General features: G+C 34.4%; 7 protein-coding genes and 1 long non-coding RNA gene across 12 annotated transcripts; 3 read left to right on the forward strand and 5 right to left on the reverse strand.

Annotated features, from left to right (window-relative positions):
* Positions 1–18,345: 18,345 nt before the first annotated feature.
* LOC105346153 (uncharacterized) lies at positions 18,346–28,447 on the forward strand. Of its 4 annotated transcripts, none has more exons than XM_066087529.1 (16): positions 18,346–18,470; positions 18,669–18,737; positions 19,863–19,985; positions 20,131–20,244; positions 20,989–21,066; positions 21,151–21,272; positions 21,436–21,525; positions 21,714–21,806; positions 21,929–22,042; positions 22,239–22,446; positions 22,566–22,721; positions 23,883–23,965; positions 25,529–25,599; positions 26,086–26,186; positions 26,808–27,096; positions 27,192–28,447. In XM_066087529.1, the coding sequence occupies exons 1-16, from the start codon at positions 18,458–18,460 to the stop codon at positions 27,277–27,279; spliced, it is 1,812 nt and encodes a 603-aa protein (XP_065943601.1). In that variant the 5' UTR covers positions 18,346–18,457; the 3' UTR covers positions 27,280–28,447. The 4 variants fall into 4 exon arrangements, with proteins under 4 accessions (XP_065943601.1, XP_034324653.2, XP_065943602.1 ...); XM_034468762.2 differs by having other exon boundaries at positions 18,347–18,470; positions 27,186–27,974; XM_034468763.2 differs by having other exon boundaries at positions 18,389–18,470; positions 18,672–18,737; positions 27,186–27,974.
* A 3,681-nt stretch (positions 28,448–32,128) lies between these two features.
* On the forward strand, positions 32,129–71,545 carry LOC105346154 (uncharacterized). 2 transcript variants are annotated; one of them, XM_020074494.3, is made up of 16 exons: positions 32,129–32,269; positions 61,388–61,465; positions 61,835–61,957; positions 62,268–62,381; positions 65,107–65,184; positions 65,258–65,397; positions 65,711–65,800; positions 65,943–66,035; positions 66,377–66,490; positions 66,698–66,905; positions 67,614–67,769; positions 68,379–68,464; positions 70,440–70,510; positions 70,678–70,775; positions 71,042–71,330; positions 71,433–71,545. In XM_020074494.3, exons 1-16 carry the CDS (start codon positions 32,233–32,235, stop codon positions 71,524–71,526), a joined length of 1,869 nt encoding a protein of 622 aa, XP_019930053.3. In that variant the 5' UTR covers positions 32,129–32,232; the 3' UTR covers positions 71,527–71,545. The 2 variants fall into 2 exon arrangements, with proteins under 2 accessions (XP_019930053.3, XP_065943600.1); XM_066087528.1 differs by lacking the exon at positions 32,129–32,269 and adding an exon at positions 60,549–60,601.
* On the forward strand, positions 37,382–55,708 carry LOC136276075 (myosin-2 heavy chain-like). The gene is made up of 4 exons (XM_066086948.1): positions 37,382–37,548; positions 49,518–51,694; positions 51,777–51,787; positions 55,640–55,708. Exons 2-4 carry the CDS (start codon positions 49,519–49,521, stop codon positions 55,706–55,708), a joined length of 2,256 nt encoding a protein of 751 aa, XP_065943020.1. The 5' UTR covers positions 37,382–37,548; position 49,518.
* Positions 40,106–41,733, reverse strand: LOC136276554 (uncharacterized). Its single transcript, XR_010715060.1, has 2 exons — positions 41,269–41,733; positions 40,106–40,831 (listed from the first exon to the last, which is right to left on the reverse strand). It is a non-coding gene; the product is annotated as an uncharacterized lncRNA (long non-coding RNA).
* A 351-nt stretch (positions 71,546–71,896) lies between the features above and the next one.
* Positions 71,897–72,532, reverse strand: LOC117689372 (uncharacterized). The gene has a single exon (XM_034470231.2). The coding sequence runs from the start codon at positions 72,530–72,532 to the stop codon at positions 71,897–71,899; it is 636 nt and encodes a 211-aa protein (XP_034326122.2).
* A 104-nt stretch (positions 72,533–72,636) lies between these two features.
* LOC117689371 (uncharacterized) lies at positions 72,637–73,404 on the reverse strand. Its single transcript, XM_034470230.2, has one exon. It carries the CDS (start codon positions 73,402–73,404, stop codon positions 72,637–72,639), a length of 768 nt encoding a protein of 255 aa, XP_034326121.2.
* A 38-nt stretch (positions 73,405–73,442) lies between these two features.
* On the reverse strand, positions 73,443–74,132 carry LOC105346191 (uncharacterized). Its single transcript, XM_011454688.3, has one exon. The coding sequence runs from the start codon at positions 74,130–74,132 to the stop codon at positions 73,443–73,445; it is 690 nt and encodes a 229-aa protein (XP_011452990.3).
* An 18,693-nt stretch (positions 74,133–92,825) lies between these two features.
* LOC117689065 (cholecystokinin receptor type A) lies at positions 92,826–94,434 on the reverse strand. Its single transcript, XM_034468761.2, has one exon. The coding sequence runs from the start codon at positions 94,200–94,202 to the stop codon at positions 92,826–92,828; it is 1,377 nt and encodes a 458-aa protein (XP_034324652.2). The 5' UTR covers positions 94,203–94,434.
* Positions 94,435–113,935: the final 19,501 nt, after the last annotated feature.

Consider the following 113,935-nt stretch of genomic DNA (forward strand, 5'->3'; position numbering starts at 1 on the left):
CTGAAGTCTTGGTCTCTTCATCTTCAACTCCTTGACAGGTACCACGGCTACGAAGGGAGTGATCTACAACCTCTCCAGTGCTTCCTTCCGTCCTCCGTCTAAGGATAGCAGGACAGTCCTTCCAGAAATGCCCAGTCTTTCTGCATCTAAAACACCGACTTGTCCTCGGGCCAGGTTGACATCTAGGGGAATCCCAAGATGCCAAGCCGGACCGAGTCGCGGACTTCCTTAAGAGTCTTCTCAAGATTCTGCACTCGGCTTTTCAACTCCCGTATCTGACTATCGGCTTTCCCATCTCTTTTACTCGACTCCTCACCTACAACCAAACTCCTCACTGCATGGTAGCTAGCGCATGGGGGTCTGCTCCGTCGGGAATGCCAGTAGATCTGCATCCGGTCTACAGCCTCATCGACGGTCTTGGGCCAGCCATCCAGGGCATACAGGCCTGCTTCCCGGTCCCCTGCCCCATAACACAGACGGGGTATAGCCTGAGTGTGAACATCCAGTAGCTGGGGGAAGGCACGAGTAGCTAAGGTCAGTACTCGGTGTGACCACTGCCTCAGGGACTCACCGCTGTTTTTGACTGCTGACTGGAAGTTGAGCTGGTGGGCCAAATCAGGTGCTGCTGAGCCAAAGCGCTTGTCGAACTTCCTCAGGATGTCAGCGAAGCACAAGTCAGGGCTGGTCTCCAGTAACAGAGAGTAGTACTCGCTAGCGGTTCCTTCCCGGAAGAAGCAGAACTGGTCGTGTTGCTCAGTCTCTGTCCAGCACTGGCTTCGTGACAATCTAACAAACTTGTGCAGGAATGGCGTCCAGCTGGATCTCCCATCAAAATACAGATCCTTATACCTCGGCCTGCCCCAAGCTGTCGGATAGTGGTAGCTGGTGGGCGGTTCAACAGACTCTTGGAGGTTGTAGAGCGCTGCAGGGGTCTGCACATCTCCAGGTAAACCATAGGCTGCTGCTGGTCTCCACGAGTATTCCGGGGGATGGATATACGCTGCGGGTATCCGCGCGTTATCTGAGGGACATTGAGACGCTGCGGGAATCCGCGCGTGACTTACATTAAAAGGTCTTTCAGTGGTGGGGGGCTCATATGTATGTGCCATTCTCCCCCTCCTTCACCCCCAAAATGACAAGGTTGGGAGGAGACCTCAGGTACTGGTATAGGATAACTACTAGGCCGATGATCCAAACACCCGCCCATAACAAACGGGCCTGGTGAATACCGATTATCTCGATGGCCACCACTGAGCTGAGACTGTGCATCTTGGACAGTGGGGTTCTGGGTGGGTGGACCCTGGGGCTTTAAGTCAACTGCCTGAACTGGTCTATCATACTGCTGCCCCTGCCCTACATCCATAGACTCTGGTGTAACCCCTTGTAATTAGACAGGTTGGCTATCTGAGGACTGGCAACCGGGCCGTACAGGCATGGTGGGCATTGGATTACTGGGGGTGAATCCTGGGTAGTAAGGGGGTCAAAATCCAACAAATTTCGGGTTTGCCCCTGAGGCTCAAGTGGGCATAAAGTAGTATCCCTGACAGTAGGTGCTTCCCCAGGGTTAAGGGCCATATTGGAACATTGTGACATGGGGACCCCTAAATAGTCAATAGGTGGAACAAAGTCCCCAACACCAACTGGCGAACTTAAACCCTTGGCCGACAAACGAACAGGATCTATAGTATTACCCCTCCCCCTCTCAAATCTTTCAGGAGACTCAACCCAAACATGGGGAGGACCTATGTAATCACTGTGGGGTGCTCTCTCAACATAGCATACCCTAACATGCCCTGTAGTGTCCAAGTATGTGGGTTGCTTAACAATACTTACGGGATCTGGCCCGTACACACAGCCGGGCCTAATACCCCGTGACAACTCATCCCTACCATGAGCCATAAACATAAATCGGGGCGATCTCTCATCCAACCCCAACGCAAACAGAGCCTCTTCAAATGACATGATGATAAATCAAAGCAAGTTGCACAAACAAAGCTAAAACTGGCTCAATGTTTACAAAAACTAACAGGAAAGCTGACCAAGCGAGGGCCCCCAAAATATCGGCCTCAACGCGATTTACTCAAACTCCCTAAACAAAATGATACAGGCTTACTCTACGGGAAAAAAAATTCTCGGAATAACTGGCAAGTCCAGGGCCTCGAGTTGAGCGCCAATATAGAATTTCTCAGTCACTATCACTGATATAATCCGTGGGTTGCCGCTGAACTTGCCTGTCGCCTCGTCTAGCACATGTCCTATATCTTCACTCGCTGGCTGCATGCGGTAGAATCCTCGCTCGCGCAGATTACCGCGTAGTGACGTCACGGGCTAATAGATAGCCCGTACGGGGAACGAGTCCACAAACACTACAGTGATTCTAAATTAGATACATAATTTTTTAACTTACCCTTTTAGAAATAAAGATTATCGTATTTTGCATGTAATGGTGACATTAAATTACCTGTACAACTATATGACATCCCATTTCATTGTAATTCGTATTTTGTCAGAATAAGAAATATCTTCTACACGTAACAAATGAAATCGGAAAAAATCATCCTATATTTTGCATTCCTGTTGGAAGAAATCCTGACTTGGTAAGTTTCATTCGCGTTTCTATGTGGCGATTAAATGTATTTGACATGTAACAACTGTTGCTTACTCTTTTTTCTTACAATGTATTCTTCGCGATGTTTGTAAAATTATATTTGATGGTTTTTTTTTAGATGTTATACGTTTTGTTTTAATGAACATATTACAATCGTTTCTTATTTCTGTTCTAGACGATGTTAGAATTCATCTGTTACCAGGCACGCGGTGGAAAGATTGTACATTCTCACCAAGCGAGACAATTTGCGAAATACTCTCAAAATATGGTACAATATGTTTTACAATATCTGGTAAAATTGCGAGTCTGAAATATTGATATGTGTAAAGATATAAATATATAAGATATATGTATCAATACATTTTTAAACTGTTTTGTGGTGTTGCGTAAATTAGACTATGGTTTAGGATTCACAACCCCGGGTAAACACACTCGACTTCGTCTCGCGAGGTTAAATCCGGGGTCGTGAACCTTACAATGGTATAATTTACGCAGCACCATAAAACAGATAAAAAAAATGTATAGTATATCTATTATTTAAAGCTGGTAAGTCCCATCTCGAGGATTTATTTTTTTCAAGTGAATAATGTGGTCCTTGGATCTCTATGTAATGATATTATTTAATGTATTTTGAGATTACCCATGAAAAGGACTTTGTTTCTTCACGTTGGTCATGATAACATTATGTTTTAAATGAACCCCGAAGTCGAAGTACAAACTACGAGGTTTAATTTAAACATACCATGACCAATGTGACGTACGAAATGCCTTCTTTGGGGTAATTTCAAAATACGAAGATATTATTATACTTTTGTTTAATTAGATTGTAAGTTATCTTTAAGTTTTTCACTTATTGAATTGTATAAGTGCGATATCATGTCCCCCTGGTACCAACAATTATCAAGCTGTTTTCTGGCAATGACAATTAAAGAAAATATCTTTTAAAGGAAAATAGCTTCTGGTCTGTCGTATACATTGATGAATGACGAAGCAGACAGAGAGCGTGTTATGACGTCATTGGTGATTGCATTTCCAGACGGGGAATTTTCGGAAATGGACCAGGTACATGTATGCTAAATGAAAAAGAAATTATATTATAAATGCAATTTTTGTCATCACATTTACACAACATATTCAATTATAATTAAATGATTATTATAAATTTCCATATTCAAATTATTACTCAAACTCTCTCTTTTTCTCTCTCTCTCAGAGAGAGACAGAGGGTGCATATTTTTATTATAAAAACCGTTTAACATTGGTACAATGATGTATGTACAGGATGATATATACGAAATATGCTTGAAAAAGTCCTTATATGGATCAGACAATCGTATAGATGTTGAAAGCAATGATGGACAGGATGTGTTAGAAGAAAGAGATCCACGGTTGCCTCAGCTGGGTTCTAGAGTGAAACGAGGGCGAGACTGGAAATGGAAATGTCAGGATGGTTTTGGTCCTGGAACAGTAATAGGGCATCGTAGAGAGGGTGAATGTGATCTCTCTTTTATTAAAGGGTTAATCCCTGAGAAGATCATGAAAAATGACAATTACAAGCCGCCAAAGATCATGTATTTTAGTGAAAAGTTATAATTTGAAGTTGAAAATAAAATGCTAAAAATCGATATTAAATACTCAATTAAAAACATCTGGGTTTAATTTGTTAATCTAAACAGTGCATCCTAATATTTACTGAGATTGTCGCCTTAAAGAAATTATCGCCAGCATAAAAAGTTTGTTTCAAATTAAATTTGTCATGTATTAATAAATTTATTTATTTGTATATAAATTTATATGAAGTTTTTAATAACGTTGTTTTATTCTAATTTTTTAACGAAACTACGTTGTGGAACGAAGAAGAAAAAATCTTCTGCTATTTGAACACATCTTTCTTACATATTGCAAAAATATCAATCGTATGATCAAAGAGATTCAGATGTGACAAGCGACCTTTTAATTAATTTTTGGTAAAGAACGTTGACTTATTCATTCATTAGATTTCGATTTTATTTATTAGCGGGCTTGTTGACTGTGGAGTGGGACACTGGTTCTCAAAATATATATCAGTACGGGACAACAAGTTGGGACGAGGAAGCTTACGATGTAGAGGTGTGCAACGAGCTGCGAATTTTGAGAAACGAGCTGATAGCTGCAGGCTGCCAGGTTATAAGAGGTACATAACGATTGTTTAAAGCTAAAGAACTATATATGATATGAGTTAAATTTGGCCCCCATAATTCGCCATTTCTAAAAGTGTTTCGGGTACAATAAAATGTTATGTTAATTTTCAGAAGAGTTGATGTAAAATATATTTTTCACCTATTTATTTGATTTATTTTCACTCACTGGCAGTATATGACGTCAGAAATGAAGCTATTTTCATAATTCAATCATCAAAATTATTCAAAAATTGACATTTTTCTTATCTTTTTACGAATGGGAAATATAGAGCGCATGCTTGAACAAGGAAACATTTTTTGTCACTTATTAGTCTTGGCTAGATGCATCACTGATTTAAATATTTTGTTTGTTCAAGCATGTGCTCTATGTTTTCTGAAAGAAAAACTGCTTGGAAACAAGCTGTTTTATGCTAAAAATGCTAAAATGACGGTTGTCTTTACGATGTCATATTTCTAAATTGTGGGCAGTTGAATCAAAATGAACATTATGTACAAACATAACATATATATCTGAACAAAGAAAACAAAGAATTGCAGTAAAATAATGATGTTCATTTTAGGGGGCCATTTTAGGCCTATATCATATATAGTCCTTTGATTTGTTTTTACTTCTACATTTATGTAAAGAGAGCCATCTACCTAATCAAGATTGTTATTCTGTGCACATACTAGTATATCAATAAGTTGGAGTTTTTAAAGAATATTCAAAAGAAAAATGTTATAACTTAGAAAGCCAACACAATATTGTAAATAAGCCCTTACATGCAGTTTACGTTTGAATTTTAATTAGCTCCAGACTGGGATTGGGATGACCAAAATGGAGGTGCCGGAAGTATTGGATCTGTTCTGACCGTGGTTGGTGATGGAATAGTCATGGTCAGTTTATTTGTTTAAAACTTTACTTTTTACATTGAGCAAAACTTCCGAAAATCGTGTTATTTTTGGCGTTTAATGTGAAAATACTTTAAAGTGAAAAAATTAAAAGTTTTGGTAAAGGAAAAAGGGTCCCAGTAAATTTGCAAAAAAAAGAAAATATGGAACTTCTCTTTCTATTTGCATATATAGACATGTAGCGCCCCCTCCCCCATTCAAAAGCCTTATAAATATATCAGCGCTTATGTAATCTGCTTCTTCAGCTGGTCAGTGTATTTTGTTAAAATCTATCTATATGTGATAATACAAAAATGTACATTACTTCGCTCATATGTAAAACATCTAAAACAATGCGAAAATCCAGTAGGGCTTGGGAGTTACCCATGATAAACTTGGCAGAATTAAAAAAAAAAAATTCTCTTTGTTTTTTTTTTTCGAAACTTCAAGAGTATTTTTGGTTAACATATTTTAGGTTCGATGGCAGAACGGTTTCGTAGGTCAATATAGACTTGGGTGTAATGGGAAAATTGACCTTCAGATTTGGCAAGTAATTTACAACAACTGGATATTATTTACTATGTTACGTAAGTTAGAACATGTTTTACATCATTTACATACTTACAAATTACAATTTTATGTGCACGTGACTATAAGCTATATTAACATGATTTTGTTAAGGTTTTTCAATATTTTGATTCCTTATACCTGAAATAAATGTGCTATATGTTTCCGAATTTTGGTTTATTCTCTTTCCAAACCAATTGAATTTGTTTGTTTTACCAAACGAAAGAAAACAAATAAGATTATAAAAACAAAACTTATACACTTATACAGCGACCCTTTCTCACCGGAAGCAGTAAAACATCGCGAGGAGATGGTACTAAAGGCTGCGCAGAATTCGCAGAATTCGTCATTCGGAGCTCAGGCAAACCTTAATGAGGGTAGGTCGTATCATCAGTTGTTACTGTTTAAATATAAGAGAAGTCTCTGGGATAGTCGCAAAAAAACTTTATTTCAGCCTGTTGCTAATTAAAAAAGTAAATGACAAATATTCAGGAAAGCTAAACACAAGGACGGCATATTTGATTATTTAATAAATTACCTGCCAGGATGAATTGTTGTCACAAATATAATGGCTTTTTTCGGACACCCCCCCCTTAGAAAAGACATTTGATATTGGTTAACCGAGTTTCAAATCAAGCTAACAGTTATACCTGATGCATGTTTCATTTTTCATATTCTTGTGAAGTTTTTTGTGAATATATATGCTGTAAATTTTGTTTTTTAATTTAATTTCGATTTTTTGAGGAAGAGATTTTGGGTTTTTTTGGTTAATTTATTTAAACGTTATGCTTTTATCATATCAAAATTCACATTTGGGAAAATCCTGTGTATTTTATTGCTTTTAATTTATATTGAGTGCTGTTTAAGAGGTACGTTGATTTTCCATAGATATAAGCTCAAGTAGCAATAATTTTACAGTCAAGCATGTCCCGTTAAAACAGAAAGATAAACATTTAGAAATGTTTACTGCCACAACGTAGTTTAAAAGTTACAAAAATAATTCCACAGATTTTGAAAAGGCAATGGATTCATCAGAAGTATCAAGCAATAAGAATTCTCCAGACACGACGACGAATTCGATCTTGCACGTAATTTAAAAAAAAGTACTTTAGAAATGACCCATTGTCTTCCGACATTGAAGCAGCCAGCCTGAATGTAACAAGTGGAATAGGCCAGTGGTACTGGAAAGACAGCAGAGGAAAATGGAATCCATATTGTAGAGAACCGAATAAAAAGATCAACAAAAGCTATCAACGTGATCCCAAGTCAACTACTGTTGTCACAGTCCAAAATGAAACGTAAGTCAAATGCCCTTTTTTGTCATATCGGTATTTTTGGGAAATCACAATGGTTTGAAAATATTCTGCCATAAATTTGTCTTGCAAATCATAAAAACGAATTATGCTTAGTTAACTTTGATGATACTGTCTCACGAAAATAAAAGTCGGCAGTAAATGTGTGCCTGGTGATTTATTTGTTGAGAGCGATTTTGCTGTACAAGAAAAGTGTGTAATAAAATGATCTAATATACTTTTAGCTATAGAATTGCTATGGCCAAAAACATACAGATCAAGCTGGCGACCAAAGAGACTTTTGAGGTCAAATTTGTGAAGAGTGAGTACAGTTCGTAGATGAAAATGTGTTTGCAACATTGTGGTCAATAAACATATCGCACTTTTTAACTTATCAACGTGTGATGGTCGTTATGTTATTTGATTAGTTGTATCACCGTAATATTAAAAAATAATAGATATCTAAAACATAAACTCAGACGCCAACTCGCGCACATCTTCACTGACACCGTTGATTATACGTTGCTGTACGAAAGATTCAAATCTTTCCGATCGAAGTTTAAGGTAGAATAACACATCACCACAAACTCATCACATCACTAACTTACTCCATAGCCGATTGGATAAAGTGTCAGACTTGTGATCTGTACATCCTGAGTTCGAATCCCGCAGGAGCTTTTTTATTCTACTTACTGGAATAATTATATTAGATATTTATTTTTTATTTCCCAAACTGCAAATTTTTCGCTTATTTGACATTTGTACAGTTTATTTATCATTATATCTTTCATTATCAAAAAATTTCCTCTTAATTTGAGTGACTTTTCCAGGTGTGTTATTCCACCTAAAACATTTCTGACAGAACATCCAAATCAGGGAGTGTCGGTGGGAAATAACATGGACATAAAAGAAAACAGCTCCAATGGGAAGTTAGTATTGAATAAAACCTTATTTTTTTACCTAAAAATGAATCATTGAACTTTTAACTTCGCTAAATCCTAACCATAAGTCTTTCAAAAGCTTGATATTTAACTATAAACTTAGGCTCATAAAAGTTAAACACTAAAGTCAGAGAGAAGAAAGATTAAAAAGAAGTCCGCTCTTAAAGCAGCCTGGATAAGACACCTTTTTAATCTTCACCCAAATAATTTATGGATAAATATGATAAAAGCTGAAATGAAAAAAAATGTGTGAATAATTTATCATATGAAGGGACTGAAATTGTTCTTTAAAAAAATAAATACATAACAGTTTTTAGGGAGAAGTTCTCCTGAATTCGATTATATTAACTGATAATCGGAAAAGTAGAAAGAATTATTTCCGTTTGAAAATATTTTGTAAAATCCAACAAGTAGAATAGACAAGCCATGTGCATTGTCAAAATAAATATTTTAGAGTTGTTATACTTTATATCAGTTACATTTTTACTCTGAGGGAAAATTTTGAAATTAATTAAACTCTAATATTAATTAAAATGTCAAAGCTAACTATGTAGAATATTTTTGACTTAGAAAAGCGAATTTTAAATAAGCAGGGATATATTAAATGAAACAATGAAGACTGAAAGGTTGTAAGAATATGCACAATCAACGTAATCATTTGGTTAAAAGAGTTTAACATTTCTCAAGATATATCGTCGAGAGAAAGAAGGCTATTACTTAAATAAATTTGAGAAGTATTTGATAACTCCTTTACAAAGTATTGTAACGCTTGAATCTTAACTCCAAATGATAGAATCAGCATACTATTTGAGAATTTAAGAATAGTAATTTTTACAGAGTCCAGAACTTGCGGATACATCTTGTAAATTAATACAAATTTCATTTAAATTCAAAACAGTCCAAACTTCGACTTTTTTACTTGAAGAAAAATAAATAACAGATAAATTCTGACCGAGAAAAGTTTGCTGTTAAAATGTTATTGTTAATTTTTTAACGTTTTTTTATTACAATGACCCTCTATAATTACATAATGTACCTCTTATACGTATTTAAGAAATAATTATATATATATGTGCATCATGTCACTTTCTTTCTCGGACAACCTTTATAGAAAGTATAGTGTCTTCAGACAATTTATGATGATAGATGCTCTTGTTTTAAAGGGGCATGGTCACGATTTCGGTCAAAAATTAATTGAACAGTCATGATACACGATACCCCTGATATTTTGCATGACTATCTGCGATCATGCTATTTATGGAGTTCCGCCAGTGTTCATCAGAACACGCTCCCACAGCTTTGCTAGTTTGCTTTTATTGAAAACAGAACAAGCTAGGCAACAGTTTATAATTTATTATCTGCCAGCACAGAATCAATATACAGATAAATGTCAATGTCTATATGACAAAAGCAAAAACATGTTAACCACAAAGTCCATGGGTGTTGGAGAAAGGCCACACTGTCCTTGCTCTGCTATGGAAGGTCTGGGGGTCCACCGAAATAGCAACACGCAAAAGGTGCATAACGGGCAAGACGGGGGCCTTGTGTTGATCACAAGTGCCAGAGATGTCCCATGCTCGATAAATGACATGTGGACGGGGATGACTAGAGACATGACTGTTTACCCGGTTTTCTGGTGATTGCTCCCTGGTATATACTCGTACTTGCTAACCTTGAGTACACCCGGTGAGCCTCCCCCCTTTGTTAGAAGGTGGAGGGGGTCCCAAGTATGGCGTACTACTTGTGAACCCCAATCATTAGCACATGGGATGCCAATTTCCCAACACATATACACCGGCCCTGCGTCAATTGACAGATGGGGGAAAACACACAGGCCAGACATGTCCCGAAAAGACCTCCCATTAGGTCCCCCAGGACCCGCCACAGAGGGCAGTGTGACAGGTTTCCTCATATTTAAAATTAGTAGCGACATATGAGTTTTTGTTGATGAATATACTATCACAGCTTGTTTGACTGCCCGCTCGCTGAGATGTCAAACTTGACTTTGGTATAGAATATGCTAGCACCGCTGGTGTCAAGTCTCTTTCTTACAATGACGGATTAAGGAAAGGCATGTTGTCCGGACATCTTCCAGTAAGGTTCTGATGAATCTGAAAGATACGAAAGACTGGGCGCAGATTACTGAGCTTAAGTGAAAAGTTTTAGGCAAATTTTGGTAGAAAAAATTAAGATAATTAACATTTAGATTAACTAATTTAAAGTCAGGGCAGGGTGGGAGGGTTTTTCAGAGGTAGTTTTTAACAAAGGCTGTACTTTGGCGGGAAAAAGGAAGAGGAAGTTGAGGGATTTGATAGCTTGTACCAAGAATTACCTTTACTTCCTGTGCATATTTTTGTCAATTAGTACCGAGTTTATTCCCCTTGTGATAACTTGTACAATTCTATGTAACACCGTTAAATGTGTTTTTTTCCAATATTCCGTCAATTAAGTTTGATTATTTGTATATTGCATAAAATAATCATTATTAATTGAACAGTCAAGATACACAATACCTGATATTTTGCATGACTATCTGCGATCATGCTATTTATGGAATTCCGCCAGTGTTCATCAGAACACGCTCCCACAGCTTTGCTAGTTTGCTTTTATTGAAAACAGAACAAGCTAGGCAACAGTTTACAATTTATTATCTGCCAGCACAGAATCAATATACAGATAAATGTCAATGTCTATATAACAAAAGCAAAAACATGTTAACCACAAAGTCCATGGGTGTTGGAGAAAGGCCACACTGTCCTTGCTCTGCTATGGAAGGTCTGGGGGTCCACCGAAATAGCAACACGCAAAAAGGTGCACATCGGGCAAGACGGGGGCCTTGTGTTGATCACAAGTGCCAGAGATGTCCCATGCTTGATAAATGACATGTGGACGGGGATGACTAGAGACATGACTGTTTACCTGGTTTTCCGGTGATTGCTCCCTGGTATATACTCGTACTTGCTAACCTTGAGTACATCCAGTGAGCCCCCCCCCCCCCTTTGTTAGAAGGTGGAAGGGGTCCCAAGTATGGCGTACTACTTGTGAACCCCAATCATTAGCACATGGGATGCCAATTTCCCAACACATATACACCGGCCCTCCGCCTAATTGTCAGATGGGGGAAAACACACAGGCCAGACATGTCCCGAAAAGACCTCCCATTAGGTCCCCCAGGACCCGCCCACGAACATTGATGTAATGTTCTCCATTACCCACACACACACAAACCAGAAAAGAAACAATTACCCCCCCCCCCCCAATGAGATGCGTTGTTAAACAAAAATTGTCTAAGAAGAATTCCCTGGCCGTGTTGGACAAAAATGTGAACAAGCCCCCCTCCAAGTTTTTGACCTGTTCGTGACAAGAGGGTGCCGTCGTGTCTAAATAATTGCTAAACTTTGCTAACATGTTTCGGTGTGAAATAACAGCCCCTCCCAAATCTAATATAATTGATAGTGTGGCCTGGTTTTGTGAGGAACAGACTGCTGGGAGAAATAAAATTAGTTGTCTCAGGAGGGGGCGAGTGATGGACCTCGGGTGTCAACTGTCTTGCCCTTTCTGCGATTGATTGCTTTGGATAAAAGAAAAGACTTAGTAGTGTTGTGTTGTGTTGTGCCTAGTTTATGATTGGATAAAAAGGCACATAAATAGAGTTCCACTGTCTTAGCCGAGTATTTTTTAATGGATCAGTATGCAATGAATTTGAGTAATGTGTGAGTAGGTATGGGCAAGACGTGTGGGAGGTTATAGAGATCAAGGAAAAGGTGATATTTTTTGTAAGCTGTACTATAGGCTAGTTTGGAGTTGTGTGACAGTGATGTGTAAATCGCACTTGATTGCTGCGTGGGTTCCGTCACAATACTTGCAGCTGTGTTTAAACCTGCAATTTGGGTAAAATCGACATTGTTCACCGCTGTTGTACAACTTGCAGTAGTAGTTATTGCTTAGTGTATTTGGCCGATGTTGATATTTGATGGGAGGAGTGTGTGGATTTTGAGGCTGGTCAGAATTTAAAGGCGACTTGTCGTAACTGACAAACAGCAGCCACAATTCGGTGTTGATTTGACCCCATGAGGTGTGGGGGTCCGACGCTTTCCTCAGTCTAAATTGTTCATCGTACTTGTACCAACCAGAGGATTTAGATGCCGCAATGCGGATATCCCGCATATATTTCAACAGTTCCTGTGCTCTTGTACGATATTTCTCCAGCATAACGCTGGAAAAAATCATAAAAGCAGTTTTCCATTTTTCAATAGAGAGGAGCGAATTGGTATTTTGCTTTACCAGGCACATTTTACCTTCCCTGATTTGCAGTTCCCCTTTTGATTCAATTTCGTTAGCGATTTCTATTGCGGACTTGAGGAGGAGTGCCAAATCAATGAAATTCCCCTCCCAAATGTTTTGCTTGAGTTTAGGGGGGATATGGCCGCCAAGTGGGTCAAAAGTAGTTATAGTTTGAACAGGTTGGTAATCACTCATATCAAATAGATTAAAATTGGATTCCTCCACAACTGAAGGGATGTTAACACCGACTTGCTGTGGTGGTTGCAGTCCCTCTTCTTTTTGTGTGGACATAATTGAAGCAGACACATTGACAGTGTCTGAGGACGTTGTTGCTTCATCCGGTTCGAATGTCTGAGTCCTTCGCCTCCCTCGTCCCCTGGCCGGTGAGGTCCTCTGCCTCTGAACCTGTTTATTTGACAGTTTGGACTGTCTCAAACGGACGGGTGGCATGTTGCTTACAGATTTTTTCAGAGGTAGTTTTCAACAAAGGCTGTACTTTGGCCGGAAAAAGGAAGAGGAAATTGAGGGATTTGATAGCTTGTACCAAGAATTACCTTTACTTCCTGTGCATATTTTTGGCAATTAGTACCGAGTTTATTCCCCTTGTGATAACTTGTACAATTCTATGTAACACCGTTAAATGTGTTTTTTTCCAATATTCCGTCAATTAAGTTTGATTATTTGTATATTGCATAAAATAATCATTATTATTTTTGCGCTGATCCGTGTCACTGCCGTGTTGTATTTGGATACCCTTTCGTAATGATTTGATTTGTATAGCCAAGTCGTTTATAAATAATGCAAATAATGTAGGTGAAAGTTTGTCTCCTTGTCGGACTCCTGAATTGCAAGGGAATCACTCTGTCATGTTGTTTCCTATCCTTACAAATGACTCAGTGTTTTGATATATTGCTTTAATTCTGTTGTAAAAATTTCCGTCCACGCCATTTTGTAATAGACGAAACTCCAAGAGGTTGCGATCGAGCGTGTCAAACGCCTTATGTAAATCAATATATGTTACAAACGTTGAATCTTTGTTTTAAATGACGTTATTTAAAGTAAGAACATGGTCTTCACAACATCCGTTTTTTCTGAATCCATTTTGTTCGTCGAGAAGAATATCGTTGTCTTCGAGATAGCCCGTTAATCTGTTATTCAAAATAGAACTAAACAGGCCATAGTTCATCGGGATTGGATCAGAATTTTGGTCTTTTAATATTGGGAATATAATTGCTTTCCTCCACACAGAGGGTATATTAATGTTATCAAAACAGGGTGAAAACAATTTATGAAGAACGTTAATTACTGCGTCATTCTTCAACACTTCATATGGCAACTCGTCTACGCCGCTTGATTTCCCATTTTTAGCTTTTAAAACAACTTCTTTTTACCTCGTCTACGTCAAGTGCGTGATTAAGGAAAGTGTTGGTGATGTAGGGTATTTTGGACATATTCTTTTCTATTTCAACTTTTTGTGCCATCGCATGTGCCTTGAAGTCTTTGTTACTACCACTATTTTGATTTTTATCATACAGCTTTGAGAAGTCCTCTTTCCATTTCTCTTTAATCAATTTAATGTTTGATGTAATGGTGCCATCTTCTTTGTAACATTCGTTAGAGTGGCTGGTTTTACACTTCAGACAAAGCTTTCGTAGTTTCTCACAAAAAATTTCTCGGATCTTCAGTGGAAAGGTTTCAACTTCTATTGCGATATTTTTGCGGTATTGTCGTTCATAGAAACGTATCTTTCGATAAAGGGTATTGAGTGATTTTTTGTACTGTTGTCTTAGACGATTCCTTTCATGCCTTAACGCCGCTTTAATTTTAAGAAATTATTGTTCGTGTTTTCTCATAGTTTACCACAAGATAGTTAATTCGTCGTTCCAGTATGGTTTGTGCACCTTTTCTTATTATGTTTTTTGATATCAGAGTCTGTTTGCGTAGATGCCGTATTTTCCGACCCGATATCACAAGATATTTTAAGATCGAATAATATATAACACTGCGTGGTCCGGGGATCTGGACTTTTTCCCCAGCAGTTGGAATAAACTATATTGTTCTTTGATGTCTTTACAGTTAATAATACGAAAGTTTTCACATTGGTGAAATATATCGTGTGGCACGCATTAGAAATCAACAACAGATTGACCACATAGGGATTGGAAGGTATAATTATTGGAATCATCGCCATAGCGCGGGTTTAGTATGCAAATCGTAGTATCATTCAAGAACTCGATGAAAGAATTGCCATGTTGGTTTTTATGTTTGATCTTTTACGAGTCTGCATGGTATGTTGTCTACTGTGTTATTTATGTCTTGCGCGTTGCCTATTCGGGAATTAAGATCGCCACATATAACAATTGCATAGATGTCATATAATAGATATATTTCCGTAAGAAGATGCGTATAGAACCGAGATGCGTCCCGCCCCCATGTCGAGTTTTCTAGTGGAAGATAGCAAGTGAACACTACTAATTCAAAACCACGCTGTTTATTTTTAAACATCACACAAAGAATACCGTCGTATGACTGATGTACGACGGTTACTTCATAAGTCTCAAAAATCCAAATGTTTTTAAAGTAACCCCCCCCCCCACCCCGCCCGAACCTTTCGGTGCGTTAATATGCAAGTTTTTTTCTGTTAAATCCTTTCCACTTGTATCCCAATTCTGTTAATACTATTCCACTGTCATCAGATAAGTGAGTTTCGTTTAAACTAACTATGTCGCAATTCAAGTATTTAATGAGATTACTTCGTAGGTCATGATTTGATTGAGTCCAACCACTTACATTTAAGTGTCCTATTTTAAGTGTTTCAAAGGGGCGGGTGTTGGCCTATCCATCATGAGATATGTTCTCATCACCACGTTCACGTTGGGTTGAGGGTGTCTTTTTTACAATTCTTCCATTTGATGTGATTCTAAATTGGTTTCCGTGGGGAAGTTCTCTCAACATAGTTCGCGCATTGAGTTCGATGAGCCTTTCGGTATGAGATTTGCTGCATCGTTTGAAAACGGTTTTGTATTTCTCGACGTTTCTTATATTTTGCTTTTTCCCTTAGTACGTTTTTGTTTTCCTTTAGTGAATGGGGCGGGTGTTGGCCTATCCATCATGAGATATGTTCTCATCACCACGTTCACGTTGGGTTGAGGGTGTCTTTTTTACAATTCTTCCATTTGATGTGATTCTAAATTGGTTTCCGTGGGGAAGTTCGCTCAACATAGTTCGCGCATTGAGTTCGATGAGCCTTTCGGTATGAGATTTGCTGCATCGTTTGAAAACGGTTTTGTATTTCTCGACGTTTCTTATATTTTGCTTTTTCCCTTAGTACGTTTTTTTTTCCTTTAGTGAAGAGAATGAAATTTAACAAGACCTGGTTTACCGTATCTTCCCCTTAAGCGAGAGGTAGCCACGACTGTTGCGCTGTTGTCCAGGTGAATTACAATTTCGCGGGCTATGTCTAGAATTGGCTGGTCCGTTTCAGATTTTCTATATATTCATCAAAGTTTACCTGCTCCAAGAGACACGACTGCTCTGCCCTTACGCATGCGTAAAACCCTTATATTTCCAAGGATTGATTATTTAAAGCCCCTTTCACAATTGGCGCACGAGCAGAAGCGACCAAATACTTGTGCGACTGAAAAAATTAGATATGAATCGTTAATTGTTGCCGAAACAATCGCATATGAAAAAAGTATTCGTACGAATTTCGCACGATCTAAGCGAGCGTTGTGCGATGTAAACGCATTGAATCTTGCGATATATCTTGCGTCTGTATGCGACTGTTGTGCAATGAAAGCAACTGTTGAAAAATAATACGATAGGAACGCGCGAGATACTAGGTGATCGGGCGATTGAACGTGCGCCATTGTGATTCGACGTGCGATTATGCGTTCCATGGTACGAATGATCGTGCGAGTCATAGGGGATATATACACCGCCCATATTCAGTAGACATAGTTGTAAGCGAGAAAAGATGTCGCCCAAGAAGATACAAAAATGCAGCAGCATTTATTATTATACCTCAATATGATTATTCTATTATATCTGATTGGTCTAGAAAGTCACGTGACAGGGCGATGTCATAGGAATGAAAAAGCCGATATGAACATACGATGTATACAAATATGATTAAATCAAAAATATGTAATCATTATAATTTATCTCAGAACCAACTTAACTATCTATGATTTATGAAAGAAAAGTGAGACAGTTACATGGGAAATCAAACAATGACGACGTTAATGTTGCGACTGTTGAAAAGTCAAACATTTTCAAAAATCAACGTTTTTTGTGTAATCGTATGTTGCTTGGTATAATAAAACGTTTATTGCATTAATGTTCAGGGAATATGACGATTTATTCCCCATAAAAAAACAAATTCCTCTCGGGCAAAGCCCTCTAGAAATATGATTTTTCTTGAGGGAATAAATCTTCATACATGTATTTCCCTCACCATCATGCAATAAATGTATATTGTAAATTGTGTTCTGAAACAGAGATACTTACATGTATACAGGGTATATATACTAGTAGCAAAGCATGGCATATTTAGGCTGATAAGTCGTGCAATGATAGTAAAACGTTGCAAGATTACATGAGACACGTTGAGCAACATTCTCACGGTCGCAAAACAAACGCATAAACACCAGCAATTTATCTTACGATCTTTATAAATCGTGTATCACTCTTGCGAGTACACAAAACGTTATAAAACGTTCGTACTAATGTTCGTGCGTTGCACTGCGATAATTTGGATCGCGTTCGGTCGCGTCTGAATAGTGTGCATGTCCACTATTTAGAGGAGACTTGATGCGACCAGTAAAACGTATGCAACGAATGAGACCGAGAGCTCGTGCAACGTAAGCGAGGGCTTGTGCAACGTATGCGAGAGCTCGTGCGAAGCTAAAAAATTTCGATCGCAAAGTGGTGTAAAGTGTTCGTGCGCCAATTGTGAAAGGGGCTTAACATCTAGCATGCCTAGATTGTAAAAGACCAACCATCGCTGTTTCCACTGTGTCAGCCAAACACAGAAGAAGAAGTCATCATTAAATCAGATAACGTTTTTTGGTTGGTTTGGTTAATAGAGCTAATATTAATGCTTTAAATATTATGCATCGTGGTAAATTATACTCTTTACGCAGCAAAAGTGTTTATGACCAGTAGTATATAAATATTTTTTTCTATTGTTCTTTTTATGAATATTTAGATTTGTTCTTCAGACACAAGTTTTTAAAAAAATCTAGCAAGATTGTTCAACATTTAATAAACATAATTTACCGTTTATTCGGTAATTTTTGCTATTACATATTTTTCGCTACATTGCAAATTATTGAATACGCAGAAATTTCTTTCTTTTTTTTATAAGACACTTTTAATTGCAAAAAATGACTGACATTTTTTGCAATAAATTTTTAAAGGTACAAATGTTTCACATTGACTCATCTTCATGGGTATAGCACGTTTATTTTTTTCTTTTAACTGTGATTGAAATATTTGGCGTATTTAGGAGAACATGTCTTGTAATTTAACATATTAAGGTTTCCAAGCGCATGTCATTTTTCTGTACTGTTTATCTTCATGAACGTTAAATTTACAACATTGGAGACAATGTTGTAACAAGGAAGGTAATGACGTGTCTATACTTTTCATCCTTCCTGCTTAATCAGACAAAATAATAGAGAAACGACATTACCAGCTATTGTTGGTTGACTAATGGCAGAAACGTGTAAGTTATGTTGCATGTTGATATTGCGGATAATAATCAGCAATAGAAAATTACTTCGTTAACAATTGTTAACGCGCATTGGTTCTATATCGACGATCCTACCACTGCAACCAGACATGCGTTTAATATAATAACTAGTTTAAATGACTCGCTATTTCTTTGATTCAGACTAAGAAATTCTTTTTGTTTTATTTTCAGCAGTAAAATTGGATTTCATAGAATCGGAAAACCTCTGGAAAGCGCAAGCAACCTTCGAGGCTCAAAAAAGTTATAGCTAGCTCTCTCTCTCTCTCTCTCTCTCTCTCTCTCTCTCTCTCTCTCTCTCTTAAACAATTATTTAATGCTAGAGCAGTCAATAGACCCGAATATTTTTCCCAATGTGCAGGAAACAGCTTAGTTTGATCTATACATCGTACTGAGTTGTTTTATGCCTCGGGAAAAAGTTGGGTCTATTGACTCTTCAGGCATTAAATAATTTCTCTTTTACCTAATTCCCTTTTGAGTATTTTGTGTACACAATTATAAATTACCGAAGGTTTTCATATCATTATGCATTTAGGTCATTGTTAATCAATACCAAAATGACTTAAAAGATAAATTTTAAGAACTATAGTAAAATAAATAAAATAAAGTTATCTTTAATCTTAAAGCAATTAAACCTTTTCTAAAACACGTTGCCGGTCCAATAGATCGCAGTCTATTGACCGGCGGTCCAATAGATCACTGTCTATTAACCGACGGTCATTTAGAACACAGCCTATTGACCTGTGGTCTATTAGATCGCAGTGTATTGATCGGCAGTTCCAAACCTGGATGCACATACACAATATTTAATCTGTAATAAAACAACAAAATTCCTTTGATTAGGTTATATATTATTACTTATTAGGTTAGTTACTGACTCACTACGGAAATATATTGGGTTGATCAATCTCATAGTTGGCGAGGCGAAGCCGAGCCGTCTATGAGATTGATCAACCCAATATATTTCCGTAGTGAGTCTGTAACTAACCTAATAAGTGTTCTGTTTTCCCGAGGACTATCAAGCGACATATTTATTTACAAATAGCGATGATCTACGCAAAGCCATGTACAAGATCTAACATCTCGTACAATTTAACTCATTTAAACTCTTCAATATTATGAAATGTCGAAATGAGTAAGCAAAGTAAGTGACCAATGACGGCCATATTGCCTAATATTGATTTTCACTGAACAAATATAGAGATATATGAGGCAATCACGTGCTATGTTTAAACCAATGAAAATGTGACATTTCAGTCCAAGGGAAAACAAATATATATATATATTTATATATATATATATATATATATATATATATATATATATATATATATATATATATATATATATATATATATAATTTCCTAGACCGTGAATTGCGCCATCAACATGGGAAAGGTCCATGTAATGTCTTTATATTGGACACATCCTCAAGTCTCGGGGAACTCGGTTTCATACAGATGAAGGACGTGTTTACTTCAGCCATTGAGGGTAACTATTTTTTTATACTTTGATTATCTATAATCTCAAAAAATTCAAGATAAACATTTATTATTGTGTAACATAATAATCGTTTTATGCTAGTAGATTATCTGAAATTGCTGTATTTAAAAGAGAAGACATTATTATTTTTCAGAATATGCAAAACACCCAGAGATTGATGAAAACGTAGCAGTCATCGTTTGTGGGAAAGAAACCAAGTTTTTACGTTATTTCTCAAACCATTATGAAGATATCAAATATTGTCTAGGTAAAAGCGGTATACCCTGCTATATTCTGTAAGTTCCAAACTGAATCTACATTAATGGTGATTAAATATCAAATAAATGTTAAGAGAAGTTTCTAGGATGCTTTAAAAGAAATATTATAATCCCGTGTATAAATGAAATTGTTCATGTTTTGGATATTAACAAACATGTATACTGAACAATCCAATTGCCCAAAGGAAGATTAAAACAAAGGAAAGGAGTTTACTATTGAAAAGATATAAGGATTTAAAAGAAGTTCTATTCTTGCTTATTAATATATTTACATATTTTAAATTCCACATGTTATTCAATTTTAGCAAATGTAAACACATGTATTTCCTTTATAGAAGGAAGTAAAATTGTTCCATAATGATGGATGAATAATATAAAAAAAATAATATTGATGTGCAAGTAGAAACGCTTAAAATGCATTATACGCTTAATTCAGTTGTTTTAATATCCTAACAATCTGAGAATAAAAAAAAAACTTGAATGCTTTCAATAAACATACAATATCAGCAACTGATTATCCCCTTTTTTAAGTTTTGCTTGTTTAAGTATTACATGTAGATCACTCTGATTTAAATTTAAAATTTGGATTACGTTTTTTTTTAAACAAATTGACTGTCAGGATAATTCAGTATTGAAACGGCATATATAAGAATCAAGGTTATGATGCAAAGCTCTAAAACAAGAAAATGTTTACACAATGTTGTATTAAATTGATCGAGATGTCGTACTTTCAGATGAGGTAGATCTTGGAGGACCGTCTCCCCTTTCTGCTGCTTTCTATTTGTCTAAAGGATGTTTTATGAATGGCGCAAGTAGGTGATGTTTATTTATATTAATAGATGTGTTCACAATTTACGATATTGACTGCGTCTTTCATATTTCTATTATCATTTCAGGCCGCTCATATACTGTTGGTGAGTTCAACATTCAGCAGAGGATAATTCTGATTTCAGGTGGAAGACCAACAGATTTTACATCAATTGGTTCTAAAGACAATTTCACAGTGGAGTCTAATGAAGTAAACATAAAGTTTTACCTTACTAAAAGAATCATTGTACAAACCGGTGACGTCATAAGAGCATAATTTAATTTATACTTCTTTGCTGAGCTTTAAAGCAATCACGCATTTTATTTTATATGTATGCATTTTCAAAATAATTTTTTGTATTTTGGTTTTTCAGGTTTTCAAAAATCATTTACAAGAGTTAACGAGAGAAATCGGAAAAGTTCATCCTATCTTTTGTATTCCAGTCGGAATAAATCCTGATTTGGTGAGTTTTACTGGTAACAACCCATGGTGCTCGACCTACGTAAGACCTTTTTGTAAAGAGAATGATTATGTATTGTATATACTTAGTCATTTCTGATGTTCGTAAATCTTAACAGTTGTTTGATTAACTTAAACAATTGTTAATTCAATCAAACTACATCTGATAATCGTTTTTTATTTCTGTTCTAGACGATGTTAGAATTCATCTGTTACCAGTCACGGGGTGGAAAGATTGTACATTCTCATCAAGCGAGACAATTTGCAAAGTACTCTCAAAATATGGTAATATTCTTTAAATTCTAAGCCTAAATTGTTTTATTTTTAATTTTTTTTTTAAAGATAGATTCAAATTTTAAGATATATGCTAATCCCAACTTTGGAATAACAGGATTTGTCTTTTAAAGAAAATCGCGTCTAGGCTCTCATATACAATGATGAATGACGGGAACGATAGAGAGCGTGTTATGACGGCACTGGTGTGTACATTTCCTGATGAGGAATTTTCAGAAATGGATCAGGTGTGACGAATAGTATCATAACAATTCTAACTTTGAATTAAAAGTCCAAGCATAATTGCTGACGTACTTATAGCTTGTTTATTGCATCATCATCAATTACAACATCAACAACAACAAATTTATAAGCATTATCAGCGTAAGCATTTTCATCTTTGTGTTTTGGTTTTTTTTCTGACATAATCTCTTTTGCATACAGGATGACATATATGAAATATGCTCAAAAAAGTCTTTGTATGCGCCAGTCGATCACATGAAAGAAAAGCATTTGATTGGTCCAGATGATTTGGAAGAGAGAAACCCCCTGATGCCTCCTTTAGGCTCAAGGGTCAAACGTGGGCGGGACTGGATTTGGAATGATCAAGATGGTTACGGTCCTGGTACAGTTATAATCCATTGTACAGACGGTAAATATCACAGGTTTCTGTAATTATTTGTATTCAATTTAGTTACATGCCATATTGAGTCTGTAAAGGACGTTTTTTATTCTTGACTATAAAAAAACAACTTTCGTTTCATTCAACAGTTGGCTGGTTGGGAGTGGAGTGGGATACAGGCTTGATGTACAATTACCGGTACGGGACAACATTTTCAGAGGAGAACGTGTATGATGTGCAAGTGTGCAATGAACCGAGAATTCTGGGAAACAAATCGATATCATCAGGTTGCGAGGTCAAAAGAGGTACAGACTGTGGGGTTTTGGGGTATTTGGTAGCATTTTGGCAAAAACGTTAATTAAAATACTATTTTGATTCATGAATTAGTAAGGAACCATTGTTATGTGCTAACTTTTGATCTATGTTAAGGGGATAAAAAAATTAAGGCTAGATTGTATATGAATATTTACGGTATAGAGAGTAAATTAAAGTGTTCAGTTTGTGTATAAAAAAATGTTCATGATAACTTATTCTGTGCGTATGTAAAGACCCTCCTCTTTCTATTTCGAAATATGCTGATCTAAAAAGAGATTTCATAGCAAAATTGATTATATGTATAAAGGTAACGACAAGTATTTTAGGCTTTATTTTCGTTTGTGATAAGATAAAAGAGAGAATTTTATGGTTATTAAAAGAGAATAGGCAACATTTGATCGGGTTTTGGGCCAATGTTAGTCTTGGTATAAAGCAAAATTCGCCTAGTTTAAAATTGATGTAATCTGATATTGTGTGACCTACAATTACAGGGTTGTTCTGCGATAGAATTTCATCTTTATTTAGGGTTAGAAATATTATACGGGGGAGATTTTGGTCTATGTATTTTAGTTGGTTAATTAAAGGAATTTTAATTTGGTAACGTTTTGATTACTGCTTCTATTTGAGAATTTCATACTTTTTAAAATAATCGGAGTCAGAGAAAAAACTACTCAAAGATTATGAGTAAGAAGTTTTACTTTGTAATACATTCGTGATATTTCTCATTACACGTTTGTCTTATCCCTTCTTAACGTCTACATTTTGTTTTAACATAAACGACAAAAAGTGTATGCTAAATAAGTTATATCTTGAATAATTCTTACCGGTTTAAGGAAATGAATTTGCGTGAAGGTCGAGATAACCTCGATATAGTCATGCAAATTTTATGAATTATTCTTTATGTCAGCGAAATGTCTTATTGTTGAGTCCTGTAATGAGTTCACATATTTGGAGATACAAAAAAGTAGATTAAACACGAATAAGGCACCCGCACAGAAATATAAGGATTTCTTATGACGAAGATATATCATGTCTTATTTTTAGATATATATGCCAGCATTATGAAAGTAAAACAGGGATAAAGGAGTAAATAAAATACTGTGTAAGCACAACATTATATCATTAAAGTACCCCTTTTCTTACTTTGAAAGGTCCAGATTGGGAATGGGGCGACCAAGATGGCGGCGGGGGGAGCATTGGGTGTGTAGTGGTTGTGTTGGTAAATGTGGTTATGGTGAGTAGCTTGAAAAAAGTATGGTCTCCATGGACAATAAAAATGATGGAAAATACAATTAAGCCGGTTCTTTTATTTTTTATCGTCTTATACTCAGTGGAAAAAGTGGCTCGATTTAAACCTTAGATTTTTAGAGATTTAGACATAAATTATGTTATATTTTATATCCTTAATAACAACGGTTATTTTTTTAAAATAATAACATTACCAAGTTTTTAAGATGATTTTAACTCTTTTGCGCACTTTATATACAAAACATTATACACATTTAACAATTAAAAAAAACTATCAACATTGGATTCACGTTTACGAGAATTTTCTGTATTACTTGGCATCAGTTGCCTGGTTTTTCTCATAGCATGACTCACTTTTTGTTCCTTAAAATAATAAATACATTAATGTAAGCACTAAAACAAATCAACAATATACCATATTTCTTGCATAGCGAAAAGGAAAATTGACCTTTTTTGAATACCTGAAATCTATACCTATAAATTAAGACTTTTTGCCATTAAACTAAGACATGCCTGCATCAGAGTAACTACTTACGCCTTTGATATTTCAATACGTGTTATTTGATGTCCGTGAGCTATAATTGAATTTTACCTGATAAGTAATTATTGTAAGATTAATTAAAAACTTATTTTCTTTTTTGAAAAATCAGCTCGAAATAGCAAAAGGAGAGTAAGATGGTGGACTCGCTTTGGCGGATCCAAGTCAATGGGAGTTAGCATTAATATATATACTTGCAATGTAATAAAATAGTAATAGTATTGAATTATTACGTAAAGAGTTAATATATTCTTCAGAAACTTGCTTGGATTTAATGTGCATCGTATAGTGATTGCATAGAGAATTCAAGATGTAAAGTTTACTTTTGTTGCAAAAATCACTTTTAAAAAGAGAAAAATAAATTGGGATCGCCACTTAACATTCCTTCACTGCAGATTTTTTTTTTTGGGGGGGGGGGGGTAACCACCCTCCTTAATCATTTTATTTTCAAAACAGTCTCTTATCTGAAATTCTCAACCAAGACAGTAATCAAAATTATTGTGAAATTTGACCTGTAGAACAAAGTTTTAAAATATGACATCCTGGATACCCACTCACTGGTTAAACAAAAAAACATTGTGATCATTTTCCACCCAGCGCAACAAAAAGAAAATAAGGTCATGTACATAAATATATCATCCAATCAGTTTAAAGTTTTCATCCCTCATCTAGATATTTAGCTATGCAGTTTGTTTTTTATTTGAATTTTAAAAAAGAAGTTAAGAAAACAATTAAGATTAAAAAAAATCCAGGACACAATATATACCAAAATGGAAAAAATATATTGTTCAACATGTTAGCATTGTGTCATGTGTGAAGTGTTAATTCTCGCGCTTGCGCAGGATATCATTTAGTAGTTTACTTAAATAAAGTTATCTTAAATTTTATGCAATGAAAAAGTTATGTATTTATTCTTTTTATTACCCTCATTTACAATAAATAATAGTTTGGTAACAAATGTAATTAATATCAGTTGATGGCACGCTGTCTCGTGTTACCGTTGCATTGCAGGTGCGCTGGCAGAGTGGTATTAAAGGTCAGTATAGATTTGGCTGGGATGGAAAATTTGACCTCAAGATTTGGTAAGTGGAATATTGTTCGCTATTAATGTTTTTTTCAACCGTAATTTTGAACACATCATCAAATGTATAAATAATGTTAGTAGGTTACCTTTGTTGTTTGATATAACATCATGTGGTTGTTTTATACAATAAAATGCCAGGATAATATACGGTTTTTTTTTTATTTTGATGAAACATTTGAACTCATGCCAACTTTTCAATCTTTTTAAAAATCAAACTATTTTTAATGATCTACGTTTTATTCAATTTCAAAGTCCCATCTTTAAACTGGGCCCAATATATTAATTGCACTTAAAACCAACTTACGCTTGAAAATAGAACTATATGAGAGAAAAAAAATGATATGCTTGTATTCTCATACAATAAAGCTGTTCAATTTTTCTACTACTTTTGCTTATCCTGTTAGAATTTAAAAAAAAAAAACATTGCTAGTGTTTTGTTCAGTGTGAATAGAGATTGTTTAAAGCATTTGTTTCATCCACACAGCGACCCTTTCTCACCTGAGGCAGTCAGATATCGCGAGGAAATGATGAGGACGCCTGCTGCGCTGAAATATCCATCCGGGGCTTTAGCCAGCCATAATGAGGGTACTTCGTTTATTAAAAAAAAAGAGTCCGAATATAATGGCTTTTGGCTTGGTAACATTATTAGGATTTCTTGATATATCAGCTCTTTAACAAAGAGACGTGCACAAAAGATAGTCATACTAAAAGACAAAAAAGTTTCTTTCACATTAACTGTAAGTCTGCTGGTATTTTCTATGTAGTATTTATGTAGAATTTACAATTTTGTATAATTCGAGTAAATAGGTACCATTGATTTGTTAATCTAATTTAAAAAAAAAATGGTTAAGTGTTTTCGCTAGGTTTTTAGTCCTTCCCTCGCGTATTTTATGAATATGCATTTTTTTGTTGAATAATTGATTAATTCTTTTGTTGAATTTTACTTGTTTTTCGTGTTGGCTCTCTTTGGGGTTTGTATTGAATCGTCTTGATATTATTGAATTTTTATGTTTAAGCGACGGGGATCTCTTAATATACATCAATTTATATTAGAAGGTTAAAACAAACATGTTATGTTTTTGCACGCAAGATTAGAAAACATGTACTAAGACAAAATGAACTAATAAACACAATTCAATCATAAATCAAGAGGCAAAATACTGGGCTTAGTTTTAAAAAGATGATTGTTAAAAGTTTTATTCATAGATTTTGAGAAGGCATTGGAGTTATCAAAGAAATCAGAAGAGGAGACTTCTCCTAATGCGACGGCGAAACCTATCCATCATGTAGTTAAAGGAAAGTACTTTAGAAATCCCTCATTATCGCTAGACATTGAAACAGATGGTCCGAATTTTTCATCTGCAAATACACAGTGGTTCTGGAAAGATGACACAGGAAAATGGAATCCATATTGTAGAGAAACGAATGCAAAGCTCAACAAATGCTATAAACGTAATCCCAAATCAACTGCTGTTGTGAACGTTCAAAATCAGACGTGAGATGGTTATGTGTTCTTAATTTATATTTATATATTCCAAGCTATCAATTCATTTCCTGTCATGTTCATTAAGAATATTTGTTTAGTTACAGAGTTGTGATGGCCAAAAATATGCAGATTAACCTGGCAACAAGAGAGACTTTTGATGTTAAATTGGTGAAAAACGAGTTCAGTTCCTAAATAACTGAGATGAAAATATCGTTCATATAAAGGATAGAACATGATAATAGTTTATAGATAAAATAAGTTTGCTTATAACAAGTTGTTTTGGAAACAATAAAAATTGACATTACATCGAAACCAAAAACCTTTTTTACATACACCCGCTAACAGAAGAAAATAAGCTCGTTGCGTTGAACTTTTCTTGGATGCACGATTTGTTGATTGGTTCATAACGTCTTGGGAAATACCCCTTCACACTTTTTGTAGAACGTCGAAAACTGAGAAATTCTTCTTCTTTTTACTTCAGCAATGAATATATTACAAATATTGAATGTATTTGAAGTAAAGAAAGGTAGAATATGTTGGCCTACGGACAGTAAGTGTTTGCAATACCGACTGTCACATTTTCAACAATGAGATATTTGAGAATTTGGACACGTGTTAGAGATTTTTTACCTACATTGGTAAAGATTGAAATTGATATATGTTTGCTTGCTTTAACAATAATCTAAAAGTTCTTCTTACACATTCAGCTATTTCTTGGACCCACGCGAGTCAGGCTTTCAACAAAGGATATTTAACAAAGATGATGTACTAAATAATTCTTGTCTATTTTGTTCCTTAGATTTAGATAATGTTTGCAACTTTCTGTATCTACACTCTGTGTACAATAAAACAACCTGTTAAATTCATACCTCTATATTATTCAGTTGAAAAAGGAAAAGATGGTTTGTTTAAAAAGAGATGTTCGGCAAATGGTATATATTTTTTGGCTTAGAATGGTCTTCAATATTAATCATTGGTTGAACGAGTATACGTAACCAGTGTTATATATAAACCAAACTAAGGTAATAGTAAAGTGTAATAATAATGCATGGTAATCATTACGTTTTTTGACAGTACTGTGGAACCTTTAGAATTAATGGTAGCTCAATTTTTTGGTATTCGTGGGTAAACCTTTCCCATGAGTTTAAAAAGATTTATCTTTCTTTAGTTGTCTTTCTTAATGAAACCAAAAACTGACGCATCCACAAAATTACATCCCCACGAATAAGCAAAAAAGAAACCCATAATCTACGAAAATTAGCCGATTTGATTTAAATGATTCCCCAATATTGGGTGTAATGTGCAAGGTAACTATTATTTGATTACAAGTAATTGTAATATAATGCATTCTTCCATAAAAGTACCAGTTTTGAATATTACTTTTGGAAAATAAAAAATACGTTCTGTAAATTGATAAAAGACTTATTTGTTAGCTCACCTGAGCTTAAGTGAGCTTTTTCACATTTTCTTTTTTTCCAGAAACACTGGGCCGATTTTAACTTGTATGAAACATGGCAAAAAGCAATAATGGTAAAGGGGATTCAAGTTTGTTCAAATAAAGGACCACGCCATTTTTAAAGGGGGGGGGGATTATTTAAAAATATCAAAAGTGGAAGCATTCTCGGGTAGTGTAGATTCAAGTTTGTTCAAATCACGATCCCTGGGGTAAAGTAGGGCCTCAACAAGGGGATCAACTTTTTACAAAAGAATTTAGAGAGAAACCCTTTAGAAGTCTTGTTTTTAAAAACAATCAGCCAGAAAAGCTGGAATTGTGTTGAAGCATCCTCAGGTAGTGGACATGTAGATTCACGTTTTTGTCAAACGTGGTTCCCTGGGGGTAAAGTGAGACCACAATGAAGGGGGGGGGGGGGGGGTTGGGGGTTACATTGGAATATATAGAAAAAATCTTTTAAAATCTTATTCTCAAAACCCAATAGCCAAGTAAAACTTAAACTTGTTTGGAAGCATCCTCAGGTAGTGTAGATTTATGATTGTTTAAAACATGAATACCGGTTTATGGTTGGGCCACCAATGGTAGAGGGGCTCAAATTTTAACATAAGAATATATAGAGAAAATCTTTTTAAAAACTTCTGGAAAAGCATTCAGACCAAAAAGCTAACACTGTGTGTAAAAACACAGGTTGTGTAGATTAAATTTGATCAAACTGTGATTCCCTGGAGAAATTTTGGGCCACAAAAGGGGATTTTTAAAGAGAGAGAAAAATCTTCTAACAAATACTTAACATGATATCGATATCACTAAGTTTTTTGAGGGGAAAGGATTTGTTTTTCATATGCCGGTGATCGTATGGTAAACGTTCACCGTGTGGCACATGCTTGTCACGGACTTGTGTAATAGTGCTGTCTTGAGCATCGATATCGAGAGACCATGTCACATGCTGACTGACGTTTTCATACTAATTGTTAGACCATAATTAATCACCTAATTTTCTAAGGACATTTCCGATTTTTTTTCCCGATTACGACAAAGAGCACACGGCGGGTGTGACCGGTCAGCAGAGAATGCTCACTCCTCCTATGCACCTGTTCCTACCTCTATCTATTTGGAGGTCAGTGTTGCTCTGCTTTGAATTTGTATTTGTTTTATGGATTTTTGAGATGGTTCACGGTTTCATTTTTTTTCATTTTCATCAAGCCGTAAAACATGCTACTAATTGATATACCATGGATCAAAAACATATAAAGAGAAGGAAATTTATAAAATTCGAAAAAAATCGAAAAAGATATTTTATAGGTCTTCATCTCTCTAACATGTATATTACATTAAAAATTTCTTTGAAATAATAGGTAAGTCCACAGTTACATGAAATCTGTACGAGTGCAGACTTTCTTTAATTAAAATTTCTCTAAAATAATCGATAAGGAGTTTTAAAGGGGCATGGTCACAATTTTAGTAAAAAAATTATTTTTCAGATTTTAATATTTACAATGCTTCAGAAAGGCATTTTCAAAAGGCAACCGAAATTTCAGTGTCATTGGCGATTTATAAGCGAGTTACAGAGCTTGAAATTCTTTGCTATGGAAACAAAGCTTTTGTTTACATTTTGAACGTTGAAGTAAAAATTTCAGTTTTTAACCTTAAACGAATGTGTTAGCGTTTAAATAAATAAAACGATAGACAAATAAGCTGGAAAAAGATTTTTTTACTGGTTAACCCATTTAAACAAAAACAGGGTACGAGCCTTGTTTACATGACAAAGAATTGTGAGCCCTGTATCTTGCTTAAAATTCTACGAATGGCTCTTAAATTTTATTTGATCATTAGAAATGCATTTCCAAAGCATTGTAAATAATAAAAACATAAAAATAGAATTTGACCAAAATCGTGACCATGCCCCTCTAAAACGTGAATAAAATACGTATTCGTCTGATGTTAAATGAAAACAATACATCAGACATGATAAGTAAAGAATGACGATGAGCAATACTAAAACGAATGCAACACAAACTCACTTCTTTACATGTAGAAGACCTTGTAGGAAATGAACCAAACGTGCTAAAAATACTGGGGTGCGAAGTATGGGAGGCGCTAATTTATGATCACTTTGATGCGTCAGTGAGTCTTGCTTGTAGACAGGCAGACCACTTATTTGGTAAGAGAACACAAGCATCCTGTTGACACATAATTTAATGGCAATTAAAATCATTACTTGATAATTTATTTTTTAATGACCTTATTAAAATGTGATTGTGGAATAACGACTCGCAAATATTTTATTCGCAATTACTGCCCAACTTTTAAATTAAATAACTAAAAATAAGCTTTGAAATTTTTTAAAAATATTAAAAAAAGGCTCCAAGTTTTTCAATTATAATTTTACCGTGGCGGGGACAGGTAGATGAGTTTACAGTGATGGAAACGCGGTGTACCTGTCTCACCTGGCCGATTACCTCGAAGTGTTAATACCTTGACGGGGCGCGGGAAACACGGGATCCGTGTTGCCTGTACTGTATTAAGTAATATCATTTTCTACCTTATTTATGAAAAGTACTAGGTTTTACCGTCTGGTTTTTAATGGGAGCCATCTCAAAACATTCAAATGCACCATATTTTGCTATATATTTGGAGTATTACAAATGTAGAATGGTATAATAAATTCATTAAAGAATTATCCCAGAGAATAGCATAATTCAGCGTATAGATTGTCAAGAACGTAAAATTTTTACTTTAATTTTTCTATTATGTTATTTTTTATAACGCACTCCTAAAAAGGTTCATTTTATCATAACCTCATAAAATCACAATGGCAATGCTCACCAAACATACAACGGAAAAATCGTATATAAAATAATTTTTTCCTTAAAAAATCTAAATATTATTATCTGCATATTGTTTATTGAGTTCAATTTTATAAATGATACCGAAATTTTTTTATTAAAAGTATGTATGCACTGTACTAGAATGCGCAAAAATGTGTGCAATGAAAACTAAAGTCGGCCTCCTTAATTGCTAGAATATTTTGATTTTTGATACCCCAATGGTGATTTGATCAGAGTTATGGCTGTTGTTGCTCAGGTGAGCGATGTGGCCACCGGTTTTTGTATGTATTTTATTTTCATCCAATAATTTAAAAAGATTCAAAATAATTTTTTGTAAGAAGTTATAAAATCAATTAAAGGACAATATGTAAAAATTAAAATGAAATTAATAAAGAGACTTGTCAATAACCACTTTTCAGCATATAACTGTAAGTATTATCATTATTACTTCGCAAACATTACTTTCCCGAAATAGACTCTGCAAGTACGACTCTCGATCAATATGATCTTCCACAGAACAAAAATGGAAACTTCAGGAAAAAATGTAAGCATTTCCCGGAATTTATTTCTCGTTAAGAATAACCTTATACATTAAAACCCATATCAAGTGTTTATAGAAATTGTCTTTGTATTTTTTTCTTGCAATGTATCATGTAATTCATTACTTTGGCAAAGGAATTGTAGTTTAATTACTTTTGTAATTCAATGCACTACATTTAAAAGTAATTGGCCCCAGGTCTGATCTAAATGTTTTAGATAAGTGGATACGAGTACTTATCAAGAATGGGAACATTGAATTGTAACAAGGAAATGATTGTCATTTTTTTTTCCGTCCGCCCTGCAATAACAAACACCATATGACGGATGTCAGACGTTGTTGATTTACATATAGAAGAGAAGTGTGAGTTTTTGTATTTTCTTATTCTACAATATTATTCTGATAAGGTATCATATAGTTTATAGTTAGTTTTGACCAATGATCTTACACAAGAACAAAATATCAGGAAGTTCATAAGCATGTTATTCAAAACGTGAATTGGACATGTATAAGCATCTTTATCACCCCTGCGAATGTTATTGTCATTTAAATTTTAGATCACGTGGTTTTATTTGACCCTTTCAGTTTCGCAGTAAAAATTGGGCATCGTGTTTATAGTCTATTTTAGAGAATCTAGCTACTTGTAGTCAAATATAAATTCTAGAGGCTTATTGATTTAAAACTTTAACTTCATTAATTGATGGATAAAATGTGTTCTAGAAATAAATGTGAAAATACAAAAAATAGGGATTTTTTTCGCTGTTGCGACAATTAACATGCGTGGTAGAGACCCCCCCTTAGAATTAATTTTCGATCCGCGCCTGACCTAGTAATAACATCAATAGTGAAACAGACTGTACTTTTTAATGCAGAATGTTCATTGAAAATGGCTCGATACGAGGGTTGTTCGGAAATTAGAGTCTCAGTTAGATTTCAATTGCTTGGTAAATATTTCAGTACTCTCTTTGTATTTCAACTCGGACACTAGTTAAACTTGCACAAAAGTTAGTCACAATAGATAGTAAAATGACCATACATAAATTGATTTCATTTATCAAGAATACACTTAAAATAAAGATGCTTTAAGTTTTTGAAACTCCAAGTTTGTGCCTGCGCAGGGTACCCCGACCACCGACGTGTTTATGTACTGTCATAAACAAACTATTAATCATTTTGTTATATTACTTTGCTCAATTAGTCGGATAGGTTTCTTCAATGTTCATGCCAATTTTCATTAAAATACGCCGCTTAAAAAGAGAGATATTTGTGTTGTCTCAATAATTTCCGAACAACCCTCGTATACTAAGTTTTTATGCAAAACATTCACCCATTATTATTTTTAAAAAACATGGTATTGTACACCACAAGCATCAAACATGGCTGATTTCATTAAGCAATCCAATGTTTTTATTATCAACCACTTGACACGTGGTTGAACACGAACGATAACTCTGTTCTGAATATCATCGTTTAATTTAAAAAACCGCTAGATGGTGAACTAAGACATACATCTTAAAAGATGTTGATGTTTTAACATAAATCAAAGTAGGATATGATATGAAAATCGAACAGTACTTACGTATTTTGAGAATATTTTCCGAACACTTATACTTCCGCTCAAAATTTCACAGGAACTGAACAAATCTCGGTGAAGTCTCGTGAACTTTCATTCGAGCACCTCTGGATTTATTACATACTTAGCAACGATAAAGAAAACATTCCGAACACATTCGCAGGGGTGTGTTTAAATCAATCGATTCAGATGTATATCGTCATAGCTCAGTGGTTAAAGTATCAGGTTTGTGAAACGCAGGTCATGAGTTCAAATCCAACTGGGGCTTTTGTTTATGTTTACTGAATGACATTTTTGAAAATATCATTTTTTGTCTAAAATTGCACATTTTTTCGCAGGGGTGTTTATTAAAAAGGTCTAGATTTTTAGGTCGCCTGAGTCACTCCGGGGTCCTATTGCAATTGGTCCGTCGTCGTCCGTTAACAAGCGTATTGCGACGTGCGGTTTCAATTGAACATTACAACGTTTTGAAACTACATTTCTATTTCTTTTCGTACTTGAAATGGCAGGAGACATTTTCTCAAAGAGGTGGAGGATGTCACAGGGTGAATTATTCATTGATTCAATATTTATTTTAATATATTGATATATAATGCACTCATATTCATATATCATATTCATCATTATCTATAAACATAGTGAATTACAGATCACTGGAATTTACTGCGTTTCCAGATTTCATTGATATTCGTGGTGTTTTACATTCATTGGTTGAGTTTGGAGTGTGAAAGGTCAAAGGTGTTTGGGTCATGTGAGAGTTGTATGATTGGTTGATATTTAAGAAATAGTGAATGAGTGGTTTTACAAGATTTGCATTTAAGTGCGCATGCTTGGCGCCAAATACTAAATCTATCACACTTCACCCCCAGACAGCCGAGAGAAAGGAAGAGTTTATCTCCTTCTCCATAATTATATTTATTTATCTATTTTATAATAGTAATATAAAATATCTGTCAATTCGGTAAGTTCATTTACCGCAGTTGCCTTAGGCATCTGTTAAAAAATTTAATTATTCAAATCATAGATTAATAATATTCAAACATCTTAAAATACTGAGTATATTCAATGCGTAAATCTTAGTTGTGTGAGTGTGTATTTTATTAGGGCTTTTCGACTTTCGGTCGAAAATACCTATTGGTTTCGTTCTGTTTTATTAGGGCTTTTCGACTTTCGGTCGAAAAGACCTATTGTTATTCTGATGTTTCTTATTAGGGCTTTTCGACTTTCGGTCGAAAAGACCTATTGTTTTCGTCTTTTTTTATTATTATACTAGACAGTTTTCTGACAGCGATTTTTTAAAAGCTGTCAGATATATTGAATCAATAATGCAACTGTTATAAAGCCATCCTTTCAAAGTATGGAATGTAAGGTTTTGAACTTCCGGTTCCGGTACTTCCGGAACCTACAGAGACAATTCTAAAAATTAAAAAATCCCAATATTTTGTTTATTTTTTAAGTTTGAACGTTCAAACTTTACAATTAGATATATCTTGTCTAGCTATACAAAATTGTAAGCGTTGACAAGTATCTTTATCTTACCGTTTTTGAAATATAAAGCCCACAAATTTAAAAAAAGGGGGATGAAAAAACCAAAACATTCAAATGACCTTTAAAAATTTATTTGATGCCTGAACATTATTAAGATAGAAGTAATTAATATACATTCCGAGTTTCATTAAAATCTGTTTACTACTTCCGGTTTTATAGGTCGATAAATCTCGTCTATGGGAGTTTTAATGTTAAACTAAAATCACGCGTCATTCGTTTTCTCAAAAAGTCTTCAATTAAATATTACAATTTTTTATATGTGTAATGACACATATAATGCGCAGACCGGAAAAGGTTTTGGGTGGAAAATTCGAAAAAATATGGGATCTGCAGGGGCCAACGTTCAAAACAGTCCTTTAGCTGTAACTTTTTTATTTTTTATCTGATTTGTAAAATCTTTTCGATTTATAGTACAAAGTGGAGTGTACATTTATAAAATTATGGTCCGAGGGGCCATTTTTTGACTCGTTATATGAGTAAACAGGGCCTAAAAAAATGAATTTTATTGAAGTTAAAAACAACTATTTTGAAAGAGTTATCTCGCTTTGCTTAAAGAAAGTAGAGCATAAATATTCTACTGATAGTTTTGTGTCCGAGAAATGAAATTATAAACATGCAGCTACAGGTGTACTTATAAAGTTCTGAAGTTATCTTTCTTTTAATTAACATTTCTTATAAGTTCTTATTCAGGCAAGTGGATGTATACATCTACCAAGGCGTTGAAGAATTCGGGGGAAAATGTTATTTTTTTCTGATATTTTTACTAAAAGGGAAAAAGGGAATGCCAGAAAGCCATTACTTACGTATGATCATCTGTTTATACCAAATTGATGTGTTTTTATTTCCTATCCAAAAAGCGATGTTTTTAAAATAACATGTTTATAATTGATTTTTTGGTATCAACAGGAAAAAAAATCAGTATTAACCAGATCTGTATCTGTAACGCAGCGACTTCGTCAGGTGTCGAACCACGTTAGTGTTATGAATGTCATTTCCAGGTATTTTGAATAAGTACCTACAATGGCAACGTTCCTGTAAAAACAGTTTTGCACAGTCTAAAAATAAAATAAGTAATAGCATAGGCGTCGGGACCGGGGATTTGGGCGGGGGCTATTTTTTAAACATAACCATAACTCTTTTATTTTTTTTTTCCGCTGATCAAGATTTCTGATAAGTCTTAGCTCTCCTCTCCTCCACTTTAATTTTGCTTCCGACGCCACTGAATAGTAATTATGATTTAGACTTTTTTGAAGCGAAAAAAAACCCCCATCTCATATGCATCGCCTATATACACACAGTCTCAAGACTTACGCAGAAGACGTGCATTAACATTTTTAATATCAATAACCTTTATACATATACTAAAAGTTATGTAATATATTTAATTTACTGTTCGGATAGCACACAGATTATGGTATTCTACAAATATTTGATGGAATTCTACCTTCTCTTAACAAATGTTTTCATTTCAATTAAAGTTTGGAACAAATGATGATAATACACAATAGTGTACAGCGAGATGTTATACAGTTACTATTATCTGATACAAATCCGATCACTAAGTCAATTTAATGTTTGAATTTTCCAGGGAACCCCCTCCTCTAAATCCATCAGTCCAGCTCCGCTTCATCTCTTTTTAGACTTTCAACGTTTTCTGGTTTCTCTGTAAAAGCATGCGTGACAAAAATATTTTTTTTCCCCCAAATATATATAATTAAAATCAAGACTTAAAAAAAAATTCTGGTGGTCAGATTTTGAATAAATTTATGTTGATTAAAGTAGATTCATTTTTCACTTTTTGACTTGCATTGAAATAGTGTTTTGACAACATGTTTGTAAAATAAGATATTTCAACACAGCACGAACATTTTTATAATAAATCTTTTGCAAAATGCAGGCCGAAAAATCTTACATTTGATTGTTAATATCAAAACTCATGTATTGAAGATTTTAAAAATATTTAAGTAATGTATGATGCCAAGAAGGCTAGAGAAATTCTAAATTTATCAATCCAGGTTTTTTTCAAAATCTGTCAAGGAGTTACTTGAAAAATGTTGGTTTTCAATGAAATGTATAGTAAACTGTGAAAAGGGAAAACAACGACACACTGTTGACACCTGGGTGTATGGAAGTATATTTTTAACCCAAAAAATGCGAACAAAAGGGGGTTTGGCTCATGAAATATGTAGTTGCTGTCTCGGAATTAATTTACAATTGTCCTCATAGCTAGCAAATATGAGAGCACATTAATGAAAGGTGCGAATGTGTCTTGGAGCGAAACCACCATGATCACGTCCATCGGGTTCGGAGTACATAAATAGCTAATATTCCTCGTGCAGGTAGCCCCACATGTTTGACAGCACTGACTGACTGAGAAGGCTCGAAAAAACATATTTTAAAGTGTTCTGCTACAACCACAAGACCTGTTGCTCTGAGAACCAGTGACGAAGAATTTTTGAAGGCAGTACTGTTTACATTGGTGCCTTTAGTTATATCAGGAAGAGACCTACATAGAAAACCTGTAAGTAAAATGACTTTTATTTGTTTAGCCACAGGGGCTCGGCACGAAGTTTTCAACCTTTTATATCTACCACCTCTACTGTATATACACGTGTATTTTATTGTATAGAGGTGATATATATAAAAGGTTGAAAAACTTCTTGACGAGCCCCTGTGGTTTAGCATGTTAGCGACAACACAAGATTGTTTTAATATTTTATAGATGAGTTTAAAACTTGTATGTCATTGTTTTTCACTGAACAGATACAGCCTCAAAACTATGTTTTTACCCATGCTTTTGAATTTATATTAAAAAGCTGTTTAACAAGTTGGGACAGTTTTATTGTTAATACCTGTTTAAATTAATATGCAAATGACCTCTGACCCTGGTCCAGTACCCAACTTATTACCTGGAACTGTACTGGCGTGCGACCAGTTCTCGCCGAGTACCATTTCTCGCCAGTACATTGTGACGTCATTTACGCCTATAATTTTATGTGTTGATAAAATGGCGTCACAATGTACTGGCGAGAAATGGCACTTGGCAAGAACTGGTCGCACGCCAGTAGAGTAGTCAGTCAAGTTCTTACCAAGTACCCAGTACCCATTTGTATCTACCTGTCCTCGTCTTGTCCTATGTACCATGCATAGCCCATGTTCGAGTTAAGGTAAGGCTTTTTGCCTGACATAATGTGTACCATTTACGTAATATACTAGATGATATCCCGAATTAACACTTAACACATTAATATGATACATATATTTTTTACATTTTTGTATATACATGTACTGTTTTCAAAATTTTCATAATTGCTTTAATTGAAAAAAAAGCTCAGTATATTGGCTGGACATTTGAAGGAGTGGGCAGAGTTAAAAATCTAAACTGAAATGAATAATATATTCATGTAAGTGGCCTTAATTCTTATTGTTGTAACTGACTGGAGAAAAAAAAATTAAGGTGTAAAACAGGGAGTTTGTATTAAGTTATCTGATCCATAATAGCCCATGTTCAATGAATCAGGAAGCATGACAGATATGTATGGGCCTTATACTTAGCATACTTGGACATACATGTATGTGTCATGTTTAAGTATCAGTATGCAAGAGTTGAATGTGTCCTAATAATTGACCTTTTCCTGTTATCGAAGAGTTGAACCCCCCACCCCCCTTTGTTTTAAATCAATAAAATTCAATTAAAAAAATATCTATATAGTATAAAATTTGTTTTTAATAGTTTTCCTATTCCTATTGATTAAATGCATATTTCCACCAGTCTGGAGAATTTATTGATACTTTGAGTATTTACTTTTTTATTATAAAAAATGTGCTAGTCCCCTAGGGGTGCAACGACACACTTGCCTCAGGATACGATACGTATCACGATACAGACAATATCATACCATACGTATCGTGATACTTTTGATGTGCTTTTAAAAATAACAAAAACTTTTAGTTATTTTTTTTCCACATATTTTTCTTAATCAGCTGTATAAATATCAGAATGTCAACATGATCTGCATAAGGTAAAAATCTAATGTTGGCATCAATATCGTTATTTCAACACTGACAACAATAAAATTATTTATGCTCCTATTATAGATGTAATGAATTTTCTGAAGACAAAATATTTAATGACAAGGGTGACCTTTAATTTTAATTACATTTTTGTACATCTAGGAAAGTGGCATTAATTTCTTGCGACAACAGACAAATTCATGGATAATTGCCATTTTATACGAGGTGCAATACGCATGTCGTTTGTTTGTAGGAAAACATCTGCAAAATAGTCCTTGCATGTAGAAACACTCGATTTGGGAACTTTGTTAACCAATTTCATTTATCCTACAAAACCGAAAATGTTACCCTATCGAAGATTTATGGGATGCACTGTAGCTGGGGTCAAAATTAAATTATGCTTAGCACGTTTTTCAACACCGGAAGCCATTTTGAAAATATAATTTTCAAACCAAACCGGACAGATAAATATATTCCGGATCGAAATACTGAACCTCGGTATAGCCTACTGTATCGTGACATTGAACTGTAGCATATTTTTACCATGATATACCGTCTCAAGGTTTATCGTTGCACCCTTATTGTCCCCATAGACTATCATGCAATCTTCATTAATTAGTTACTGCTTAATAGTTAATGATATTTTTGAAAATTTCTCTCGGTTATTCTTTTCCCTTACCAAAATATAAGGCCTCTGGCAAACAGTTGCTGCAAATTTGCAGAGAGGTTGCTGCAAATTTGCGACAAACAGTTGCAGCAAATTTGCGGCAAGTTCAGAATTCGTATGCAAATTAGCTTCTGGCAAACTGTTTGCTGCAAAGTTGCGGCAAGTTCAGAATTCGTATGCAAATTAGCTTCTGGGAAACTGTTTGCGGCAAAGTTGCGGCAAGTTCAGAATTCGTATGCAAATTAGCTTCTGGGAAACTGTTTGCGGCAAATTTGCAGCAAGTTCAGAATTCGTATGCAAATTAGCTTCCGGCAAACTGTTTGCGGCAAATTTGCCGCAAGCTTACAGATAGACATAGCAACTTTAAGATATTACAACATAAGAAAAACAATTAATAAACACTAATAATCATTTAATAATGAGTTACTAATACATGTACTATGCTTTTCAATCAATTAACAAATAACTTCTACTGGTGATTGACAAAGATGTTGTTTAACTTAAACAGTTGCAGCAAAATTAGAGATAAAGGACACAAGTAATTAACTTAAAATTTTACACATTTTATAAATTTCAAAAATAAACACAAAACTGATGAACAAACCATATTGAAATTTGACAAATAGTACTCAACCGATAGGTGATGATTTGTTGCTGCAGATCGATAAACTTGAATGCAGTTTGATCACAACATGCATGCGCAGATGGACTTGTCAAAAGTTCACAATGAGCTGAGTTCAAACCGTATACCATATTTTTCGGAAATTAGGTCGATACTTTTACCGGTAGTTCACAATTAAGCCCTGCACGGTCACTGGGCATGTTACAATTAATCACGGATTCTTTAAGGCATTCTCGATGTCTTTTTTATGACGGTCTCCTGTACGTGCTCTCCGATTTAATTTCACACATAAACAATATCACACAAATAGCCGAATATCACAATAATACCCACAATGGAATGGTCAGACTTCAGCACTGTTGTTTATATGCTTTTCTACGTAAGTCTTACACAAATTCTGTCTTCACTCTTTTTTGGTTGCATCATTTGATCATAAAATCAGTGGGTTTTTTTTCCATGGTTTTCTTTAGGTCTGTGTAACCCAGTCACCAGGGCAGACACCTATTGGGAAGATAAATGGATTTCATATAAGCACAATTGTTTTCAGATTAAAACAAGTTAGCCTATCATATACTTACTCAATCTATAAATCTATATAAAGCTACAAATTTGCACTAGGCCTACTCTAACTCTGACTATGCGAGTAGAACATGAATTCTTTTATTTAAGTAATAAAAATGTAAATCATATAAAATGTACTTTTACACTATGTAATGATAATTTCCTAAATTTGGCGTTGTTTAAATAAATTTTAATCATTTGTTCATGCATCACAACGATGTCAATAATGAGCGTTTTGCTCGATTCGACACCCCGCATTGTCATAGGGACGGCCTTATACTGTTAAACTCATTATAAAAGATCACAGTCTTTCGTTTTATATTCCAATAACTGTTTAAACTGCCAGTCAACGAATATGTTTTCATTACTTCACTTACTTTTTTCAAAAACGTGCTCATGATCATGCAGATGGTGCATGCAGTGGCCTTGGGTGTTGAGACTCGATTCATTCACTTATATTCGTCCTCTGTTTAGCCGTGGATTTTCCAAAAGTAAACACTCCATTGACAATGTTTCTTATACCTTGTGCACAGCCTTATTCCCTTATTTTTATTCACTTTACCATCTTGGTGATGGCAGACAACATGGCAGCATCGAATGTGAAAATTGGCGGCTAGCTATTGATCGACCAATCAGCGCGCGCGTAGCTTAACATTGAAACAAAAGTAAAAGTAGAAACAAACACTGAACAGCATAACGTTACGGAAAACTCTTCAATCTACATGATTCAACATCAAGCGGTTTATATACTCAAATCCAAGTTGACTGATATTTGAACGTAGGAAAAAAGAATATAGCATAACAAAAGAACAGACAGGTTGGTGTTCACGTAATACGTGGGGTCTGGGGGGGGGGGGGTCATTATGAAGCATCATGCTTATTTTCGTAATAATAAACATTTTTATCGAGACTATCGTAGAATAAAACTTAAATCCAAAAATATTAATTAGATTTATTTTTTCTCTATACACAAATTATAAAAGCAATTCATTATAATTGACAGTCTTAAATTTGTGCTGAATGTGTACATATGAAATTGTATAAGTCTTATTTCTGGTAAAGCTTTTGCAAGCTCATGAAGTAAAAAAAACAGAGAAAAAAGAAGAAATGTTTGTGATAAACTTCTGGCAAATTTTTAGGTGTTTGCCAAAAGTTTGCCACTTCTGGCGAAGAAGCTGCAAACATAATTGGGTGTCTGGTAAACTTTTGGCAAAATATAAGAGGTTTACCAGAAGTTCGCTACTACTGGCAAAGATCGGCAAACAAGTTCTAAAGTTTTCTGGTAAACTAATCAGTTTGCCGAAAATTTGCGGCAAGTTTGCTGCAAGTTTGCCGCAAACAATTCATTTTGGTAAGGGTTTCTATTCTAAAATGCTTTAAGTTTATCACTTACATTTTAAGTGGAGACCGTGCCCCACAGAAATAAAATTTGTTAATTTATTTGTTATCGGGCACGGTCTCCAATATAAATGTAAGCGATAAACATATCTAGTGATTTTGCTGCAAATCATTATTGATCAGATTTGTATCAGATAATAGTATAACATCTCGCTGTACACTATTGTGTATTATCATCATTTGTTCCAAACTTTAAAAAATGATTGATATTCAAGTTTAGAATAACATGTCCTAATATTGATTGGATATCTTAAGTGTTTCATATCTATGTTCTTTAGGTAAAATTGTAAGAACTATAACTTTTTATCACTATTCAGAATAATTTTTTTAGAGAAAAGACTGTTATAAAAAAAAAATGAGGGAGGGGAAGGTCCCCATTAACCTCCCCGTTTTATGTTTTCATCCATACATTATTTAGTCATATACATGATATAGATGCAGGGCACAAATCTGTTTATTGCAATTGTTTACAAATACCGTTTATAAGGTTTCTACCAATCTGTTTAGCATAGAAATGTATAAAATTTGAAAAAACGCTAGTGTATGCATATTTATTTGCATATTTTAAACATTTTAAACCAAGTTGTCAGATCCAAAGTATCTTGTTACCTCGCCCTTCACTTTCTGCCATGGCATTAATAAGTCAAACTGTGTTTCTGGGCACCTGATTCTGGAAAGTTCTCCCCATCAAAACTTAAATCGCATTAAATTGTTCCATTTTAGTTATTAAATTTTTTGCATTAACCAATGATGTCCGAGTCAAGGTATCTGCCCGCGATGCATGATGACCTGGTCCTACACAATTCGCCATGACATTAATAAGTCGACCTGCGTTCTTGGTTACCCCACTCTAGAAAAATCTATCCCATTCTCTCCCCAGTGGTTGTACTTTGCCAAAAGGTTACCCTCATTGTACGGATAACTCCTGCTTCAGTTTTCAAGATAAGAAGTTGTTCTTTTGCAGATCACTTGTACATATATTAAAGGTGTGCATATTGCTAGGATTTTGATTTCTGATATTTTTTTAAAAAATACCAGCTTTGAACTTAGTCATTTTTTGACAAAATATTGCATATAGGGTACTCCATTACACTGAATACAGTTGTCAGTGTTTATCAATTCAGGGTTGACATGGATTATGGATACAGTTCAAATAAAAAAAAAAAAAAAACGGTTTGCTGTCACATTGACAGCTTTTCACTTGTTGATTAATTTTACAGTAATTACTTAGCAGGTAAAATTCATTCATAGCTACAACATGTACAGACATCATATCACATGTGTTGAAATACCCAAGGTGTAAGCAGTTACTCTGATGCAGGCAGTTTTGAGTTTATTGGCATAATGTCTTAATTTATAAGTATAGATAAGGCATTAAGCCTTACCTTAAAGATAAACACCGCTCATAGGCACTGTCATAGAAGTATTACTGTTTTACTAGCAGCTTGCCAGTTTGCTGATTACTATATTACTCACCGATTGGTTGTTCGATTTCATTGATGTGAATACTAATTTGCATATTAAACACAGAACCAAGAAACGCACTGACCAATGACATTACATGATGTTTTGCCATTACTTAGCATTACCTGCTTATTTTCACTTTCAAAAAATTTTGAGATAATGGTCATTGAATATTTTTTGAAAATTTAAGAAAAGTCCCTAATATTTTAGTTTTACACTATAATTAAAATTTTCTTAATTGTGAAAATAATACAAATTGCTAAACTCTTTTAAAAATGAAATACAGTTTATGAATGGCAGTGACACTAAATAGACGCAAAGCTTCACAATTTTTATGAATATTCCAGTTCGAATTTCCTCTATCAGTTTTCAAATTCCTACTCTTTTTTAATTCAATTTTACAAAAAACTGAATAATTATAATGCTAAAACATTGATAGCATTAAAGTAGGTATATTGACCTTACTCTGCAGGCATAAAAGTTATATGAGGTCAATGATCAAAATTTTGAGATATGGTGTCTTCTATCGTTTTTTTTTAGCAATTTTCAATATTGTTGTAGTGTGTGCCATTCTAATATCTAAACGAAAAAGGGAGATAAAACCTACAGAAAATATGCAAAATTATGTTAACTAACAAATAAAATCTTAACTTTGAATATTACAGTACTACCAAAAATATTTCAGTGAAATTATAGTTCGAATTTCCTCTAGCGCGCTGTTTTGCTAAAAGTCCAACTTTGCTTGAGCCTAATTCCATAATATAGTAAAAATATCAAATGGTTTGTCAAAAATAATTTATTTCATACATACTTTTAGTGTTTATATAGAACAAATTTTACTCATGACATTGAACTTTATAACAATCGGAATTTGAGAACTCAAACCCTGAATTAACAACGTCCTTAAGGCATCGAGCTAATGCTCAGCAGCTTTTTAACGATCCTCTGGATTGGCAATCGTCCAAAAATTCATGCTCTGCGCCTTTTAAATGCGCATAAGAAATAAGTTCTTTAAATTATTAAATGTATTACAAGATTTTTATTCCATTTATTCAACTAAAATGTGTACAAAAAACCCGACTTTGCCTCCCTGGTTAATGACAACTCTTTGCATAAGTATAAATTTGCTTAATCAAGAAATGGCAGATGAATACAATAAGGTGAAAAAATTCACTAAATATTATTTAAGTTTATCACTTACATTTGAAGTGGAGACCGTGCCCCACAGAAATAAAATTTGATATGTTAATTTATTTGCTATCGGGCACGGTCTCCAATATAAATGTGAGCGATAAACATATCTAGTGATTTTGTTGCAATAAATAAACACGATATTGCAGTTGGTTTGGTCAAGCATTTAAGAATATAGCATGTGTTGTGGATTTGTTTGTAAACAACCATACCATAGGTAATCTTGTTTCAAACGGGATTTGAAATAAATAAAAGTATGTTTTATTATTATGATTAGGGACACACTGTTGATGTTTTCAAATTATGAACCTGAGAAAATTGTTCAAAGACTGTTTAAAGCAGAAAGAAAATAATTTATTTTTTAACTTTGAAATTTCTTTTTTGATTCTTGTAACCATGATGAGTTATTGTATTATAAACGCATCACTGCCTATTTTATAAGGAAATATACTGATATTTTGTTTTTAAAGCATCAAAAATTGCATTATGAGAATGTTTAGAAAAGGAAACAATTTGGTTTCTTCCCCCAAATGATTGAGTATAAATAATGCGCATGTTACGCACATATTTTAAACATATCAATTATCAAGCTTCAAAAATATTAGTGAACGAAATGTACACAGGTTTGATATTTGATTTGCAAAAAACAGTATGACCTTTTTTTTATAGTGATGTCAAAGTCGTAGTATAAGCATACCTGCCTGTCGGGTGAATTTTAATCTGAGGTGAAATAATGAGATACCCTTTTATGTTGTTTGTTTTATAAACAAAATTTTGAACATAATTTGTTTTTGGAAATATGGCTTCATTGACCAGGGATACTACTGCAAATTATACATATAATTGGCATAACCATTTTTTAAAAGCGTTAACTATATTTGGTATTCAATCAGCTTTAAGTTTAAGGATTTATAATATTTTATTATACCCCCCAAACGAAGTTTAGGGGGGGGGGGTATATTGGTTTCACCCTGTATGTCTGTCTGTCCATCTGTCTGTAGATGCAACTTAATCCCATCCCCCCCCCCCCCCCCCCCCCCCCCCCCCTTAGAATTTTTTACTACTGCATGGAACAGTTTGAAAATTTGTACATATGTTGATTACCATCTGAAGATGTGCACCTGCAATTTTTTCAAGATTAGACAAGATTTAATGAATTTATGACAGTTTTCATTTCCCTTATTCTATATATTATACACTGATGTTGAAAAGTAAGGGAGGTAATCCTGACAGATATTATTAATTAATTACTAGTACTAAGGCCTAAGAAAAAAAATTGTTTGTTTCCGCTTTCACGACCGACCCTAGCTTTTACCCCCCGACTCAAAACTTTTTTAAAGGATTTTTGATGGAAAAACGTTTATTTATCCGATTTGGAAAAAAAAATACTCAAAATTTTGGTCACAAAAACGCTTGAAGCAGTTACTCTTCTCACATCAGTGTAACTCAAACGTTTTGTTTCAAAATGGCTGTATGTTTCCATGTGTTGTAGATTTTAATAATGCTCTCATCGTTGGCAGAGGAAGTATCTGATATATAATATCATTTCTGTGTTTTCTTAAGACCAGCTTAATAGACAGGAATGATATTAAAAGTATTTCTCATTTTATACCATTCAGCAGTGTCAGTATCTAACCGGCATGTATGGATACTGCAATATTAAAGGGAAACAAAAATATTTGAAAAAATAAAAAAAAATTCCGACCAACCGACCCTACTTTTTTTCAGCATGTAAGCGGAAACAAACCATTTTTTTTTATTAGGCCTAAGTATTAAAACACTCTAAAATATATTTAGTTAAACACATCCAGATGGAGGGTTTTTTTTTTATGTCTACACCAATTTTTTTTAAAAGTATTCTATCAACTGACAATGCAAAATATTTGTTTGTCTATGAAAAATTCTTAGGAGCTAATAAGAATATCAAAGACAAGTGCGGCTGAATTCATTTGTCCCAAGGGGGCCATTATCTGAGCCATGGTTTAGATGGAGCATGTTTTTAGGGAAAATTGATAATCTGTAAAAATGGGTGGTGGTTTTGGGGCTTTTTTAAAACTGTTTCATGTAAAAGGAAATAAATATTATCATTATTAGTAAAGAAGTTAACTATTTTTTAGAAGTTGTTCAAATATTAAATTAAATGAAATTAAAAATTACTGATATGATTTTAGCGTTTTGGCAATTTTAAAATTGTTTGTAATATTAAATTTTCTTTTTTACATATTTTTACATAGTATGGTAATCATGGTAATGTTTTGGGAGTTTAATAAATTTAACAAGCTCATCAGATGAAATCATAATCTTATTGGATCAATTTTCTGATATGGAGTTCCATTGTACCACAGGAGAAAGTTCAAAGTTTTATCAAAAGAAGAGCATTGCTTGGCTACCAGTATTTCCATTCACTGCAAAGGGAGGGGTTATTGTCATTTTGTTGGTTTTTCTTTAAAACAATGAAATAAAAAAATATCATCAGATACATAAATTTGTAAATTTATTACTGTTATACATATGTATTTACAGTGATGTTTATTTTTCCTTTTTGTTAGCTTTTTTCTAGAATTTTTTTTATTTGTATGTGTTCCAAACCTTTATTATTCAATTCAATTATTTTTGTCCCCCGCCGCAACGCGGTGCGGGGGACATAGAAATGCCGGGCGTGGGTCCGTGCGTCCGTCCGTCACACTTTTTTGTAAGCGCTCTCATGCCTACAAATTTTGACGGATTTTCATTAAATTTATATCAAATGTTTATACCACTATTACCTTTGTCAAGTTTGAAAATCAGCATTGGTCGATACTTTTTGTTGGAGTTATGGGACTTTGACCACAATAATGACTCCGTGTTATCCAAAAATTGACCTTGTAAGCGCTCTCATGCCTACAAATTTTTACGGATTTTCATTAAATTTATACCAAATGTTTGTACCACTAATACCTTGGTCAAGTTCGAAAATCAACATTGGTCGATACTTTTTGTTGGAGTTATGGGACTTTGACCACAATAATGACTCCGTTTTATCCAAAAATTGACCTTGTAAGCGCTCTCATGCCTACAAAATTTGATGGATTTTCATTAAATTTATACCAAATGTTTATACCACTAATACCTTGGTCAAGTTCGAAAATCAGCATTGGTCGATACTTTTTGTTGGAGTTATGGGACTTTGACCACAATAATGACTCCGTTTTATCCAAAAATTAACCTTGTAAGCGCTCTCATGCCTACAAATTTTGACGGATTTTCATTAAATTTATACCAAATGTTTATACCACTAATACTTTGGTCAAGTTCGAAAATCAACATTGGTCGATACTTTTTGTTGGAGTTTTGGGACTTTGACCACAATAATGACTCTGTTTTATCCAAAAGTTGACCTTGTAAGCACTCTACAATTCTATGTTGTATTTTTCTTTTTAAAACTAATTGGAAGTAAAAACATTATAATATATCTTATGTCAATAATTTTTATGAAACTCTTATTTTCATGGTAAAGACAAGAAGGACACACGTTCTTACCATTCCCCTTTATTTCCCGTTTTGTGTCGTTAATTTTTTGGTCGCCTACTGGTTTTCACCGGAGGGGACTATAGCTTTCCTCTGCGTCCGTCCGTTAGTCCGTCTGTCTGTCCCACTTCAGTTTTCCACACTTTTTTTCTTTATGCGTTTGAGGAATAATATGAATTTTGCTGAACAGCTTCAAAATGTCAAACTACAGATCAAGTTTACACTTTTGTAGCGTCTGGTTGACATGTTTTCGAGAAAATTAATTTTTTATATTCCATTTTTTTAATGTTCGGGTTCGATATTCTGCATAACAGTGCATTGTTTTCACAATTTCCACAAACCGGTAGGGGCATGTATTGCTTATGCAATACTCTCAGAATGCTTGTTTTTATAAATGTGTGTTTGCAGTTGTATTGTGCTTGAATCTTATATTCCTCAAATAATTTATTGGATATGGAATCAAAGGCCAATTAACAATTTTTACAAAGTTATAAAGTTACAGGTATAAAACATGTTGTCGTATTTAATATGCAACCATGAAATCACAGGTAGACGTTAGAGAAGTGAATTTGACTCAAAAGAGTGTTAATAGATATATTACTACATGTATTTTTTATTAAAGCTGCTTGGTCCAATTTTATATCAAATTTTATGAACGCTTTTAAACGATGGTTTTGCTAAGTATGTGTTTAATTAATGTTATTGCAGTAGTTTTTCCGGTCAATTGAGCCATATTTTAATCAAAACAATAATGAAAAAAAATTGATATACAAAACTTGTTTCAAAACAAACGACACAAAAGGCCACCGCGTATTATCGCCTCATTAAAATTTGCTACTAGCGTTGAGGCGTCTATGATTGTATTAATTACGAGTTTGACTCGCTATGAATAAAGGTCATAAAGGTTTTAATAACGTGCCATCACGCATTACTCAAATTGTATGCACACACGGCTGCAGTTATGAGACTGTATCTTTAAAAAAAATAATGATTCAATGCATTAATAAATTCTGTCAAATTAATTTCAATAATGAAATTATAATTTTGCTTTCTTTGTCTTTTATAGGATGAGGTCAAAACGAATGTCAGCTGCCATGAAAGCAGCCAAAGCAAAAGAGAAAAGAAAAGCAAAGTCAAAGACTGAGAAATTATCGAGTTTGGTGGGTGACTCATTAAAAAACCCAGACAACCCTTGTTCCTTTTCAGGAACAGTGGCCAAAACTAACGGAGTTAGTGGCCAGAGGCTTGTCGAGTCCTCTTTAAAAAAGCTTGACACAGAAACAAGAACAAAAACAAGAACTGAAACAAGAACAAAAACAAGAACTGAAACAAGAACAAAACTGAACAATGAAACTGAAACAAGAACTGAAACAAGAACAAAACTGAACAATGAAACTGAAACAAGAACAAAACTGAACGATGAAACTGAAACAAGAACTGAAACAAAAACAAAACTGAACAATGAAACTAAAAGAAAACTGAACAATGAAATTGAAAGAAAACTGAACAATGAAACTGAAACAAGAATAAAACTGGACAAAAAAACTGATAATAGAACAAAACTGAACAATGAAACTGAAACAAAAATGATCAATGAAACTGAAACAAAAATGAGCAATGAAAATGAAACAAATGTAAACAATGAAACTGAAATAAAACTGAACGATGAAATTGAAACAAGAACAAAACTTAACAGTGAAACTGAAAGTGATAGAAAAGATACACATAAACCGAAACTGAACTCCCAAACCAAAGCTAAACGAAAAGTTACATTGCTGAAAAGAATACACGAAACGGGAGCACGCACAGTTGATCACAATGAAATTAAAGCAGAGGAAAAAGAGAATGAAGTGAAATATGAAGAAATATTAAGTGTGTCAAATAAGCGAAAAATACCGGGTGACAAAGTTAAGAATGGCGAGTCTTCTGATGCAGTCAAGAAAAGGTGTTATTCAATTCCGACCGATATACAAAATCAAATCGAACGCAAACTTCAGCAGTTATCACAACCAGACTATGGAAAATTGGAAGTTCGATTAATTGATGTATTGAAGCAGAAACCAAAAACAAAAAAAGTAGGAGACGCAAAAAAACAAAAGGAGGATGAAGTGTTTGTGATCGACAGTGAAAAGAACGAATGGAGTTTTTGTCCACTTTTAAACGCCACAAAAGAACGGTTGAAAAAACGAACAAGCTCAAACGGTGTTGCAAATGGATTAAAAGAACAACCTGTATCTATTGGGAAGGTACTAAAAGCTCCTTCAAAAACAAGATCTATTATAGGGGATGGAAACTGTTTCTTTAGAGCACTATCATTTGCAATCTTTGGTGAAGAATGCCATCATTTCAAGATAAGAAGCGCAATTGTTAATCATCTTTTGAAGAACGATAGTACATTTTTTAGCTTTTTAAGATCAGGATATCAATCAGTCTGCAGTTATGTTCTGAAAAAAGGCATGTTAAAGAATGGTTCGTGGGCTACCGAAGTTGAAATTATTGCTGCAGCTCATTTACTACAAACAGACATTTTTGTTTTTGACGATTACAACGAATCGTGGGCGAGATTTTCAGGAAAGCAAGCAAACGGCAGACTAAATGTAGAACCTGAGGCTATTTATCTGAAACATTGTTACCGAGCGCATTACGAAGTTGTACTGTCTGTGGACGTGCAAAAAGAAAACGTATCAAAGATGTCTGCGAGCACAACATTAAACAATGTTTTTTCGAAAACAGCTGTACATAATGTAAAAGTTGATAGAAAAATCGACACATTCGGATGTAGCCGTCCAAGATCTGATGACATCATTGTGGAAGAGGCATATCATTTTAGCACAGTGACAGAGAACCGTGTAAATGAGAGAAAAGTACTACAAGGTAACTGTCACCAAGGACACCCCAAGTTCGGTGCATCTGCTGGTAAACAATGTGTTTTGAACAGTCTAGCTTCCTTGATGTATAGTAAAGTAAAGCTAACAAAGGACTGGAATGTTAATGACATGAATGTGGTTTTGAATACAGGAAACAAATTGTATCAGTTATTGTTAAATAGCTCTACCATGCACAATGATTTTGTATTAATTGCAGAAATTCCAAGACAAATTGAATGCTTTAATAAAGATTTCAATTTTGAATTTAATGATTCGTTGTATGGGTTGATCAATTCTAATAATTGCCTGCATGATTCTGGATTTCAAACTTATACTGTTCATGAAGCATTAGATATTGCTCTTGCAGAATCAGATGGTACTTTTGTTACATACAAAGGTAACACATACATTATTATCAAGAGCAGAGATTTATTTTATGTTTTTGATCCCCATTCTAGAGATGGGTATGGTAAAGTGTCAGGATGTGGAAATAGTATTCTCCTTGAGTTCAATACAACAGAAGAGCTTAGTTTGCATTGTATAACGCTCGCAAATTCTATGAATGCTACTAGGTTTGAACAGTTTGAGATTACTGGTGTAAGAGTTGCAGAATTAAATGTATGTCAAAAGCCTCTTGTTACAAATACAACTGAAGACCAGTTTGAGATAATTGGGGTAGAACAAACAAGTTCAAAAATGGATCAAAAGGTACCAAATCTTGTTGAAAACACAGATTTTCAAGATTTTAAACAGAGTGGTATGCTTATTCAGGATGAAATTTCTGACTCTGTAAAAATGAGAAGGAAAAGAAAAAGTTTAGAAACATTGAGACTCTACAAAAAGAAGAAAGCAAAGCTAAATAATATTGATCGTACTAGTCATAGAGAAAAACGAAAAGATCAAAAAAGAGTCCATGCATTAAAAAGGTATCAACTGGATGAACATTATAGAGACAAATCTAGAGATGCATCGAAAACAAAGTACAGTACAGATAAGATTCATAAAGACAAGGTACAGAAAGCATCGATACAAAAGTACAAAACTGATGACATTCATAAAGCAAAAGTCAAGAGGGCATCTTATGAACAGTATAAAACAAGCGAAGTTCACCGAAAAAACGTTAAGAAATGTGTTTATGCCAAACTGAGAAAAAATCATGAAGATGAAAAGAAATGGTCTTTTGTTCACGAACAATTTCGTAATGAAATGAAAATGTTACCCGATTATGTCTGTTCGGTATGCTACAAACTATTATTTAGAAAACAAGTCTTGATATGCGAACCTCAAATATACAACAAAAATACAACCGCAGACGGAATTGAATTAGGACAGGTATGTGTATCAACTAAATATTTAGAAAGATGTCCAGGGACTGAAAAACACATATGTACATCTAGATGTAAACTGTGGGTCTGCTACACTTGCCATAGAAAACTTTTATCTGGTACTATGCCTAGCGAATGTTTTATGAATAAATTAGAAAACGTAGAGGTACCAAACGTTTTAAGAGAATTAAACTCGGTTGAGCGTCACCTTGTCTCTAAAATCATTCCATTCAAGAAAATGATGGCTTTACCTAAAGGAGGTCAGTTTGGTGTTCAAGGGCCCGTTGTTTGTGTACCTAGCAATGTTTCAGAGACTGTAGAGTCACTGCCACGACCTGGAAATGATAACCAATTAATTCAAGTCAAATTGAAACGAAAACTTGCTTACAAAGGTCATTGTGATTTCAAGTTCATTAACACTCAAAAGGTCAGAAGAGCAATTGAGTATTTATGTAAAACAAATAAATATTACAAAGACCTTAAATTTGATGAGACCTGGGAAAACCCCATTGAAATGTCTACTGCTGACAATGACGACTCTTATGAGGAACATGTTCACGAGAAAGAAATGTGCGAAACTGTTGATGATGAAATAAATCATGCATTGCCACATGATACTTGTCTCCAGCCAGTTGATTTAGGCCAAGAGGTTCTTGATCAATATTTCGATCAAATATTTTGTTTTGCACCTTGTGAAAAAAATAATCCAGTTAGCATTTTAACAGAAAAAGGAATAGACACAAAGTGCTTTCCATGTCACTTTCCTACAGGTGAAAATATATTTGACGATGAAAGAGATGTCCGTTTAACATTGTCCAGATACCTTTTGAACAAATTGATGAATGTTGATCCTAGATACGCAAATGATACCGATTTCATTTTCTTTTCCCAGTATTTGACAGAACTACAACAAGTAGTTTCAAACGTTTCAATAGCATTGAGAAAGACACCAGAGAAAGGTTTTGAAGGAAATAAGTTAACTTTGAAGTCATTGAAAAACAAAGACTCTCTGCAGGAAATTTTTAAATCAGATGATGGATACAAATTTCTAAAACCGATACGAGGGACTCCCCCATATTGGCAGACAACACAAAAAGATCTTTTTGCAATGATTAGACAACTTGGTCTTCCAACATGGTTTTGTTCTTTCTCTGCTGCTGAAATGAGATGGCCAGAAATATTCGAAGCAATCTTAAAACAGCAGAATGACTTAAGAAATGTTGAAGACTTGACGCTGTCAGAGAAATGGGAAATTCTTAAAAAGAATCCAATAACTGTTTCACGAATGTTTGATTATCGGTTTCAAACCTTTCTCAAGAAAGTGATCTTATCAAATGCAAATCCTATTGGAAAAGTAAAAGATTACTTTTATCGAGTTGAATTCCAGCAAAGAGGATCCCCACATACACATTGTCTATTTTGGATTGAAGATGCGCCTAAAATACATACAGATGCTGATTGTGAAGTAGCTGACTTTATTGATACTTATGTTTCTTGTGAAATTCCTTGTGAAGATGACGAAGTATTTGAAATTGTTAAGAGCGTTCAAACACACAGTAAGTCGCATTCTAAGTCATGTAAAAAGGGTTCAAAAGAATGTAGATTCAATTTTCCACGACCACCATCAGAAAGAACTTTTGTTTGTCATCCTCAACAAGAAAATATCAAGACTGTTGATTTGAATATGTCAGAAGAAGATTACGATAAAATTATTCGTCACAATGTCGAAGAAACTAACCGAAAAGAAAGATCGAAAGAATTGTTATCAAGGATTTGGAATTATATTAAAGAAAATGACTCGAAAGAGATGGTTGCTGAAGAACTATTCCATACATTAGGTATTACTCAAGAACAATTTGAGGAGGCAAACAACTCTCTAACAAGGTCGACATGTGTTGTCCTTAAACGAAATCCTAAAGAATCATGGATCAATCAGTACAACGCACAGCTACTCTCCTGCTGGAATGCAAATATGGACATTCAGTATATAACTGATGCATATGCATGCGTGGTCTATATAGTATCTTACATTTCAAAAGCAGAAAGAGAAATGAGTCAAATTTTGGATTGCACCCAAAGAGAAGCCAGAGATGGTAATCATGAAGCAAAAACTGCCATGAAGAAACTTGGAGCCGCATATTTACATCATAGAGAAGTCAGTGCACACGAAGCTGCTTTCAGAGTTTGCAGTTTTCAGTTGAAAGGATGTTCAAGAAAAGTTCAGTTTATACCTATAGGAGAAAATCCGATTCGTATGAGTCTACCTTTAAAAGTTTTGGAAAAGAAATCAGATGCAGATGAAGAAATTTGGATGTCAAGCCTCACTGAGAAGTACATTGCAAGACCTGTCTCTAATGAATTTGATAGTATGTGCTTAGCTGCATTCTGCTCTGAGTATAGAGTTTTAGCTTCATCGCAGGTATCAAAAAATCCAAGAAGCCCCATTCATTTATTGCAGAAGAACTTGGGTTACATTCAGAAAAGAACATTAACTGAAAAAGCTGTCATACGATACCCCCGATTTTCACCAGATAAATCCGCTGAGAAATATTATTTCAGTAATTTGCAATTATTTTGTCCTCACAGATCAATCGAAGAATTTAAATCTAGAAATAGCTACGAGGAATTTTATAACTCTTCAGGTGTTAAAGAAATTGTTGAAAGAAACCGGAGTTCATTTGAAATGGATATAGATGCCTTAGAAAAGGCTGAAGAAACACTTGAAAATGGTGGTATTCGAGAAAATGCATGGTCACAGATTTGTCCAGAAGCAGAAGTTGATAGGCTTGAATGTATAATTGAGAAAGAAGCTCAAGAAACCGACGATAATGAATTAGAACTGCAAGTTCCTGATTTGTTAGAAAAGTCTTCTAAATCGGTTGAAATTTCCCAACATTTAATTTCAAAAGATGAGGGCACAAAGATTATCCGATCTTTGAATGAAACTCAACAAAGGATTTTCTACAAACTAAAATCATGGTGTGTTGAAACAATAGGTGGAAGACAACCTTCGCAACTACAAGTTTTTATCACAGGAGGTGCTGGAACTGGGAAAAGCCATTTGATTAAAAGCATTTACTATGAGTTATCACGATTATTTGCTCCTTCCCTAGCAAATCCAGACGATATATCAGTATTGTTAACGGCACCAACGGGTGTAGCAGCATTTAATATTGGAGGAGCAACTATTCACAGTACATTTGCTATACCTGGAAACAGCGCTTTGCCATTAGAATATCAACCACTTGGTGATGACAAGTTAAATACGCTGAGAACAAAACTTGGGCAGCTAAAGTTGTTGATAATTGATGAAATCTCAATGGTTGATAAGAAACTGTTGACTTACATACACGGCCGTCTAAGACAAATAAAACAAACTGGAGATTATACACCATTTGGAAATGTGAGCGTTTTAGCCTTTGGTGATTTTTTTCAGTTACCGCCTGTTAAGGGAAAGCCTCTTTTCATACACGATTGCTACTTTGATCTTTGGAATGATTCCTTTAAAGTTGTGACTTTGACCGAGATCATGAGACAAAAGGAAGATAAACAATTTGCCGAGCTTCTCAACAGATGTAGAATAAAGGTTAAGAAGGAAAACTTAAGTTCGGAGGACAAAGATTTACTACAGAGCAGAGAAAATGACGAAATTATTAACGCATTGCATATATTTTCGACAAATGCTCAAGTCAATGAATTCAATGCACACGCATTAGCTTCACTCTGTTCAAACAATGAAATAGAATTAACGGTTTTAAGAGCGGAAGACTGTATCAAACAAAAGTCTTCACGTGGAGAAGAGAAAGGAAATACGCTTTCGTCGGTAAAAAATCAATTTAGGTTAGTGAAAGAGCTTCAGATATGTGATGGTGCACGGGTTATGCTGATTTATAACATTGATATTGCAGATGGTTTAGTTAACGGTGCATTTGGAACTGTTACAAAATTGTTACATGGAAAGTCTGCGAATGCATCAGAAGTGAAGTTGGTAGAAGTATGTTTTGACAACAAAAGTGTTGGTAAGCGACGTGGAACAAAAGTAAATAACGAAATTAGGGTACTCATCGAGCGAGTAGAAGAGATGGTAGGGAAAAACAGAAACATTGTTAGAAAACAGTTTCCATTAAAACTCGCCTGGGCATGTTCTGTTCATAAAGTGCAAGGTTTAACCGTTTCTAAAGCAGTTGTGTCATTGAAAAAGATTTTTCAACCAGGACAAGCTTATGTTGCCTTAAGTCGTGTAACTTCCCTTGAAGGTTTGACATTGCGAGGTTTTAATGAAAAGTCAATATATTCAAATCCATGTATCCCGGAATGTCTGGCCTCAATGCATCAGTTTCTTGACATAGACAAAGAGGTGACTGAAAAGAGACTGACAGTGTTGTATCACAATATTGAGGGTTTGCGAAACCATTTAGAGGATCTTAAGATTACTTTAAGAAACCGAAGTATTGATTTCATTTGTTTAGTAGAAACATGGGTGACAAATGAAATAACTCCTGATACGGAATTGAATTTGTTTTCATCAGTCCACCAACTTCGCAGAAATGCATACACTTCAGACAATGCAATACAAGCCCAGGGCAAAGGAGGAGTATGTGTCTACAGAAAGCTTAACAGACAATGCCAGTATGAACGAGTTATTTTGCCTATTGACAATCTAGAATACATAGCTTTTAAAGCGAGTAATGTATTATTTATTACATTGTACCGACCTTCATCGTATGCTGTTGAATGTTTTTTGAAAACGATGAATAAAATGTTAGTATTTGTTCAGACTTTGAATCTTCCTTGCCTTATTATGGGCGATTTTAATCAAAACATAAACAATGGCATCTCTTCGATCAAGCAGTTAATGGAAAGAAATGGATATACTCAACTAGTAACGGAAATAACAACTGATGGTGGAACCATGATAGATCACGTGTATGGCAAAGATATAAATGCAAGAGTATCAATGATTCCAACATACTATAGTTATCATGAAGCACTTGAATTGACAATTTTCTGAGCTTCTTAACAAACCCAGAAATTCAGTTAATGTTTATACATGTATTACAAAAGGTCTATATATATATATATATATATATATATATATATATATATATATATATATATATATATATATATGCTTGATGACTTTAAGATATAGTAGATCAGCTTACAAAATCTTTATTGAATAATATTACTTGTGTTGCTTTTAGAATTTCATTGCATCGGTGTGATTTTAACATTTTTAATATAGTACAACAAATTTCGGCTCTTAAAATGTAGTATGATATATATAGAGAAAGAAAAGAAAATAGTGATTATTAAAGATGTAAATAGTTTTAAATCAGTTTGTCTTGGTGACATTACAAATCATAAATGGAAATTCAGTTTTATCAAAGCGTTTATTAGAATGTAAACGAATTCATTATTCTATTAAGATCTAAACATTATTTTAAACATTAGGGAGGTCGAAAAGCCCTTACTTTTTGTTGAAGACAAAAAAAGTTCTAGTTATTTTTTTTCTCGACAGAATTTCCGTCAGCGATTTTTTGAAAACCAAAAGACATATTGAAACAATTATGCAACAGTCTTATAGGACTTTTAAATGACACGCGTATGTAAGGTTTTGGACTTCCGGTTCCGGCACTTCCGGTTTTGAAAAGGGAAATGCTAAAAATTCATTGAAGCACAAAATCACCATTATTTTTTTAGATAGAGCATTCAAGTTTTAGAATTAGATTCATCTTGTCTAGATGTACAAAATCTTTAGCGTTGGCATTTCTGTATCTCTTACCGTTTTCGAGATATTAGGGCTCAAACTTGAGAAAAGGGGGAAGAAAAACATTTTTTTTAAAAAAACCTTAGATATTTTATAAGACCCCAACATATTGTTTAGATAGACCTATTTAACATATATTCCAAGTTTGAATAAATAATATTGAGTGCTTCCGGTTTTATGAGCCTATGAAAAATTGTCTATGGGAGTTTCAGTGTTAAACTAAAATCACGCGTCGTTCGTTTTCTCAAAAAGTTTTCAAGTTAACATTACAATATTTCAGATGTATAATAATACACACAATGCACAGACCGGAAAAGTTTTTGGGTAGACAATTCGAGAAATTTAGGGATCTTCAGGGGCCAACGTATAAAACAGCCCTTTAGCTGTAACTTTTTTATTTCTCATTTGATTTTTAAAATCTTTTCAGTTTTCTTAAAATTATGGTCCGAGGGGCCACTTTATGACTCCTTATAGGGGTTTGGAAGGCCCAAAAATCATCACTTCTTTAAATTTCAAATTTGTTTTTAGTATGAGTTATCTCGCTTTGCTGTTAGAATGTAGAGCATAAATATTATAGGCATACCAAGTTTTGTGTCCGAGAAAGGAATACTTACTTCAATATGATTTTTTGAAAGTATTCCTCTGGAAATTAGAAGTGTAGCTACCTGTAAAATTCCGGAGTTATCTTTCTTTTCACATTGCACTACTCATAAGTTCCTATCTAAGCAACTGGGGATACAAAGGCGTTTAGAACACTTGGAAATAAATAAGAAAATAATTTTTTTTGAACATTTAATTAAAAAGGGATAATGGGGCTGTCGAAAAGCCCTTACTTTTTGTTGAAGACAAAAAAAGTTCTAGTTATTATTATTCTTCTCGACAAAGTTTCGTCATGGATTTTTTGAAAACGGAACAGAAAAATAAAAATTTAATGTTTGATTCTTTTAGCAATTGTTTAGTTCTCCCGTATGTCCCTTTTTGGACTTCCGGTCTATATACTTCCGGTTTATACATGCAAAAAACAAACTATTAAAAGGACCTTTGTATCTATTTTATTTTTTGATTTAAACTAAGAAATTTTGGATTTAGATACTTCATAGTATGATATACAAAATTGTAAGCGACAACTTTTATGTATCTCTTGCTGTTTTTGAGATATTAGACTTCAAACTATGAAAAAAGGGGGGATGTAAAAACTGAAAATTGAAATAACCACCAAATTTTTTAAATGAGAATGGAAAATGTTAAAACTGTCATAATCATCATATATTTAAAGTTTCGTTTGAAACCATTAAGAACTTCCGGTTTTATGAGTTGATAAAAAAATCGTCTATGGGTGTTTTAATGTTAAACTGAATTCACGCGTGCTACTTTTTCTCAATCAGTTTTCAAGTAAATATTTCCATATTTAATATTTATATTGAGGGGCCTAATTTGTAGACCGGAAAATGTTTTGAGAAAAAATTTTGAAAGATAAGGGATCTATAGGGGTCAAAGCTAAAAACAACCCTTTAGCTGTATCTTTTTTATTTTTCATCCGATTTTTAACATCTTTTCGGTTTTAAGTTTTGAGTAAAGAGTTCAATTTAAAAAGTATGGTCCGTACTGCCATTTTTTGACTTCTTATAGGAGTATTAAGGGTGTGAATTTTGCAACTTTTTAAAAGTTGAAAAAGTGATTTACAAAGAGTTATCTCGCTTTGCTCAATGAACATAGAACATTAATACTCTAGGCATACCACGTTTTCTATTTGAGAAAGGAATGCTTACTTTTTTATGATTTTTTTGGAAATATTATTTTAGAAATTAAAAGTATATTTACTTTTAAAATGCTGAAGTTATCTTTTTTGGACATTGCATTATTTATAAGGTTATATTTCTAATAGGCAAATGATTTTACCAAGGCGGTGATGAATTTTTAAATAAAAAATAGATACGATTTTACCTGACATTTACAATCAAAAAAGGGAAGAGGGATGTCGAAAAGACCTTACTTTTTGTTGAAGACAAAAAAAGTTCTAGTTATATTCATTTCTGTAATAATTGTTTTAGATCACCATCAATTCTATAAATTGAAAAAATATAAATTACAAGAAACCAACAGCTAACTGAGTTGTTCATTTTATCAACAACAACAATTTGCGTCAACATCAAATAGCGGCTGTGACATTTAATATGATGCTTCTCTGGTGAGTGATGAGCAGAAATTGTAAATTTTATGACTCTTGTCCTAGAGACGGGGCCGAAATTATTTAATGCAAAGTAAAAGATGACATATGGCAAATGCAAAGTAAAAGATGACATATGGCAGTTTACCAATTTATGTCCGATTTAAAAATGCACTAGGGGAAATGATTTCCAAGAGAGTCTGTAGGTAAGACATGATTACTTTGGTTCTTCTGTTGTTGACAAAGTTCATTCTTAGATGTAGCAAAAAAATCTTTCAAAATATTTAGCTACTATATAATATTACTAGATATCATATAATTCAAACATATACCAGTGTCTTTGATAACACTATGAATCGATTTTGTACTATACAGTCCAATATATTCAAATGATGTATTGTTTGGGCGCCAGCGGGGTTTGCATACATACTATATTTTAATTTTCATTATATTATATAAGTATTAGTAATAAGGAATCATTCTTTGAAAATTATAAGATAATATATAATTTTGGCCGGATCGTGATCAAATATATCATAAAACCCTTTGGTCTTTATTGGATTAGATCACGCCCCGACCGAAGTTATCACCTCATAATACTCAAAGAATGAATCCTTATTCTTTAAATAAAAACACATTATTTGTTTGGCCCCTGAAGCTTAGGCTTAGATCAAGAATGAATGTTATCGCATGTATGAGTGTCCATGAAAGGCTGTGTTTCGGACAAGGAACACTGTTCATTTTATATTTTTGTATTTGCACAATAATTTTGATTTTATGACCGATACAAATTATTCAATTCATTAGCACTCCTACAAATGGAAGTTGATTTGAAAGAGTCGCAAAACCATTGGCAACAACTTGCATCCATTGAAGCTAAAAAAAGTAATCTCTCTCTCTCTCTCTCTCTCTCTCTCTCTCTCTCTCTCTCTCATCCGTCACTCAGCGAAAAAATTAATTCTTTTTAAAATATACTGTATACAAGGTTAGTTTCGCCCTATGTTTTGGGGTTTTTTTCCTTTTACTTTCTACACTTTCAGACAGTTTTGTGCCGCCTTGAATTCGTCCAAAAATAAATTAAGTTATAGATACTCTTTCTGATTTACAGTTATATGAAAATTGTTTTGAATTTGTCAAGCCCTATATATGGCTGCTGACATTGCGGGCGATGGGGCATAAATAAGATGGAGGCGAATATTTCCCTGTATACAGTATATAAAGAATGTATATACATTTTATTGATAATTTTTTTAGACCGTGAATTACGCTATCAACATGGAACTGGCCCGAGTAATGTATTTATATTAGACACGTCCTCCAGTCTTGGAGAAGAAGGTTTTACACAGATGAAAGAAGCGTTTATATCAATCATTAATGGTAAATACTATAAGTTCAAAAACAAAAGTTTTCACTAGACGATAACACAATACTCCATTTCTCCCAAATTTAATCCAGAGCGCTTTCGCCTGATCGGCACTTCAGTGGATTTCAAATTGTAACCTTGTAATTGTTACAATTTGAAATCCACTGAAGAGCCGATCAGGCGAAAGCGCTCTGGATTGAATTAGGATAAAATGGAGTATTGTGTTATCGTCTACTGAAAACTTTTTTCTATATCGTTACCTATTCCAAGGACTTTTTCGTGTTTGTGTATATATATATATATATATTACGTTAACATTTCCAGAATATGCCAAACACCCAGAAATCGATGAGAATGTAGCAGTCATTGTGTGTGGGAGAGAAACCAAGTTTATACGTTATTTTTCTAACCATTACGAAGATATTAAACATTGTTTAGGTAAACTTCCATATTTTGTTGACATTACAATACATATTTTAGAATAGTAGCAATAAGATTACATGTATTAATATATTTCTTGTTATTAGAGCCTCAAAGCATTTCCTATTATGATAACAGTGTTAATTAAATATTTTATATGTTGAAAACTAGTATCAATAATAAATATTTGACATTATTCTTAAATGACAATTGAAATACTGTGGGATCAAACTTTGTTCGTGGGTTTCGTTGGTAACCCTTGCCCGCGAATTTACATTCCCCCGAACCTATACACAAATCCTTCGCGATCCAGAAAAATTATTTGCTACCCACGAACATTGACCCCCCACGATTAAAAATTATTATATTAGAATTATGTAAACCTGCAGAGGATTGGTCCGAAGATTGGAGTAATGACTGTTGGGACGCTGTAGTTTGAATTTGTAGTAAAAAAGGTTACACATGTATCTGCTACATGCAAAGTGTTTTGCACTTTAGTAACACAATATGCAAATAAACAGTATTTATATGATAATTGTTTGCAGTGAGGAAACTAAACCTGATTTTTTTTTTTTTTTTTGGGGGGGGGGTCCTTTAAACTGTTTTGTTTTGGGTTTTTTTTTAATATAATAACTGAACATATTAACTAGAAGAATGAACTGAAAGAGCTATGCTTGGTTGCAGAAGGTTATACGTGCAAAATATATCTTGATGATTTAATTTATAGTCTGTCCCAAGATATTTATGCTTCACATTTGGACGATTTTTAATAAAAATACACATACCTGTGAAAAAAGTGCAATTGAAATCGATGAAAGGAAAAATTTCCAAGATAACTTCATTCCCACTTTATCAATCTTCGCTCGTAAAAATTCACAGGAACGGAAACACATTTCCTACGGAGATTCATAATCGGGAACGTTGACATCTTTTCTCCTTTCGAAAGTCAGTCGTAAGGCCTCGCACAATTTTTCAACATTATTATCCGGGCTTAATTATGGCTAATGCAATGCAAAATCTTCGTAGACTTTCTAATTTTTGCTGTGTATTGAAACCTGACAAACTAGAGGGGGCGTTTCAAAAGAAATATTTTGGGATTTTTTCATATTATTGAATGAACATCGTCTGAATCAAGAGGTATTTATAAATATCGAATAATTTAGGAATATACGCGGCAAAAATATCTTGGACAAACTATAATTCTATAGCAATTCAAAACCACAAAAACTTAGTTTATAATTTTTTTAAATTTAATGAGGAACCTGATTTAGATTTGGTTTAAATTTGTCTTATCAAACAAATACTGTACAAAATGTGCGTTTTACGACACACGCAGTAATGCATGGCATTGCCTGATAATCATCTTATTGGTCAATACTGCGTTTTGAATCAAAATCTGATACAAGTCAATGCTTACGGTAGTTGACTATATACTTAAAACAGACTTCAAGGTGTTAGAAAACAACAAAAGCTACACAATCTTAATCGTGACACAGCTCTACAATGATGAATAACAAGTTTTATCAAAGAAATCATGTTAAAATTTTGTTTTGCGTCTGTACGTAATTTGAAGTATAGATGTATATTAAATATTTGTATATTTATTCTAACTGTTGATTTAAATTTGTAATTCTTAAATATCGAAGAATATACTGCATAACTCACGTTGGGCAATTGCACGTGACGATATAATGTGATACCTGAATTGAGGGTTATTAATGGACAAAATACGGCATTTGGAAATAAATTAGGATGAAAGGCAATACTTAACCAAGATTTTTAATCGATGGTTACTCTTTTCGTCAGATCGTATGGATGAACAGCCTGTAATTCCTTCTAGCATGATGAAAAAGAACACCAAACCTGATTGTTTGGCCGAAGCTAACCCGATCCTCATTAAGATCACGACTAAGGTTAAGGCTGCTGTTGCTCGTGTAAATGAATTTATTCTTAGGAATAAGTTCTAATAATATACAGGATTAAACAGCAGGCGATATACCTGCATATATTCTCTCTGATAGTCAAGTGCATGATTAAATATTGCTTTTTACACAAAAATGCCATACATTTTTATTTTGTTACTATAGATTAGTGTTACTTACAATGAAAAATAAGCGTACTTACAGCAAAAAGTTAAAGACTAATTACTATGGGGAAAATGAGGGGCGAATAATACCCCAAAAAGATAAGCAGAAATGAAAATTTGATAAGAAAATACAAATAAAAAAAATTGTAACAATAAAAGACAGAAAAGAAGTGAATATTACCGTTATTAATAAAGAAATCATTTTTTAATTGTTAACAAGTTATTTTGTAATTTTACAATTTTTTGCCTTTCAACTCACACGACCTATTGACCAATATCTTTTTATTGCTTTCATGACTAACGTATTAGCATGTGCATTCAGTGTATCTCCTCTCTTATCCAGATCATTGTACATTCAGTGAATTATGGTTGGAACAATAAATATTCAAGCAGCCTGAAACTCTTTAATAATGTTTCCTAGAGTTCTTACAGAAAACTATAATTGTATTCATTTACATGTATATGTGGTTTCGTCAGGAAAAAGAAGACAATTTAATACGTCACATGTATTTCAATCAAACTGTCTTAAATTCAAAGTACTGTGTCATATGAATAGATTGAAAATGGCAAAACTTTATCAATTTTATTGATATTATCTTGAATGAAATAAAGGATAACTCAAAGCTAAATAGATTTGACCGTCTTACTTTTTATCAGATGACCTTAACTTTGGCGGGCCGTCTAACCTTACTGCTGCTTTCTATTTGTCCACCGGGTGCTTTAAAAATGGTGCAAGTAGGTAATATGTAATTTCCTCTGTGCTTTAAAAATATCGTTTTCCTTATATTTATCTATAGTTCATGTTTAGGTCAGTCACACATAGTTGGCGAGTTCCATATTCGACAAAGAATAATTCTTATTTCGGATGGTAGACCAACAGATTTTACCTCAACTTCTCATACTAATGACGACGACGCCGCCGCCGCCGCAACCGCCGGATTTGATGAAGTAAATCCAAAGTTTTAGTATTTAAAATACATGTGTTATATGGTGTAAACTGAAGAGCGTATCTTTTTTTTAAGAATCTCGCATCAATTATCTCGTACATGTTTACAACTTGATACGTTTTGCAAACCATATCATTGATAATGGTATTTGTTATTTGTTTGAATTGTTTTATAATGTTTCTTTTTTTGATAAATATATAACTAAGTTAAACACTTTCACAACAAAATACAAGCAAATATGGTGATCATCATTTGGTGATCGATAAAGGTATCAACTATAGACAGTTTGTCAGTGTGTCTTAGTTCTTTAACAGGTCATCAAAGATTTTTTACTATCATATACGAGACATCTTGGGCAAATTCATCCAATATTTTGTATACCTGTCGGGAGAAATCCTGATTATGTAAGTATCAAACAGGCGAGTTTTCTATAACAATTCACGATTTAGTCAGCCTGTACAATTCAGTTATCTTTTGTTCCTTCATAATCCAATAGAAACATAATTATATAAACATTACTTGACGATTGCTTATATTCTGTTTTAGACGATGTTGGAATTTATCAGTGTCCAATCACGAGGTGGAAAGATTGTTCATCGTCATGAAGCGAGGCAATTCGCAAAATACTCGCAACATATAGTAAATAAATCAATTCTCACAGAAAATTCAATATTCAAATACTTTTATACACATGTAGACAAATGAAAGAGAAGATATGCTTTTGACGGACAATATGCAATATGTTCTGCTTATATATAAAGCTAATACCTTTTTAAAAAAAATGTATCAATAAAAAAGCAAAATAAAAGAATATAGCTGGACAATTTGCAAAATACTCTAGAAGTATGGTTATATTTTTCAAAGTTTCTTAATTCCTAATTGGTATATTTTTTGCTTTATAAAAAGTAGAAACTTAGAATCAAAATTGTTAAGATATATATTAATGCCAACTTTGGAATAAAAGGGTCTGTCTTTTAAAGACAATAGCGTCTAGGCTGTCATATTCAATGATGAATGACGGGAACGATAGAGAGCGTGTTATGACGTCACTGGTGTGTACATTTCCTGATGAGGAATTTTCAGAAATGGATCAGGTATAATTATTTTTTATTTTATGAATATCCAGTTTTCAATTCATTACTTTTTAAACTTGCCTATTTTGACCAGTAACACCAGCTCCATTGCTCTCATGATCATAATGATAGTATCTCTCTCTCTCTCTCTCTCTCTCTCTCTCTCTCTCTCTCTCTCTCTGATCATTTTAAAAAATTAACCAATATGCCTTTCTGCCATACATACAGGATGCCATTTACGAAATATGCTCGAAAAAATCCCTATATGGGTCGCTCGATCGTTCAAAATTAAATAGAGATGAGGATGAGGATGCATTTGAAGAAAGAAACCCCAATATGCCTCGTTTGGGTTCAAGGGTCAGACGTGGGCGGGACTGGAAATGGCATGATCAGGACAATTTCGGTCTTGGAACAGTTATAGGGCATTGCAAGAAAGGTAATTAAAATTGTATCTGAAATATGAGTTTATTTTTTGCATTAAATATTTTTATTCAAGTTTTCGGTATAGAAGTTGACAACAATGATTAAATTGCTAGCGCTCTCGAGCGCTAGCAACTACGTTAGTCTTTTTCACTGGAATACGCATGCTCGACTCCATAGTAGGGGATTCTGGGAATACTGTACTACTGTAGATGAACTGTACCATTTGAATTTCGTTTTATCATTTTCACATGAAGTTTTGTATTTTATTGTAAATGTCAAAAAGTAACAGTAGGTCTTATAATGCAAAGTTATTTTCAATATTATAATAAATAGCTAGCTTTATCTTAAATTTTCTTCAAGCTCGGAAAACAACTTCGGATATGTTTTCCGAGCTTTCCGGGAAGGCCCGAGAAGATACGATTGCTACAAAACAGTACCAAAGGTTCTTGAAAATTTTCACATCGATTGAGTCGAAATTGAAATTACTGTAGATATATAATGATTAAGGCACAGTCAATGAGCTATGCCATGCCTCTAGATTCACAATTTTAAATTGAGACCCCACTCCAGCACAATTCCAGTACACCATTGTGCCTAACTATTGTTAATCGATTCAGAAATATAAACCAATGTTTTAGAAATCTGCTTCTGTGTTTTATGATGGCTACAGCGCTAGCTCACCAATCTTTTTAAAAGATAAGCTTGTCATTATAACCAATAGTTGGCTGGTTGACAGTAGAGTGGGATACTGGCTCCCGAAATATTTACCGTTATGGATCAACACGTTGGGAGAGTGATGTGTATGATGTCCAAGTATGCAATGAGCCTCGGACTTTGAGAAACGAACCAATATCTGCAGGATGCCAAGTCAAAAGAGGTTTTTAACAGTACAAATGTATTTGAATTTAGGTGTTGAGATATAAAATGGGCAATATGATGATCTATTTTAATGAAAGAAAAATGATTAATTATCAAATGATAGCCCTTTCAATTTACGTGACATTTCATTGGCTGTTACTTGTTTATATTATTTTATCTGATTTCCAGCTTTTCAGATCGTTTCAACAAGAGGAAAAACATGAATGTATGACGTAGGTGCTCTCTGTTAATGACAACCCCTCCCCTCAGTAAAGCTTAATATAGATACAAAACAACGTTTCACCCGTTGAGATTTGAGATGAACTTTTAATTCAATTATAAACCCTAAAATTTAACACAGACGACAAATTTGCGCTAGTTTGCCGATGCCTAAATTGATGGGAAGCAAATTCATATAAAATAAAATTTTAACACCAGGTATTGTTTTTTCCGAACTCGTCCGGAGAGACCCAAAAAGTTGCGATTGATTTAATTTGTGTAGGTTACGTCACTTTACTATAAAAAGCTTGTTGTATCTGCAAATGCTATAAAGTACTAGTAATAAATTTTTTTGGTGTCGTAAATGAAATATCTCAGCAGCGAAATATTCAGCTTAATTCCTTTTTAGGTCCAGATTGGGAATGGGAGAACCAGGACGGCGGCGCCGGAAGTATTGGATCCGTTGTAACTGTAGTCAACAATTGCATAGTTCTGGTAAATAAATTTACATCAGCTAACAGTTTTCAAATTAGCTTTTTCGCTTTGACAAAATGGCACAAGGAAATATTAAATATGTTTTATTTCTCGTTTATCTAACTCACTACTTCAGAAAAGGGACTATTGTCAAATGGAGTTCTATTTGTTATCACGATCTAAATGCGTCCGACTTTAACAATTATTCAACTTGATTTTTTGCTACAACACAGTTACTCTAATGCACAAGATTTATCATGAAATTAGCTGTTAGTAGACAATGTAAAATGCCAATGTTCGTAAGTGGCCGCTTTTAGATCACCTGAACCGAAAGCCAAAATGAGCTTTTCGGGGCAAAATTTTGTCTTTTTTCTGTCGTCAGCGTTTTCGTCGTCGTAAACCTTTCCCTTCATAAAGAGCGGAAATAGGGTTTGAAGTTTTACTAACCTTCCTTTCCAGAACCACTGGGCCACCTTAAAAAAAACTTAAAACAAAGCATCCTTGTGGGAAGGGCATTAAGAGCTTTTAAGTTTGTTTACTAAAATACACGATCTACTCCAAAGGGGAGATAATTAGGAAATAGTGAAAATGGGGTTTGGTTTAAAAAAAAATAACTTTTCCGAAACCAGTAGGCAACAGATCTTTTTAAAAAGATAGGTAAGAAAGAATGAGTGAAGATAGGCTGAGGAAATTTAAATTTTTATAAGAACCAAATAACTTGTAATATCAAAACCATAGATCTTTGATATATGGTAGATTTAAATCATGATCCAAAGGATCATGAAGGGTCCCTTATATACTACATTGTTTGTAGTTTTTGGAAATCAGGCTCCACCGTCACCAAAATTTTCAAATCCCTCAACTCGTTCCTCAACTCAAATCCTTTAAAGAAAAGTACATGAATTTGAGGTCAAACCTCAGATTTGAGGCCGAGTATTGACTTGAGGAAAGTTGGTGACGGCGGGGCCAGGTCTTCCAACAATCCGAGCGTCATTGCTAGCAGACCTATTTCTATATTCATATGAAGCAAAATTTATTCAAAAAATCATAAATAAAAAAAGAAATCACTCACTGTGGATTTCATATCGACATTTACCTTTCATCAGTTAACAATTGTTACGTCCATTCTTACGTCGACTCGATATATCCCAGTAAACTTAAAATAAAAGATTCCATATAGTCTGAACCTTCTCAATCTGTTTCATGTAAGATATTTTAATAGAAAAAAACATTAATGGTTACCTAACACAAAACTTGATGATAAACCTAAGTACTTTAATTTTTCGATCATCAACTTTCCTTACGAATGTAGCAATGTACCTTCATCACCTGCATATGGAGTTTTTGTCTCTCAGTAGATTCGATACGCTATGGCATGCTCTACGTACGATCAAGTTTGAAAACGAGGCAAGCTACTGACAAACAAGTTGATAAATCAAGATTATTAACAGTCTCGATTGAAGTTTTGTAAATTCTATGGTTGATGAAACGACCTTATCAGCAAATACATATTCCGCTAGATCGAATGCTAAGTGACAATTTTCATACTTACTGTTTAGCTATTATTATTCACCGAATTGTTTACGGATTTTCCGTTGTCCCAACAACGGCAAAGAGCAATCAGCGGGTTTGACCGGTCAGCAGATGATGCTCACTCCTCCATGGCACCTGTTCATACCTCTAAGTTTTGTGGAGGTCCGTGTTTTTTATGATCCTGTTTTGTTTATCTTCTTTGGAATTTTGATTTTGAATACTGTTTGTGTTCACCACATTTCTCTGTATACTCTGTCCTGGATTCCAATCGCTGCCGTTAGCCAATTAGAATTATTGCCAATGTTACTCAGTTGAGCGATGTAGCCCCTGAGTCTCATATAACACTCTTTTTATTGTGCTCTTTTCAAAACTGGACAACATTGCCAAAAACGTTTTACGTATGTTTTACTATGCATTGATTTAAAAATGTATGATATTTTTAATTTGCATCAATTGTACCTAGGTGCGATGGCAGCATGGTTTCTTGGGTCAGTATAGATTTGGGTGCAATGGAAAAATTGACCTCCAAATTTGGTAATTATACATGCTTTCTTTAAGTGATGAAAAATAACTGTTTGTCATTTCAATTGATTCGGACATTATTTTTTTAAAATTCCTGAAATTAAAAACTGGCGCTGCTTTTCTTAACGTACAAGCACATTTTGAAATCTTTAAAGAATTGAAACTTGCATTTCTTACAGTGACCCATTTTCACAAGATGCAGTCAGACATCGTGATGAACTGATGAGGTCGGCAGCGCTGAATTGCCCACCCTCGATTCAAGCTAGATTTAACGAGGGTAGGTATTAAATAAGAAATCTGATATACAGTTGGGAGTTTTTAAACTGCAAGGGTTCTCGAGATATGAATTTAAGAACTGATAAAATATTTAGATAAACATTATATTTTTGATTACCAAAAATAATTAGTTACATCGCAGGAGAAAAGAATTTAATGTTACAAATAATGTAAAACATTGCAATTTTTAGCATCAATGAAATGGTATGGAAAGCAAACAGGTAAATTTAAAAAAAAAATTCAAAATGTATGATTATTTTTTTAAAGATTTCGAAAAACCATTGGATTCAATAGAGGAACCGGATCATAAAACTTCTCCAAATTTGGCAACAAAGCCGATCTTGCATGTAATTAAAGGGAAATACTTTAGAAATGACTCACGATCATCAGACATTGAAACAGACGGTCCTACTTTTTCATGTGCAAAAGGACATTGGTTTTGGAAAAATGCCAAAGGAGAATGGAATCCATATTGTAGAGAAACAAATGCCAAGATCAACAGATGTTATGAACGGGATCGAAAGTCAACTGCTGTTGTCACAGTTCAAAATCAGAAGTAAGAAAAGTATTTCTGATCGTTCTGTCGTATAAGACAATGATTCTTTACTTTAAAAGTTTGTACAAATTTTCTTGAACCTCATTTAGTATATTTGTATAGTTACAGAGTTGTGATGGCCAAAAACATACAGATTAACTTGGAAACCAGGGAGACGTTGGAAGTTAAATTAGTTGAAAATGAGTTTAGTTCATAAATAAAAATGAGGGTATGCAGTTTTGGCTTATCATTTATAGAAATTAGACATATTACAAATTATACTCACTCCATTGTGCTCCAATGCTTGTCAAACAAATGAGAACCAGTGTGTGAAAATAAAAATGCAGCCCTGCTTGGCTACCCGTTGCATGTACACTGTACAACTTATCCGGAACATGTGGGTCAAACATAAAATAAAAAATACAAACAGTGCAGATAGAATATTTCCGGAATAAGGAAGTAGGTAACACTACACTCCCCGTCTTATATCATATTGTTATAACAAATGACTGATATTGAACTAACTCACACAAATATATCACTAAAATGAAATTGATACACAACGTAAATACATGTACATGTACTTACTATTCCAGGAGAAGTACCATCTCCGCAATAGGTCTGGTGTAGGTTGTCACCTTTCCATCCTTGACGACATGAATGACAGCCTTTCGGACCAATCTGTCGTTGCTCTCAATTGGGCGCTCGACTATCCCCAATGGCCACATATTCCTATGAACATCTTTTTCGCGCAACAAAACAATGTCTACAGTCTTCAGATTCTGTTTGCTAGAACACCATTTACGTCTCCTCTGTAAACTGTCTAAATAGGTGGCACGCCTCTTTTTCCAAAACATATTAGATAACACCTGGACATGCTTCCAACTTGCAGAGTACATATCTTTGATGCTCAAATGGTCCGAGATTGTTCCAATCTCTCCCTGCTTCTGGGTCAGTAAAATGTTTGGACTCAATACCATAGGAGACGATGGGTCTGTATCAATTGCCGCTATCGGGCGAGAGTTGAGAGTTGCACAGACTTCGGCCATAAGCGTAACTAGCACCTCGTGTGTCAGATCTTTAGGCCCTTCTTGAAGAAGCATAGAATCCAAGATCTGCCGAGAACTGCCGAAAGCCCGCTCCCAAACACCCCCCATGTGAGATGCATGGGGAGCATTAAACAACCAGGTTGCTCTGTTATCCTTCAGGTAAGTCTGGATCATCTTGTCGACATTTATTGCATTCACATTAAGGTCATTCACGGCTCCAATAAAATTAGTGCCTTTAAGCGAAAGAGCTTAACTGGTCCCCGCAAGGCTACGAAGCGTCATAGGGCATTGATGAAACATGAGCTTGACATGTCCTCTTTGACTTCGATGTGAACTGCACGTGTTGTTATACAAGTAAATAACACAGCCCATCTTTTGCTCTGAGCGGACCCACCACGCGTCTTTCTGGTAACCACTGGCCACGGACCAAATACGTCAAGTGCTACAGTTGTAAATGGCGGTCCTGGGGTGAGCCGATCCAAAGGAAGATCTGCCATTTTCTGCTCCTGGGGTGTTCTGCGGAGTTTCCGGCAAACAAAACATGAATAGATAATGGAAGAATTAAGTATCTTTCCTCCAAGGATCCAAAAGCCATGAGAACACACGGCGCCTTCAGTAATTGCTCTTCCCTGGTGGAAAACTTTATTGTGGAAGAAATGTACCAGTAGACTAGCAACATGTCCATTTGGAACTATAACATGGTTTAACGAAGCAAGTCCACTGCCCTGTAAGTCGTTGAGACGGCCTCCAACTCTTAGCAAGCCAACATCATCGATGTATGGAGATAAATCCTGAATGCGTCTGTTCCTAGGTAGGTAATGTTTTCCTTCAATTACTTCGAGTTCAGCCTTAAAATCCTGACGTTGCACACATCTAAGGATGAAGCGCTCCGTTTTTTTGAGCTCAGATGCGCGTTTGGTGTTCTGGCACAAGTGCCAGCCTGTACAGTCATTTGAACCTCTGTAGGAGGCAGACACATGGCGAAGGGTAGACAGTGCAGACAAAAGACTGTCCCATGTAGAGAATTTTGCGAAACGATCCTTCATTGGAGTCAGATTTTTTGATTGGTCTGCTTTAAAGGCACTCACTTCCGGTCGAATATCCTTGTCTTCGTCAGGGCTGACTTAGGATAGTCAACTTCCGGTCCAATCTCTGTTAAGTCTTTTGAACAAAACTGCACTGGTCCAGTGAGCCAGATGTCCAACATATTTCTCATATCTGAAACTGATCCCCTAGTTGCTGCATCAGCTGGATTCAGGTGAGTAGGTACATAATTCCACTGGCTAGGGGTTGACACCGCTTGAATACGTACAATCCTATTGCTTACATAATTGTAAAAACGTCTTGTTCTATTTCTAGTGTACCCCAATACGACCTTGCTGTCTGTGAAGTACCTAATAGAAGACGTTGGGATAGAAAGATGATCTGAGACGAACTCTCCAATCTCTGTTGCCAATACGGCTCCACAAAGTTCCAAACGTGGAACACTGTGTCCTGCTGAAGGAGCAAGCTTTGACTTTCCCATTATGAATCCTATGTAATTATTCACCTTCAGGTAAGCTGTGGCGGCAATCGCTGTTTCGGATGCATCAGAGAATATCAGCACTTGTGGGTTTGAGGCTAAGCTTTGCGAACTTGGAACAAACATACGGGGAATCCGTAGAGTGCTCAGCTGGTCTAGGGACATGCTCCAACTCTCCCATCTATCTCTGTGCTCTTCGGGTAAAGGATCATCCCAGCTTGGACTTCTTGTACACATCTCACGTAGAATCATCTTCCCACAGATTGTCAGCGGAGACAGGAAGCCTATGGGGTCAAAGATACTATTGACTTTGGAGAGGATTCCTCATCGAGTAAAGGGGACATCAGCATCTGGCTTCTGGAAGATGAAACAGTCAGAACTCAAATTCCAGGCCAATCCTAGGCTGTGCTGAACCAAATTGTTATCGTCACCAATTGAGAAATCCTTTATGTCCTTTCCTAGGTCGTCTGGAGGGAACGCATCCAATACCTCTTGTACATTTGATACGATGTTGTGCAGTCGTATTTTACCTTCTACGTGTGGTGCCTTCTGAGTTCGCCTCATCAGGTCAATTACTTCCACAGGAGTTGGTCTGGACGTCAATGCATCATCAACATTAAAGTCCTCGTTTACAAAGCTAACGACATCAGTATCCGCATCTCGTACTGCACGCCTTAGCCCGTATGTCGCTAAGGCAGGGGAAGGTCTGTTCCCAAAAACGTGGACAGTCATCCGATACCCGATTATCTTACGACGTGAATCATTGTCTTCGTACCAGTAAAAACGTAAGTAGTCTCTGTCCCTCTCATTCACAAAGAACCGGTAAAACATCGGCTGGATGTCACCAGCTATGGCACATGAATCCTTGCGAAATCGCAACAAGATTCCGGGCAAGTTATTGGTTAAGTTGGGTCCAGACAAAAGAGCATGGGTTGGAGTATGGGTTGTTTGCAGTTTTTCATCAGATGGTTTTTTGATGCACAGCACTTAAACCAGATGCCCTTCTTCTTTAACAAGTCCTTGCGCTTTTTCATATCCCATCTTGAGAATTCCCTGCAGTGGTTTAAAGAATGATCTGATAAATGTATCGGGCACACTTTGTCTGGAGGTCCTGAAGTGTTAGTATAGACATCGGTATTCCGGACAATCACTGACCTTTGGTCTGTAGTCATAGGTGACGTGGTAGATGGTTTACCTGTAGTTGTTTGAGTCTCTATGTGAAAAAATGCGGGGTCATTGCGAATTCTGCTCATCTCACGTACGAAATCTAATGCAAAGGAGAAGGGTGGATAGGATACGTTGTGTTGCTTTTTGTAATTTGCCGCTCTCGTCGTCCATTTCTCCTGTAGATTAAAAGGAAGCTTGTGGCTGATGGGAGAAACTTCCGAGGAAGAGTTGAAATATGATAGTAATGTTGAGTATTGTGGATTTTCCATTAAAGATTCGATCTCTATCATAATATCCACTAACTCATATAACTTTTTATCCTCCTTCTTTTCATCCCCCTTGTTCCCAAGTCTTGGAAATGAATTAAGTTTGTGCTTGATGGATGCCTCCACCATTTCCGGGGCACCGAACCGCTCATCCATACGTTCCCATATCCTTTTAACTCCCTGTGATGGATCAGAGCCTAGTGATGATTGGATAGTCTTAGCGTGTCTAGCTGAATCTGGTCCCAGCCAGCGAATAAGTAGATCCATTTCTTCAGAAGGGCTCACATGTAGCTCAAACATGATGCTCCTGAAATTAGTCTTCCACGCAGTGTAATTCTCTGGCTTTTCATCAAATGTTGAAAACCTTGTCATTAGTTAATCTTTCTTTAGAAGGAAGGAAGTCAACTCTGACGCAAATTTGTTGTCATGATTGGGAATGACCGAATGTTCGTGAACAACAGGCACTATTCTACCTACATAATTGTTCTGGATGGGTACCGACTTCATAGTCCTCGGCTGAATAACATTCTCCGGTTGATGGGGAAAATGTTCAGTGATGTATCGCTCAGTACGAGTTTGGTCCACAGGAATAGCTAAAGAGGGAGGACGTTCATCTTCATCATAGATAGAAGCAGCTTTAACTTCCGCCTCCATTTCTACTGCCTCTTTCTTCAGTTTAAGAACTGATAGCTCAGCGTTTAGTTGCTCGTCTTCCTTTTTTGTGTTTTATTTCTGCTTAATGTAACGTAATGTATCATTCATTGCATAAAACCTCCCTTTCTTTTACTCAATAAAAACACAGAATGATCATTGAATTAGAATATTTTTTACAATATCAGATTACATTTAGCCTCTATGCAAAACATTTATTTCGCATGATCATTTGGAGTTTCATTTTGGAAATGAGTAATGTAAATGATTGCATTTACATATGCAAAAATTGAAATCTACATATTAGAGTACTAGTGAAAAAATGACAATAACAAACCGTGAAACATCTCAAAATCCATAAAACGAAATAAAAATCAAAAGCAAATTAAAAGCAGAGCAACAAATGGATAAGTTCAATACAGACTAGGAAATTTGGACCCCTGTGATTAACTCACTCTAGAGTGCTCTCTCTCTCTCTCTCTCTCTCTCTCTCTCAATAAAAAATGTGCCTAATATTTTGGGTTTTTTTCTCTTAGTAAACGTTCATTATATATGCAATATTAATGTAATTGTTTCGTTGCATTCTTAAACACACTTTGTGTCCTTGAAAAATTGTGATATATGTAGAAGCAGTTGGCTTATTGATATGTTTTTGTATCATATAATTTGAATAATAATAAAGACTAGACACGATCTCGTTGCGAGCAACGAGGAGGTCTTCCGTCCGATTTTTAAAAGGTAAATCACGTCATCGACTTTAATTTTCGACAACAAAACATGATATGGAAATAGGAGTGAAGTACTAATGCTTACCTGTAATGCTTTTTATAAGTTCTCTTACGTTGCTTTTTTAAATACTTGCATTTCTTTCAATTGAAATAGACAAGATTAAACTTTTTTACCTCTGGCCCCTAATATCCCTAGTTAGGTAACGCATGAGAAAATCATTATATTGTAAGGATATATAAACGTATTATACCTAAAGTCTGTCCCAAGATATTTTTGCCACACATTCTTTTAAATTATTTGATATTTGTAAATATCTCTTGATTCAGACGATGTTCATTCGATAGTATGAAAAAATCCCAAGATTTCCCTTTTGAAACGCCCCCTCTAGCTTGTCAGGTTTTAATACACGGCTAAAAAAAGAATGTCTACGGGGATTTTGCATTGCATCAGCCATTATAAAGCCCGGATGATAACTTTAAAAAATTGTGCTAGATATTCCGAAAGACTTCCGAATTGAGGAAAGATGTAAACATTCCCCATTATAAATATCCGTAGGAAATCTGTTTTCGATCCTGTGAATGTTTACGAAGGAAAAATGGTAATTTGTAAATGAAGTTTGACCCCTAAAAACGTTATTACCTAATTACGTAACACATGTTAAAATCAATAGATTTCTAGGATACATAACAGTTGAGATCGACACAAAATTTTAAATTTTGTTTAATTCATGTGATTTTGAATGACAACAGTTGTGAATGGAATTGGAGATCATTGTGGAGAATAAGCAGGTATTGAAAATAATTAATGCACATGATCATGCACATGACAAATAAAGTGTCTTACACATGTAAATCTTAATGTTAAAGCTGCTTGGTCCGATTTTCAATAAAATAATTGTACGCTTTTAAACGATGGTTATGCTAAGTATGTGTGCAATAATATACGTTGCAGTACATGTAGTTTTCCCTGTCAATTAAGCCATATTTCAATGAAAAAATTACGTACATGTTGAAACTCGTTGAATCCGGATGTTGTTTATTACGGCATGCTGCCCAATCCGGCGACATTATTCAGCCCCTTGACATTTTCCCATCATTTTTGTTTAAAAAAAATTTGTGCAATCCGGATCCTATCTATTTTGTTAACCGGCGCAATGAAAAAGCCTACTGCATATTATTAGTGAGAGTTATCTCCCGTAGTCCGTCCACTTATCGATCGATCGGCCTTCTGCGAGAAATTAATGCTCAATTATTGACCAATTTTTCTGTCGTTGCTATTGATTAAAACAACTGTTAATATAGATCCAAAGAAGCAACTTTTTTCAGTTAATACCGTAAAGTCTTGTTATGAATTGCAATTGGATAATTAGATTATAGTTCACCCAATTTTTTTCAGGCCGTGATTCAGGATACTGCGGGAGTAAGACTGCCGATATCGTTTGTTATCCCCGTTGCATGGCTACACGTACAGAGTTGCATATTATTCTGTCAAAATGCTCAATTTTTTTTTAATATAAAATTCTCATTTATATTAATATTTATCTATTGTTTCCCTGCATCAAAACAGTTCTCGCCATCAGGTATTTCAGCCACCTGTTGACTTGTTAATGTTTTGTTTAACAATTTACGGTTAAGCATGCACTTTTCAGGTAAATCGGATGTTTGAAAAATTATCAATAACGACGATTTAATTCAAGGATTTCCATCGTATGTATTCCGTTATGGATTTATTGTTTGAAAAAAAATATTTAAAATGAAAATTTGTACCGTAAATAAGATCGATGAAATCTAATATAATTCAGAACAATTGAACATTTTGCAAGAATACACGATCAGGACCTACTGCTTAAATACTAAAATTAATTTGCAACAATATCCTCTAAACCGGATGTTGCCTAATCCGGCCATTTTTTTTTCAGAACCACCCTCCGCCGGATTAGACAAGTTTTGTTGTGTATTCGCAAAATAATCGACATAAAAGGGTTTTGCGTTATTTCGCCGCGTGTTTAAACTGGCCCCTTACGTCGAAGCTAGTATGATTGTATTACGACTTTGACATCTGGTTTTTTTATGTAATCTATTATAACATATAAAATATACAGCATGACTATTTAAACAAAAATAAAGCAGTGTACATTTGTTCATTAATAGTTTTGATGTTTACATTGTTTATAATCATTGCAAAACATGCAGGATGAATAAACTCAATCATTCGGAGGATGAAACCCAACGGTTTCCTTTTTTAAACATTCCAATGATGTATTTTGGGGGGTTTTTGTATGCCCCAAATTTATTTTTATTTACTTTGAATATTTCTAACGTTGAAAGGAGAGCACTTCCGTTTAAATACGTCTATAACTTTGTAAGATTATTCATTAGGTTTGCAAGGAAAATTATTTGATACTGTAATGGCCGACAAATCGGAACATGCAGCTTGAAGAAATTTCTCAACTTATTATACCTCGAAACGTTATTTCAAATCAGGCACCAAACAATGAAGGGAAATGGAAATATTCGGCGGATCGAAATGTTAAAATATTCTTATGATAAAAATTGTTATTTATGGCAAACAGATTAATCATTTTTTATCTCTTAAAGATATAATCGCACCTGTGTTTTGTATCCATCTCTTTTAAACTCTTTGTAGCCAAATCTGTCAAAATTCGTGGTCGTTTCACCCTCTTGTTGCAACCCCAAACCCCGCTGAAATGTTCACAATCGATGCGTTGATGAACGAAAGACTCGACTAGAAAAACTTGCTGCATGGGCCGTCTAACATTATTAATTTTAATGATGAATTCAGAAACTTTTACATTTCAAAAAGTGTCATTTTTTGTTAAGTTACAGGAACATTGTCATTCATGCACATAAAATTTGTACAAATTAAGTTATAAGTTATTCAACCTGTGTTTGAAATTTGAGACCGTTCTTGAAATACATGTATTTGGGAAAGAAATTTTAGGGGTCATCCTTTCATCTTCTTATCGGGCCCGTGTAACAAATTTGAGCCATTTCCGAATAAATGTGTGCACAAAATCGTTAATAAAAGAATGCAGGTAACGGGAGCTTTTAACACGGGAGCAGGGAGTGCTTTAAAACTCATATTTACATGTATTAATTTACCTTGTAAAATTATCAGTCATAGGCATTAGATATCTGATATTGCCTGATTGGCGAATTTGATTTGCCTATTGACTCCATGACATCTACAATTTCGCTTAGTTAAACGTACACATTTTAAAAAAATTGTATATATAATAAGCATGTACTCCAATCAGGTGTTGTACTTTACAGAACGTTTTTTACGCGATCGCCGAGCGCTTCTTTTTGGGGAAGAACAGTCCTAATCAGACAGCAAATACATAATACAGCATACAGACGTTTTTATTAATATAATTATATATAATTTATGAATAAACTATTTAAGTGTGCTTGAATATGCAAATTTTAAAGCCAATTCGATTTGTATTAGACAATTAATCTACTAAGTCTAGTGTTCGCTACTCGATCTTCAACTGTCCGAATACAGTCAAAACTTTTACAATGAATGTACATGTACATTACATTTTTAAAACTCACATATTCTTTCAGAATCAAAAAAAATTAATTTATAAATGAATAAAATCAGCAATGAGTTTGCTTTTTAATGAATCTGACTACCACTGAGAAGAGGTTATACCAATATTGTGACCCTTATTATTTTACGGCCTGAATGTAAATAAAACCTCAACTTGTTTAAAAATGGTTTGTTTTATCGTGCCCGTACCTATCGCAAGCATGTAACATTGGACTTCTTAAGCTGCCTTATCTCGAACGCTTTTTAAATATATTTCAACTTTTACTTACTACATCCTGCTTAACACTCTCTCTCTCTCTCTCTCTCTCTCTCTCTCTCTCTCTCTCTCTCTCTCTCTCTCTTTCTCATAACTCATAAAAATTCTAATATTTTGTTAGCCAAATGAAGTATCACATTATCATAGATATGTGAATATCGCCTATATTTTGTTGAATTGGTAGTGTAATGCATTTAATTCTCAGCAGCAAAATGTCACAAACGGACACAAGTGAATTTATTTACATTTCAAATCGTACGACTGTAAAACGTACAATTGTATTATATTCATTGATGGCAGCTTTTTTTCCCCTTTATTATACGAACTATGATTTAAATCAATGGTTTGATGCATCGTTAACCAATATAATTGGAAATGAAAATAACAACGAATCAATGGGCATTGGAATGTGTGATGACGTATAAACACGAGAAGCATGTGTCCTACAGTGAATCGGCTGTCCACTAGCGCGGCATCTCCTCGGCCCGTGTTATGAAAATGTACACTCAACGTGGTGGGTTTGAACTGTTAACGTTTGCAGTTTGATAACTGAATTTTATTTTCCAACAATAAAACTGTTTCATGACATAGACAAGAACACAAAGAACGCCTTTTTTTCAATGACAGCCATACTATCTATTTTTTTTTTAATTACGAGAGCAAAACAGCAATACTTCGTAGGTAATAATATAGTCTTTTTTTAATTTACTCTTTAATATCGTTAAAATCTGAATTCATTGTGTTTGCAGCTACATAAATAAACCCGTGTGTGCATTACAACAATGCGTATATCTTGTGTATTGGATAACGGCAGACCGCTCGCTAGTCCAGCCGCGACCTATTTTCTCGGCCGCGGGCAAGGATCGGATACGTATAATTGTTTACATACATGAAGCTCGGAATACAGCTAGCAAGATTTTAAATGCGACTCAAATACATTGCATAGAAGCAATTCTTATACACATAATATATTTCCCTAGAAAAGAATTAAACTGTTTAAACACTTTCCGAATGCAAGCTAGTACACTGTCTATGGTAGTAGGTAAAGGTATAATCTTTTTTATTTACTATTAAAATCATTAAAATCGGAAGTTTTGTGTTTGCAGCTACATAAAAAAAAACCATGTGTGCATTACAGCAAGACGCAAATCTTGTGTATTAGATAACGGCAGACCGCTCGCTAGTCCAATCGTGACCTATTTCCTCGGCTGCGGCAAGGGATCGGATACGTAATTGTTAACATACACAGTTCGGTATACAGCTAGATTTTAAATGCGACTCAAATGCATTGCATAGAAACAGTTCTTTTATCCATAATGTGTTTCACTAGAAAATAACTAAAATGTTTAAACACTTTCCGTGTGTAAACCGGTACCCTTTATGTCAGTTATACGCACAAATACCCCGTTTACTTGCCAAATAAAACACAAATACATGGTAACAAGTCTGGCTTTTTACACTCATATTACGCAATACCCGAACAAAATATTATTGTAACGACATTAATAAGATCATAATGAACAACTTTTGCCGCGACAGCCATATCGAAATCTTAACCGCTTTTGAGTTATAAAGTGAAAACTTTGAAGGGTTCTAGGTCCTTAATTTGAGGGGTCAGCCCCTTTTTCTAGGAGTCAAACAAAAGATCTTGTAAATATAAATTTTTGTTCTTCTACATGTCTTAACAAAATATTTGTGAGAAAAAAGATAATCTAAGAAAACCAAGCAAAATCACAACGCTTTTTTCATCTCATTTTTCGAGCCCTATCGAGCTTTAGCGCCTTTTGTGCCTGAAATTTATTAATGCCTTATTACATATCTACAATCTTTTGTCTATCATTCCTGAAATTTTGAACTTAATATCTTTTATAGTTTTTGATAACTCTCTTGGACAAGCCGACACTCTGAAAATCAAGAAAACGTCGATATTTCAAAAACGGAAATGACGTCATCGACCAAAAAAATTTCCGATCAAGTTTAAACTAATGTCAATAAGATCTGCAAATTTTATTAAAATTGATCAAACAGTTTTCGAGTAATCGCTGACACAAAATCGGTAAGAAAAAAAAAGGAGAAGAACTAGAGCAAAGCTCGTTGCAAAGCAACGAGTGGGTCTTCCGTTAATGTCAGAAGTAAAGCTGGAAGTTCCTGTCAGAAGCAGAGCTCTTAAACCAACAACAAGAGTAATGAAAATAAAAAGATGAAAAAATCGAATTATTCCTGGTACGACTTAACAAAATACGAATGATTTTAAGTACGAATTAACAAAAACATTTCCGATTTCAAGAACGACTTAACAAAAAAAATCCGAATGTGTTCAAGTACGACTTAACAATTATTTTTGGAACGAGTTAATTTTACTTTGAATATTACGCTATTTTTTAAACCAAGGAAGCGGAATCAAAATTTCCGGAAAAATCAATTTTTAAACCCCGATATCTCTGTTATGCATCGTCCGATTTTAAAACAGTTTTCAGTGTTAGATTCAGCTTAATAAGCTCTACAAAACACATATTCGTTTTTGATTTGATCAGAAAATTCATTTTTTCGAAAAATTTGTATCACTTCCGGTTTCGACCGGAAGTGACAAAATAATTTTTTCTGTACATTTGCCATAAGTCAATCCGCAGATTTACAATCACAGAAAATTTCAAGTCTTTATAAACAACCGTTTACGAGAAAAGTGCTGGACAAAATCACTTTTTGAAATTTTTTAAAATGATGTAACTAGAAACCGGAAGTGACTTAATGACTAAAAGTTTGAAAGCTTCAAGGGACAAGAAATTAAAATAATCCCTGAAAATTTCTTGCAAATTGGTTGAATAGTTTTTGAGATATAAAGCAAAAAAGAAGTCAGAAGGAAAAACAAGAAGAATAATAATAATAAACTAGACACGATCTCGTTGCGAGCAACGAGGAGGTCTTCCGTCCGATTTTTAGAAGGTGATATGACGTCATCGACTCCAATTTTCGATGACAAAACATGATCTGGAAACAGGAGTTGAGCACTAATGCTTTCCTGTAATGTTTTTTATAAGTTCTCTTAAGTTGCTTTTTTAAATACTTCCATTTCTTCCATTTGAGATAGAAAAGATTAAACATTTTTTAACCTCTAGCCCCTAAAATCCCTCGCTAGGTAGCGCAAGAGAAAATCATTATATTGTTAGGATATATAAACGTACATGTATACCTAATTTTGCTTTAATGACCTATTACAAAACATGACTCAGTAAATGACTATATAGATAAGAGACTTTAGGCCCATCTCGATCCCAAATTTAGGGAGACAGTCCCTTTTTCTTAATATCAAATGAAAGGTCGTCTAATTTTAAACACATTTTGTTCAACAAGTGTTTAGAAATTCATTACCGTTTCTGAGATATATGTGAAAGAAAGTTTTTGGGACCGATCCCTTATATCCTTATTAGGGCCGTTTAACGACATTTTGTAAGGTTGAATATTGTTTCGTGCATCATTTTTAGCATCTTTGCTTCTATACTGCATTTCCAAAGATTTTTCCTTTCTGATATATGGGTAATTAATTTTTTTCGGACATTTGACCTTTGAAAACCTCTAATTATGTACTGCATGGTAAATTCATTACATTGCTTGGATACATAACTATAAGATAACATATCTGCTTTTATGATCTTTCAAAAAATATCTCGCAGTAAAGACTTAAAAGCCCTCTGGTCCCCTACTGTGAGAGGCAAGCCCTTTTTTTTTATATCGAATGAAATTTCAAATATCAAATGATATATGGGTGATCAAATTTTGGACGTTAGACCCCTAGAAACCTAATTACGTAACACATGATAAAATCAATAGATTCCTTGGATATATAGCAGTTGAGATCGACTCAAAATTTGAAATTTTGTTTAACGTGATTTTGAATGACAACAGTTGCGAATGGAATTGGAGATCATTTTGGAGAGTAAAAAGGTATTGAAAATAATTCATGCACAGGATTATGCATATGACGAATAAAGTGTCTTACACAGGTAAATCTTAATGTTAAAGCTGCTTGGTCCGATTTTCATTAAAACAATTGTACGCTTTCAAACGATGGTTATGCTAAGTATGTGTGCAATTTAATATACGTTGCAGTAGTTTTCCCGGTCAATTAAGCCATATTTCAATGAAAAATAATGTACATGTTGAAACTCGTTGGATCCGGATATTGTGTATTTCGGCATGCTGTCCAATCCCGCGACATTATTCAGCCCCTTGACATTTTCCTAACATGTTTGTTTAAAAAGTGTTGTGCAATCCGGATCCTGTCTATTCTGTACACCGCCGCGATGAAAAAAACCCAAGTATTCCTTTTAAAGGAATGATCGGCAATAATGATATATTGATAGCTAGAAGCAATCAACATGATCAGTTTGATGTATAATAATTTAAAAAGTACTGTACTTTTACAAAATATAGAATATTTTGAATCTGTACACCATAATTTCATCATTATAAACCGTCAACAAATTTAATTTTGAAATAAATTTGGGGAAAGCCGTTCGTAAACTCCATGTCTAGTTTTATATTTTTAGCGTTATTATTAAATGTTAATGTATCTTTTTCTTCTTCAGCATACTGAGTAGGGCTCTTCAAAGAGCATTAACACGTAAACAAAGAAAGAGTTAAAATAATTTAATGCGACTGAAAAACATTGAATGTCATCATAACTTGCTATTGAGGACGCATTATAACGAAACCTTGTTTATAAATCAAGCCGTCTTCCTAGCTACTATTATGCAACATCAATAGATCGAGGTCAGTTCATGGAGCATCTTCTTATGATTGAGGTCAGTTCATCGAGGTCAACTGCATAACTGAATGAATCTTTCGATCGAAATTCTTACGCGCGATACAAAATCTGCATTCTAAAATTAACAGGTCGAACTGTATTTTATGTATGTTTGCATCTCTTACGGTAAATAAATTGAAATAAAACTGAGTAAAATGTTATATATAAATACCAAACTTCAAGTTTTTATAAGAACTACTTATGCAAGCGGAATTTGTGCACACGTGGAAGCATTTGCCGGATGCCTTATATGGACACAACAGTGATCGGCCGAAGCCGGTCACAAAAACCCGACTGCTTATAATTAGTAAGAGTTATCTCCCGTAGTCCGGCCACTTATCGATCGATCGGCCTACTGCGAGATACTTAATTCTTAATTATCGACCAATTTTTCTGTCGTTGCTATTAATTTAGACAACTGTGAATAAAGATGCAAAGTAGCAACTTATTTCAGTTTATACCGTTAAGTCTTGTTATAAATAAATACGCAATTTTTCCCATAATTAGATTATAAGATCACCCCATTTTTTTCAGGCCGTGATTCAGAAAACTGCGGGAGTAAAACTGCCGATATCGTTTGTCATCCCCTCATTATACCTCGAAACGTTATGATTTCAAATCAGGCACCAAACAATGAGGAGAAATGGAAATAATCGGCGGATCTAAATGTTAAAATATTCTCATGATAAAATTTTGTATTTATGGCAAACGTAGATTTATTATTTTTTTCTCCTACAAAATATAATCGCACTTGTATTTTGTATCCATAACTTTTAAACTCCTTTTAGCCAAATCTGTCAAATATCATGGTCGTTTCACCCTTTTCTTGCAAACCAAGCTGAAATGTTCAATCGATGCGCTGTTGAACGAAAGACTCGGCTAGAGAAACTTACTGCATGGGTCGTCAAAAAATATTAATTTCAATGATAAATTTAGAAACTTTAAGATTTCACAATGTGTAATTTTTGTTACGTTACAGGAAAATTGTCATTTCATGCACATATAATTTGCACAAAATAACTTAAATGTTATTAATGCAACCAGTGTTTCAAATTTTAGACCGCTCTTGATAGATATATTTGAGAAAGAAATTTTAGGGGTCTTCTTATCGGGGCCGTGTAACAAAATTTGAGCCATTTCCGAGAAAATGCGCGCACAAAAATCGTTAATAAAAGAAAAGAATGTCGGAAACGGAAGCTCTTAACAAGGGGACGGGTAGTGCTTTAAAATTCCTATTTACATGTATTTAACTTACCTTGTACAACTATCAATCATAGGCATTGGATAACTGCTATTGCATAATTGGCAAATTTGATTTGCTTATTGACTCCATAACCTCTACAATTTCGCTTTTATAAAATACATATAATCATGTTCTTCAATCAGGTGTTGTACTTTACAGAACGTTCTTTACGCGATCGCCGAGCGCCTCTTTTAGGAAAGAACAGTCCTAATCAGACAGAAAATACATAATAAAGCATACAGATGTTTTATAAAAGTATATATAATTTATGTATTAAATATTAGAGTGTGCCTGGATATGCAAAGCCCATTTGATTTGAAAATTTCCCTTATCTACTAAGAAGTATTTGTAATCATGTGAGTGTCCACTACTCGATCTTAAACTGTCCGAATCCTATCAAAACTTTTACTCATCGAATTTACATAAACTTTTTTTAAACTCGCATATTCTTTCAGAATAAAAATTTCAATAGCAAACAATAAAATCTAATTAATAAAAGAATAAAATCAGCAATGAATATTCTTTTTAATGAATCAGACTACCATTGAAAAAAGGTTAAACGAATAGTGTGACCCTTAGTCTTTTACGGCCTGAATAAAAAAAACTTGTTTAAAAATTGTTAGTTTTATCGTGCCCGCACCTACCGCAAGCATGTAACATTGCCTTATCTCGAACGCTTTTTAAACATATTTCAACTTTTGCTCTTTCTCTCTCTCTCTCTCTCTCTCTCTCTCTCTCTCTCTCTCTCTCTCTTAACTCATAAAAAGATTCTTATATTTTGTTAGCCAAATGAATTATCACATATTACAATTACTTACGATGTGTGTGTTGGAATAATCATTTTGTGAATATCGCCTATATTTTGTTGAAGTAGGTAATGTAATGCATTAAATTCTCAGCAGCAAAATGTCAGAAATAGACACAGGTGAATGTATTTACATTCCAACTAGTACGACTGTAAAACATTGTATTATATTCATTGATCGCATTTGTTTTTATTTTACGCACTTTGATTAAAATCAATGGTTTGATGCATCGTTAACCAGTATAATTGAAAATAAAAATAATTCAACAAAGAATGAACATTCAATTGTGTGATAACGTATTTACACGAGAAGCATGTGTCCGAGACTACAGCTAATCGGTTGTCCACTACCGCGGCATCTCCTCGGCCCGTGCTATGTCAATGTACACCCAACGTGGTGGGTTTGACATGTTTGCAGTCTGATAATTGAAATTCATTTTTCAACAATAATACTATTTCATGACACAGACAAAATCACAAAGAACGCCTTATTTCAATGACAGTCATACTATTTATATATTTTTTCAATTACGATACAAAAAACAGCATTACTTCGTAGTTAATGGTATAATCGTTTTTCTTTTACTCTTTAATATCGTTAAAATCGGAATTCTTTGTGTTGTTCCATCTACATGAATAAAGCCATGTGTGCATTACAACAAGGCGCAAATCTTGTGTATTGGATAACGGTAGACCGCTCGCTTTTAAGTCCAGCCGCGACCTATTTCCTCGGCCGCGGGCAAGGGATCGGATACGTCTAATTGTTTACATACATGCAGCTCGAAATCCAGCTAGATTTTAAATGCGACTCAAATGGATTGCATATAAGCAATTCTTTTATCCATAATGTGTTTCCCTAGAATAGAATGAAACTGTTTAAACACTTTCCTCATGTAACCTGGTACACTTTATATGGTAGTAGGTAAAAGTGTAATGTTTTTTATTTACTCACTTTATTATATGGTAGTGGGTAAAAGTGTAATCTTTTTTATTTACTATTAAAATCGGAGTTTTTGTGTTTGAAGCTACCTAAATAAACACGTGTGTGCATTACAGCAAGACGCAGATCTTGTGTATTAGATAACGGCAGACCGCTCGCTAGTCCAGCCGCGACCTATTTCTTCAGCCGCGGGCAAGGGTGTTCACATACGCAGCTCCGAATGCAGCTAGATTTTAAAAGCGACTCAAAGGCATTGCAAAGAATGAGTTCTTTTATCAATGATGTGTTTCACTAGAAAATAATTTAAATGTTTAAACACTTTCCGTATGTAAACTGGTGTCCTTTATGTCAGTTATACGCACAAACACCCCGTTTATTTGCCAAATAAAACACTAATACAGGGTAACAAGTCTAGCTTTTTACACCCATATTACGCAATACCCGAACAAAATATCATTGTCACGACGTTAATAAGATCCTAATGAACAACTTTTGCAGCGACAGCCATATCGAAATCTTAACCACGTTTGAGTTATAAAGCGATAACTTTCAAGAACTCTAGGTCCCTAAATTGAGGACTCAGCTCCTTTTTCTTGATGTCATATGAAAGATCTTTTAAACATACATCTTTTCTGTTCTACATATCTTAACAAAATATTTCCGGGGAAAAAGATAAACTAAGAAAACCATGCAAAATCACAACGCTTTTTTGTCTCATTTTTGGAGCCCTGCCGAACTTCGGCGCTTTTTGCGTTGAAAAATTATAAATGCCCTATTACATATCTACAATCTTTCGTCTATCATTCCTGAAATTTTGAACTCAATATCTTTTTTAGTTTATGAGAACCTTCGTGGACAAGCCGACCCTCCAAAAATCGTTAAATCGTTAATATCTCAAAACCGGAAGTGACGTCACAATTAAAAAAAATTTGCAATAAGGTTCAGAGCAATATCTATCAGATCTGAAAGTTTCATGTAAATCGGCCGAGTAGTTTCTGAGAAATCGCGTACACAAAATACGTAAGAAAAAAAATAATAGGGAAAAAGAAACCGAACGAAAACAATAAGGTCTTCCGTTGGAAAACGGAAGACCTTAAAAAAAACAATAGAATAACAAGAGGGTCTTCCGTTGAAAACGGAAGACCCTAATGAGAAAAAAAAACCGAAGAAAAACAATAAGGTCTTCCGTTGGAAACGGAAGACCTTAATTATAAAAAAAAGCAGAGCAACACGGACCTCAAAAAACATAGAGGTAGGACCAGGGGCTCGTAACATAAAGCATGCTAAGATTTTGACCTAAGTAGGGTCATAAATAGGACTTCGGCACAATCTTAGGACCTACATAAGTCCTTCTTAAGTATGTTTTATACCGTAACATAAAGCAAACTTAGCAATGTCTTAACTAAGTCATACTTATGTTATAAGTTTGAAAAGTATTTTCGTTTCTTTTGTCGAATTTGAATGTATTGGTAATAACATCATTTTCTTAGGTTAATACTGTATATAATAATTGTTTGTTTATAGATACAGTGTATACGTGCATGACATTTTTGATAAGAAAGGGGTAAATGTACAGACACAAAAATTTAAGGTGGTATGAGTGTAAATATATGTACCTAAAATTTTTAAAAAGCTCGAAGCAGTGGATCTCGGGCAATGCATTCAGTCTATTGCTGTTACTTCTGTGTTTTGATGAATATTCACTAGCCGTTCTCGAAGACTGCCTGTGGCGTAATTTCGCGATGCCGTTGGAACTTGATAGAATAATATAGTGGATTTTTTTTATATCGTTTGTTCAACATCTTACCTCACCAATAAGGCAATTCACTTACTCTGAGTATAATTTCTTCATTAAGTCAATAAACTGAATTGAGGCAATCGTTGTCTTTATAATCACTGAGGGTATTTTTTTTTCTTCAAACGTCTTTTTATATTTTCTCAGGTTTTGCGAGTTTACATATAAAGTCACAAGTACTTCTTGTTAACTGACCATTACGTGTTTACAACCTATTCAGCAGCCCACTTGCATACTATATGGAAAATGTTATAGCTCAGTACTACCATAATGTTTATATCAATTAAACTAAAACTTTGATATTGATGAATATCAAGATATTATATGTTTCAATTATGTTATAAATACACTGTATTTTCATGCTGATTTGTGTAAAACCAACTAAGGATAAACTTAAGCCACTTCTATTGGCCACATAAGTTTTGGAAAAAAATTTCTAGCTAAGCAATCTTTTAGTAACGGACTAAGAATGTACATAAGCCCTCCTTAAGCACTGTCATAGACTTAAGTACCCTTTATGTTACGAGCCTCAGGTGCATAGTAGGAGTGAGCATCCTCTGCTGACCGGTCACACCTGCCGTGTGCCCTTTGTCGTAATCGAAAAAAAACCCCGGAAAAGTACGTAGACAATTAAGTGATTAATTATGATCTAACAATCAGTATGAAAAAATTCAGTCAGCATGCGACCCAATGGAAGATTGTATTTGCTGACAAGGTCGTTGTATCGACCATAGAACTTACGAAAAGATGACTTCAAACGAGACTGTTGATAGTCCTGCTTTATCAACTTGTTTGTCAGCAGCTTGCTTCGCCTAGAAAACTGTTCATACGAAGAATATGCCCTTACGTATCGAATCAACTGAGAGACAAAAACACTATATGCAGGTGATGAAGGTATATTCCTACATAAGTAAGGAAAGTTGACCATAGAAAAATTGTAGTCATCACATTTAACATTAAGTTTTGTTGTTAGGGTACCATCAATGTCCATTTCCAATAAAATATCCAAATATGAAACAGATGACGCAGATTCTGTGGTATTTTTTATTTCAAGTTCACTGGGATATATCGCGTCGACGTAAGTATGGAAATAACAATTGTTAATTGATAATACGTCGTCGATATACCTGAATGTTGAGTTGAAGGCCACAGCGAGTGATTTATTTTTTATTCACATACAAGTTTTTGAATAAATTCTGCTTCATAAGAATACAAAAACAGATCTGCTAACAATGGGACACAACTGGTACCCATGGGAATTCCAACAGATTGTTGGAAGACTTGATTTCCAAAAACTACATAGATGTTGTCTATCAGAGAAAATAATACTGCTTAAGAATTGTAAAGAACTAGGTACGGTTGTAATAGTATAAATGCCTAAAATTCCAACCTTTTTCAAGTTGTTTATAAAAAGTAAACAAATGCATAATTACAAATATGATGTCAAGTGTAAGCGATAAATTCGTGAAAATAATCGTGCAAAGCGTTGCTAAGCAACACCGGCATGCGCCAAATGCACGATGTTTACCGGAAATTAACATATTCACGGCTATTTTTACTACAAAATTTAAAAATGTATGTAGAGCGCAGTCCTCGAGCAAAACGAAAAATGATTCATTAAAATATAATTAAAACGAGAACATGTTTAAACATAATAACATTTTGCTCAAGGCCTGCGCTGATAGTTACATTTTTGTTACGAGTTTAATGGTGGTTTCTGTCGGGATGTAGCGGATGATGCAGTTATTATCGCCGTATAATAAATTATCGATGACGACAATCCGACAAGATAAGATGATTTTTTCTTCAGTAACTTTAATTACAAAAAATGACATCTTTAATAAATTTTTATAAATTATTATCATGATAATGATTATAGGACGTGAATAATTTTGTTTTCACTATGGATCCCCTGTATTCAACTGCATTCAGGCCTAGTGTATACTGTTGACTGGTGTTTTCCTTTTGTTTTCCCCTTCCTTGCAAGTTTTATATAGTTTTTTCCTTATTCACACTACATACTCTGAGCTTCTTGAATCGATTCTTCGATTTTGTAAATGATTAAAACCAAGATATATATTCGCCATACTTCAATCTCGAGCTTTTGACAGGCCTTCGGTGACAAAGTAGCATTTTTTCCACCGCATAATATTCCTATTTGTTTACACAGCACAAGAAATCATATCATTACTTCAACAATAAGTCTCGTATTTTTACTCAAATATTCGTTGAATAATCCATTCAATCAGAAAATATCAGTAAATTTCATTTGAAGCATTTCACTTTTAGAACAGTCAACAATTTCTGAACACTTATTGAATAAAATATGTTTATATTTGCGCGACCCTTTGTTTGATATCAAGAAAAAAGGCCTGGCCTCTCATATTAGGGACCAAAAGGGCTCTAAAGTCTTTTTAAAATAATTCTTTACTGAAAAAATTGTCATTAAAAATAGAAGCAAAAATGTTCATTGTACAGCTGTTGTTCTCTACAGTACCATGCCAAAGTCATATTTTTTGTTGTTGACGGCCCCATTAAGGAGTTGAAGGTTGAATTTGTTGTAAGTTAACTACAATATATTTCATAGATTTTTTTTAAAATCCGTATTTTGTGTTTTACTATAAAAGAAAGAAAATGTTTTGTTTTCTGATTCTCGTCAATGATAATCAACACAAATATATTTTAAGTATTAACAAAATTTAGAGTTAAACAGCTAGTTTTTACGGAACAGCTTCTTAAAGAGGTATGCGCACTCTTTCCTGAAGAGATCGTTACAGAATGAGTAAATGATTGGATTAATGGCACAGTTCAGCAGGTAGGAACGTAAAATGACGTTGAACGCCATCTTTTTCGATCGCGTCATGATCTTGGACGCGTCTTTGTGAGTCATTCTATGAAATACTATCCAAAGAAACGGCGTGAAGCAGATCATGTACATCAGGGTCACCAGGAACAACATTATGGTGGTTTTACTCACGCGTCGGAAGCGTTTGTCCTTCACGGATTTTCGCGCTTTTTTCAGGGTGTCGGAGGTTGTCTTGAGGACCACTTGTATGGCGCCCGCTGCTAGCGGTATGTCGTCCTTTGACCCGTTTTCCGGCCGTCCTTTTTTGCCTTTCAATGGCTGTAACTCTTGCTCGGAATTCTTTGCTCCTTTACAGTTTCCCAGGTATAGTTGATCGTCCTCATCCGTGAATTCTGAAATTGACTTCACAGAGCACGATTTTGAACGAAACGTCCAGAGTCTACAGACCATTATACCCACTAGTAAATAGATTACAGTCAGAATCAGAAATATGATGACAGTGCAAACTCCGTTAACCACGAAGAATACCAATGGGTAGACAGTGACATCAAAATTATCTTGTATTTGACACAGTTTTAGGGCAACTGTTCGGGAGACAGGATGACTCTTTGTTCCATACAGTACGAGGACAGGCCACAGGAACACAACAGCCACGCCCATCGCGCAGAAGATGACGATTTTGGCGGTTCTTGTCGTCATTGGTTTACTGAGAGGTCTACAGATGCGCTGGTACCTGTCCACTGCGATAGCTATGAGAACCAGTCCACTGGCAGCGTTACACCAGTACGTTGTGAAGCGGGTCATCTTACAGAGGACCGGGAAGTCAAACAATAAAGGGCGTGTCAACAGCGCGATCTCCATTGGATACGTCACAAGGCAGTTCACCAGGTCCAGTATGGCTAAGCCTAGGATAAACGTTCGAGTGGAACTTCTCCCCCATTTCTCGGTGTATACATACAGAACAACAAAGTTCCCAGGAAGTCCAATGATGAGAAGTAAAATTGTGTAGACCAGCGCCGGGGTGTTAAGGGAGACTTCCCGGGCATAGTATTCCTCGGCCGTCAGTACCACTACGTCATTTCCGGGGGTAGTAAGGCGACTGGCTATGTCGAATGTGGACCCAGACCCATTATGATAGTCAGTCCCTGGTGTATTAACCGGTGTAGTTAAGGCCTGCCCACCGAGAGTCGTTAAGCTGTTGCTTCCAACCACAGTGGTCCAGTCAATGGTAGACCCTGTAGCGGCTACAGACTGGGCGAGGTCTGTTAATTCTGTCCAATTCATCTCTCTGGGATAAAAAATAATGTAAAGGCTTAAAGGGGCATGGTCACGATTTTGGTCAAATTCTATTTTTCTGTTTTCGTTATTTACAGTGGTTTAGGAAAGCATTTCTAATGATCAAACGAAATTTGAAAGTCAGTCGTAGCGTTATAAGCAAGATACAGGGCTCACCATTCTTTGTCATGTAAACAAGGCTCGTGCCTTGTTTCTGTTTACATAGGTTCAATATACCAGTAAAAATCTTTTTCAAGCTGATTTGTCTATCTTATTATTCAATTAATGCATAAATAAACAGTTCCTAACGTTTAACACCTTCATTTTAGGTCTAAAATTGGAATTTTCACTTCTACATTCAAAATGTAAACAAAAGTTTTGTTTTCAAAGCAAAGAATTGCAAGATCTGCAACTCGCTTAAAACTCAACAAATGACACTCAAATTGTGTTTGCCTATTAAAAAGGCCTTTAAGTAACTGAAACATCGTAAACATTAAAATCGGAAAAATAGTTTTTGACCAAAATCGTGACCATGCCCCTTTAATAGTATATGAGCATGTCGTTAATATATATATATATATATATATATATATATATATATATATATATATATATATATATATATATATATATCCAGTCAGTAGTTATTTTAAAGCGCAATGAGACTTACTTTTTTTATTACCTTATTTCAATATTCCATTACGGTTCACTGGCTTAGATGATATGTGTACTATACTATATCATATCTAAAACGTCTATGCAAAAGAAAAAAAAATACAATGAATAGTACTCAGATAAATGCATTACTTTTTTCATAAACAATCAAAGCATTGATTTATATACATGTATTTAAAACATCTTAAAGCGATAATTATGCAAGAGTATGCAATAAAAAACATTTTCCCCTTAAAGAGACTATTTCAATAAACAGACGGGTTTTTCAGTTAAAAGGACTATTTAGCATCCAAACTCTTGATGTCTTTAAGTGACCCTCAGTTTAAACTGGAGGTCCCTGACGATCCCTAGGTACTTCAAACATTTAGGCGACATGTCCGGAAATCTGATTGTTAGAAAGCTACTTAGTGTTCACAGAACACTTAACAACGCTTCTTAGATCTTACAATTTTTACATTGTTGGTTAGAATCTACAAGCCGTAATTAGAGCTCTACGATTTGATACAAAGTTTAAACACATTCACAAACAATTCTTAGTGTATCGTTTATTTCTAGCAATATACACATTTTCAATGCCAGCGTTTGTTAGCAGGTATTTATCTAGTTTTAATATACTATAGGTGATACCCTTGATGGTAGATACTTTGCAGATCACAAGTCAAAAGTCTTGATAAAGACTTTGATACGCCTTTTAAATTGATACTATTGATGTAAGCATTTATACAGAGTATTCAATTAGTGGAAAGTATTGATGTCGTATTGGTGGATACGTTACAGATTACAAGGGAACAGTATTCATAAATGATTTAATACACAATACAAGTAGATACTAATGATATTTAAGCCTATGTACAAAGTACACAGGGTAACCCTTCATTATGGATCACCTTGGTGGTAGGTTTTCGGTAGATAGTCTTGATAAAATTCCAGTTTAAAAAAAAATGGTAAATAGTCTCAGAATTTTATTCAAGGTACCCAGGTATCCTGAAGAAAGGTGGCAGTTGGAGGGAACTCGATGACCAAAGTTAGAATACAATTGCAATTTTTTTATGTTCAGAATAATCGAATAAAGCTCTAAAGAATGTCATATTTTTTCGTTTTCATGAAATTAATTGCCTTAAATGACGAGTAATCGAGTAATAAAGTCCGTAAACAATTAGGTGACTAATTATGGTCTAACAATTAGTATGAAAAACATCACTCAGCATGCGACCCAGTGGAAGATTGTATTTGGTGACAAGGTCGTTGTATCGACAATAGAACTTACGAAAAGATGTCTTCAAACGAGACTGTTGATAGTCCTGTTTTATCAACTTATTTGTCAGTAGCTTGTTTCGCCTTAGAAACTGTTCATACGAAGAGCATGCCTTTGCGTATCGAATCAACTGAGAGACAAAAACACCATATGCAGGTGATGAAGGTATATTGCTACATAAGTAAGGAAAGTTGACTATAGAAAAATTGTAGTCATCGCGTTTATCATTAAGTTTTCTTGTTAGGTTACCATCAATGTCCATTTCCAGTAAAATATCCAAACATGAAAGAGATGACGCAGACTCTGTGGTATCTTTTATTTCAAGTTCACTGGTTTATCGAGTCGACGTAAGTATGGAAATAACAATTGTTAATTGATAATACGTCGTCGATATACCTGAATGTGGAGTTGAAGGCCACAGCGAGTGATTTATTTTTTCACATACAAGTTTTTGAATAAATTCTGCTTCCTAAGAATACAAAAATAGATCTGCTAACAATGGGACACAATTGGTACCCATGGGAATTCCAACAGATTGTTGGAAGACTTGATTTCCTAAAACTACATAGATGTTGTCTCTCAGATGGTATCCAGCACAAGCATGAGAAATAACACTTCATACATTAATATGACACAATGTGCGTGGCTTTTATTTATTCATTTTTTTTGACTGGACGAAATTACTTTTTTATTTTATCTTGAAAGGTAATGGGTGTATAGTACGTCGCATCTCATTTCTAAATTTTGTTCTTCATGTCACATCTCACTTTAACTTTTATCACTGTGCAAAATGAGAATTTCAGATATTGGACTGTCCCCATTCAACTTCCTCGTTTTATGCTTACATCAGTTATTCATACAGACTTGGAGTTGTAAACACAATTTGTTCATGGCTCGTAATTCAATGTTTAGGGTTTACCTCCAATCCGTAGTGGTATAAAAATGCATGTTCTCTAAAAACGCTATTGTAAACATATTTATTTGCATATCTTAAAACAAACTTTTATTATCCAAGGTAACTGCCGATAACTAACACGCTCTACACATCCACCATTACATTAATTAATCTAACCTGGTTCCTAGTTAATCCGTTATGGAAAGTTCTATCCATCAGAACTAAAATCGTAATTAAAAAAAACGAAATGGCTCATTTTATCTATTCAACATTTGCCATATCTTAAATTCTATGTATACCATAAATAAGTTCCTAGTAAATGTATTCACTTTTTACGTAATCATTTAATATTATTTCATCCCAAGTATTTATTCTAATGCAAACTCCTACTGACTTGGATCCGCCAAACTGTGTCCACCACCTTAATATCATTTTTGCTATTTCGGGCTAGTTTATCGAAAATGATTGTAGGTTTTTCATTATTTCTCAAGAATTACTCATGAGGTAAAATTCAGTTATAGCTTACTGACATCAAATCACACCTGTTGAAAAACTTAAGATGTAGGCAATTACTTTGGTGCTGGCATTTCGTAAATAATTGGCAACGCTTAAAATGTAGATTCGGCAGGAGACTGTGCGCACAGATTAATGTTGCCCAATTTTCAAATTAAAACCTTTTTTTCTTTTGGTTTTGTTGGACGTGGAAAGGGTAGGAAATGTTCAAAATTCAAAAGGTTTTATCATTAAATGGGTATATATAGTAACAACATGACGGAATTAATTGCAAAATCCTACTTATTGAAAGCTGTTTAAATGATTTTGTTGTCTCTGGGTCTTCTCTCCACAAATTTGAAACGTTTTAAGATGACATATTTCAACATTAAAGATATCGCGTTTTTTTAAAAATGGAGTGATGATCCAGAGGTGACTAATTATGTACTTTTTCAAAATATTTTTGGAGGATAAAAACCAAAGTCAAGAGATATGGCAATGTTGTTCAAACACTACTTTATACCGCATCATGTAATGTCTCGCATGGCTGAATGGTTTCGTTCTGGATTAATGAATGCAACCACACAGTGTTTTGGGTTCAAATCCTGATGATTCTTTTTTTTATTATTACTTTTTTACTTTTTTGTTTTTATATATATGTTGATTTAACATTATGTTGAAGTATATTTTAATTTGTCGTTTTTATTTCCGCCGCATGAGCACTATTTTCAGTTCTTATTACTAGTTTGTTTTGATATATTTACATCCAGTGCATATTTGCCCTTATGTTTGAATTTGAAATCTGAGACATTTAATTTTCTAAGAATACACTTTGCTAATTCATGCGCCATGAGCAGAGATACAATCGTCTAAGCGTATTTTAAGTATATCTATTTTGGTAAGATTAAATGAAACTTTCAATCTTACATAACCAATTTGATATGTACTTTTGAAAAACATTTAGTCATTAATATATATCTACTCCTTCATGAAAAAGATTTTTCTCCACAAAGTTTCTGGAAGCTAACTAAATAAAATGTTACAATTTGACATCTGTGTGAAAATATAAACACAAGCATTTAATGCTTATTTTTGGATGTCGTCGGTCCTATGGCACACCAAGCGGTGCAGACAAAATACTATACCACGGTAACGCGCGGTATTCAATTTGTCTGCACAGCTGGTGTGTCATAGGACCGACGACACTTAAAAATAACCATTCAGTGCTAAATACTTACACCTATCGAGTATGATTCTCTCTATTTCTTACGGAAACGTATAGTTTATTCATAGCTCTATCGAAACAGCCAGACTGCAATCTACATGATCCCTTTATCGATTAGTCGAAACTTACAGCAACCTAAGGAAAATCACGGATTACACTATCATGATGGTGTCAGACTCAAATTCCCATAGGAGACGATTTGGCTGTTTCTTTCAGCTAACGTACTGATGTACACTAACAGTAATTTAGTGAATTTAACTTACGTTTTAGAATCAATTTATCAATCTGTTTTAAAACAGATGTTTAATATAAACAATAAAATGCTTTCTTTGATGAAAATTCATGTGAGTTATGAAGGTAGCGATTATTGCAGAAGAAATATATTATGTAATATGTATTTTTTCTGCAATGTCACCACCTTCATATTCCGCATGAATTACCATGAAAGAAAGCATTTTATTACGATATAACTGAATTAGAATATGTATGCATTGACATAACAATTTATCGGTTTACCCCATTGTCCTTTTTAGAAAGCTTGAACTTTTTTAATAGCCGGAATAGACATGTACTTAAACTCTCAACATAAATGTAGTTGGAGTAATCTTTTTTTTTCAAACTTATACATGTACATTGTATTTCGAGGTCATAGACATTTAATTTTAACCAATATTGATTTTCGTATCGATGATTCCTGCAAACTTACTATCTTATGCGCCTAATGTCTTATAAGTAGAGATGTATGATAACTTAATATAGATGCAAACAATCGTCATCTGATGTAAATCCAATAAAATCTGTTGTCATTAAGAATGGCCGTATTAAAAATAAATATTTACATTTTCCAGTGTCTTTGCCTGTGATAACAGTACGTATCGATTTTATACTATATAATTCATAACTTCAAATGACGCCAAATTGAGCCGCCAGCGGGGTTTGCTTATTCATATTTGAATAATTATTTGTACGATGGCTTAAAATTATATAAATTTAAAATGATAATTTCGGTCGAGGTGTGATCAAGTCGTTCATAAAGCCCTTTGGGCTTTACTGGATTTGATCACGCCCCGACCGAAATTATCACCTCATCATACCCAAAGAATGATTCCTTATTCCTTAAATAAAACACCTGTGATGTATATATAGGTTAGAGCAAACTGGGCATGGTGATTAACATTTGTATCAAACTGTACGTGATGGAGAAATTATAACATCAGTACTTACATGCATATTTGATATCAAAACTGAAAGCATTTTAGCTTTTCTAATTGAGAAGAAGGAATTTTAACATAAAAATCAAATATTAAGCAATCGTAGCCATTTTTTCTGTACAACTGCATAAATGACACTGTGAAATTTTGATATCTGTGCATTCTCGTTCAAACAAAGTCAATGGATCAGTAAACTAGCCTTGCGTGCTAACAAAGTTTGACGCCTGTGTTATAAGTCTCTCGCGGGACAAGTATTGACATGGGGCAATGACATTGTTCATTGTTTGCGATAAAAAAAATAATATCGATGGACTTAACTGATCATCAATAGACTCTTCTCTAGAGTAACACTCAATCCCTATACATGTATATTTTGTTGAAAGAGGAGATTATCAAGAATGATGTTATTCAACCGAGGAGGACAATTTTAACAAAAGCCCGCATTTAATGGAGTGAGTTATATTACGATTGAGGAAGTGTCGAAACCCATTTGCTTGTTTTAGAATAAATTCATGCTTCTTTGTTAATTAAAACACGGGTTGAGGTAAATGTTTTCGTTGATGTTTTGATTAATATTTTTTCGCACTGTTTGGATTGCTATTCAATACTCTGCTTATGTTTTCCTTCTGTTCAGCTTGGCATATTTATTGCTCTTTTTCTTTTTAAGGTCTTCCGTTTCCAACGGAAGACCTTATAGTGATTGTAATGTTTCTTATTAAGGTCTTCCGTTTCCAACGGAAGACCTTATTGTTTTTCTTAGGTTTCTTTTTCCCTATTATTAAGGTCTTCCGTTTCCAACGGAAGACCTTATTGTTTTCGTTCGGTTTCTTTTTCCCTATTATTAAGGTCTTCCGTTTCCAACGGAAGACCTTATTGTTTTTCTTAGGTTTCTTTTTCCCTATTATTATTATTTTTTTTTCTTACCGATTTTGTGCACGCGATATCTCGGAAACGGCTGAACTGATTTACGTCAAATTTTCAGTTCTGATAGGTAATGATCTGAACCTTGTTGGAAATTTTTTTTGTTGATGACGTCACTTCCTGTCTTGAAATATCGTGGATTTAACTGTTTTTATAGGGGTATTTGTGCGGAGAACTCCTATTTTATCATTTAAGATATGATGTTGAACTTTTCAGGGCTGATAGACGAAAGATTGAAATAGTGTCTAATGGTAATTAATCATCTTTATCTCAAAGAGCGCCGAAGCTCGCCCGAGCTTGAAAATTAAGATTAAAAAAGCGTCGTGTTTTTTCTTGGTTTTCTTTGAATATCTCTTTTCTCGAAAGCATTTTGTTAAAACAAGTAGAACAAAAAAACTTAATTAAATCAAGAGCTTTCATTTGAGATCAAGAAAAAGGGACTGGCCCTTCAAATTAGGGACTGAGGGGGCTCTAAAGTCTTTTAATGATAACTTTTTACCGTGAAATATTTTGTGATGCGTTGTAGAAGCAATTATGTTTATTCTTAGGTCATTAACCTAATCATGGCTATCATTTACTCCTATGTTACGTAATTAGGGATTTTAAGGGACCAGAAGTCCAAAACTTTGATGCTCAATATCTCAAAATGAAGAAACATTTGGATAAGCAATATTGAACAAAAGATGCTCAAAATATTGAGCTTAACAATCTGAAACCATAATTTCCTTGTTATGCGGTCCCGAAAAGGAGTTACATGGTCGGCCCCTAAAACGACCCTCTCCAGATATCTCGAGAACGGTACAAAATTTGTAAACACTTTTTGAACAAAATGTGTTTGAATTGACAAGAGCTTTCATTTGAAATCATGAAAAAGAGGCTGGCCCTTCAAATTAGGGGCTGAGGGGGCTCTAAAGTCTTTTAATGATAACTTTTTACCGTGAAATATTTTGTGATGCGTTATAGAAGCAATTATGTTTATTCTTAGGTCATTAACCTAAACATGACAATCATTTACTCCTATGTTACGTAATTAGGGATTTTAAGGGGCCAGAAGTCCAAAACTTTGATGCTCAATATCTCAAAATGAAGAAACATTTGGATAAGCAATATTGAACAAAAGATGCTCAAAATATTGAGCTTAACAATAATGAACTATAATTTCCTCGTTATGCGGTCCCTAAAAGGAGTTACATAGTCGGCCCCTAAAACGACCCTCTCAAGATATCTCGAGAACGTACAACATTTGTATTTACTTGTTGAACAGAAAGAGTTTGAATTGACAAGAGCTTTCATTTGAAATCATGAAAAAGGGGCTGGCCCTTCTAATAAGGGGCTGAGGGGGCTCTTAAGTCTTTTAATGATAACTTTTTACTCTTAATTTTTTTTGATACGTTATAGAAGCAATTATGTTCATTCTAATGTTATGTACATGTACATGGCAATCATATACTCTTATGTTACGTAATTAGGGATTTTAAGGGGCCAGAAGTCTAAAGCTTTGATGCTCAATATCTCAAAATGGAGGAAAACTTTGGAAAGCAATATTGAACAAAAGATGCTCAAAATATTGAGCTTAACAATGTACAACCATGTATTGTTTTTATCTGGACCCTAAAAGGAGTTTTAGGACCGGATATCAAAACGATTTTTCCCAGATATCTCAAAAACGGTAACCAATTTCTAAATACTTATTAGTGGTACACAAAAATACCTTTTGACTAAAATGAATGAAAAGGAGCTGATCCCTCAAATAAGGGACACCAACGGGATAAATAGTCTTTCACCCATTACTCATAGATCCTGCCTCCTTTTCCGGATACGTTTCGTTGATGAAGGTCAAGAGTAAGGTTATTCCATATTCTAAAAATCGGACGGAAGACCTCCTCGTTGCTCGCAACGAGATCGTGTCTAGTTATTAAGGTCTTCCGTTGGAAACGGAAGACCTTATTGTTTTTGCTTTGTTTCTTTTCCTCTATTATTAAGGTCTTCCGTTGGAAACGGAAGACCTTATTGTTTTTGCTTTGTTTCTTTTCCTCTATTATTAAGGTCTTCCGTTTCCAACGGAAGACCTTATTGTTATTGCTTTGTTTCTTTTCCTCTATTATTATTATTCTTTTTTTTTTCTCCCACGTTTTCTCAAAAACGCTTCAGCCGATTTTGATAAAACTTTCAGATCTTGTTTATGACAAAATTTGTAAGAAAAGTACGAGGGATTTTTTTGGTCGTCACTTCCGGTCCCGAAATATTAAGGATTTTATGTTTTTGCTTGTTCACGAGTTTTCTCCAAAAGTATTCAAGATAGAACTTTTAAATTTTCAGGGATGATAGAAAGTGTCCAGCCGCAGTGTACTACGCATATCCGAACGTCTGCCGTCACTTCCGGTCGTCACCGGAAGGAAATGAAAAACCTTAATTTTTCAATATTTGGGATTTGAATTTTTTTATTATTTCATTCGATAGAGACGCCCTCAAAACTTCTAAATATGAAATTTGTTTTAAAATCGATCCACGCATTCTTGAGATTTTGGACCCCAAAATCCTGAAGCGAAGGTCCGCGTAGCTCAGTCGTTAGAGTGTTGGACATGTGCCCAGACGACCCGGGTTCAATCCCTGAGTGCCGAATGTTTTTTCTCTCTTATTTATGTTTTGATTAATGATTTCGTCTTTAAAATGATGGATTTGAATGTTTTTCGTTTTGTTTTTGTCATAATTAAATTTAATAGCGGCTTTTTTTCAGTACAAATATGGAGCTCTTTTCTGTCAGCAGCTCTCTAAATAGACGCTCGTCGCATTTCCGGTATCAAAGACATGCCGAATTTTGTTTTGTTTAACGATTTTATCTTTAAAATGATGGATTTAAATTTTTTCGTTTTATATTTATTATATATAGAAATAATAGCGGCTTTTTTTTAATTACAAATAGATAGCTTGTTTCTGTCAGCAGTTCGCTAAATTCAAACGCTCGTCGCATCGCAGGCATCAAAGACGTGCCGCCAAAGTACCCCTGCAGTACGCTGGGTCGCTTTGCCAGCATCAAAGAAATGCCGCCATCTCAATGACACACACAATATTTAGCAATGCACCCACGTTTAAATAAGTATTCAACATTACCTTAAAAAGAGGACTGATTAGTATTTATTCACATATATAGATACCCGCATGCATGTATATAAATGTGTTTATTGACATACGTTGCTAATATACTGATTCCCTAAACACTATATAAAAAAAAATAGAAAATCTCTCTCTCTCTCTCTCTCTCTCTCTCTCTCTCTATCTCTCTCTCTCTCTCTCTCTCTCTGTCTCTCTCTCTCTCTCTCTAAAGTACAATGTTTTAGCATTTAAATAAGAACTAGTACAGGTAACATGCAGTAAATTGGATAGAGGCTAAATGTACATTAGCGTCCAAAAATTATACATGTATTTATTTCAAGTTACGGAATAATGTCTATGGATTCAAATGATTTGAAATTCGTTGTTTAATGATTGTCTTCATACTGATTGGAAGTCAACGCTAAAAAGTCATTTTTATTAAAGATGGTGGTCTTTTCCCTTTTTTTGCATGTCTTTATACTGATACAAATCTGTTGCCTGTATGGGATTAAGAAAAACCTCCAAAGTTTATACGCGTAACTATACAAACGAACGGGTGACTGCGACACGGTTTGAAAACTGACCAGCCGTTTATGAATGTTTGAGCCTAAGATAAACAGATGTTAAAAAATCAATAGTTACATCTTTCAAACAACGCTTATACATTGTTCTAACATATGTATTTTGTTTAGAAATTGTGTTATTTGTGATATTTAGAATTTAATATTTTACGTTTAATATAGAAGTCACCGATCGACCCCCCCCCCCCTCCCCAATTCATATAATCATTTAGTTTTTCTGGCCCGATTTTCCTTGATCTTTGATCTTGGGCCTTTATTTTCAACTAAGTACCATTTTAGATTACTGTACTAATTACCAGACCAATTCGTTCATTATTAACAGAGTTATGAAGTTTTTGGCATTTGAGATTCAATTGTCGTGATTGACATGTACTGTAAAAAAAATCATAACTCCCAAGCCCTTCACTCAATCCTAACGAAAATTCGTGTAAATGAACCTCGGACACCATTCTTATTTTCTGCCAAATATGCAGCGGATTGAACAATCAAGACGAAATTCCTGAGATTAAACGGCGCTTATTGCCTATACTGGGAAATTAAATTTATACAGTCACGCACCGACCCCCCCCCCCCCCTCTCCCTATTCACAAAACAATTTAGTTTTTTTGGCCTGATTTTACTGGATCTTTCATCTTGAACCTTTATTTTCAATCTAGTTCAATTCTAGATTACTGTACTACATGTAATGACCGAATCCGAGATCCACACCTCAAAATTTTATTTTCGATTTATTTACGACGAAAATCAAGCTCGGGTCTTTCATCCCCCTCCAGACACAAACACGCATCAATATTTCAAATGACCTCGCACTGTTACCAAACCTGAATAGTCAGACATCTTACACTTTGTTTTTCATCTCATACAAAAACTCAGCTCTTCTCCCGAGCGGAAACGCCCCAAATTCAAAGACAAATTCGGGAATTATTTTGCGTCAGCCATGTTTTGAGACACCTGCAAAGACTGTGTGTTCTAATCTCGCCGGAGCCAAGATTTGTTCTTTCTCTCTATTTCTTTCTCTCCTTTTTATTTAATTTTCTAACTAAAATATTCAACATAAAAGGGTTGTTGGACTAAAGTTCAAGTTGAAAAACACTCTTCAATTAAGATTTTGACAAAAACAGTCTTTTATTATTAGGGTCTTCCGTCTTCAGCGGAAGACCCTTAAATTCTTATTGTTATTAGGGTCTTCCGTTTACAAAGGAAGACCCTCTTTTTTTCCTTCGGTTTCTTTTTATAACAGGTTATTAGACGTGTTATTAGGTCAAAAGATCTCTTATTTAATATGAAATAAAATGGGACTGGCCCTTCAAATTAGGGATCCAACGGGGTGTATAATTCTTCATCCATCGCTCTTTAAGATCACATCTGCATTTCCTGATATGTTTCGTTGATGAAGATAAAAGGCAAGGTCATTTCCTCTTCTAAAAATCGGACGGAAGACCTCTTCGTTGCTCGCAACGAGATCGTGTCTAGTTATTATTATTTTTTTTTTCTCCCACGTTTTCTCTAAAACGCTTCAGCCGATTTTGATAAAACTTTCAGATCTTGTTTATGACAACATTTGTAAGAAAAGTACGTGGGATTTTTTTGGTCGTCACTTCCGGTCCCGAGATATTAAAGATTTTATGTTTTTGCTTGTTCACAAGTTTTCTCCAAAAGTATTTAAGATAGAACTTTCAAATTTTCAGAGATCGTAGAGAGTGAACGGCCGCAGTGTACTACGTATATCCGAACGTCCGCCGTCACTTCCGGTCGTCAGCGAAAGGAAATGAAAAACCTTAATTTTTCAATTTTTTGAACCATGCATTCTCGAGATTTTGGGCTCCAAAGTTCTGAAGCGAGAGTCCGCGTAGCTCAGTCGTTAGAGTGGTGGACTTGTGTCCAGGCGACCCGGGTTCAGTCCCCGAGTGCCGATTATTTGTTCTTGCTTAACTGTGTTTTGTTTAACGATTTTATCTTTATAATGATGGATTTGAATGTTTTCCGTTTTCTTTTTGTCATAAATAAAATAATAGCGGCTTTTTTCAGTACAAATATAGAGCTCTTTTCTGTCAACTACTCGCTAAATTCGGACGATTGTCGCATTGCCGGCATCAAAGACATGCCGCCGTAGCACCCCTGCAGTTCGACCGCATTAGAGTTCACTGGATCGCTTTGTAGGCATCAAAGAAATGCCGCCATTTCAATGATTGTATACACACAACATTTAGCAATGCACCAACGTTTTTAGTATTTCACATGGCTTAAAAAGAAAGGTTGTTTTGTATTTATTCAAACATTTAGATATGTACATGTATGCATGTATACATGCGTTTATTGACAAATGTTGCGTTTATATTGAATTCCTGTACACTAAAATCTCTCTCTCTCTCTCTCTCTCTCTCTCTCTCTCTCTCTCTCTCTCTCTCTCTCTAAAAGATCTACTACAGGTAACATGGAGTAATGAGGCTAGAGGCTAATGTACATTTGACGTCAAAAAAAGTAAATACGTATTTTTTTCTAGTTACGGGATATTGTCTACGGATGTTATTTTTTGAAATTCACTGTTCAATGATTTAATAACAAATCTATTGACTGTCTGGGATTTAAAAAAAAACGATTTTTATTATCAACTGAATGCTTAACATTGGTCATTTAGACATAACACTTGGGTATCGTTTGGATTCGGGAAAATGGGGAATAAATAATCGTACTATATTTCTAATGATGTAGGTTATTTTATTTGCTGACTTACCAGAATTTTTTATTATGCAGTTATTGTCGGCAAAGAAAAACTTGAGACAAAAAGAAATATAATACATATGAAAAAGCAGATAAAACAATTATAAATTTCTTTATCAAATCAGAGACGTAAATGTTATTTATGTCTCTGATCAAATCGATTTCTGATTAATCTCTCTCTCTCTCTCTCTCTCTCTCTCTCTCTCTCTCTCTCTCTCTCTCTCTCATCATACATATGTAGTGTTTAGCATGTAAATGTTATGGCATTTTATATATTTTATTTCTGAAAACTTTAAAAGTAAAAAGTAAATCCATAAATTGCGTTTGATGTAAGATTTTAAAAGATTATTGCAAATGTTTCTCGACTTGTTGCAATACTGCTGTTGTCATAGGCAAAATCCCATCGTGAGCTCTGGACCGGTAAATGTCCGAGTAAATATAAACTGGCGACTTCGAGAGAATAATGCGTATATCTCCCCTATTGTAAGACCCATCAACTTAAAATTCGGCAGGAGTGTATCTCAGACATTACTTTTATGAAAAATACATGCACGTTGCGAGTGTTTTAAAGATTAATTGATTTTTTAGGATTTTGAAGCGAGCTGGTAGTTTTCTATCTGGGTCAGAGTTCGACCTCTTTCTTTATGTATGGTTTCATTGAAATTAATGTTGAAATGGGCTTGGCCCCTGTGCAGCCACGTAATATTTCTGTTGCATGTATATTTCTTTTTTTCCGTTTAGTCTGAATCTACGATAGCGTGTGAACTACTTATGAATGTTAGAACTGTGGAAATTACTGCATCAAATTTTTACCGAATAAATTTACGTGTTACTGGTTTCGTTATTTCTACATTTATAAAGATTCTATCAATCCTGCTGAAATAAAACAGTCAAACATAATAGTAAACGAAACGAACAAAAATTCTCAACACTGAAATACATGGGTAAACTGCATCAGTCATTGTTTTAGGACTTCCCCTAATAGTTGTTACACGAATCCGAGATCCACACCTCAAAATTCTATTTTCGATTTATTTACGACGAAAATCAAGCTCGGGTCTTTTCACCCCCCTCCAGACAAAAACACGCGTCAATATTTCAAATGACCTCGCACTGTTACCAAACCTAAATAGTCAGACATCTTACACTTTGTTTTTCATCTCATACAAAAACTCAGCTCTTCTCCCGGGCGAAAACGCCCCAAGTTCAAACACAAATTCGGGTATTATTTCGCGTCAGCCATGTTTTGAGACACCTGCAAAGGCTGTGTGTTCTAATCTCGCCGGAGCCAAGATTTGTTCTTTCTCTCTATTTCTTTCTCTCCTTTTTATTTAATTTTCTAACTAAAATAATCAACATAAAAGGGTTGTTGGACTGTAGTACAAGTTGAAAAACACTCTTCAATTAAGATTTAGACAAATACAGTCTTTTATTATTAGGGTCTTCCGTCTTCAGCGTAAGACCCTTCTATTCTTATTGTTATTAGGGTCTTCCGTTTACAAAGGAAGGCCCTCTTTTTTTCTTCGGTTTCTTTTTATTACAGGTTATTAGACCTGTTATTAAGTCAATAGACCTCTTATTTAATATGAAATAAAATGGGACTGGTCCTTAAAATTAAGGATCCTACAGGTGTATAATCCTTCATCCATCGCTCTTTTAGATCACATCTGCATTTTCTGATATGTTTCGTTGATGAAGATAAAAGGCAAGGTCATTTCCTGTTCTAAAAATCGGACGGAAGACCTCCTCGTTGCTCGCAACGAGATCGTGTCTAGTTATTATTATTTTTTCCAAATTTTGTGCACGCGATTTCTCGAAAACTATTCAGCCGATTTCAGCAATTTTTTCACAGATGATGAGTCATGATCTGAATTTTATATGTTTTTTGAAATTTTTGTTGTCGTCACTTCCGGTATCGATTTATCGGCCATTTTGTAGTTTTTTAGGACCTATTTTGTGCAGAGCTGATCTCAGAAAGTATCAGAGATATGACTATGAAATTTTCAGGATAGATAGTCTATAGTCTGAAGTTGTGCACTATTATTTTGTTTTACGCCAGTTGTTTGTTGTTTTTGTTGTCGTCACTTCCGGTATCGATTTATCGGCCATTTTGTAGTTTTTTTAGGACCTATTTTGTGCAGAGCTGATCTCAGAAAGTATCAGAGATATGACTATGAAATTTTCAGGATAGATAGTCTATAGTCTGAAGTCGTGCACTATTATTTTGTTTTACGCCAGTGGCGCAATTTCTTGGAGCTCGCCTAGGCACGAAAATTGGGTACGAATTTTTATCCAAAATTTTCATACGTTTTGAACTGTATCTTTTTATCAGTTGATATTCTGTAAACACATATATAACAAAAGTGGTAGAAAAACATAAGTTCTTTCCAACGAAATCAAGAAAAAGGGGCTAGCCCCTATCAATTAGGGGCCAAGGAACTCTTAAACTCTATTACAAATAACTTAAAAACGATAAAAATTTTGTAATGCATTATAGAAGCAAAGTTGTTGATCGTACCAATATCTATTAGAAAAAATTATTGCCACGCCCATTTATTACGTAATTAGGGATTTTTAGGGCCAGAGTACTAAAATTTTGACGCGATATAACTAGAAAAGTAGAAATATTTTGTTAGACATCATAGAAGAGGAAATGTTTGAATTTATGATTTAAATCGATTCCACTTATCAAAACACGAATTTCCGTCCCCATTAAGGATCTAGAGGGCTGGCCCCTAAAATATTCAAACATTTGTATCTCAAAAATGATCAACAATTTTGAATGGGTGTAAGAACAAAAAATGTTAGTATTTTTAAGACCTTTTCAAAGAAATCAAGAAAAAGGGGCTGGCCCCTTAAATTAGGGGCCAAGGCAGTCATTAACTCTATTACAAATAACTTAAAAACGATAAAGATTTTGTAATGCATTATAGAAGCAAAGTTGTTGATCGTACCAATATCTATTAGAAAAACTCATTGCCACACCCATTTATTACGTAATTAGGGATTTTTAAGGGCCAAAGTACTTAAACTTTGACGCAATGTAACTAGAGAAGTAGACATATTTTGTTAGACATCATAGAACAGAAAGTGTTTGAATTTATGATTAAAATCAATTCCACTTATCAAAACACGAATATCTGTCCCCATTAAGGATCTAGAGTGCTGGCCCCTAAAATATTCAAACATTTGTATCTCAAAAATGATCAACAATTTTAGATGGGTGTAAGAACAAAAATTGTTAGTATTCTTATGACCTTTTCAAAGATATCGAGAAAAAGGGGCTGGCTCCTTTTTTTTGGGGGGGGGGGGGGGGAAGAGACTCGTAAAGTCTATTACAAATTACATAAAAACGATTAAGATTTTGTAATGCATTATAGAAGCAAAGTTGTTGATTGCAGCAATATTCATCTGGAAAACTCATTGCCACACCCATTTATTACGTAATAAGGGATTTGTATACATTATCTGAAAGTGTGGGGGGATAATTCTGAAATAATATCGATTATTCATGGTATGATTTTCAACAGAAATCGCAAGGAAGACCTACTCGTTACTCGTAACGAGATCGTATCTAGTTATTATTATTTTTATTTTTTTTCTTACAAATTTTGTGCACGCGATTTCTCAGAAACGGCTAAAACGATTTTCATGAAACTTTCAGATATGATAGATAGTGATCGGAACCTTATAGGTTTTTAATTATATTGATGACGTCACTTCCGTTTTTGAGATATTGACGTTTTAGCGATTTTTAGAGGGGTGGCTTGTTACTCTAACTTCTCCTAAACTATAACAGATATTGAGTTCAAACTTGCATGGAATGGTAGACAAAAGATTGTAGATTTGCAATTTTTTTTTTCATTTTGAACTGGATTGAAAGGCGCCGAAGCTCGCCTGGACCCGAAAATTTAGTTTAAAAAAATGTCGTATTTTTTTCTTGTTTTCTTTGTTTATCTCTTTTCTGAAAAATATTTTGTTAAGACATGTAATGTAAGAAAGGTTAATATTTACAGGACCTTTTACTTGATATCAAGAAAAAGGGGCTGGCCCCTCAAATTAGGGGACCAAATGGCTTTAAAGTCTTTTATCTGTAGCCCATTACTGAGAAATTTGTTGTGAAATGTTATAGAAGCAAATATGTTTATCTTACAGTAATGTATCCAAGTAATGTAATGATTTTATCATATGTTACGTAATTAAGGGTTTTGAAGGGCCAAAAGTCCAAAATTTTGATCACCCATATCTCAGAAAGAAAAAATATTTTGTAATGCAATACAGAAGAAAAGTTGTTTCAAATGATGTTCTCAACAAAATGCAACCTTCAAAATTTCGTTAAACGGCCCCTAAAAGGAGTTAAGGGACTGGCCCCTAAAACATTCTTTCTCATATATCTCCAAAACGGTACCGATATTTTAAACACTTGTTGAACAAAATTTGTGTAGAATTAAATGACCTTTTATTTGATACCAAGAAAAAGGGGCTGGCCCCTTAAATTAGGGGACCAAAGGCCTCTAAAGTCGTTAATCTGTACCCCTTTACTGAGAGATATTTTGTGAAATAATGTAGAAGCAAATGTGTTTATTTTATAGTTATGTATTCAAGCAATGTAATGATGTTATCATGTGTTACGTAATTAAGGGGTTTTAGGGGCCAAAAGTCAAAAAATTTGATCACCCATATCTCAGAAAGGAAAAATATTTTGTAATGCAGTACAGAAGAAAAGTTGTTCAAAATGATGTTCTCAACAAAATGCAACCGTCAAAATTTCGTTAAACGGCCCCTAAAAGGAGTTAAGGGACCGGCCCCTAAAACCTTCTTTCTCATATATCTCCAAAACGGTAGCGATATTTTAAACACTTGTTGAACAAAATTTGTGTAGAATTAAATGACCTTTTATTTGATACCAAGAAAAAGGGGCTGGCCCCTTAAATTAGGGGACCAAAGGCCTCTAAAGTCGTTAATCTGAAGCCATTTACTGAGGGATATTTTGTGAACGGTTTTAGAAGCAAATATGTTTATCTTACAATTATGTATCCAAGCAATGTAATGATTTTATCATGTGTTACATAATAAGGGTTTTTAGGGGCCAAAATTATAGAATTTTGATCACCAATATCTCAGAAAGGAAAAATATTTTGAAATGCAGTAAGAAGAAAAGATACTCAGAAAGATGTACTTAAGAAGATGCAATTTTCAAAATTTCGTTAAATGGCCCCTATAAGGAGTTAAGGGATCAGCCCCTTAAACGTTCTTTCCCATATATCTCAAGAACGGTAACGAATTTCTAAACAGTTGTTGAACAAAATGTGTTGAGATTCAATTGACCTCTTATTTGATATGAAAAAAGGGGCTGGCCCCTAAAATTAGGAAACTAAAGGGCTCTTAAATGTTTCATCTGTAGCTCTTTACTGAGGGAAATTTAATGAAAGGCTATAGAAGCAAATATGTTTATCTTACAGTTCTGTATCCAAGTAATGTAATGATTATTTCATGTGTTATGGAATAAGGATTTTTTAGGGGTCAAGGGTCCATAAACTATGACCAGCTATATCTCAAAAAGGAAAATGTTTTGAAATGCAGTGTAGAAGAAAAGATACTCAAAATGATGTACTTTACAAAATGCAACCTTCAAAATTTGGTTCAGCGGCTCCAATAAGGAGGTAAGGGACTCGCCCCTAAAACTTTTTTTTCTCAGATATCTCAAGAACGGTGACGAATTTCTAAACACTTGTTGAACAAAGCTCTTATCCCTGAAACAAAATAGTATCTGGCCCTTAGAATGTAGACCCCGTTTTTCTATTCTAAATCATGTTTAGCAAAATCAAGATCTAACATATATCTCAAATTCTAAAATCAGACGGAAGACCTCCTCGTTGCTCGCAACGAGATCGTATCTAGTTATTATTATTTTTTTTTTCTTACCGATTTTGTGCACGCGATTTCTCAGAAACGGCTCAACTGATTTACATCAAATTTTCAGTTCTGATAGGTATTGATCTGAACCTTGTTGGAAATTTTTTTTGTTTATGACGTCACTTCCTGTCTTGAGATATCATGGATTTATCGGTTTTTATAGGGGTATTTTGTCACGAGAACTCCTCTTTTACCATTTAAGATATAATGTTGAACTTTTCAGGGCTGATAGACGAAAGACTGAAATAGTGTCTAATGGTCATTAATCATCTTTATCTCAAAGAGCGCCGAAGCTCGCCCGAGCTTGAAAATTAGGATAAAAAAGGCGTCGTGATTTTTCTTGGTTTTCTTTGAATCTCTTTTCATGAAAACATTTTGTTAAAACATATAGAACAAAAAAACTCAATAAAATCAAGAGCTTTCATTTGAGATCAAGAAAAAGGGGCTGGCCCTTCAAATAAGGGGCTGAGGGGGCTCTAAAGTATTTTAATAATAACTTTTTACCGTGAAATATTTTGTGATGCGTTATAGAAGCAATTATGTTTATTCTTAGGTTATTTACCTATACATAGCAATCATTTACTTCTATGTTACGTAATTAGGGATTTTAAGGGGCCAGAAGTCCAAAACTTTGATGCTCAATATCTCAAAATGAAGAAACATTTGGATAAGCAATGTTTAACAAAAGATGCTCAAAATATAGAGCTTAACAACCTGAAACCATAATTTCCTTGTTATGCGGTCCCTAAAAGGAGTT

Source organism: Magallana gigas, chromosome 6, assembly GCF_963853765.1.
Source record: "Magallana gigas chromosome 6, xbMagGiga1.1, whole genome shotgun sequence".
In the NCBI taxonomy this organism is placed as follows: Eukaryota; Metazoa; Mollusca; class Bivalvia; order Ostreida; family Ostreidae; genus Magallana; species Magallana gigas.

What these genes read in the sequence shown, in the direction of transcription:
- LOC105346153 (XM_034468762.2), top strand. An exon ending in TGTTGGTAAATGTGGTTATG is followed by an intron (nt 23,966 to 25,528) that starts GTGAGTAGCTTG and finishes GTTGCATTGCAG; the next exon opens with GTGCGCTGGCAGAGTGGTAT. An exon ending in GTGAACGTTCAAAATCAGAC is followed by an intron (nt 27,097 to 27,185) that starts GTGAGATGGTTA and finishes ATATTTGTTTAG; the next exon opens with TTACAGAGTTGTGATGGCCA.
- LOC105346154 (XM_020074494.3), top strand. Translation starts at nt 32,233, where the DNA reads ATGTCAGACGTTGTTGATTTACATATAGAAGAGAAGT. An exon ending in ATCCATTGAAGCTAAAAAAA is followed by an intron (nt 61,466 to 61,834) that starts GTAATCTCTCTC and finishes TAATTTTTTTAG; the next exon opens with ACCGTGAATTACGCTATCAA. An exon ending in CAACCGCCGGATTTGATGAA is followed by an intron (nt 65,398 to 65,710) that starts GTAAATCCAAAG and finishes GTTCTTTAACAG; the next exon opens with GTCATCAAAGATTTTTTACT.
- LOC136276075 (XM_066086948.1), top strand. Translation starts at nt 49,519, where the DNA reads ATGAGGTCAAAACGAATGTCAGCTGCCATGAAAGCAGCCAAAGCAAAA.
- LOC117689372 (XM_034470231.2), bottom strand. Translation starts at nt 72,532, where the DNA reads ATGATCCAGACTTACCTGAAGGATAACAGAGCAACCTGGTTGTTTAAT.
- LOC117689371 (XM_034470230.2), bottom strand. Translation starts at nt 73,404, where the DNA reads ATGAAGGATCGTTTCGCAAAATTCTCTACATGGGACAGTCTTTTGTCT.
- LOC105346191 (XM_011454688.3), bottom strand. Translation starts at nt 74,132, where the DNA reads ATGATTCTACGTGAGATGTGTACAAGAAGTCCAAGCTGGGATGATCCT.
- LOC117689065 (XM_034468761.2), bottom strand. Translation starts at nt 94,202, where the DNA reads ATGAATTGGACAGAATTAACAGACCTCGCCCAGTCTGTAGCCGCTACA.